Source organism: Stegostoma tigrinum, chromosome 18 (assembly GCF_030684315.1).
Source record: "Stegostoma tigrinum isolate sSteTig4 chromosome 18, sSteTig4.hap1, whole genome shotgun sequence".
Classification (NCBI taxonomy): Eukaryota; Metazoa; Chordata; class Chondrichthyes; order Orectolobiformes; family Stegostomatidae; genus Stegostoma; species Stegostoma tigrinum.
This window is the reverse complement of record NC_081371.1, coordinates 56,039,156-56,183,334: the sequence shown is the minus strand read 5'-3', so window position 1 is coordinate 56,183,334 and position 144,179 is coordinate 56,039,156. Positions and strand designations below refer to the sequence as shown.

General features: G+C 42.0%; 2 protein-coding genes across 6 annotated transcripts; one reads left to right on the top strand and one right to left on the bottom strand.

Moving 5' to 3' along the window:
* Positions 1-23,889: 23,889 nt before the first annotated feature.
* rpap3 (RNA polymerase II associated protein 3) lies at positions 23,890-77,895 on the bottom strand. Its single transcript, XM_059652556.1, has 16 exons — positions 77,559-77,895; positions 74,142-74,282; positions 73,192-73,293; positions 68,519-68,646; positions 62,380-62,501; positions 62,081-62,151; positions 57,407-57,520; positions 56,590-56,717; positions 51,981-52,102; positions 50,132-50,202; positions 48,639-48,743; positions 41,960-42,183; positions 37,858-38,059; positions 32,106-32,203; positions 28,993-29,093; positions 23,890-27,376 (listed from the first exon to the last, which is right to left on the bottom strand). The coding sequence occupies exons 1-16, from the start codon at positions 77,718-77,720 to the stop codon at positions 27,291-27,293; spliced, it is 1,977 nt and encodes a 658-aa protein (XP_059508539.1). The 5' UTR covers positions 77,721-77,895; the 3' UTR covers positions 23,890-27,290.
* A 3,305-nt stretch (positions 77,896-81,200) lies between these two features.
* atp23 (ATP23 metallopeptidase and ATP synthase assembly factor homolog) lies at positions 81,201-100,956 on the top strand. 5 transcript variants are annotated; one of them, XM_059652554.1, is made up of 7 exons: positions 81,524-81,582; positions 87,568-87,613; positions 88,460-88,537; positions 93,725-93,806; positions 96,805-96,942; positions 98,599-98,682; positions 99,587-100,956. In XM_059652554.1, exons 5-7 carry the CDS (start codon positions 96,844-96,846, stop codon positions 99,788-99,790), a joined length of 387 nt encoding a protein of 128 aa, XP_059508537.1. In that variant the 5' UTR covers positions 81,524-81,582; positions 87,568-87,613; positions 88,460-88,537; positions 93,725-93,806; positions 96,805-96,843; the 3' UTR covers positions 99,791-100,956. The 5 variants fall into 5 exon arrangements, with proteins under 5 accessions (XP_059508538.1, XP_048404538.1, XP_048404539.1 ...); XM_048548581.2 differs by lacking the exon at positions 88,460-88,537 and having other exon boundaries at positions 81,341-81,582; XM_059652555.1 differs by lacking the exons at positions 81,524-81,582; positions 87,568-87,613; positions 88,460-88,537 and adding an exon at positions 81,201-81,323.
* The last annotated feature ends 43,223 nt before the right edge of the window (positions 100,957-144,179 follow it).

The following is a 144,179-nucleotide window of genomic DNA, read 5'->3' as shown; positions in this document are numbered from 1 at the left end:
ATTATCTTGTATACCTCAGGTTTTCACATCAGCTGGGTTTCAGGATTGATACCAACTAATAATACCACTCAGCCAACTCATCACATGCAATACTCAGATGTGGTTTATCTCATTATAAAGCATCAACATTCAAACATAATACTCTAAGTTATATCAAAAGTTTGTGATCAAAACCACGTAAACATAGGAAGGATGTTCCCAAAGACTGGGGAGTCCAGAACTAGGGGTCACCAATCTAAAGATTTGGAATAGGCCATTTAGGACTGAGATGAGGAGAATTTTTTTTACCCAGAGAGTGGCAAGCCTGTGGAATTCTCTGCCACAGAAAATAGTTGAGGCCAACACCTTGCATGTTTTCAAGAAGGAGTTAGTTATCGTTCTCAGAAGTAAAGGTATCAAAAGGTATTGGGTAAAGCAGGAACAGGGTAATGATTTGGAAGATTGGTCATGATTGTATTGAATAGCAGAGCAGGCTTGAAGGGATGATTGGCCTCTTCCTGCTCCTATTTTTGTTCGATGGTTCTATTTTTAATCCACTTTAAAAGTGATCATTTAATCAAAAAGAGAACCATTTGATTAGCTTATACTAGTATTTACTTCAGAATTTTCAGGAAATTAAGTTTATCTTTAAGTGGACTTTATGATTTCTGAAAGTTGTCTACGGTCTGCAATGAAGTGTTGTGAGGTATTTTTGTGGCTGGAAGGCATTACATTCTCATTTCATTGTTTGAAAATGACTTTCTGATCGCTTAAAAAAAGTTATCTTCACAGAACGAAAACTTTAAATTCAAAATTTCCAAATGGTAGTAATATGTATGAGCCTTTACTGTAATAACAAAATAGTTAATGCAATATAAATAAAAGGTTGCCTTCCTGGTTCCATTAATTATGATTCTTTTCATTAAAGCACCAGATCTTGTAAGATTATGCAAAGTTGTTTTCTCTCAGAGGCTTGCAAATTTCAGGAATTCCCTTCTTCAAAAAGTAGGGATTGCAGAATTTATAAATTGTTTTTAAGGCAGTGGTAGATAGACTTGTGATATCTGAGAGAATGAAAGATTACTGAAGAGACACAGAAATGTAGAGTTGGGATTAAAATCAGATCAGCCATAATCTTAAATAAGAATTGAAAGAACTGCGGATGCTGTAAATCAGGAACAAAAACAAAGTTACTGGAAAAGCTCAACAGGTCTGGCAGCAACTGTGAAGGAAAAAACTGAGTTAACTTTTCGGGTCTGGTGACCCTTCCTTGGCCATGATCTTGTTGAATGGCAGAGCAGGCTCGAAGGGCTGAGTGGCCTATTTTTGCTGCTGTATATGGTTCAAATTTTGAGCTCCCAGGAAAATGGTACACTTTGCTTTCAAAGCATAAACAAATGGAAATTGAAACCACTATTGATGCTTCTGGTGGAAAATCCATGAGACCCTGAGAAATCCATGGGATTAGGTAGCTAGAATCTCAGGTGTCATCAACTAGAGGAGCAAGCTAGCTGCCATTGAAGCAGTACCTTGTGTTTTTTTAATTGCTGAGCTATGGGGCATTTAGAACTCATTGAAGAATTCCCCATTAGGAAACTTAGCCCACAGTATAAAAAGCAGCGAGCGACAAAGGGGATTACAAGTTTACATTCTGCAGGAGAAAGTAGAGGAATGTTTATTTCCGCTTGTGTATGCTTGTCTGGTGTTCTCGGGAACACTTGCAAAAATATGCAGTTGTATCTTAAATATCGGCAATTTTGGGATTCTTATATTTTGAAACTAGAAACTTGAGTTTTACTTACAATAAATGATGCTGTTCTGAAAATTTGTATTAACAACAGAAATCATTGGATGTGAAAATTAACATTGAGATGGACTGTAATGGTTCAAGAAAGCAGTTCACCACCAACTTCTGAAGGGCAGCTAGGGACGGGCAATAAATGTTGACCAGCCAGCAACGCCCATATATCAGAAGGCTTTAAAAAAACCTTTTCACTAATGTCTGCTGCAAATCCACTGAGAACAAGATGAACCATATAATAGCGGAGATCATGGGAACTGCAGATGCTGGAGAATCCAAGATAATAAACTGTGAGGCTGGATGAACATAGCAGGCCAAGCAGCATCTCAGGAGCACAAAAGCTGACGTTTCGGGCCTAGACACTTCATCAGAGGCTCTCCAGTCTCTGATGAAGGGTCTAGGCCCGAAACGTCAGCTTTTGTGCTCCTGAGATGCTGCTTGGCCTGCTGTGTTCATCCAGCCTCACAGTTTATAATCATATAATAGAGGAAGCAGCTTCAAAGACACTTGATTACAAATTGAAACTGAGTAAGGATATAGACCAGTAGAATTGAATTAGTTTTTATGAAAGAAAATAGTGATAAAGTAAAACCATTGCACTGTTGGTGTGAGTGGATTAAATTGAGATAACGGAACAGTACACAAAATAAGCTTGAAACTAAGATAATAAAATGTGAGGCTGGATGAACACAGCAGGCCAAGCAGCATCTCAGGAGCACAAAAGCTGACGTTTCGGGCCTAGACCCTTCATCAGAGAGGGGGATGGGGAGAGGGAACTGGAATAAATAGGGAGAGAGGGGGAGGCGGACCGAGGATGGAGAGTAAAGAAGATAGGTGGAGAGAGTATAGGTGGGGAGGTAGGGAGGGGATAGGTCAGTCCAGGGAAGACGGACAGGTCAAGGAGGTGGGATGAGGTTAGTAGGTAGATGGGGGTGCGGCTTGGGGTGGGAGGAAGGGGTGGGTGAGAGGAAGAACCGGGTAGGGAGGCAGAGACAGGTTGGACTGGTTTTGGGATGCAGTGGGTGGGGGGGAAGAGCTGGGCTGGTTGAGTGGTGCAGTGGGGGGAGGGGATGAACTGGGCTGGCTTAGGGATGCAGTAGGGGAAGGGGAGATTTTGAAACTGGTGAAGTCCACATTGATACCATATGGCTGCAGTGTTCCCAGGCGGAATATGAGTTGCTGTTCCTGCAACCTTCGGGTGGCATCATTGTGGCAGTGCAGGAGGCCCATGATGGATGTGTCATCTAAAGAATGGGAGGGGGAGTGGAAATGGTTTGCGACTGGGAGGTGCAGTTGTTTGTTGTGAACTGAGCGGAGGTGTTCTGCAAAGCGGTCTCCAAGCCTCCGCTTGGTTTCCCCAATGTAGAGGAAGCCGCACCGGGTACAGTGGATGCAGTATACCACATTGGCAGATGTGCAGGTGAAACTCTGCTTAATGTGGAATGTCATCTTGGGGCCTGGGATAGGGGTGAGGGAGGAGGTGTGGGGGCAAGTGTAGCATTTCCTGCGGTTGCAGGGGAAGGTGCCGGGTGTGGTGGGGTTGGAGGGCAGTGTGGAGCGAACAAGGGAGTCATGGAGAGAGTGGTCTCTCCGGAAAGCAGACAGGGGAGGGGATGGAAAAATGTCTTGGGTGGTGGGGTTGGATTGTAGATGGCGGAAGTGTCGGAGGGTGATGCGTTGTATCCGGAGGTTGGTAGGGTGGTGTGTGAGAACGAGGGGGATCCTCTTAGGGCGGTTGTGGCGGGGGCGGGGTGTGAGGGATGTGTTGCGGGAAATGCGGGAGACGCGGTCAAGGGCGTTCTCGATCACTGTGGGGGGAAAGTTGCGGTCCTTAAAGAACTTGGACATCTGGGATGTGCGGGAGTGGAATGTCTCATCGTGGGAGCAGATGCGGCGGAGGCGGAGGAATTGGGAATAGGGGATGGAATTTTTGCAGGAGGGTGGGTGGGAGGAGGTGTATTCTAGGTAGCTGTGGGAGTCGGTGGGCTTGAAATGGACATCAGTTACAAGCTGGTTGCCTGAGATGGAGACTGAGAGGTCCACGAAGGTGAGGGATGTGCTGGAGATGGCCCAGGTGAACTGAAGGATGGGGTGGAAGGTGTTGGTGAAGTGGATGAACTGTTCGAGCTCCTCTGGGGAGCAAGAGGCGGCGCCGATACAGTCATCAATGTACCGGAGGAAGAGGTGGGGTTTGGGGCCTGTGTAGGTGCGGAAGAGGGACTGTTCCACGTAACCTACAAAGAGGCAGGCATAGCTGGGACCCATGCGGGTGCCCATGGCCACCCTCTTAGTCTGTAGGAAGTGGGAGGAGTCAAAAGAGAAGTTGTTGAGTGTGAGGACGAGTTCAGCTAGGCGGATGAGAGTGTCGGTGGAGGGGGACTGGTCGGGCCTGCGGGACAGGAAGAAGCGGAGGGCCTTGAGGCCATCTCCATGCGGAATGCAGGTGTACAGGGACTGGACATCCATGGTGAAGATGAGGTGTTGGGGGCCAGGGAATTGGAAGTCCTGGATGAGGTGGAGGGCGTGGGTGGTGTCACGGACGTAGGTGGGGAGTTCCTGGGCCAAAGGGGAGAAAATGGAGTCCTGATAGGTGGAGATGAGTTCGGTGGGGCAGGAGCAGGCTGAGACGATGGGTTGACCAGGGCAGGCAGGTTTGTGGATTTTGGGAAGGAGATAGAAACGGGCCGTGCAGGGTTGGGGAACAATGAGGTTGGAGGCTGTGGGTGGGAGGTCCCCTGAGGTGATGAGGTCGTGAATGGTGTTGGAGATGATGGTTTGGTGCTCGGGTGTGGGGTCATGATCGAGGAGGCAGTAGGAGGTGGTGTCGGAGAGTTGGCGTCTGGCCTCGGCGATGTAGAGGTCAGTGCGCCATACTACCACTGCGCCACCCTTGTCTGCGGGTTTGATGGTGAGGTTGGGGTTGGAGCGGAGGGAGCGGAGGGCTGCCCGTTCTGCGGGGGAGAGGTTGGAGTGGGTGAGAGGGGTGGAGAGGTTGAGGTGGTTAATGTCTCGACGGCAGTTGGAGATTAAGAGGTCGAGGGAGGGTAGGAGGCCTGGGGGTGGTGTCCAGGAGGAGGACTTGTGTTGGAAGCAGGTGAAGGGGTCAGTGGAAGGAGGGTTAGGTTCCCGGTTGAAGAAGCTTGAAATTAAGAATGTGCAAGGAAGAAAAGTTATTTGTTTAGAAGACAATTAAAGTTTTTTTTTAGCAAAGCATCATGTGGAAAATAGCTCATAGAGTCATAGAGTTGTACAGCACAGAAACAGATCCTTCAGTTCAACTCGTCCATGCCGACCAGATATCCTAAATTAATCTGGTCCCATTCGTCAGCATTTAGCCCATATCCCTCTAAACCCTTCCTATTCATGTACCCATCCAGATGCCTTTCAGATGTTGTAATTGTACCAGCTTCCACCAATTCTTCTGGTAGCTTGTTCCAAACACATGACATCCCCTGAGTTCTCCTCAGGTCCTTTTTAAATCTTTCCCCTCGCACCTTAAATCTATGCCTCTAGTTTCGGACTCCCCATGTTTGGAAATAGACCTTGATTAATCACCCTAACCATGCCCCACAAGGTTCCATAATCTTCTACAAGTTCATCGATAAGCTGTCGACACTCCAGGGGAAATGCCCCACCTATTCAGCATGTTGAGGAATAGACTTAGTTAGGGATGGTCAATGTGTAATGGATTAGTTAGCATAGAATCAGGCCATTTTACTTTATTTACTTGGTAATGCACTGTGAAGTTTGGGGTCACTTCCAACACTGTCAGGCAGGTTCTAACTGTTATAACAATGTGATAGCAAACCAGAATAAAACAGTCCACGTGAAAGTGATTTTGCATCACAGTGAAATTAAACCATAAAACATGATCCGAAAAATTGCTGAATTATTTCTAGTCAGACATTAGGTGTAACAGATATGAGACACTTACAACTTAACAGAAATCCACAATGTATTTTCAGTACTGTAACTTTAATAGAACAAAGTTAAACCAAGTTAATGAGTGTATTTAAGACAGAGATAGATAGGTTTGTGTTAGTAAGGGGGTCAAGCGTCACGGGGAGAAGGCAGATGAATGGAGTTGAGAAACATAACAGCTATGGATCTGGATAGTGTATCAGATTGAATGGGTCGAATGATCTAATTCTGCTCTTATACTTTATGGTCTAAACAACAAACATATCTATGATTTATGTCACAAAACTGTCATATTAATGATCATGGTCTAATAATTAACGGCTCATTGGGAATTGATAAACGATGTACACACATGAGGTCTCCTAAATGCCATGATGTGGATGTGCCAGTGTTGGACTGGGATGGACAAAGTCAGAAGTCACATGACACCAGGTTATAGCCCAACAGGTTTATGTGGAACCATACGAGCTTTTGGAGTACAGCACTTTTGTCAGGTGCAGTGAGAGAGCACGGCGCACAGACACAGAGTTTATAGGCAGAGAGATCAGAATATCATACAACTGGTGTGAGTGCAGAGTCCGATGATAAATCTCTGCAGGTGACCAAGAGTGTTAGGCGGTGTGTAGAAGTGTTTATAAAGTCAGTGTTAGTGCTGTGTGATCAGGCAGAGCTATCGGAACATACAAACGGGGACATCCCAGGTCAGACACTGAATTGCAGGTGTGAGGCTTTGTTTAGAATCTCTCTCAGAGTTTTAACCTGGAATCAGGCTGGTTTTATTCCGAAAGCTGGAGTTTATAAGGTGCCACACTGACTACTAATTGTGTTTTTTTTTTAACAAAATAGAATGCATCTGCAAATAAACAAACATCTTGCATGATTCAGTGTGTGAAAGAGAGTGTAATAAGTCATTCAGAACTGTACAAATTAATTAAGGTAGGGAGATCACAACAATTTATCGAGGTGATGCTTCCAATACAGATTTTACAGATACAGGACAGTTTGATGGAGTCAACTGTTGTGCGACACGAACGTCAGATCCCAGTTGATGCCGTCATCATGGGTACGGAACGTAGCTATCAGCTTGCTCAGCGACTGTTGTTCTGTATTGTGAAGTCCACCTTGGAGGATGTTTACCTGAAAATCCAAGACCAAATGTCCTTGACCCACTGAAGTGTTCCCCCACTGGGAGGGAACACCCCTGTCTGGTGATTATTGCGCAGTGTCTCTTCATCCGTTGTCATAGAGTCTGCATGTTGTTGTCAAAATACCATACCTCAGGGTATCCTTGCCTGCAACGTAAGCGACAGACAACACTGGCCAAATGACATGAGTACCTGCCGTGTACAGGGTGGGTGGTGCTCCCACGTGTGATAGTAGTGTTCTTGTCAATGATTTGACATGTCTTGCAGAGGTTGCTGTGGCAGGGTTGTGTGGTGTTGTGGTCGATGTTCTCCTGAAGGCTGGGTAGTTTTCTGCGAACGTTGGCCTGTTTAAGGTTTGGCGGTTGTTTGAAGGCGAGAAGGGGAGACATGGGGAAGACCTTGGTTAAATGCTCATCGATCACATGTTGAAGGTTGTGAAGAACATGATGTAGTTTCCCTGCTCCAGTAAAGTACTGGATGACAAAGGGTACTCTATCGGTCTGCAAGGACCATTCCTCATTTTGATGGATGTTTTGGCACTCTACACCAGCATCGCCCATGATGACAGCATCGCCACAACAGCCTCAGTTCTCAATACTACCAACTGCCAATTTCCAGGCACCATCCTACAACTCATCTACTTCATCCTTGATAACATTGTCTTCACTTTCAACAGCCAGTTCTTCATCCAGACGCATGGAACAGCCATGGGGATCACACTGGGCAAGGGCACCCCATTATGCCAACATTTTCATGCACAAGACTCCTTTGCTGCCCAGGACCTTTGACCAACACTATACACCAGATACATTGGCAACATTTTCTTCCTCAGGAGTCATGGTGAGGAATCACTAAAATGACTACATAGCAATATCGACAAGTTTCATTCCACCCTCAGACTTACCATGGGCCACTCTTTAGAATCAGTTTCATTCTTGGACACACACATCTCCATCTGAGACAGACACTTCAGCACCTCACTCTACCACAAGCTCACGGATAATGCCACGATGCTGCATCTCTTTAGCTTCCACCCTAAACATGTTAAAGTAACCATCCCCTACAGACAGGCCCTGCACATATTTAGGATCTGCTCAGATGAGAAGGAACACGATGGATACCCGAAGGTGTTGAAAAACACTCTCATAAGAGCAGGAAATGATGCTCAACTCATTGATCGCCATTTCCGATATGCCATAGTGAAAAATCGCAATGACCTTCTCAGAAGACAGACACACGACAAAACCAATACAGTACCCTTTGTCATCCAGTACCTCGCCAGGACAGAGAAACTGCACCATGGTCTTCGCAGCATTCAACATATCATCGACGATAATGAGTATCTTACAAGATCATCCCCTTCTCCTTCTCAATGTTAATCCTCAAATAATCCAACACAGGTTGGTGTAACATCATCATTTTGGATAGTCATTAATGCAACCTAAACTTTAATCCTTTAGATAACATCTCTCACTGAGCTTTTTCTTCACGTTATTAGCATTATTATACACTTGTGTACATATTAACATTGGCCATTACCCTATCTCCAAAACTGCACCCTGCACCCCAAAGTGTTGACTGCACTAATTCATGCAGTTTGGAAGCTCCACTTTTTCCCAGAATGCAGTCTCCTCAGATCTGGAAGATCTCTGCTTTGAAGAGTGGTGATGTTGGCCCTCTTCTTGACAGCGTGAGGCCTGCAAGGTAGGAGGGCCATTGCCCTTCTGGATGTCCTTTGTTGATGAGATAGGTACAATGCTCAGCACTGCTCATCAAATAGTATAGCCTGGCTGGGAAGATTTGCTGCCACCACACACTTTCGCAGTCAGGATTTACATGGCGCTGTTTTGAGGAATCAATGTGGAAAGAGACCATTCAGCCCATCGAGCTTTCACCAACCCCCGGATGAACATGCCACGCAGACCCAGACCCAGCCCCCATACCTTAACCTTGCAACCCTAAATTTACCCAGGACAACCACCTACCCTGCACATCGTTGAATGCAGGACCAAACCAGAGCAGCCAGACAAAACCCAAGCAGACTCAGAGATAACACATAAACTCTATACAGGCACTCCCAAGACTGGAATTGAACCTGGGTCCCTGGCACCATGAGGCAGCAGTGAGCCACTGTGCCATCCCAAAAGAAAAATACCTGAATGATAAGAGGCTCTTGTCTTAAACAAGCTGTGGTTCATTACACGACAGCAACTAGATACAAGTTACATTAATGTGATAAACATTGGGCCAGATTTTCTATTGGCCACACTGTCATTTCTGTGGCGTAGTCTGCGTCTTTGCATCAGGATCATGTTGAAATCCCAATATGGCTGACTGACTGAGAACAGCCTCAGAAATTGACAATATTGATGGACAAATCTCCCACGGCTGCAATCCACTGAAAATGTCCCTTCGAGTAGAAGTCAGAAAAAGATTTGGAACATTCTGATTCCTTTAAGTTTATTAATTATCCAGGAAATGTTACTGGGTCACTAATAAATAAATTACGTACTTATTACCAAATTTACCATTTCCAGCTTTACACTAACCCTATCGCACCCACCCACCCCCAACAACTGACACCTCACAGACAAGCTGACACCCCTTAGGAGTCACATTCTCCCTGCCAGACCTGACACCGTCCCATTGCTGGCTTTTCAAAGTACCCTTGTTACTTATCCACAAACTTGGCATCCAACCCATTTAGTCACCAGGCCCCCTACCCGCCTTCCACTTTAACCTCCTCAGGCTTCTACCAATATATCCCTCATCCCTTCTCTCCAAGCCAACTCACAGCTTATCCCTACACTTACCTTACATACCTACCCTTTCATAGTACAAAAAAACCCCAAAGAATTGTGGATGCTGGAAATCAGAAACGAAAACAGAAATTGCTAGAAAAACTCAGCAGGCCCGGCAGTATCTGTGGAGACAAAGCAGAGTTAACATTTCAGGTCCACTGAAGCCGAGGGTCACTGGATCTGAAACATTAACTCTGTTTTCTCCCCTCAGATGCTGCCAGACATGTTACATTTTTTCCAGCAACTTCTGATTTTGTTTACCGTTCACAGTCGCTGTCAAAGCAGCTGGCTTGGCATTTAAACTTCAGAACACAACACGGCCATTGCTCAGAGGTAGTAGGAACTGCAGATGCTGAAGAATCTGAGATAACAAAGTGTGGAGCTGGATAAACATAGCAGGCCAAGCAGCATCTGAGGAGCAGGGCGGTTGATGTTTCGGGCCTAGACCCAAGTTGGGAATTATGATTTCCCAATCTGATGGAAATATCTGGACCAATGTTAGTGCGATGACGAGGGACACAGCGAGGTGAATGAGGCCTTGCTCCTTTGAGATCCAAAGCTGATCCTCTGCTCAAAACCATGTGACACCACCATATTGATATTCAGCATTAACCATCGCAGAACCCTACACTCAACTACAATTTTCCCTTCAGATGATTAATAATGGGCTTGAGATCGGTATGACAGGTCGGCACAACATCGAGGACCGAAGGGCCTGTACTGTGCTGTAATGTTCTAATGTTCTAATGGTGAGAGAGCATTCCTGTCGAATAGTGGGACAATTACCATCAGGAAATGTCCTTTCCTTCTTAACATTCTTAACCAGCACATGGGAATATTTTTCAAGTGGAAACATTCCTGCAATAATACATTTTTCTCCTTCACTAAAATCTATGTGCTGTACTCTAAATTTCCAAACTAAATTTGAATCATAACTCTTTTAATGAAGCTCAGCACAAATTAAAACACATTTATTATAAATGAATTACCACATTATCAATCTGTTGTCTTAATGTAAATAATTTCCATGAGCAATAAGTTTGAACTAAAATGGCTGATTAATTAACATGATTTAAGTTAGTTATCTTTTCCTTTCCCATTACTTTTTAATTAGTTTTGATCTGAAAATCACCACCCTCATGGAGATGCAGAAAGTTGATGGCAGAACGAAGTGATATCCTTCAAGAAACAGTTTTCTGGGTAATTAAATAATTATCGGGGCTACATGTTTTACACAGGGTCTTTTCTCCCCCTCACCCACTAATACCTCAAACCCCCAAAGACTCCTGATCTTCCACAAGAAGTCTTTGTGGTAAAGTCCCCAACACTTTGATGAACTTCTCTACTGCGTTATCACCCTGATGACATAGCTCGCATGATAAAGGGGCACACAATATAATATTTCCAGCACTTGATCTATTCGTTTAATATTTTAAACTGAAATAGCTTTAAAAGGATGAGGGACCTTTTTGACAACTACCACCGAGATTTGCTCCATATTGGGTGAACTCTGTGTTGTGAAAAACTACAAGAGCAACTTCTCTAATGTGAGCCAAATCAGGCTTATCCGACTGCTGTGCCAACCTTGATATCATGGGTATGTTGCAATCTGGCAACTCAGTGACCTCATGTCAATAACTATGTAGGGTCTAAAGAAATGCAGCTAGAGGGCATCGCTTTCAATTAGATGGGCTGTGCTCAAGAAAAAGTGATTCAATTATACCATAAATGAAAGGAGCTAGTTGCACGTGATAAAAAAGGCCCTTCTATTCAAGGCAATGGGGTACATATGGGATAACACGGTGTAGCGCTGGATGAACACAAGCAGCATCAGAGGAACAGGGAAGCTGTTGTTTTGGGTCCAGGCTGAAATCCAGACTGTAATCCAGACAGCATCTAGGTAAACCTCTTCATCCTAAACGTCCTCTCCAAGGTCTCCGCTTCCTTCCTGTAACTTAGTGACCAGAATTGAACACAATACTCTAAGTGTGGCCTAACCAAAGTCTTATAAAGCTGCAACATGACCTCCTGACTCTTGTACTCAATTTTCCAACCAATAAAGGCAAGCATGCCACAAACCTTCTTTACCATCCTTCTTTACTACTTGTGTGGCCACTTTCAGACAGCTATGGACTTGAGCCCCTAGATCTGTCTGCACATCAATGCTGTTCAGGTCCTGCCTTTAACTATATACTTTTTCTTAATATTCAATCTCCCAAAGTGCAGTACCTCACACTTACCTTGCTTTTTGCTATATTTCAAACCTTCCCCCACCATCTTTTCACTTGCAAACATTCTATTACTAACTTTTCCCAGAAGCGTTCAGATAAAATACCACAAATCTAGAATGTGAACGCCATTTCATTCTACACAGAGCTGCCTGACACGCTGAATATTTCCAGCACTTTTATTTCTGGATATCCATTTAAGTGTTAGTGTCCGAAGTGGTTAGTGTTCAGCTTGAGTTAATGCAAACAAATGTAATGCAAATGAAAACAAGCTAGGCATTTAAATTCAAATTGTTTTTGAAGATATAAACTGGCATAGCTAAATAAATAATCAATTAATCAAATAATAAGGAGTTAATCTTAATCTATCAAGCAAAATTCACTTTATAAATCTAGACCTCAAGTGGCTGATTAATTCAAGAAATAAACTACAGATAATAAATAAACTCATTGGTTAATAAATAAAGATATGGGAGTGCATGAAGTGGTTTAGGGTTGTAATATGAAAATTAAATTATTACAAATGATCAGAAGTCCTTTATGCCTCAAGAAACTCTGATTCATGAGTGTTTGAGTTGAGGGTGGAGCTAGAGGCATGTGGGAGGAAGGGGAGCCACTGGATAATATTGTGCAAATCACAGTCACACACCAGAGAGAATCATAGATTCAATAAAGGGAGAGTGTCACTACCAGGTAAAAGGAAATGAAAGATCATGAAAGAGATCCAACAGGATCAAGTGGAAGTTACTCCAACGCCCAGGAGAATAAGGATGAAGATTCTGGGAATGGCAGACAAATAACCCAACAGAGACCCATGGAGGAGGGGATTATCCAGAGTGAGGAAGTGCGGGGCAGGAAGGTTGTTTTTATAAGGGATTCTGTAATAATGGGATCAGGCAGTATTTGTTGCCAACAGGATCAAAGGTCCCACATATTTGATCAGGATAAAACACCCTGCAAGTGATTGGAAAGAATCTAGAAAAAGAGTGGGGAATTTACAAGCTGTTGTCCAAGCCACCAAACAGAACATTGCATTTCTAAATACTTTATACAAAAGTTAGAGAAGAGCTTCATTAATTGGATTTAAACAGACTCAGTTTACTTATTTATAAGAGTTATTTTCCAATTTAGCTTTGCTTTATTAAATGCCTTAACAATAGTCAACAGAATTACTTAAGAAATTAAATAAGTAATTTGAAGGCATATCTCCCATTTTCCATGTAGTTGATTTAAAGTTAGTTGAAATTAGCAGATAATAAAACTGAAAACCCACCAGATGTGTCCATACCTTTGAGCCATGAAACCCAGGTTCACTTGCCCGAGATGTGTGTAATAACATCTCTGAACACGTTGATTAGCAAATATCTACATCAGCCAGCCTTGCTTTTATAAACTGCTAATATGACTACAAAGCAATTTTAGCACTTGAAAAGGAGTGGTAATGTATTGTTACCTGAATTAATTCCACACCAGTTATATCATGATGCATGCTGCCCTGTCCTTCAATCTTTTGTTTAAATGTCCTTGCCATTCTAACCTGTGGAATCATTTGGCTTCAGGTAAAATATCACACTCTCTGGAGCTGGTTTCTCCATGTGAGAAGTGATCTTTTAGATGGCATTGTAAACAGTTGTCATCCTCTCAGTGACTTTGTTCAAAAAAACTTTGGTTCCAATTTCATATCTTCAAGCGTATCCAAACCTACACTGTAATCTAGAAAGTGTTGTTAGTTTTACAATGTTCCTATGCCAGATATGCTATACCTCAGCAACCAATGTGACACCAACATACACAAAGGTCATAATGCTGTAACACTGCCTACTAGACATCCTTATCAAAAAAGTGTGAATTTGTAACATCAGAATTAATCTTCATTACTGTCAAACAAACAAACTGGAGCCTATAAATGATTCCATCAGAGTTGAATTATTAGATAATTTTAATTTTAATAAAATTACACTTTAGTTCTGCCTTTGATCTCTCAATTCCAATATTTTTTCCCTCTCTGTAATGCTGGCTGTACATAATTTGATGTTGAATTAAATATTCAGGTTCAGCCTTCTACATTTGGTTAGTCTAAATGTGTCTCAGTGAGGATTGATTAACCTGTCGTTTGAAGAGATTTGCTGTTGTTTTGCCTCACTGTTTTTCTGTAGAGGGCAGTACACTGGCAAGGTTCTCCAAGAACTGTAAACTGTAGTTAGGCCCTTGCTGATCAAGTGCTGATTGTTCATTGCAGACCCCAAATCGCATGTCAAATTCAAGCTCAAAACACCCAACAATGAACCCTCAATTCCGCCGTTGCTGTTAAAATTTGGCCAACTAATTAGCGATTCTTTTCTCTCTGTTTGCTTCCGCTTCCAACTTTGGAGATAATGATATTCATCATCAAAGACAAAGTGATTGATTTCTGGTTATTAAATTTTCATTCACAGGACTTCATTTGCACTGCATTGCTTTATCGGACCTCCAGATTAAAGAGATTAAGGTTTGCAGCATTTGTACATTGCAATTTCCCAAACGTGCTACAAAATAGTTTGATAAATCTGATGGCAATTGTGCTCAAAATGCCCCAAAGCATACTTCCTACCTAATTATCATCATATAACCCTACATGACAAAATAGAAATGACATGGGCACATGCCACTTTATTCTGCAGTTCACAAGAGCTCCAAGCAAATGCTCTGGTAATAAAATATAAAGAATGAAGCTATTAATGCTGTGAATATATTTGTGGCCAAGGCTAGAATATTATCAAATTGAAATTCCATACCCTACAGCAATCGTTCGACAGTAAACATTCTCCATCCTTGATTGATAATAAAATGCGATTCTGAACTAAGTCATTATTTAACTTGGTCATTTGGTCATGAGAAGGTACGTTTGCTTCTCGAAGCTTTTTATAGTTTGGTTTATTAATGGAAAATTATAAATATGACTTGGTTTCTGTTACGGAAAGGTCTCATTTGAAAATGTGATGCTTTGCTTCAGCATTTGTTGCCTGGCCATTATCATCTATACTCATCCAAAAGTACCTTTGCGAAACAATTCCTGCTTCTCAATGTGATTGCAGTTCATTCTTTGCAGATGGTTTTAAATTTTTGTTAAAACATTATAAGAATGTATAAGAATAGCCAATAGTTCAAGTCTCTTTGGTTGACCTTCATCAAACCTTTCAGTTAACACATTTCCATAGCCTGCACTCATCCAACTCCACTTTTAAAAGCTCACATCATTATCTTTTGTGACTAGTGTCCCTACGTTTTACTTCATTGCTTCAAAACAAATCATGGTCTATAGTATACCCATGTCACTCAGTCCTTCAGGCAATAGTTTTGAACAGCAACTGAAGCCTTTCTACCAAAGTACATTCTAATCAATGCTATTTAACTCTTTCTTTCATATTCAGAGTTTCCACCAAAGCAAATTAGAGCCATAGAATCATGCAAGACAGAAACAGACTCTTCAGCTCATCCACGGCAACCAAGTTTCCCAAATCAAACTAGTCCTACTTGCCAGCATTTGGTCCATATCCCTATAACCTTTCCTATTCATGCACCTGTCCAAATGGCTTTTGAATATTGTAAATGTACCAGCGTTTACCACTTCCTCTGGCAGTTCATTCCACACACGAAACACACCCTGAGTAAAAAAGGTGCGCCTCATGTCCTTTTTAAAGCTTTCACCTCTCACCTTAGAATTATGTCTTCTAGTTTTGAACTCCCCATCCTTAGGGGAAAAGACCTTTGCTGTTCTCCTTATCTATGACCCTCATGATTTTATAAACCTCTATAAGGTCATCCCTCAACCTCCTAAGCTAATGTGAAAAAGTTCTTTCCCTATTACTCAAACCCTCCAGTCCCAGTAACATCCTGGCAAATCTTTTTTTGAATCCTCTCCAATTTAGTAATATCCTTCCTGTAACAGGTTGACCAGAACTGTATACAGTGTTCCACAAATGGCCTCAACATTGTCCTGTACAACCACATCTCACATATAACATCTCACTTATATTCAAAGCTGTTAATAATGAAGGCATGTGTGCCAAACACCTTCTTTACCACTCTGTGTACATGTAATGTAACTTTCAATGAAACGTTATCAAAATGCCTAGCTTTCTCTGTTCTACAATGCTCCCCAGGGCCCTACCATTAACTGTCCTACAAAGTCCTGACCTGAGTTCTGAGCCCACAATTCTGAGGAAGGGTCACTCAACTCAAAACATTAACTCTGGATTCTCTTCACAGATGTTGCAGACCTGCTGAACTTATCCAGCAATTTCTGTTTCCATTAAATCTGCCCTTGCTTATCTTCACAAAATGCAACAACTTGCATTTTCCCAAATAAAAGCCTATCCTTCGCTCCTTAGCCCATAGGCTCAATTGATACAGATCCATTTGTAATCTTAGATAACCCCAAATGATACATTGTTGCATTAAAGCCAGCATTCCCAAAGTAAGGGGTCTTCTCCTTCATTATTTTAATCTTCAATGGGCCAAAAGTCAATCCTATGAAAACAGGTGAGTCCTCAAGATCAACTCTAGGAAGAAATTGCAGTCTTGACAAGTCTTTCAGACAGTACTGAGGAATTGCTAAAAAGTAGAAGACCTCCCAAGAAAGAATGATGATTTACTTTCTTGATTAGTAAAGAGATCAAGGGTTACAGAGAAAGGGCAGGAGAATGGTGTTAGGAAATATATCAGGCATGACAGAATGGTGGAGCAGACTCAATGGTCCAAATGGCCTAAGTCTGCTCCTACGTCTTATGGTCTTTCTTCAACCAACTGCTGTTACCTGCATGTGGTAGGACATTGTTCAAATTAATTCTCAGCCATTGAAAGTTTTGTTTTGTGCAGTCATGGGATGCAGGTTTTGCTAGCTAGGTCATTGTTTATTATCCATCCCTAACTGCCCAGGTTTTGAGCTGATTTGTTGAATTACTATAGCCCCTGGGATGTGGATAGATACGTGAACAGGCAAGGGAACAGAGGGATATGGGCCATGTGCAGGCAAAGGGGATGATTTTAGAATGGCATTGTGCTTGGCACAGACATGGTGGGCTAAAGGGCGTGTTCCTATGCTGTCCTGTACTATATTCAATGCTTTACCATCTAAACTGGTAGACCAGAATGGTACCAGTAAGAAGTGAGTTCCAGAATTTTAACCCAGTGACAGTGAAGGAATGGTTATATACCTGAAGCCAGGAGGCTGAATGCTTCAAAGAACTTGCAGGCAACGGTGTTCGCATGCATCTGCTGCTCTTGAATTTCTTGGTGGTAGAGATTGTGGGTTTGAAAGTTGCTAGGTGAGGCAGATTGGTGAATTTCTGCAGTGAAGCTTGTAGTTGGGATGTAGACCATGGTTATTGGGTGTCAACGATAAAGGGAGTAAATTTTGAAGGTGGTGCATGTGGTGCCAATCAAGCGGCTGCTTTGCCCTGGATAGTGTCCAGCATCTTGCGTGTTCCTGGAGATGCTCCAGTCCAGGGCAAGTGGGGAGAATTCCATCACATTCCTGACTTGTGCCTCGTAGATGGTGGACAGGCTTTGGGGAAGTAGGAGACAATTCACTTGCTCAGAGGTCCTTGCCTCTGACTCACTCTTGTATGCTCAGTGTTTATATGGACGGTCCGGTTCAGTTTCAGGTCCACGGCCATTCCTAGGCTGTTGAAAAAGCTAGTTGATTCCTCAACTCCAACCAATGCTGAATCAATGCTTCCTGCCTATGCAGAGGGGAGGTAAAGATGAAGAAATTTATTCTGGGTTACCAGTTTAGTAGATAAAAAGTAGAACAGAACAGCACAGGAACAGGGATAATAGGAACTGCAGATGCTGGAGAATCTGAGATAACAAGGTGTAGAGCTGGATGAACACTGCAGGCCAAGCAGCATCAGAGGAGCAGGAAAGCTGATGGGTCGGGCCAAGACCCTTCTTCAGAAATGGGGGAGGGGAAGGGGATTCTGAAATAAATAGGAAGAGAGGGGAAGGCGGATAGAAGATGGACAGAGGGGAAGATAGGTGGAGAGGAGACAGACAGGTCAAAGAGGCAGGGATGGAGCCAGTAAAGGTGAGTGTAGGTGGGGAGGTAGGGAGGAGATAGGTCAGTCCAGGGAGGACGGACAGGCCAAGGGGGTGGGATGAGGTTAGTAGGTAGGAGATGGGGAATGGGGCTTGAGGTGGGAGGAGGGGATTGCGGGAGGAAGGACAGGTAGGGGGGTGGGGACGAGCTGTGCTGGTTTTGGGATGCAGTGAGAGGAGAGGAGATTTTGAAGCTTGTGAAATCCACATTGATACCATTGGGCTGCATGGTTCCCAAGCGGAATATGAGTTGCTGTTCCTGCAACCTTTGGGTGGCATTGTTGTGGCACTGCAGGAAGCAAGAATGGACATGTCGTCCAAGGAGTAGGAGGGGGAGTTGACATTGTTCATGATTGGGAGGTGCAGTTGTTTAGTGCGACCCGGGCGTAGGTGTTCTGCAAAGCAGTACCCAACCGTCCACTTGGTTTCCCCAACGTAGAGGAGGCCACAACGGGAACAGCGGATGCAGTTTACCACATTAGCAGATGTGTCAGTGAACATCTGCTTGATGTGGAAAGTCTTCTTGGAGCCTGGGATGGAGGTTGGGGGGAGGTGTGGGGGCAGGTGTAGCACTTCCTGCAGTTGCAGAGAAAAGTGCCAGGTGTGGTGGGGCTGGAGGGGAATGTGAAGCGGACAAGGGAGTCACGGAGACAGTGGTCTCTCCAGAAAGCAGACAGGGGTGGGGAGGGAAAAATGTCTTTGGTGGTGCGGTCGGATTGCAGATGGCGCAAGTGTCGGAGCATGGTGCATTGAATCTGGAGGTTGGTGGGGTGTTTAGAGATAACAGTGTGGAGCTGGATGAATACATTAGGCCAGGCAACATCAGAGGAGCAGGATAGCTGACATTTCGGGTCAGGAACCTTCTTCAGATCTTCAGAAGGGTCCCAGCCTGAAACATCAGCTTTCCTGCTCCTCTGATACTGCCTGGCCTGCTGTGTTCCTCCAATTCCAGACAATATATTGACATTTTCTTTGCTGAATATCAATTTTTAAGAATTGTCTCTTGTAAACATTGAAACGTAGGTGCATATAATTAAATAAAATGCCTTTGAGGAGATTAGTGTGATGCCTGATCTGGATGGTGTCACAGTGAAGTAAGCCGATAAGTCTGTCTATTTAGGAAAAAGTGATAAAAGAAAATGGTAGTGTGATGTCAAAATCAGAGGGATAGAGAGAGCCAAAAGTAATTTTGTCAAGTTGAAGGATGTGCTAACAACATGAAAATTCAAGTGTAATGATGAAAAAACTCATAAGATGTTACAGTGAATCCAATTCCCTATATGCCTCAGAAGTGTAAATGATATATAACACTCAATGGGAGACATTAACATACTGCCGGCCATTATGTTCACTGTTGCCTTCAACTAGGGTACAGCAGTTTTGCATGCAAACTCAGGGGGTTGCCAGACAAATGTATTTTTCTAACAAACTCAACATTGCAAAACTGGGCTAGATTCCAAGGGAACATCCAGACTCAATTAGTTACTTCAGCAATAATTGAGCATCATTATTTCAAGAAGAGCTCATGTTGGTTGGTATCAGGGAAAAAGGGAAAAACTGTAAGCTATTCGTCTGAAGTCAAATTAAAGTACACTGTTGGCACATTCAAAGGAACTCAGAACTCTGTCTGCTCCATTCTCTGTCTGCTAAGGGCAAAAAGTGCTCCAGTGCACAAATGCAAATCCACGCTGAATGTTTCTTTCACCAGAAGAGATACATCGAATCTCTAAATTAATAGCCTCCCTCCAACACATTTTGACAACCAGTATTTAAAGCCTTTTGTCATTGAAACCTGTGAGGATTGTGTCAAATGAAAGAATCATGCTGTCAGATTAAGTAATATATTGCTATACCCTTCTTTAAAAGGCACATGAATTGTTGCTCAATTTATCAAATGCTAATGTCCTTCTTGTGCAGCATCAGAATCAGCAACTCCTGGTGCGATAGGTAAAAGAAAGCTTGTTAATTCTCTACTCACCTTTCAGTCCACTCCTGTAGTTCACGTGATCCCAACCACTTTTTAGTACTTCAACTACTGTCCCTCCACCACTAACAGCAGATTTTAGCAAGATTCCAATTCAAAAGGCAATTTAAACTAGCCCAGTGTAGGAATAAATTACCCCAGATGCTGGAATCTTGCACTGAAAACATCCCAGTTTCCTCCTTTCAAGTCTGACAGGAGACAAACCATCGTTCTGCCATTCTCACATTCCGATCACTTAACCTGACCTATCAGCATCTTTTCTCCACCAACCGCCTACACTGACTACAGCTGTACAACCCCACAAACAATTGCATAAATGCTATTCTCTACACACTTCACTTCAGCTCTGATGGCGAGTCATCTAGACTCGAAACGTTAGCTTGTTCTCTTTCTCCATGAATGCTGTCTGACGCAGTGTGAGCTCCAGCATTTGCTGTTTTTAGTTTAAAGTAGACCAAAGTCAACTCTTTTTTCAGGTGTGAGAACTTGACTAAGCATTCTGAATTGGATCTTACCATGTTTCTCAGTTTTTCAATAGTACTCACTACCCAATGTCTCAGTATTTCAATATTTCACCATTGGAAGTCAGATAGCTCAATTGGCTGTCAGCTGTGTTTACTAGATGCGCTGCAGAAATTCACCAGAGATCCTCAAGCAGCACCTTCCAAACCCACCAAAACAAAGTGTGAAGCTGGATGAACACAGCAGGCCAACCAGCATCTCAGGAGCACAAAAGCTGACATTTGGGCCCAGGCCCTTCATGAGACATCTTCCAAACCCACAACCACTTCCGTCTAGAAGGACAAGAGCAGCAGACATACAGGAACACCACCACTTCCAAGTTCCCCTACAAATCACTAACCATCCTGACTTGGAAATATTTCACTGTTCCTTCACCGTCGCTGGGTAAAAATCCTGGAATGTGACACTGACAGCATGTGTCCAATTCCTGTACCAGCTGAGGTTACCATGAAAGGCTCTCTTTCTCAGTGTCTCCCCTTGCTTGTGGCATGGTGATCCTCAGGTTAAACCACCACCAGTCATTTCTCTAGTGAGCGAGCAACCCTATATTCTGGTCAGACTGTGACAACTTTACCTTGCATTTCTCCATCATCACATGCGTCAGTATTTCAAAGTTACCCTGTGCAAAATTGTACCTTAAAACCCTGCTGGTGAGTTACTACCCAGTATACCATTCACAAAGTCCGGCAAATCCAGTGGCAGGTTCAACACACTATCAATGTCTTCGTTCAAACACATCTTCAGCCTTGAAGCACTGGCCACACTCGATGAGCTCTGTTAGATGCACCACATCATCCACGTGCCACACACAGGATTAGCATTACTGGCAGGGCATGTATTTATTACCCATCCTTAGTTGCCCTTGACAAGGTTGTCTTGAGATCTACCTTCTAGAAACCGCTGCAGTCCACACGCTGTAGATAGACTGACAATGCTTTAGGGAGGAAATTCCAAGATTTTGACCCAGTGACCACGACGGAATAGTGATACTTTCCAGGAGAGGATGGTGAGCGGTATTTAGGGTGAACTTGCAGGTGATGGTGTTTTCTAACCTCTTCTGCTGTCCTTGTCCTTGTAGATGGTAGTGGATGTGGGTATGAAAGGTGCAAAGGATCTTTGGTGAATTCATGCAGCGCATCTTATAAATGGTACACACTGCTGCTACTGAGTGTATTTGGTGAAGGGAGTGGCTGTTTGTGGATGTGGTGCCCATCAAGAGGGCTGTTTTGTCCTGGACAGCATCAAACTTCTTGAGTGTTGTTAGAGCTGCATCCGACCAGGCAAGTGGGGAGTATCTCATCACACTTTGACTTGTACCTTATAGATGTTGGACAGACTCTGGGGTATCAGGAGGCATAGTGTCACTCACTACAGGATTTCTAGCCTCTATACTGCCCTTCTAGCCAGAGCATATGGCTGATCCAATTGAGTTGCTGGTCAATAATATTGCTTAAGATATTGATAGTGGAGGATTCAGTAATAACTGTGCTATTGAATGTCAAGGGGCAATGGTTAGATTGTTTCTTGCTGCCGTTGGTCATTGTTTAGCATTTCTGTGGCACAAATATTACTTGCCACTTGCCAGCCCTTATCAGATATTGTCCAGCTGTTGATGCATTTAGGGATTCTGGTTGACTCTAGCTTTACTTGGGCTCCTTAATGCCATAACATCAAGGCTACATGTGATGGGGTAAGGGCAGTGGCACTCACCTCATTTCTGGAATTTAACTCCTTTGTTTACATTTGAGCGATGGCTGTGATGAGGTCAGGTGCTGAATGACCCTGGCAGAATTCAAACTGAGTAACTGTGAGCAGTTTATGGTAAGTTAAGTTCACTTAAATACACGATGCATTCTAAGATAAAAATGAATGTGAATTGCCCACATAGGCCTCGGACTTGGAATTTTGTGGTTCCAGGTTCCCTCAGCACCAGGAATTTAAACACAATTAATCGGTTAACCTGTACTAAGTATTCAGTACAAAAGCGAAGAGTTTTGTTAGATAATTTTTATTTTAATTCATTCATGGGACGTGGGCATCGCTGGTTGTCTAGCATTTCTTGCCCATCCATAGTTGCCCTCGAGAAGGTGGTGGTGGGCTGCCTTCTTGAACCGCTGCAGTCCTCTTACTGTGGGTTGACCCGCAATGCTATTAGAAAGGGGATTCCAGGATTTTGACTCAGCGGCAGTGAAGGAACAATGATATACTTCCAAGTCAGGATGGTGAGTGGCTTGGAGGGGAATTTGGTGGTAGTGTTGTTTCCCTATGTCTGCTGCTCATGTCCTTCTAGATGGGAGTGGTTGTGGGTTTGGAAGGTACTGTCTGAGGATCTTTGGTGAATTTCTACAGTGCATCTTGTAGCTAGTACACACTGCTGCTACTGAATGTTGGTTGTGGAGGGAGTGAATGCTTGTAGATGCGGTGCTAATCAAGCGGCTACTTTGTCCTGGATGGTGTCAAGCTTCTTGAGTGTTGTCGGAGCTGCATTCATCCAGGCAAGTGGGGAGTGTTCCATCACACTCCTGACATGTGCCTTGTAGATGATGGACAGGCTTTGAGAAGCCACGTGGCGAGTTACTCACTGCAGTATTCCCAGCTTCTGGCCTGCTCCTGTAGCCACTGTGTTAATGTGGTGAGTCCAGTTGAGCTTCTGGTCAATGGTAAGCCCCCAGAATGTTGACAGTGGGGGATTCAGTGATGGTAACACCATTGAATGTCAATAGATGATGGTCATAGCCTGGCATTTGTGCAGTGCAAATGTCACTTGTCAGCTCAAGGATATTATCCATATCTTTTTGCATTTGGACATGGACTGCTTCAGTCAATATTGAGGGCATTAAAGCAGGAATTACACATGTGCATCAGAAGAATGCAGCATAAGCAATTAAGTGAAGTAAATTGGCAGCTTAAGGTCATACTTATAACTTGTTGTACCAGTAAACATCCTCTCAAACACCCAGAGCTTAGCAGCACGAAGGTCACCCTCCCAGGATACTTAAGAATTTGTGGGTTAATTATTAATTACTTGCTATTTGTTCTGAGTTTGTGGAAATGCTGAGAGTTTAGAGTTGGTAATGTCTGCAGCAAGTGATACTGTATGTGGAGAAGGTGCTAGGTATCTCTGTACTCCACTTGCTCCCAGAGACGGATACTTTAGCATCAATCTCGACTTGAAGAAAGGGATGGAGATGCTACACAGCCACAAGAAAGACAACAAGCTGTTATATAAGAGCAAAATGTTGTAGATGCTAGAGAATTGATTTAAAATGATAAAATGCTGGAGAAACAACTGGTTTGGCAGCATCTGTGAAGAGACAACTGAAATCGTTTTTTTTCCCCCCTTTAGTCTTGCCTAAAGCTGAATGTATAAAACATTTACTTTTGATAAAAAGAACAATTAAGAAATAGATTAGAAGTTCCACACCAGAAGTCAATGGTCATAAAATGAATTTATTTAAAGTTGCAAAGGTCTAAGTTGTATGAAGGCATCAGGAATAGGAGAGCAGATTCTTAAGGTGGGCAATTGAAGCTACAGTTAAATTAAGCTGTACAGATACAAGAGAAGGAAATTCTCTGATGTGAGTTACGTAAAGGAGTGATACTAGAATTAATGGGATTGTATTTTACCATGAGTTTCAAAATCTTTAGACTTTGTAAAAGGATTATTCTCTTATATAATAAACTTGTTTTATTGTCAAAATAGATTTGCAGCATTGTGTGCCAATATCCCAGTGAAAGCTCATTTAAGAGCAGGAGAACAAAATAATGATTCATCAAGCCAGATTTCAGTCTTATACCTCACGTATCCAGTAATTGTCATTTGGAACAGAACTGCAATTTTTGAAACTATATTTACATGGGATGTGGGCACAATTGACAAGGCTGGAATTTGATGAACATCCCTTATTGCCTTTAACCTGTTAGAAGGCTGTTGACAGTTGACCTCATTTCCTGGTTTTTAAGTTCCAGGTAAGCCCATGATGCTGGATAAAAGACCATTAGTGAACCAGATAGATTTTTATGACAACTGACAACAGCCACATAGCTGTCACTAGCCGAGTCATTGTTTTTTTTTCTAAATTCCAGATTTCCTAGAATTGAGACTTCACCGTCATCCATAATGGAATTTAAACTCCTGCAACTAGTGCACTAGCCTGGGGCCCTCTGGATTACCAGGCCAGTGACAATACCACTTATCCATAAATGAAAGGGTTAGAGAAGATTGATCAGCCAGGAACATACTTGTAATTTCCATGGTTTTGGCCCAGCCACAAGCCACAGTGACAGCTGATCAATGATGACCAAGGCTGTCTCCTCCACAAGGGTGCCTGCTGATTAGCTCCTGCTATCACCTACTCTGAGCCACCTTACTGTGCAAGAACAAGCACGTGTGAGTGATGCAAAGGATTTCAATGGTGTGTCTGCAGTGGTTGCAATCTGAGATCAGTTTGTGGCATGCAGCAGTAGAAGTGTATGAGACTGATGCAAAGTGTTAGTTATAGTTGAGAGATAGTGGGTTGATGAATGAACAGAATGTGGCAAATGGAGAAGTATGAGGGGTTTGTGCTGAAGTGTGTAGTAAGGACAGTTGAAAGTACAATTATTGAGCTGGATACTTGTGTGCACCCAAAAAAAAAATCTTGATACCCAGTTCCTCAGGTGACCCTGCAATTTGCTGTCTGCTCTCACTGCCTTCTCAGATATTTTCTGGAGGGCATTCTAGTCACCTGAGAAGAGAGGTCCTCACTCCCTCATCTACCTGCAGGGTCCCAGCATAGTTTCAGAGAACCTCAGAGCATTCTATTTGGCCCGTTGTGTGGCTTTAAGGCTGGTCTTTCATTTTTCTTTAACTTATCTTGCTTTTACTGTAAAACCAAAAAACAAAAACACATCTTATCTTTAGAAACAGCATACAAGTGCTCTAGGGAATACTAGCTAGATTCAGCTAGATGGTATAACTCACCTCCTGACTCCTTGAATTCTGTCCAACATCTAGAAGGCACAACTTTACGGGAGGTAGAAGTGTTATCGCTGGACTGTTAATCCAGAGACCCATGTAATGTTCTCGGGAACCAGGTTCAAATCCTACCATGATAGATGGTGAATTCAATCAAAAAAATCCTGGAATTAAGTGTCCAATGATGACCATGAATCCATTGTCATGAAATATCCATCTGGTTCATTAATGCCCTTTAGGGAAGGAAACCGCCACCCTTACCTCATTTGGACTAGATATCTGGACATGTGACCCCAGACTCTCAATAATGGGCAATAAATGCAGGCCAAGCCAACAAGGTTCTCATTCTGAAAAAGAATAAGAGCATGGCAGAATACATCCCACTTGTCTAAGGAGTGAAACTCCAAAAAGCACTCAAAATGCTTTCCATTATCCAGGTAAAAGCAGCCCACTAGATTGATTCACATTCACAAGCATTTACTCACTCACCACTGACACTTGGTAGCAGCAACGTGTAACATCTAAATGATGCACTGCAGAAACTGATCGAGACTTCTTAGGCACAGTCCTTTTTAAACCATAACCACTACTGGCTACAATGACAGGTGAGGTCTTGGGTTCATCTCTTTTTGACAGCTGCATGAAAACGTAGGCCTGACACTCAAGGCCATCTCCAACAAACACAAATCTGACCAGTGCCCCTTGACATCACTACACTCCCCACTGACAACATCTAAGAGCAGGAGAGAAGCTAAGAAGCAGTTAATAACTCACCTCCTGATTCTCCAAAGCTTGTCCACTATCTACAAGGCTCAAGTCAGGAGTGTGATGAAATACTCCTCACTTGCCTGACGGGTACAGCTCCTACAACACAAGCAGCTTGACACTACCCAGAACAAAGCAGGCCAGTTGATTTGCATGCATTTAAACATCCACTCCGTAACAGCAGTGTGTATCATCTACAACATGTACTGTAGAAATTCAAAGGCTATCAGACAGCACCTTCCAAACCCACGATAACTACCATCTAGAAGTGAAAAGGTAGCGGATACATGGAAACACCAACTGTTCAGTTCCCCTAAGAGCCACTCATCCAGACTTGGAAGCATACTGCCATTCCTCAGGTAGTACAGAGGTTGAATACTGCTGAAAAGGGAGACTCACTGATGAGGATTTTCATCTTGCACTGATCAAGACAAATCCAAGAATGTCAAGTTTTAAACAGTCAGAACAACGTACAGCACAAGGGAATAGGGTCATCACTGTTAAGTCTCAGCCATAGCCTTCGCAACTGTCCAACAAGATGGAGCTTTTCTTTTTAGTATAAAATAATTGTCAGAACACCTGATAGTATTAGGCAAAATTTCTTTGAGACAAGTTTATTAGCAATTATTTTGACCAGTCTCTCAAACAGTGAAAATAGATGATATCTCACAAATGAAACCGAGAAGGAAAAATCAAAACGGTGTTTTATTTGCCAAGAGAAACCTAATCAAAATAAAATTCCTAACACCAAAAAAAAGTGTGACTCAGTAGCTCAAGCAGCCAATATGTGACCCTCAAATTTGTTCCATCAAGGCTCTCTCTCCAGGAGAAGTTCCACAATCTGAGCTGGACTTGAGACTGAAGACAAATGTTGTTAACATGTCAAAAACATCTCTCTCAAACTGCATTATTAGCTTGATAAAAATCTATAAAGTACTGATGACTTATCCAAAACAGCCAAGGGAAACTGGTCAAGAGAAATATTGTACATACATGGTACAACCTTACATGAAAATAATTATCTCTGAGGGAAATACTATACAAGAGGGGTTTAGATCAAATACAAATTTTCCCCTTTACTATATTTATGTGCAGGCCAGAGGGATTTTTCAAACACTGTATCTGCTCTTCAATGTTTTAAGTGATTCTTCTTCAACACCAGATTTCTGTAGATGATCAAATAAGTCCTTTACAACTGGAAAAGGGAATCAGACATAGAAGAAAAACATAAATCTTTCATATTAATAATCATTAAGCAGTGACAAAGCTTAAGCATTTCAGCAGTTCCAGAAGGTATCAAATATACTATTGTTTATGATCTAATGCAATTGATAAAGTTATGTGCCTACAATTAAATTCTTAAATTATGTAAAACAATGCGCCTATACAAAACTTACAAATGCAGATAAGTGCCCTGGACCACTTAAAATTAGCTCTCAGGTTATTGGCACTACTGACAAGACCAATATTTACTACCCATTCCTGTTTGTCCTGCAGGGTGACCATTACTGGAAGATATTCATGACCAATTCAGTTTTACTCAATCAGGTATGTCTTGCCACAGTCTCTCAGTTTCACACTCATTACCGATGATGTCAGTCTTTCACTGTAGACATTTTGAAATGGAATGCAAATTTTAAGGCTGCAGCAATATGCTTCATGGTCTTTCAATAAGTTCAGCAATAAAGCTCCTGCACTTTTGCACTATTTACAAAGGTACAAAAACGTACCAGAAACTGATACAAAAATAAGAGATAGTCGAAGTTTGGCCCTATCGCACAAATGATGTTACAGAATTTCAAACACGCTTTTGTCTACCAACCAATGGGCTAAATGCTGAATGGCAAAAAATGCCTTCAAGGATGTACTACGTAAAGGCAAAACTCAGCAAATAATCATGGTGTAATACAAGACCACGTTGACTAAATCTTAAGCTTTGTTCCTGTGAATTCCCAGTTCTGTGATTAAAATTATTTCTATTGCACAGAAAACAAATGAGTGAAGTTAGGGGAAAAAAGTTAAGTGTATCAATCTCAGATCAGCTATGTAGAGCACAAACTATACTGCAGGCTGTAGATTGCTGCAACGTTTCCTCTGTCACAATTAAAGAGTTTTACATGTGGGTACTAATCCTCCAACAGCATCTACTTTTTATTTAGGAAGTGCACAGATCAGGGCACCTGCTTCTTTGCAACATTCGCAAAGTGTTCAAGAGGCCCAATGGTCCCATTTCTTCTTTAAGGTCAATGCGGCACTGTGTTGTAGCTATGGATTACATTGCTCAATTGCACTGTATATAGAACATAGAACATTACAGCACAGTACAGGCCCTTCGGCCCTCGATGTTGTGCCGACCTGTCATACCGATCTGAAGCCCATCTAACCTACTCTATTCCACATACGTCCATATGCTTATCCAAACACGACTTAAATGTACTTAAAGTTGGCGAATCTACTACCAAATTGGCAAATTTACTACCGTATACTTTAGTTATAATCCAGAGGGTGCCATTTTCAGTTCAAATGGTCTAAATAAAAAAGAAACTGCTACTTAGTGGACAAAACCAAAGTAATTGGTTGCTCTGAGCAGTCTTCTCACTTTTTCTAAGCATGTGGAGTTGATTTCTGATCTCACATCCAAAGCCTCTTCTGTAATAATGCACTGGAGGGTGATAAAGGCCAGGTGGGCTGTGGGAAAAGCCTAAGACTCATGTGAGCAAATTATCAAAGGAGACACCAGGCTTAATCCAATCATCATAAAAGAATACAAGTGGATCATAATAAAGACTGTAGCTGCTAAATGTAGCTTACCTTGTCTTTCTGATTCCGACATAAACATTACCGCCATATCAAATCTTTTCACGTTTGCCAAGTTCCTTAGAACATCTAGAATTAGGGAAGGTTCCTCAAATCTGTGTAATTCAATGGAAGAGGAACAATGTTTTCTCAATTTGATTCATCATTGTGATTAGTTTAAACTTCAGGAGCATAAAGTAACACTTCATTATTGAAGTAATATTCAGTGAATGTAAAAGATATTTCACGATTACATTGGAATGGTATTAGAAAGCAAAGCGGAGTATTAAATTTGACAGTTAAAAATTTATGCAGTACATCACACTTTCTGGATATTGGAGCATCTCACTTCATTAATATATTGACTTTACGCAGCATTGAATATAAAACGTATTTTCCCTTGCTTAAGACAGACAGTCCTCAAGGCCAACTACAGTATTTTGCAGGGCAAAGGCTAATATACTGGTTTTACAACCACAATATATTCCTTGAATTTAAAACTGTAATTTGTTCTTCCAGATTTTATGAAAGGCCTAAGGATAGTTATCTGGATCTTATGGGAATTAACATTATAAAGATTCTATTAAAACATGCATAAAAACCTGTGTCTAGCAGTGAAAGAACTGTGTATCAATATGCAGAGTGTGTGGTATTTATACATAATTTAGCATACATGTCGCAAAAAATTCCAAACTTCACATTTTAAGAATTCTCTGTTGATAAAATCAAAGAGTTAGTGAGCGAGTAGGGCTGGAAGAGGGGATGGCAGGAAATACTATAGAATGAAGGCACATGGATCTGATTGTTTTGAAGGGTGAGTTCAGTTTGCATTGTGTCTTGCACTCATCAGGATAATTTCACAAGAGATACTTCCATTAAGGGATAAGCTTTTTGTACTGAATGAGAAGAATGTGTTGATTAGTTGGCGAGTGGACTCTTTGTTGTACCAGAATTTCTGTTATATGCTTTAAGTTAACTAACAGAATTTGTGCAAAATGAAGTTGAGCTTGAACACAATTTCTGTGGAACAAAACATTTCAGTAACAACTGCGATATCAATTTTGGCAAATGCTTTCCACTACATTTTTCATACTTCACAACGATTGTTTTTGAGATTTCTCTGGAATGAAATTGCCAATCTAATGCTGCATCACAGCATGTGAACTTGTGCTTTTTTCAGGATGGACAAATAAAATGTAACTTTATACAATTCCAATGTAATTTAAAAAGTAAAAACATAACAATACTAGAATAAAGCAACAATAATTACCTGGAAAAGATAGTTCTTTAATCCCTAACTGAAATAAAAGCAGGAGGGATAAAACTGAGAATTACACACCAGTTTGCCCCACATCAATAAAGAGAAAACAAACGTGAGCAAGGAAGTCACATCACAGGTGCACAAGCCTTTGATGAGGCCAAACACAGTTCTGAAAGAGCACTTTTGATGCCCTTACTCAAAAGATATAGATCTGTTGATGGCCAGTTAGTTATTATTCTAGTGTAACTAGCAGCTGTGAATCTTCCCACACCACCCCCCCACCCCACTCCCGAACTCCCCTCCACCCAAATCATAGTACCTTCCAAAAGAATTGTCCAGAAAACTGAATTTTCTACTGAACAATTCCATTCTGCCAGGCACTTTTGAAAATTTCCATTCAAATCAGTGACTGAATGGTTTTGATTAACGGAGTAAAATAGTTACTCAGAAAAATTACAACTATTACATGGTCCAACTATTCAACTGATTTCTCACCGAACTTCCACAGTCCTTACCAGGACCCTACACGCCCAGACTGGATACGCCAACCACCATCCCCAACCCAATTCCCTCATCATCCAACCAGTTATCCCCCACTGACTCTAAACGTTGTATCCTTGTTGCCGGTCATCTATCCCCTATCTACATGGTTTTGCCTAGTAAGTGCAAATTGGACATTTTCCCATTTACTTTGCTGATAACATTTTCACTGTCAAACTGCTGACTTGCAATTAGCCAGAATAAAGCATGGGTGATTTGATCAAAAGCATCAAATTAACAGCCAACTGACAGTGCATCTGAATAAGTTTAAAGAATCCCAGTAGCTGCAATGTGTACACAGGAACTACCCAGGATTTATTGTGATGTTCAAGAAAGCAACTACTAACTCAGAGCAAGATAATAAAATGTGAGGCTGGATGAACACAGCAGGCCAAGCAGCATCTCAGGAGCACAAAAGCTGACGTTTCGGGCCTAGACCCTTCATCACCTCTGATGAAGGGTCTAGGCCCGAAACGTCAGCTTTTGTGCTCCTGAGATGCTGCTTGGCCTGCTGTGTTCATCCAGCCTCACATTTTATTATCTTGGAATCTCCAGCATCTGCAGTTCCCATTATCTCTGATACTAACTCAGAGCAACTTGTTAAGAGAATTCCTGGCAGTCTTCCCTTTGATTCAGCTGCTGCATTTGGCAAGTAGTTATTAACTGTAAACAAAACCTCATATTAAATCATACATCTCTGCAACCATAGAAGTGTTTTAGACATCTTCATCTAGAGTGACACAATATCTTTTGGTAGCAGGGTGCAAGAAGTCTGACCAAAATTACAATACTGTGTTATAATAAGATACTGCTACATAAACAGAGAAATACGACAAAATTTCATGTTTTGGCAATGTAATCTAAATTATGATAAAACATAGGTCTCAAAGAACCAATTCCCATTAATGTAGGCTAAATGCAATGACTTATAATGCTTTGCAACAGGAAAAATTTGGCTGCGCAGAGTCAGGAAGCCATAAGAAACAACTGCAACAGGTTGCATTCATACAGTGATTGTAACATAGAAGGTTGCCCAAGAGATGTTTAAACTAAGCATAACAAATCAAAACCTAGATGCGAAACCCATAAAGGAGATACCAGGGTGGTTAATAGTTTGGTCAAAGACCCAGAGTTTCTTTAAGAAAGGAGGCAACAAAATTACGTTAAGTGGAAAAGCAGTATTCTGATGCATTATAGAGTATCTGCAGATTTCCGAACAATCCAAGTGTGTTTTTCAAGCTACATGGTTTCCTAGTTACCACATTCACAGTATAATGACGACAGCAAACTAGGCTGACTGGTAAATTGCAAACTTAAAATTGCTTACCTGATGTACGAATCATGAAAGATTCTTAAAATGTGATTTAGAATATCAGGTTCCAAAGACTTCTGAAACAGTTGTGTATACAAAGAGGGCTCAATTTGCTATTTGCAGGAGCAATAAAAGCAAGACAAAAAAGTAATTAGCATATTGCTCTGGACTGGAACTAAATTTTAACCTTGGTTCTAAAACCATGTCTTCTGTTAAACCACTCGAAAGAAAAGTTCAGATCATGCTCACAGAAAAAAACGTTTAACAACTATAAAATAAACAGCCGACAACTTGAACACTCATCAAGTTTTCACATGAGCAGATCACTCCCAGAGTAGTTCAAGATCTAAGCTGTAGTTGAAGGTGAAAGTTATTTATTTCTCTGCTCTGAATCAAAGGACAGACTTTCAGCTCCTTATGTTCCACAATACCTTTGTAACTGGACAACATTCACAACTAAGGCTCACATATAAATTTTGTTGTAGCTGCAGAGAAGTCTGAAATCCCATGTAGAAAAACCCTTTACACAAGGGTATATCCAGTTGGACATAGTGCTAATAAGCAATTATTGTCCATGGGAAAAGAATGCTGCACTGAGTAAATAGGTCAGAAAGAGGAACACATTGAAGGGGCAAAAATAAAATCCCAATGATCATTTAGGAAACAGATTCTTCATATTGGAACACAATGTTGAATTCCTTCAGTATGTCCAACCGAAGCAAAAGTTCTTGCTCATAACTGAAGTTATAGTGTTGATTTGCAAATTGTCATTTACATAAAGGATTTGATTGGGCATATAGAAGGCATAGTTAATAAGTTTGCAGACATCAAAATTGGTGGCATAAGGAAGGAATTTTTCAAAGATTACTAAGGGATTTTGATCAAATGGTTCAATGGGCTGAAAAATGGCAAATGGAGTTCAATCTGGGTAAGCATGAGGTTTTGCATTTTGGTACAACAAACAAGGATAGGGCTTATATTATTAATGGTAGGCCCTTGGGTAGTGTTATAGAACAGAGGGACCGAGGGATGTAGGTACATAATTCTTTGAAGTTTGCATCACATACAGAGAAGGTGGTTTTAAAAAAGTGTTTGGGCATGCTTGCCTTCATTGCTCATTCCTGTGAGTGTAGGAGTTGGGACATCATGTTGAGGTTGTACAGGACATTGGTGAGGCCTCTTCCAGAATACTGTGTCCATTCTGGTCGCCCAGTTGTAGGAAGATTATTAAAAGCTGAAGAGGATCCAGACGATATGCACAAGGATGTTGCCAAGTATGGAAAGTTTGAGTTATATAAAAAAAACACTTGATAAGGTGGCAGAGTGGCTCAGTAGTTAGCACTGCTGCCTCAGATTTGATTCCATCTTTGAGCAACTGTCAGGGTGGATTTTGCGCATTCTTCCTGCATCTGCATGGGTTTCCTCCCACAGTCCAAAGATGTGCAGGTTGGGTGGATTTGCCATGCTAAGTCACTCAGTATTCAGGGATGTGGAGGTTACGTGGGTTAGTCATGGGAAATACAGGGTCACAAGGACACGGTAGGGGGATGGGTTTCGGTGGGATGCTCTTCCGCAGGTTGGTGTGACACATTGGGCTGAATGACCTGCTTCTACATTAGGGATTCTACGTAGAGATTCTAAGGCTGGGGCTTCTTTTTGACAGGGATATAGGCAGTTGACCCCTCATAGAAGTTTATAAAATAATGAAGAATATAGACAGAGTTAATGGCAGTTGTCTTTTCCTTAGGATGGGGGGGCTTCAAAATTAGGGGGTACATTTTTAAGGTGACAGGAGAAAAATTTAAACAAGACATGAGAAGCAAATGTCTTGCACAGAGGGTGTTTCATGTGTGGAATGAACTTCCTGAGGAAGTGGTGGATGTGGGTATAATTACAATGTTTAAAAGACATTTGGAAACATACATGAATAAGAAAGGTTTGGAGGAATATAGGTCAGGAGCAGGCACGTGGGCCTAGTTTACCCTGGAATTATGTTTGGCATGGACTGGCTGGACCAGAGGGTATGTTTCTGTGCTGTGTGACTATGATTCTATGATTATATTAACTGATTTTTAAAAAATCAACTATAATAATTAAGTACACAATTATCAATTAGTTTAAGTCATCCTTAACATCTAAAGAAAATACTCGGCAGAAGAAGAAATGCAAAGAGTTGATGGATGGTGGGGCAGAAGGAAGGTTAAAGAACAGTTTAAAAAAAAATGAAAGTTTTCAAGTGACTTTTCAAGTGGCTTCAGGGAGGGAAGTGGTGGATGACAACGTGGCCATGTTGAAGGAAAGAGATACAGACAACTGAGTTATTGCAAATACAGTAGCAGCCTCTGATTGCAAAGCATGAGTACTGCAAGCCTCTTTGTCAGAGGAGCACTGAATATGTAGAGGGCCATAAAGCAGTAAGAATTTGATGGGATGTGCTAGGGCAGGTCAATGGAAGCATCTGAAGGTGAGAACAAACATTTCCGAAGTCTGGGCCATGGGAAGCTACTGAAACTCTTTTTGAAAGCAAATCTTTGTGTGGCTATGAAGACATACATACTCAAAGTATTTTGGTTTCTCAAAGTAACTTGCTTCCCAGTGGTCCTTCTTTGAGCTTTCAAGCTCTGAACAGAACTTTAGATCTGCTGTACTCATCAACTTGTATTGGTGCATGCTCATCATATTACCCCAATAATTGTCATATTAATCCAAAAACAACAATTCCCCAATATTGAAATGAATTGATATCAAGGCTTTATGAGTACATGCGTATTATTCAGGTCAGTGTTCATTTTGCGACGAGTGACTGTTTCACTTGGCAAGCCTGATACTTTAGCACAAGTCAGAGTACCTGGCAGGCAGATCACGAAGCAACCTTTTTAAATCTATATTTTTTGCGCCTTTTTTATATTCACTCATGGAACATGAGCATTGCTAGTTGGCTAGCATTTACTACCCGCCCGTAGATGCCCCTTCAGAAGGTGGTGGCTAGCTGCCTTCTTAAACTGTTGCAGCTCATGTGCAGTAGACTGACCTACAAAGCTCTGAGGGAGGGAATTCTAAGACTTTGACCTAGCACCAGTGAAGGAAGGATGATATATTTCCAAGTAAGAACGATGAGTGGCTTGGAGGGGAACTTGCAGGTGGTGGTGTTCCTATGTATCTACTGTTCTTGTGCTTTTAGATAGTTGTTGTTTTGGGTCTGGAAGATGCTGTCTAATGAGCTATAGTGAACTTCTGCACTGCATCCTGTAGATAAGCAAACACTGCTGCTGCTGGTGGAGGGGGGATTGAATGCGTCTGGGTGTAGTGCCAATCAAGTGGGTTACTTTGTCCAGGATGGAGTTTGGAGGAACTGTACCATCCAGGCAAGTAGGGAGCATTCCATCCCCCTCCTGAATTGTGCCTTGTATATGATAGACCAGTTTTGGTGAGCCAGGAGGCGAGTTACTCCCAACTAGGGAGTATTCCTAGCCTCTGACTGAGGAACACTGCAAAGATATCTAGAGTCGGGATAACTGATCTCCAAACAACCACAACCATCTCATGCGCTAGGTATGACTCCAAACAGTGGATAGTTAGCCCCCTGATTCCCATTGATTCAAAGTTTTGCTACAGCTCCTTGATGCCCCACTTGCTCAAAAATAGCTTTGATGTCAAGGGCTGTCACTGTCACCTCACTCTGGAATTCACTCTGGATGGTGACTGGCCAAGTTGGATTTATCCTGCTTTGTACATGCAGGGCATTTCGGGACAATTTTCCACATTGTCGGGCAGATGGCAGTATTGTAACTGTACTGAAGAGCTTGGTGGAGGGAGCAGCAGATTCTGCAGCACAGGTCTTCCACACATCCAACATTGATGGAATGTTGTCAGGAACCATAGCCTTTGCATTACCCTCAACCATTTCTTGACAGCATGTGGAGTGAATCAAATTTGTTGAAGTCCGATCTATGATGCTGGGGATCACTGGAGGAGGCAGAGATGGATCATCTACTTGGTACTTCTGGCTGAAGATGGCAAATGTTTCAGCCTTATCTTTTGCCCTGTTTTGGCTCCCCTTTTATTGAGCATGTGGACATTTGTGGTGCCTCCTCCTCCAGCGAGTTGTTTAATTGTGCACCAGCACTAGTGACTGGACGTGACAGGACTAGAGCTTAGATCTGATCCGCTGGTTGTGTGGTCACAACTCTGTGTGACTTGCTACTTATGCTGTTTGGCATGCATTTTGTTGACAAACTTGTTCACTCTATCCTGGCTTCTCACTATTCTGAATGTTTCAACAAGACTCACCAAGCCCCCATCCTTCTAAACTTCATTGAGTACAGACCTAGAATCCTCAACCATGATCAAAGTGCTCACAGTATTCCGAAAACAGCATGCAAACTGTTTGGTAATTTCACCAGGCTGACATCACATTTTCAGGTGCACCTGATGCAGCTCCTGCCATGCCCTCCTGCACTGTCCATTGAACCAGGGTTGATTCCTGGACTTGGTAGGGATGGTTGAGTGGGGGATATGACAGCCCTAATAAACCTGTTAACAAACTTGAAATCTGTTAGAATTCTTTGGGGAGGTAACAAGAAAGTTAGGCAAAAGAGGGCCAGTAGACCTGAACTATTTGGATTTATAGAATGAGGTTGCAGATTATGTTCGAGTACAATTCTGCCACCGTTGATAGCCTAAGGCGGCTCATGGAAGTCCAGTCTTGAGTCGCTAGATCTGTTTGAAGTCTGCCCCATTTACACAGTGATAGTGCCACACAACACAATACAATGGAGGGTATTCTTATACTGAAGGGATTTCATGTCTATAAGGACATTGCAGTGGTCACTCTTACTGATACTGTCAGGGACAGAAACATCTGCAGCTGGCAGATGGTTAAGACTGTGGTCAAATATGCTTTACCCTCTTGTTGATCCCCTGACCACCTGCCACAGACCCAGTCTAGCAGCTATGTCCTTTAGATTTAGTGGAATTTAAATATTAACATCCAGTCCCGCAGTAAGACATATGCTCATATATATGTGAACAGTCATTTTTAAAAATCATTCAGTGATGAAATAGTCAACCAATATATTACTCAGGTCATGAACTGAAGTTTTATACGTAAAACGTAACAAGTTTGACAAGTGGGAGAATCAGAAATTTCAGCAAAATAGCAGACACTGCAGTTCTATTTTCGATGGTAGCCGCAAAGACACGAGGGAGGTGCTGCCCTGAATTTATTGAAAGGAAAGCCTATTCGGGAAAATGATGAAACAGCAACAGGAGTTTCTGGGGGTAATTTGGAAGGCACAGCAAAAATTCATCCAAAGGAAGGGGAAATATACTAAGGGGAGGACAAGGCAACCATGGACGACAAAGGAAGTCAATCTTAACTCTACACTACAGCTACTTAGTTCCACTTTCCTACATCACATTATGTTCTTACGTATATATCTAATTCCCTCCTAAATTTCATGACAAATTAGGCTCAATAGCCACATCTGATAACACATACTAAAGTTCACTGAGCTAGAAGAAAAAAATCCCCTTTGAGTACTAATCCTAAATTTATGTGCAATTGTAAATGCAATTGTTTACTCTTCACTTTCACAAATCTCTTTGCAATGTTAATATCCTATTAAATATCCTTAATCTCTTCCAAAACACATACTTTTTTAAAAAAGGCAAATACAGACATTTTTTGAAATGATTACTGCTGAATGATTTTCAAGTTAAAATTAGCATTCAAAACACACAGTCAAATAAACGCTTCCATATTTACCTTTATGTATTTATATAACATCTCTGGGTAGTTTTTCAGTTTGCGGAGGTCTGCTTCAAGTTGAAAGGCGTTGGCAGGAGCTTGAGGGACAATCACAGAATGAGAAAAAAGAGGCACTTCAACTTTCTTCATTTCTGCTGATTTCTCTACAGCAGCAGCATTGGCTGTAATGGATTGCTTGTCTGATACAACATGATGTCCTCTGGAAAAGATACAGTTTTATTGAGCAAAACTGCTTGAAAGTCAATACAATCCATTAATGTACTGCAGATGCTGGAGGTTTGAAATGAAAACATGCAATTGTGTCACTCTTAAGCAGTTGAATAGCAATATGGGAAAACAGTTCACTTGATTGGAAATCAATTAATCACCTCAAACATTCAGTTACTTTATCACCATCCCAACGAGGCACTAGCAGACACCAGCTAACTCAAAAACACAGAAAAACAAGGACAACAGCACAAAACTCCAAGTCACATAGTATCCTGACTTGGGAATAGATTGCTCGTCTCTCAGAGTTTTTGCTTCAAAATCCAAGAACTTCAATTGAACAGCATTTAGACAGTACTGTTACTGCACTGGTTCAGTAAGGAAGCTCACTGTTGCCATACAGGACAATTCAGGACTGGCAGTAAATGCTAACCATGCTAAGTACTCACATTTAATAAATAAAATTAATATAAAGTTGTAGTACATTTACATTGTCATGAAGGACTTCAAGATCACCAATCGTGGTTGTAAATATGAAAATTTAATCAGACATCTTCAGTAAAGCAAATGCCATAAACTTTGAAAGTATCTAGTAGAACAAGACACTTTTTGCCTAAAGCATATGCATTGGAAATTTTTATGTCATATGGTTCTTAGGTTTCTTTTGGGGAAAGATATGAAGAGACAGGTAGCAAGGAGACATTGTTGTGCTAATGTGGGCAAAGGTAAATGGGCATGAGAAGTCTGATTACCTTTGTAGTCAGAAAGTTGAGATTTCTTGTCTGGAACTAGGTTTGCGCATATTACAATGGAAGGAACTGCCCAGGTAACTTCAGGCCCCTTCAATGATGTGGTAAAGAACAAAGAACAAAGAACAAAGAAAATTACAGCACAGGAACAGGCCCTTCGGCCCTGCTAGCCTGCACTGATTGAGATTCTCTGTTTAAACCTGTCACCTATTTCCTAAGGGTTGGTATCCCTTTGCTCCCTGCCCATCCACGTATCTGTCCAGATACATCTTAAAAGACACTATCGTGTCTGCGTCTACCACCTCCGCTGGCAACGCGTTCCAGGCACCCACCACCCTCTGTGTAAAGAGCTTTCTACGCATATCTCCCATAAACCTTCCTCCTCTCACTTTGAACTCACGAGCCCTAGTAATTGAGCCCCTCACTCTGGGAAAAAGCTTTTTGCTATCCACCTTATCTATATCCCTCACGATTTTGTAGACCTCAATCAGGACCCCCCTCAATCTCCGTCTTTCTAATGAAAATAATCCTAAATTACTCAACCTCTCTTCATAGCTAGCACCCTCCATACCAGGCAACATCCTGGTGAACCTCCTCTGTACCCTCTCCAAAGCATCCACATTCCTTTGGTAATGTGGGACCAGAACGGTATGGAGTACTCTAAACATGGCCGAACCAAAGTCCTATACAACCTTAACACGGCCTGCCAACTCTTGTACTCACTACCCCGTCCGATGAAGGAAAAACATGCTGTATGCCTCTTGACCACTCTATTGACCTGCTTTGCCACCTTCAGGGAACAATGGACCTGAACACCCAGATCTCTCTGAACATCAATTTTCCCTAGGACTTTTCCATTTACTGTATAGTTCGCTCTTGAATTAGATCTTCCAAAATGCACCACCTCGCATTAGCCCGGATTGAACTCAGTCTGCCATTTATCTGCCCAACTCTCCAATCTATCTATATTCTGCTGTAATCTCGGACAGTCCCCTTCACTATCTGCTACTCCACCAATCTTCGTGTCTTCTGCAAACTTGCTGATCAGACCACCTACACCTTCCTCCAAATCATTTACATATATCACAAACAACAGTGGTCCCAGCACAGATCCCTGTGGAACACCACTGGTCGTAGGTCTCCGACTTAAGAAACCCCCTTCCACTACTGCTCTGTCTCCTGTTGCCCAGCCAGTTTTTTTATCCATCTAGCTAGCACAACCTGAACCCTATGCGCCTTCAGTTTCTCCATCAGCCTGCCATGGGGAACCTTATCAAACACCTTACTGACACGTATATGACATCTACAGCCTTTCCCTCATCAATCATGCAAGATTTATTCAGGAGTGCAGGCAAGTCTTTTTATTCATTAAATAGGGTTCACTGAAAGACCATTGTTGAGCAGCCATTTTGAAAGATTAAAGGACTAATTAATGATTGTTAGAAGTGTGTGACAAATCAGACCGAACGGGTATCCTCTTTGCTACAATTCTCAAGTACAGTTGACTACATATCCTAACAAAATATGGCCTTTTTTTTTAGAAAACTTATGATATTCATTTCCCAAAGGAGACAATCCTCAGGTAGTTAGAAGATCCCTTAAATTTTAAATGTTACCAATGAGGCCTCTAAATACAATGCTCAAAAGGTAGCTTCTGATCAAACAATGCAACAAAATGCTTAACATCTGTTTAATTATAGCATTTTAGATTCTGAAGCAAATAATTACGACAAAAATTTCAAAAAGGAAACTATTTCAGTAATATACCTGTTGAAATGAATTTAGTTAGACAGCTGGGATAATCTATGTAAAATAACACCAGCACGTGGTTTTTCTAGGCAATATTAAGACACTATTGAGCCTTCCAATGAAAATCCAAAAATAATTCAATTTTAAGACTGTGAGGTCCTCCAGTAAATCCACCAACATGGAAAGAAACATTGATAAATTACAATGAAAGGTCATTGATCTAAAATGCTAAGTATTTCTCTCTTGCCACAGACACTGCTTCTAAATATCACTAGAATTTTCAGTTTTATTTCAGATTGCTAGAATCAGCCATAATCTGCTTTTAATTCAGTAATAGACCTGTTCCAACATTTTCAAAAGAGGTTTTGTAATACCAGGGGTAGTATCCCTACCTCTAAGATGCAAGCTTTGCATTCAAGTCCTACACCAGGACTCTGACAAAAACAAGCGCGTTCATAATATGGCAAAATAAGTTGACAATCAACCTGCAAATCCTTCCAACATCATGGCAATGGTAAAAGCTAGAGAATCTTGGTCAGAGTTAATAGGAACTGCAGATGCTGGAGAATCTGAGATAATAAAGTATGAAGCTGGATGAACACAGCAGGACAAGCAGCATCTTAGGAGCAGAAAAGCTGACGTTTCGGGCCTAGACCCTCCCAAGATGCTGCTTGGCCTGCTGTGTTCATCCAGCTGTACACCTTGTTTTCATAGATCCTGGTCAGCTAAGTGGTGGCAAGAACTCAGGGGCCCCTATATTACTATCCTTTACAAAATGCAAAGGAAAGGCAGGCAAACGTAATGTTTCTATTTGGTTTATGCTTTAGGGATTTGAAGAGATACTGATAACCAAACCATTCTGATTATACAATGCTGTATTTAAAAAATACAAATGAACAACAGTGAATTAAAAGCAACCTCTACTGAAAATTGTATGCACCCACAAAGTTTTAAGACAATTAACATGCAAAAATACACAATATTTAAGTTCATTGTCCTCCGAATCCTTATCAGCATTTGCTTAAATCTGCATCTTACAGCATTGTACTAAAACATATCAATGCAAATTTGTGAATTTAACACATACTTTTAAATTAAATGTGTTACTCTAAAACAACAGAAAGCCTAGGGAATTTTCACTAGAAGTTCTATCAATATCCCTCTATGGGAAACCTGTATTCCACACACGGAATTTGTTCGATTTGTTTATTTTCCCTCTCAAGGGAAGCCGTCTTTTCTTGAAAACCATTTATTTATGGCTCTATACCAACATCAAGAATAGTCACTTCAATGATAAACTAGGAACAGAGGGAGATGATTGCTTATTGAACTCAACCCCAGGAAGAGCTGAAGTTATAAACAGCATCAGTTTTTTTTTGTAACTGTCAACATACCTCTCTTCAACTTTATGTATTTTGGCATTGGGTGCTTCAACAGTTGGCACAGGACAGTCATCAGGTGTGTTTTTCTCCTGAATTTTATTAGTTTCTTCGACTGCCGATACCATAGTTGATGGTTTCGCTGCAAGATCAAAAGGGAAACTGACTGCAGCTGCTTCCTTCTTAGTATTAATCACTGTATCTCCAACTTCTTCAATAGCAACTCTTAATAGGGGTTTCTTGAAAAGAACATACACAAAACATATTAAGACAAATTAAAAGAATTTAACCTGAACTTGCAATGAAAAGCATTTCCCCTGCAATAATAAGACAAAAGATTACTTCCTCTCTATTGATACAAGATATTCAGGTTTGCGGTGAAAATATACGTTTGTTACCCTAATAGTAAAAGGCCTTTATTATTGAGGCTCTTGTGGTGCAGGGCAAGTAATCTGACTAGTGGGTTAGAAGGTCCAGGTTCAAATCCCACACGCTTCAGAGGCTGTATAAATCAGTTGATTACAAATTAATTAGAAGTCCATCAATTTGGAAAAACAAGCTTAATTAAATTTACCAACTCAATTATAAAGTAAAAACTGAAAGAACTGCGGAGTCTCGTGACTTCATGTCAGGAGAACACAGCGCTGTCCTTCCTTTGGTAAGGAGACTACAACTCTACTCCAGATTTGACCATGCCAATGCACAACATAATTGGTGCAAGACTTACAAAGTGCAGTAATTACTGATTACTCGGAATAGTAACTTGCGCACAGCCCATGCAATGAAATAAATGAGGCTATCTGCTCTACATGATGGTACAGTGATAAATGTTAGCCAGAAAATCCAGGAGAACTCTCCTGCTTTTTAACAAGAACAAAAATTGCTGGAGAGCTGCAGATGCTGGAAATCTGAAGCAAAATTAAACCTTTGGAGTAACTCAAATCTGACAGCGTGTGCGTGGAAGAAAAGCAGAGTCCGCCTTCATTCAGTGTTCTGATGAACGATCACTGGACTCAAAATGTTGATACTGCTTTTTCTCTACAGACACTGCCACACCAGCTGAGTTTCTCCAGCAATTTAATTTTGTTTCAGATTTTTAGCTCTCAGTTCTTTGTTTTATCTCTTTTTTCAAAAAAACCTCCAATAATGTCAGTGTCTTTTACATCCTTTGAAATGCTAGGTTTGGCCTCATTTTAACATCATAAAAAGTAAAAGGCATCTCTTTCTTCAGTACTGCATTTTTTAGAAAGAGACTGAAATTCTCAGCCTTCTGACTCAGTGTACAGACCACTGAGCAACTTATTGCCAGTTTTAATTTCATACTTAAGTAATATATTCTTCAAGGATTTAATTATCACTAAAATTGATGGAGCAGAGAAACAAAAATGAGGAGTACATTTGCATCTTGGAACTTACAAGGAAAAGGGCCAAGTCCTTATTTCTTTCTTGCTATGACTGCACTGGAGACTTTTCCAACTCCGTCTTCTGATAAAAGTTACAAACTAAAATAGCAAGATTCATCTAAACCGTAGTATCTATGATTCTTCATTTTTGACAATGAACAGTTACTGTACCATAGAACCAAGACAATCAAAATGTCTCTGAAAAGAATTAATCTGCAATTTTTTTGCGGGTTTATACATACAAATTAGAAGGAGTAGACAATTCACACCCTTGACGATGCGTCAACCATTTGACAAGATCATGCCGATTTGATTGTGGCTTCACTCCTGATATTCATTCTCTCTCCTGTCTTCAACCTATGTCCTTCAACTCCCTTGTCAATTTGAAGATCTACTAAACACAGCCTTACAAATATTCAAGACTTTGCTCTCTGGGCAAGAGAATTCTGCAAACCAATAATCTCAGTTTAAATGGAAGATCCCTTATTGTTGACCTTTGTCCTTCAGTTCAAGTTTCTCCCATACAGCGAAGCAACTTTTTAGCACCCATCCTGTCAATTTATCCCAGAATCTTACATGTTTCACTAAGAACAACTCTCATTCTTCCAACCTTCACTGGATATTGAGATAACCCCTTCATTCCAGTTCAGAAACCCTCTCTGCACTGCTGCTATAAGGAAATATAAATTGAGGAAGTTTGGACACAGTTGTAGTATAGGGACTATACCAGGTTTTTTTTTAAAACATCACAAAGGAACAATCATATGTTCACTCATTGGTAAATACAAGGCCATGTGACTTTTGGAGAAGCGATATTTGATACCTTTGAGACACAAGCAGGCACCAGGTGCCTCTGGGTTGCAAAGCTGCCAAACAGCAGCTAGTGAAGTTGTAGTGCGTCATGGAACAGAGAATGGGCTATTACACTCAGACCTTCAGAAAGTTTGTAAGCAAAGACAGCTCTCTCTTTATCTCTCAGAGTAGGAGCAAGTACTAGCAGTGACTGGCATTATCATCAAAGACGCAGGTGGCAGACAAATGCTGGCCCAGTCAGGGACACCCATATTCCATCAACAAATTTTAAAAACTCAACTATTCCCCTGGAAGGGTCGGGTTGCATGTATTATAGGGTCACATAATCAGTCAGCTATATAACTGAGTCAAACATGACCTTATCCTTGCCAGCTGTTCAGTTACATTTTTCAACAAACAGCAGTATCGTAGATTGTAAATCCAAGCCTAGAGAGATGGTCCCTACTCCTCTACAGTAATGTCCTTTACATTTGTAAGGTTCAATTCACCAGCTGCTGCTTGGCCTTCTATAAATGTCAATTGAATTTCTCCCATCACACAGAGTAAAGCTTGAAAGCAAAAAACATTTATCATCTCTTTATTATCATTCCCAAAATGTTATGATAAAAGTAATACAAAGACAATTATAAAGGTCTAGAGCCATGTGTGCATCTGTGTGAACATTTACAGCAAAATTGTAGTTTCAAGCAGAGGTGCAAACTTTCCACATTCATTTCAAAAGACCATATGATATTTGTTCAGATTACCACCAGCAATGCCTCATTGTATTAGCTACTGCTGCCACTATGTGGCACGTGGTGAGAGTTGTTTTAAGGGCTACCACCAATCCTCGTTTTTCTAAACTAGGTCTAGTACCCGCTTTATTACCAATGATTGAGGACAGATCACATGAGTCCAAATAAAAGAGGTATTACCTTATTCACCAAACTGATTTATTCAATAACAGCAACAAATATAATGTACATTACTGGTCATGTATAGTTACTAAGGCTTCTCAGAAACATTTGATTTCTATGAAGGCTACTGCGCAACTTTACTGGCTCCACCCAAAGGGTGCAGGTAATACAACTTCTTTATCAACTCTTTCAGAATTATTATTCCGCATGACACATGGAGGTCTGCAGATTTTTCCAAGTAGCTTTGTTTGTTGTAACTTGTATATCATTCAACTATGAATTCAAGCTATTCAAATGGAAAGCAGATTGCCTTTGTTGTGCAAGATCTTCCAGAATTCAAGTTAGAGAATATCAATAAGACATGAAACCTTAACCTTATTGAGATGACAAAGCACTGAACAAGTTTACCAAAGTTTAAAATGCAAGCATTTACAGACAAATATCAGGACTAGAGATGCACAATATTCATTTGACTGAATCAACTCTAAAGCGATGAAGATTATTCGATTTTAACTCATACTGAAGCAGACTATACAGTGAAAATCATTCTCTTTACCACCAAAAATCCCAATGGCAATGAGACTGGATAAATCAGATCCCACAATGAAGCCTGCTTCATTTTTCATTTTGTTTACTGTGGTCACTGAATATATTCACAAGAGGCTGCCAAAGTACTTTTAACAAAATAACCAACATTTAATACACAGAAGACAAAAGGCAAATTATATTATCTAAAACTATCAAAATGATTTATTACAGGCATTAGAAAGTAAGAATCATCCCTTTTACTTTAGCAAAACCCTTGAAGATTCTCAATCCTCAGGTGAAGATTCAAACCTACCACCAAGCTAAAACATTTTGGTCAGGGGCATGGTTGGTAATTTGCTCCTTTTAGAGAAACTTGTGTGCATTAATTTATGCATTAGTTAATTTCTCTTCACAAGTACCTTTAAACAAACTGTTAACTCAATTTTCTCATAACTTAACATGGGTTCAAGTCTTCAGCAACTTTGTGGGATGTCTTCCTCTCTGACATCTCCACAATGTTCTGCTTCTAGAGTTTGTTCCCACCCTGATTTTCTCAGAACTGCTTAGAGACTAACAGTGCTTTTGTTCTTAAAGACCTCTTTGCACAAATCTGTTTCTGGCTCTCAAACTCTCAGTTGCAAAACTCAAGTCAGCAAACATCTCAGCAATTATCATCCCAAATGGCTTGCTGGTTATTTAACTAAAATCATAATGACTTCTTGTAAAAACATGCTGTTTTGAACTTGTTCAAAATTACTTTCTGCCTTTCAAAAGTCAGGCATTTACAGAACTCTCTTTTTTTCCCTCTAATTAAAAGCACAAGCTACAAACCTCCGTCTCACATTTCACAACAACAGGGACAATTCCAATCAGTTCAGTGAGAAAAATGCCCCGCAAAACATCTTGTCAGCGTAGTAGTACTGACAGTATATAAAATATATTCCTTTTTAAAAATCTATGAAATGATAATTCAGTCCTGTTGCTCAATTCCCTCATGGGGACAGTGAGTCAGCTCTCCCCAGGGTACATGGTTGAGAAATCCCCGGGCTCTATTCAGTGATGGATTAGCTGTTGCCCCAAGTTACAGCATGGATTGGTCAGTATTGCTCTGTGCTGGAACTAAATTCTACATTTCAAATGGGAATTTCTAGACTTGTGATAAATAAGGAATTACCACTTGCAGAACCAAATCAAAGACACAAAATCAGGAGGTGCTACAACCCAAAAATGTCATTAGATCACCAAAGTGGTAAAGTGTCTTTTGAGCAGTGCAGAATACACTGGAAAGCTAAAGGAATGCTGACCTTTAAAATCAGAGGGCTAGAGTGGAAGGATGCAGAAGTTAAGCTGCATAATGCAATATCCTGGTTAGTCCCTCCTTGGGACGCTAATAGCAAATCTGGGCACCACAGCTTAGGAAGATATATTGGCCTTTGAGAAAGTATAATGTGGGTTGACAAAAATGATAACCGCTGCAGTCCAGGTATGAGGAGAGATTCTATAAATTAGGCCAGTATGCTTCAGAATTGAAAAGACTAAAAGGGTGATCTGATCAAAGTCTTCAATATATTAAATAGGAAAAGACAGGGTAGTTAAAGATAAACTATTGCCACTGGTTGGGGATTCTAGAATTGGTGGCATAGTCCGAGAATTAGGACCAGGCCATTCTGGAGAGAGGTTAGAATTCACTTCCATAGGCAAAGGGTGGTAGAGGTTCTGGAAATTTCTTCCTCAAACAGGAGTTGAATCTAGATCCATTAAATCTGAGATAGATTTTTTTTGTTCAAAGTGTTAAGAAATATAAGCCAAATGCAGGTATATGCAATTAGGCCACAAATCAGCCATGGTCTTACTGAATTACCTACTTCCGGTCCTGTGTTCCTAATACGTGGTGGGGCAATGGGTAAGTTGGTGGGAGAGTGCACTGCTGAACTTATTACAGAAAAACACAGAAATGAACAGTGAGAGCTGAAAGCAAAGTCTCAGGGAAATTTACAGCAGATATTAGAGTAAGAGAGGAGCAAAAACAAATTTGCTGGAAAAGCTCAGCAGGTCTGGCAGCATCTGTGAAGGAAAAAACAGAGTTAATGTTTCGGATCCAGTGACCCTTCCTCAAACCTGATAATTGATAATTGATAATTGATTATCTTTAGACAAAAACTATCAATTATCAGGTTTGAGGAAGGGTCACTGGACCTGAAGCATTAATTCTGTTTTTTCCCTTCACAGATGCTGCCAGACCTGCTGAACTTTTCCAGCAAATTTGTTTTTGTTAACAAAGCGTGGAGCTGGATAAACACAGCAGGCCAAGCAGCATCTCAGGGGCACAAAAGCTGACGTTTCGGGCCTAGAGCCTTCAGAGGGTCTGATGAAGGGTCTAAGCTCGAAATGTCAGCTTTTGTGCTCCTGAGATGCTGCTTGGCCTGCTGTATTCATCCAGCTTCATACTTTATTATCTTGGATTCTCCAGCATCTGCAGTTCCTATTATCTCTGATCACAGCTTTTTGTTTTAAATTCCTGGTTAACAGCATCCACAGTTTTTGTGGTTTTTATTGGAGTAAGAGAGTTGAACAGGGAGGATATCGTTGAGAAAGATTGGAGTTGATGGTAGTCTAATAAATGTAGAAGATCCCCAAATATTTTACATACTTAAAATGTCACAGGACAAATATCAACTCTGAAATTGGAAAAAAGTTGTCTTTTTATGGGGAAGTCATTGCTTATTAAAATGCTTCATTAATAGTCACTATGGGGTCGGCACAATATCGAGGGCCGAAGGGCCTGTACTGTGCTGTAATGTTCTATGTTCTTTATTCTATGTTAGCTTTCTATAATTTTGAGAAATTTTACTTCGCTTTTCTCTGCAAGTTGTGTGAGAATGCTTTGTACGTCCTATGAACTTAACTAGAAATAAAATATTAAATGCAATTTAAAGTAAGTTGAATAAATACATAAGGTTGGCCCACATATATACAATATGTACATACACAAACTATAATCAGCTGGTAACAAAGGCCACCTTTGATACTAAACTTAGACGGTTCAAAACTTACAGTAGATCTCAGATGGGGTGGCTTATCGATTGGTTTGATTATTCTTTGACCTTTGCTGCTTGTTGAAGATGTCTGTTGTGTTGGAACCCCTTGCAAAGCCAAGTCCTTAAATGTAAGGTAAATATTTGAAATGTATCTCAAAACTCATGATTGTTGTAAAAATTAAACTGACACTACTTCCAGCCGTTTTCTGGCACTGGCCCACTATTTATCAGATTTGTCAAATTTAACTTCACAGCATCTTAAAATGGATTGAAAATCAAATTTCTGTATTGTTATCACTAGTCTGTCACACAATTTTTAATCTCTATACGCAGTCCTCAAATCTTAACTTGCACGACTCTACACAATGCTAACAACAAAAAAAAGTTAAAGACAATCAATGAACAACTGTTTCTCAACTTGTCACTTGGGAAATCCAGCTAAATTAGCATTACTATACTCAAAACAATTAATCTTCTCTTTACATATTCCAAATGAATTTAATGTATCAATATAATTTTCACTAGCCAACATCTTACATTTGTGTAGAGCACAGATAAAAATTAAATGTCATGGAGCACATCAAGTAGAGCATAATTGAACAAAACATGACTTTGATCCATATGAAACAATAGATCAGATGAAGTTGTGACGAGTTTGTAACCATTTACTAAGTTTTTTTTCCCTCTCTGTCCATGTCAATGATAATTGAGCATCCTATTTCTAATCTGATCAAGTCATTTTAACTTTATCCTGCTGTCTGCGTTTCAGAAGTATGCATTGTCCGGGTAACTATCTTAAAATACAACAAAGGAATGGACAAGAGTGATGTCTTTCCTTTAAATGGAATTCTACATCAGCCGAATAGGTGCTGTGGACAGAAAAAGCTAAGCTTTTTCTCCCACACAGTCCCTGCTCTGGTTTAATGTGCATTGAGTTTAGATATCTCATGGCGAGTTACCTTTTCTGCTCCCATGTGAGCAAGTGCTACCTCCAAGAGCTGCTGTCCTTATTTGGTCCAGATACTGTCACTGAAGGGTTAGAGGGATGGTGATCTCACCAGGGGCAGGGTGCCAGCCTTCAGAGATCAGTGACAGATTGGAGAAAGCAGTTGAGCAGTATTGGGAATCCAAATGTTAACACAACAGCCTAAGCTGATAAAATAGTGGCAGAAGCATGGAGTGGCTATTAATCGAGCACTTAAGTCTCAATTAGCAATTTGGTGGGCAGGTAGTCTGATCCCTCCTCTGCATATTTACAAGCAGCAGTAAAGGTGGGAGGGGTCTGGACAGGCACCAGGAAAAGTGCCCATGACATTTTACAGGTACCCACATCCCACCTCAAATCCATTTGGGAGTGTAAAATTCCGTTTGTAAACTGAATTCCCAATGTACCCAGTAGGTCCTTATTGCTTCTTATTTTATTGTAACAGATATAGGTTCGTATACTGTTCTCTTCAAATGATTTAATTCTCCCATGTAATCTTTACCCAAAGATAATACCATACATACCTTGTTTATCTTTCCTAGCTCAGTTAAAGCTTGTTTATTTCCTGGTTCCAGCAACAGTACCATTTCAAAATCTAGCACGATCAAAAAGAGAATGCAAGAATGAACGGTCAACATTACTGATACCCGAGAAAATTGAGGGTACTATTTTTTGTTCACTTAGGCCAGTACATGCCAGTAAAGTGTACCAGTGCAGATATGATGGACTGAAAACCTAATTCTGTGCATAGGTATCTCTGTCTACCATGAGTGACAATGGTTATACATCACTTGAGGACACCATCCCTAAACTTGAACCAAGGTGAGGGCAGGCCTCCATGAACCATTGCAGCTGTTTCAGGGATTGTGCTCATAACAAGGGCAACATCTAGCCAAGATAACAAAATGTGAGGCTGGATGAACACAGCAGGCCAAGCAGCATCTCAGGAGCACAAAAGCTGACGTTTCGGGCCTAGACCCTTCATCAGAGAGGGGGATGGGGAGAGGGTTCTGGAATAAATAGGGAGAGAGGGGGAGGCGGACCAAAGATGGAGAGAAAAGAAGATAGGTAGAGAGGAGAATATAGGTGAGGAGGTAGGTCAGTCCAGGGGAGACAGACAGGTCAAGGAGGCGGATGAGGTGGTAGGTAAGAAATGGAGGTGTGGCTTGAGTTGGGAGGAAGGGATGGGTGAGAGGAAGAACAGGTTAGGGAAGCGGAGACTGGCTGGGCTGGTTTTGGGATGCAGTGGGGGGGAGGAGGGGAAGAACTGGGCCGGTTTTGGGATGCGGTGGGGGAAGGGGAGATTTTGAAGCTTGTGAAATCCACATTGATACCATTGGGCTGCAGGGTTCCCAAGCGGAAGAGGAGTTGCTATTCTTGCAACCTTCGGGTGGCATCATTGTGGCACTGCAGGAGGCCCATGATGGACATGTCGTCTGAGGAATGGGAGGGGAAGTTAAAATGGTTCGCGACTGGAAGGTGCAGTTGTTTGTTGCGAACCAAGCGGAGGTGTTCTGCAAAGCGGTCCCCAAGCCTCCACTTGGTTTCCCTAATGTAGAGGTAGCCACACCAGGTACAATGGATACAATATACCACACTGAACATCTAGCCAATTTAGCTAACTGACTCCCAATCCATCATAAGGAAATACTTCAAGTATTAATGAAATAAATGTTAATGAACAAATTGAAACAAAATTCATGAAGCAAAATATCAGCGAAATGCTACTCACATTTCTGAAACAATGAAACAGAAAAACAAGAAAATCATTAGAAATTTGAGATTTAAAGGTGTCAACACTGAATACAACAGGAGACTATAGTTGCAACCAATGGGCTTAGTACAAAATTACGTTTATAGGAAGGATTTTAAGTTCGGTCTCTGAAACATGCCAAATAAATAATCCACTGAATGACTTATGACCATTTACAACTTTAAACTGATCGTCTTAGGTTATTTCATTGCGAGCTTAGACACATTAAAAGGAATGTATTTACAAATTATGATTTAATGGATATGCAAAGGGATATTCAGCTCAAAAATTACAGTCAGCATTTAGACTTTCAATGACATGGGTACTGTGCATGTGTCATTCTGTATACATCAGTCTATGCTTGACAGCTGAGAGTGCAAAGAAGCATAAAGTCAGTTTCAATTAGTCTCAAAATAATGCCAATGAGAACTGGTGCAGTGTAACAGTATTTATTTCAAAGGCCCTCCCTTCTTCTGACTATTATCTCCCACCCCATTGCACCAGTCTTTGATACAATGTAATACAGGCCCTTGTTCAAGAAATCAAAGTTATAAATGCTATACAATTTTCTCCAACAAATAAAACAAAATTCTGTTCTACAAGCTTTGAAGTAATCTCACCTTCTTTCGCTTCCTTCATCTTCCCTTGGCACATTCTGGCAGTTCCCCTTCGTGCAAATGCCTTGGAGTAGGTATTATCCAGTGAGATTGCCTGGCTGCAATCAGCTTCTGCCTCTGCAAATCTGAAATATTTATAACTGGTTCAGAACTGTCATGAACAACTATGACGGAAAACATATTGCTTTCATTAACATTACATTAGGAATATGCTGCATTGGCTAAGTTTGGCCATTTCAGCATCTATCAATGTCAAGTGACGTTTCAGGCCTAGACCCTTCATCAGAAATGGCGGAGGGGAAGAGGGTTCTGAAATAAATAGGGAGAGAAGGGAAGGCGGATCGAAAATGGATAGAGGAGGAGATAGGTGGAGAGTAGGCAGACAAGTTAAAGAGGTGGGGATGGAGCCAGTAAAAGGTGAGTGTAGGTGGGAAGGTCGGGAGGAGATAGGTCAGTCCAGGGAGGATGGACAGGTCAAGGGGGCAGGATGAGGTTAGTAGGTAGGAAATGGGGGTGCAGCTCGAGGTGGGAGGAGAGGACAGGTGAGAGGAAGAACAGGTTAGGGAGGCAGGGACAAGCTGGGCTGGTTTTGGGATGCGGTCGTGGCAGGGAAGATTTGGTTGCTTTAGCAAAGTGGGGAAGTTGCAATGAAATGACCTCGACATCACAATAACCATCTTATCTGATTCTGCTGCTCATCTCGCCATCACACATGTTACATAGCGCAGAATTGTAGCAGCATCTGTCTCTGACTAAGATTTAAAATACCCATTCTTCGTTAAACATCTTTTTTAAACCTACTTCTAATGTTGTTCTGAATATTTTCTATGTTAAGATACAACATAACTGCAATTTACTCTCATTGTTCAAGTGCAATTCCAGGATATGTGTTCATATCATCAATTGAAACTCTGAAGTAATATTGAAAAAGAGATGATTTGCTCGCAGGTTTGGTAAACACAGCCGCTAGCGGGACAATATTGCTGTTTTAGAATCATAAACATTGAAGGCACAGAATAGTCAGCACATTTGCTGAAAAATGGTTATCCAATGTGAAAAGGTAAATCATTATGTGAGTAATAAAACTTAATATAGCTTTGCATAAAATACTTTCCTCTATTTATTTTCAGCTAAAAGTGAGATATATTACTGAAACAACCTGCAAGCTATTCAGTTGCCTGTCTGCACACTGAGAAAAATTTCTACATATTGATTGTATGATGAATTTGTAAGATCTGTATATTGTCTCATGTTCCGTATTAGCATGCTGAGTACTGTGCTTGTTTTAAATGGTGCAGAACTTGTTGTTAGTTCTTGTGCTGTTACCAATAGATAAATGTGCTTTGACCATCTAGGATATGATTGATCCTTTGATTACTTTCTAACGCCTAAGGGCTATCTACGTCATCACCTAACAATCATTGCAAAACAGAGCAAACTTATCTGTTTTACAAAACAGAGTTCATAAATAGGCCATGGTGCAATATAGGTCTAAGCGGTTAGAACTTTTTATACTACTAAAAATTATTTCTGCGAGAACTCCTAGGAAAAAGCATTTCAAGTATTGTTCATTCAGCCCCACACTTTGTTTTCTCAGATTTTCCAGTATCTGCAGTTCCCATCATCTCTTATTTCAAGTTTTGTTCACTTTGTGATGGTGCCTACTGTCCCTTTGAGACCTAAATGAAACTCCATTAATTTCTGAAAGGAGGGATAATTAACCTTCCTCAAAAGTTTAATCACATCACACCCAAGTGTTTATGTGATCTGTGGTTGCTGTGGGGGTGACTGGTAAAAAGCAAATGAGAAAGAGACAGGTAATTGGAGACTGAATTACAGCTGATCTCAAAAAGCTGTTCAGAGTAGACCTGGTGAAAAACAGAAAGAGAACTTTGAGGTCGGCACAAGGACTGGGCTACAATGTGTTTACATTGTTGGAAAGAAAAGAGCCAAAGACATGAAGAGCAGGGAATGAGACAAGGCAAGATCCTTACTGCTGCTGTTATAATTCGAGAGATCAGAGGAAGTACTACCTGAGGACATGCATGGCATCATAACTGCTGTGAACCTAACCAAGGAAGGTCTGAAATGGTGGACTGTTTGGGTATCAACTGGGTATCAGGAAAATTCACACAGGGAAGTAATAAATCCAACCTACAGGAGGGAAAGACAAAAAGACTGTTGAGATTGTACTGGTACCATTTTCTTGCCAAAAGTGATATGACTATGCCAGATGTATTTTTGGTGCTTCAATTATTACAAGTGAAAATTACCTTCTGATTTCAAGTACATTTTTCCATTTTATTTAAATGTTGCCATAGGACTTTTAAAAAGTGAAATCACCAAGTAATCCCAATGCAAAGGGGAGGCAGGATGGAGTCATCAGGCTGACTGGAAGGAAGAGACTCAGCCACAAGGACAGGCAGTGGCTTTCAGTGGATCTCTCAAGCAGGCAGAGTGCCTGCTAAGTAAGAAACCCTCTCCTGAGCCCTTCCAATCTCCATTCTTCTTTCAGTTCTTCACTGCAAACATAGGGGAGTTGGCATGCCAGTGGTCCAATCTCGCAGTGAATGGTAAATACCGAGTTAGAGTAACCAACTGTCTTCCAACTCTTTGTTGTCTCTCTGCAAGGAGTGGGGGAGGCGCTATCCTGTTGGATGCTGAAGGTTTTCTGACCCGGTACTGTTCATACAATGGCTCTTGATCAGGTGGACAGCCTATCAGAAAGCTATCTTGCTGATGACTCCTGGCCCACACATCTAGTCTTGAATGAAAAACTATTCAGAACATTGTCTCTGAGCGAAACTACCCTGAACAAACATGCGCGCACACACACGCACGCACAGCGAATGAGTCCTACAACCAAACCCCCACAACTCCTTGAATTTAGCAACAGCAAAAGTACAACACAAATAGTTTCAGTAACTTGTTTTAAAACTGGAATATCTCTGCAGTTCTTACGGTTTTTATATCTACTGTCATAGCTTCCTTGGCCTAAAGTAATATCCTTTTCCCATTTGGGCCAAGATCCGAAAAAGAAAAATAAAGATTTGGTCCTTACACAAAGTTTTCACTTTTAAGTTCATTACTGGATGAGAATCCCATCCATTACTCATTGAATACCAGTGGTTGCAGATAGAGGCCCTTAAAGAAATATAACTATCTTCCTCAATTTCTTGTCCCAGACCTAATAGTGCCGAGACAGGAAAGCTGCGAGGTCCCACCTTACAGCACACCCTTTAATTAAATGTCCTTCCACTTCTAAAGCCATCTCAGGTGAGGGCATTAAATTCTGCCTTTGGCTTGCAATATCAACAGCTGTAATGCTGCATGTTATATGACTAAAATCTACTTCACTCGATAATCATTGTTCCATTAGAATTTTAGAATTCCAAACCAGATCATCAGCAAGTTGGGCCCACTTGAGGGGGGAAAACTCATTTCCCTTCTGATTTAGACACAATATCCTTCCTTTCCATGTCTTGTCCCACACCACCAACTCCAATCACAACTTTTATGAAGAAATTAAACTGGATCAGAAACTAAGGGATGAAGAGAATGTTTACAGTTTTAAAGGCAAGTTACTGGAACACATTGTGAGTTGTATCTACATAAAGTTGCCCCTTTCAGCAGTGGGGGAGCATTCCAGACAGAACGTCACTGCCTGTGTGCTTTCAGACCAGTTTTCCTCAGACAGTTTGTGATTTTTTTTTGAAAAGAAAACTCAGACCCAGCTGTTATCATAGGTTCGGCTCATACAGTAACAAGCACTTGACTGGTTCCTGAACAAGCGGCTATAGCCTTGGGTGTGGACAATGCAGTCAAAACTTCAGGCTGTGAAGAGAATGTATCGATCAATCTATCTCCACTTAGGGAAGTGAAAAAAAAATCTAATAGCTATCTGCCTATCTTTAAGTTGCTCCCTCTGAAATTTCCTGTTGAAAGGGAGAAGGGAAACAAAATGCCTTCAAAGGCACTGAAAAGGTTAATACTCAGCCAGTGAACGAATCTATGTCCCCTGACCTTTCACCATCAGTGAAGAATCAGATGGAGTCAAAAGAATATCAAAAGAAAATAACTCATCGATGTCTGTGATCTGGACTGATGCAAGAATAGTGGTTCTGACATTTTTACCCATTCCTCATCCACAATATTTGTGTTTTGTTATATCGCTTTATGTGTCTATTTGGATGTGGATGGGAAGTTTTAAGAACAGGGTACAGTTTAAATTATAGATTACCAAATCACCTTCCCTATTTTTTGCCATTGGTTAAAAAAGTTTATCACAATAAGTAGTTTAGTATCTTCTTGATAGAAAAATCCTGGTGTATACGTTACTTTAACCTGAATTATAGGCAAAATTGGACAATTCCGTAGTTTAATCAAATTTTCACATGTGACAGTATGGAGCTCGATTTCCAGCCTATGATCCCAGCGAGACATGGCAACAGACCCAGATTATCAATATACTTCAATATTGTGAATAAGGAATTGGCTTAAATTGTTTTCATGACCTCAGCTATATAAATGCTACTGTTGTTAATAAAGTAAATTCATCTGATACACAATTAAATTCAGCAATATTGTGCAGCTTCAATGCAAAAAAACTTACTTCTTAAGCTTAAGGTAAGCCATGGCTCGGTTGGCAGGTAAAAGTGCATTGGCGCCATCTGCTGCCATTCCTCTAGTGTAGCATTCAACTGCTTCTAAATACTTCCCTTCTTTAAAGTACTCATTGCCCTGTAAACAAAATGATTCAAAAACTATAAAAACATGCTGAAAGCTACAAAAATACCGAAGACCAATTTTTACCCAAGGGAAGGGACAGAATGTACATCAGATCAACATCTTATAATAGTTGACACTTCCTAAGGATGCCATTAACTGTTGTAACTGTCCAGGTTTTGCTACAACTACAATTATGACTCAAGCTACTGGTAGGCCGAGATTCATTAAAATTCAATAGAGTCCATGCACGCATTTAGAGTAGACTAATGGAACTGAGTACTGTGTAATTTGTTTTATAATGGGTGATGCCTAAAGTCAACATGGGCTTTGCTTCAAAGCCAGCTACATCCTTAAAAAAAAATCATGGACTGTCCACTGCACTTTCTTCCCAGTTATGGAGAAAATAATCCAATCTTCTCTTGAGCCAAGAGCTGGTCCATAATGGACACTGGATGGAGCTATAGCCAAGGTGTGATCTAGCTGAAGTGTCATTAACTAGAAACATTAACTCTGTTCCCCCTAGAGATGCTACGTGCCCTGCTAAGTATTTCCGGCACTTTGATTCATTTCCGAGCTAGGAAATCTACAACAAAATGGAGTAAAATCCCGGTTCTACAGTTCTTCACAAGTTAACACTAGCCAAAATTTTGGCGGTTTCTGACTGATATTTTGAATGCCTTAATTACTTGTCACAGACATACCAAGTCTTTTTCAAAAATTGCCTCCTGTTTTGCTTGGGCCTCTGTCAGTTGCTTTTCATCACTGGTATTCATTTGTTCATCTTTGCTTACTTGATTCCGATCTGGTGCAAGAGCCTGACAGAAAAATAAATGTATTAAATCAATTTGTATAAGAAGGTTAACTTTAGAAAAAATATCTGCAAACATTGTAAATCCACACTTAACACATGGGGGAAAGAAAGGATGATTCAAGCTGGGGCTGAGGGCTGCTAACTCCACTTAAAATTGCCACAATGGATGGAAAATAGCTGACACAAACTCAACTGCGCTCACAGTTATCGCCTATAACTTACAGAACCATTCCGCAACTTTAAAAAGTGAGTTGTTTATACGTCACGGTTATTAGATTATTAGGGGTCAATGAGGTCAGTTGGCTGGATAGCTGGTTTTCAATGTAAAGTGATGCCAACAATGTAACCAGCCCAGCTCATCCCCGCCTCCCTAACCGCTTCTTCCTCTCACCTATCCCCCTCCTCCCACTTCAAGCTACACCTCCATTTACCACCTACTAACCTCATCCTGCCTCCTTGACATGTCCATCCTCCCTGGGCTGACCTATCCCCTCCCCACCTCTACTCTCCTGTGCATCTATCTTCTCCTCTATCCATCTTCAGTCTGCCCCCCCCCCCCCTCTATTTATTTCAGAACCCTCTCCGATGAAGGGTCTAGGCCCGAAACGTCAACTTTTGTGCTCCTGAGATGCTGTGTGACCTGCTGTGTTTATCCAGCTTCACACTTTATTATCTTGGGTTCAATCCCTGCACCAGTTGAGGTTGCCATGAAGGGCTCACCTTTTCAACTGCTCCTGTCACTTGAGGTATGGCAACACCCAGGGTAAACCACCACTAGCCATCTCCCTCTGATGAGACAACACCCCAACGATCCTGCAGAGTTATGGCAACTGTCTTTTTTTCAGGGATAGAGGTAAACTGCTCCAGAAACATTTTGGATAATGCAAAAAGTGATTATTGCTGCCCTTTACAACTTCAATTTTTCACTGCAGCTTTGGTATTACTAGCTTACCAGTGTAGCTCAATTACTTTCTGTTAGAATTTATTTGTGTTTCTTAAAGTGAAACCTCAAGAACAGTAAGGGTAACTATTAAAATATTTCTTAAGCTCCTGGTGTACAATCTTCAGTGGATAAAAGGAGAGTCCAGAACAGCACTAGGCTGAAGAGTCCAAATGCTTAATTTTCTGCCTATGCGAGATGAGCTAATATCATAAAACAAATGGAGTGTCATGGAATTACTTCTTAGATATCTTATATTAGGGGAAAAACATGGTAAATGACATATGTGCACCCCACCCACCCTTCCTTCTGCCAAGCAATCATCATTCAGCTTTTGATTAAAAACTGTACATGTAGCTGCCAAGTAAATGTTCAGTACTGGGCTCCACTGAACCTTTTCATGGTGAAATCCTAAGTAGAAAAATGGAAAAAGAAACAATGTATCGAATAAAAAGAAAAGTGGGGGTGGAGGGGGGTGGATAATTTTCAAGCAAGATTGATCAGAATTTCATCCCTACGGATACCATTACATACAAAGAAGAAAATCTCTACAATGCAGCAACTCAAATCCCTAGTTTCAGCAAGCATTGACATTCTGAATCCAAACCGTTATCACAAATAAAAATCAGTATGCGTCAGTGGTTATGATGAAAGGTCACAGTCCTGAAAACATTCAATCTAAGCAACCCTGGAGAGTTCCTACAGTGCATGTTGTAGATGTTATACACTGCTGCCAATGCACAACAGTGGAGGAGCGAATGTTGAAGGCGTAATATCGGGTGACAAACAGGCTGCTATGTACTGGATGGTGCTGAACTTTAACGGCAGTTGATGGCGCAATCATCAAGTTGAGTGGAGGGTATTCCGTCACATCCCTGATGTGTGCCCTGTAGGTAATGGGCAGGGTTTGAGGAGTTGAGAGGCACATTAGTCTTCGCAAAATCCCTGGCCTCTGATCTGCTCTCATGGCCACAGTATTAATACACAGGTCCAGTTCAGTTTCTGGTAAAGGAAACCAGAACGTTGGTTGGATATTGATACTGAGTTGCTCAGCAAAAGGTAATGGCACAGACCATCAATGGGCGATGGCTAATTTCTCTCTTCCTGGAGATGGTCATTGCCTGACACTGAAGAGGAAAGTAACATCTGTGCCACACATCAGCTCAAACCTGAAAGTTGGCCAGGTCTTGCTGCATTTGGATACAGATTGTTTCAGTATCTGAGGTATGGTATCAGGGTCCTCACCTCATACAATTCTCAGCAGGTATTCCCATTTCTGTCCTTACAATGAAGGGAAGGTCATTGATGAAGCAGCTGAAGGTAGTTGAACCTAGGACACTATCCTGAGGAACTCATGCAGTCATGTCCTGTAGCTAAGGTGACTGACCTCCATTAACCACAACCATCTTCCTTTGTGCTAGGAACTTCTCTAAACAGTGGAGATGTTTCACCCAGACTCACATTAACTCTCCAGTTTCGCTAGGGTTTTTTGATGCCATACTCTTACCAAATACTTCCTAGATGTCAAGGGCAGTCACTGTCACTACCCATTGAGCTTAGTTCCTTTTTCCATGTTTGGACCAAGACCATTATGAAGTCAGAAGCTGAATGGGCTGCATGGAATTCAAATTGAGCAGTTAGATTATTGCTAAGTGCCTCTTAATAACACTGGCAACAATACCTTCCATTACTTTGCTGAACAAGAGCAGATTGACAGGAAAGTAATTAGCTTGGTTGGATTTGTCTTGCTTTTTGCAGACAGGGCATACCTATGCAAGGTTCCACATTACTGACTAGATGCCAGTGTTGCAAATCTACAGGAACTGCTTGGATATGGGACTTGGAACACGGAGTCTACCTAAGTACAGCTGGAATGTTGTCAGGGCCAGTATGTTTATAGTGACCAATGCTTTCAGCCACTTCTTCATATTCCATACTGGAAATTGAACTAGCTGAAGGCTGGCATCTACAATGCTGGAGACCTCAGGAGGAGGCGGCCAAGATGGATCATCCACTCTGCATTTCTGGCTGAAGGTGGGTGCAAATGCTTCAGCTTCAACTTTGCCACCAATTTGCTGGGATCTCCCACCAATGAAAATGCCAACATTTATGGAACTACCTCCTTCAATGATTTGTTTAATCACCCATGACCCTTTGCAACTGGACATGGGCTCCTGAGCTTAAATCCAATACGTTGGTTATCAAATTGCTTAGCTTTGTTTATCGCATGCTGCTTCCACTGCATGGTATGGGAGTGGTCCTTTGTAAGTTGACAATTCATTGTTAGTTATGTCTAGTGCTGCTCCTGGAATGCCGTCCTGCATGCTTCACTGAGTCAAAATTGATCATAGAATCATAAGGCATGGAAACAGGCCCTTCAGTCCACTTCAAACATGTTCCCAAACTAAACTAATGGAACCTACTTGCGCTTGGGCAATACCTATCCAAAACTTTCCTATTTATGTATTTATCCAAATATCTTTTAAATGCTGTAACTGTACCTGAATCCACCACTTCCTCTGGCAATTCATTCCGCACACTAATCACACAGCGTGTTAAAAAAGGTACCCCTCATATCCTTTTCAAATCGCTCTTCTCACCTTAAAAAAAAATTGCCCTAGTTTTGAACTTCCCCCATCTTAAGGAGAAAAAAAACCTTTGCTTATCACAATTTTATAAATTTCTATAAAGACACCCATCACCCTCCTAAGCTGCAGTGCAATAAATCCCAGACTTTCCAGCCTACTTTTATAACTTGAATGTTCCATTCCAGGCAACATCCTGGCAAAGCTTTTCTGAACACTCTCCAGTTTAATACTGTCCTTCATATAATGTGGCAATCAGAACTGCACACAGTATTTCAGAAGAGGCCTCACCAAAGTCCTGTACAACCTCAACATGATGCCCCAACTCTCATATTCAAAAGGTTTAAATAATGAAGGCAAGCATGCTAAACATTTCTTAACCACCTGGTCTACCTGAGACACAAATGTCAAAGAATCATGTACCTGAAACCCTAGATCTCTATTCTACACTACCCAGGGCCCTACCATTAACTATATAAGTCCTGCCCTTGTGTGCTTTATCAAAATGCAATACCTTGCATTTATCCAAATTGAACTCCACGTGCCACTCGTCAGCTCATCGACCCAAATAACCTGCTGTAATCTCCGACAGTCCCCTTCACTATCTGCTACTCCACCAATCTTCGTGTCAGCTGCAAACTTGCTGATCAGACCACCTACACCTTCCTCCAAATCAGGATCGACAAATCTTGGATGCTGCATTCGGTCCATTTCCCACAGCCAACCGAAATTCCTTCACTTAACTGCGGCTTACCCAATTTTCAGGCTATTACTTATCCATTCCCAGTTGTTCTCTTAAATCCCTATGTTCTCAAGCTTAATATCAGAATTTTACCATATGTTTTAAAAATAGCACAAACTCTCATGAGGACCAAAGATGCATATTTACAAATGTGCTAATTTTCATTGATAACTTTAATGTTCCTCAGTGGTCAGAAGAAAAATACAATCTTAAGAATTAACTTTTTGTCAAAAAGTTATATATAATAGGCCTTTGAAATGTCAATGGAATGTCTTAATGAATCAATTAAATTTTTACCTCATTCACTTTTCTGAGTTCATTTTGTGCTTCAAAGTTTTGTACATCCAAGTTTAACGCCATTTCAAAATCTGAAGTGTTAGAAAATAAATAAACTTACAAGTAAAAAAAGAATGCAAACGTTTAAGGACTGTGCAGATTTTTAACAAATGTGATGAACTTAAAATAAAAACCTGAACGGTGGCCTTAAAGAGAAAGCAACTAGTACTTCAGGTCTCACAAGATTAAACAGTGAATAGAACAGGAACAGCTTTAAAGGCACTGCCAACTTCTATCAAATTTGTTGAAATATCACAAACCTTCTTTTGCACCCTGAAAGTTTTTCAATTTCATACGAGCAGCACCTCGTCGAAGATACGCCTTCAAGAAGGATTTATCCAATGCAATTGCCAAATTACAATCTGATTCTGCAACAGCATACCTGCAGAGAAGAAAAACAGATACATAAAAATGGGTCATTCCGCAATTTGTTTATTAACACAGAAATTTAAAAAACTCAAAGCAAATGAGAGCAATGTGGTGACACTGCTTGCAAACGTCACTGCACTATGATTCCCTGGGTAGCAAGTTGTTAATCGATGCAGAGCATTAAATGGAGGCCAGTACAGAACGAAGACTACTAAGTAGCAAAATAAAAGAAGCAGCACATCACATGTACAAGTAATCTACAAGTCAACAACAGTGACAGAGATCTTGAAGCTGGTTAATAGAATGGTAAGATATGGGGAGGCATAAGAGATGGCGAGGTGAAACAAAAATACAAAAAATAAGCAACACATATGAAATTAAATTAATAATTTGCAAAATGACCAAAGGGGAAACTCAATTAGCTCAGAAGATGAAAAAGCTTACTTGTAGTGAGCAGGTCTAATAATTAAAATTGGTTATACGCATTTCTGCGTTGCCTTTAGCATAATGCAAATATTGAAGCTGTTTCCAGAGGTGAAAACAATGCCAACCGCTAATTGAAAAGAATGGTTTAAAAACTTGGGAAGAATTTTTAAATGAGTAAATCTTATTTTATCTACTTTTCCAACTAAAATCAGTCTTTGACCCAGAACGAGAAATAGAAATTAGTAACTTATTTAAAATGTCTGTGGGAAATGTACCTTGTTTTAAAAATATTTGTAAAGGACTTTTAAGAGTTTGCATCAATTGTACCCTCTCCAGGATAATGAGAAATACTGGTCACTATGACCTGGCAACACTCGACTGGAAGCAGTACAAACGGGAAGAAAAATAATAATAAAGTCACATCAGCAAGGCACAAAGGAAAATTACAGAGGCACTGGAGATTGAAAAGATAGATGCAGACAGAGCCAAAAAGTGGAATGCAATGAATGGGGAGAGAGGGAACATAAATCATCTGAGGAAGAAGTCAGTTCAAAGAGAGGCTGGATAGGCTAGGCCTTTTTTAACTGAACCACAGGGAGTTGAGGGGTAACCTTGTAGGGATTTAAAATCATGAGGGGCATAGGTAAGATGAATAGCAAAAAAGTATTTTCCCTTTGGTAGGGGAATTCAAAACTAGAAGACATGCTTTTAAAGTGAGTGGAGAAAGATTTGAAAGGGACCAGAGGGTCAACTTTTTCTCAGAGAATGGTTTCTTTGCGGAATGACTGCCAGAAGTGGTAGATGTGGCTACAGTCACAAATTTAAAAGATGTTTGGACAGGTACGTGAATAGGGAAGGTTTAGAGGAATATGGGTCAAATGCAGACAAATGGCACTAGTTTAGTTTGGGAAACTTGGTCCGCACAGCCTAGTTGGGCCATTAGGTTTGTTTCCGTATGTATGATTCAATGATTCTACGGCAGTAATGCAGGCAGGTGGTCTCGGAGCCATTGCAAAAGCTGAATAGCTCAGAGGCATGAATGAGCTGGATGTTATTCCCAAACTGTGAACCAGATGTTTTTAGCTGAGCAGTTAAGGTGATCTGAGAATCTGCACCATCAAGTTGGTCAGGATCCAAGCAGCTTAGGGCTTATACAAGTGCACCTTACTGATGATAATCATAACTGGTAAACACAGAGGAATGTTGTTGTCTGACAGGATTTTTGTCTTAATTCACATTAATAAAGAAAAAGATATTGAACTGTGCCATTACATAGTGCCATATTTGTGCAGAGGGTGGTGCAAATGCTTGCTGTTGCCCAAGAAGGTATCGATTTTTTAAAGTGAAATTTACCTTTTCTTTTGAAACTTAATTTTCCTGTTAATTCATCTGTAATCGCATCGATTATATACGGACATACACAATTAGAAACAAACATTCAGCCATTCAACCTCTTGAACCTGCTCTGATCTTGGATGATCCAAATGCAACCACAAATCTGCATTCCAGTTTAACCAACAACTTTTCGCCCTCAAAGACTCAACTTCCACTGCCTTTTCAGGTAGCATTCCAAAGACACTTAACCCTCTGAAAAAACATTTTGCCGCATTTTTGTTTTAAGTGGTTTTTAAAACAACTATTGTTCTAGATTCTCCCATAACTGGAACCATTTTCTCTACATTCAATCTATCGACATCACTGTATCTTACGTGTTTTAATCAAGTCATTTCTTACTCTTAACTGCAGCAGATACAAGCCTACCCTGTTGTACCATTCTTCGTAAGACAACCACCTCCATTCCATTCCAGGTATTAGTCAAGTAAACCCCTTTTTCTGAACTCTCTCCGATGTATTTCTATCTTTTCTTAAAATAAGATGCCCTCCAATTTAGAACTTTCCTTTTCGATCAAATTTTAAATGAAGAGAATTATGGTCACTGGCCCCACAGTGCTCCCCAACTGACACTTCAGTCCCCTGTCCTGCCTTATTACCAAGAGTAGGTCAAGTTTTGCACCTTCTCTAACAGGTACAGCCACATACTGAAATCAAATTTCAAAACAAATTTCTCTCCATCCAAGGCTTTAACACGATGGCAGTCCCAGACTATGCTTGGAAAGTTAAAATCCCCTACCATAACCACCCTATTATTCTTGCAGATAACTGACATTTACTTACAAATTTGTTTCTCAATATCCCTCTAACTACTTGGGGGGGGGGGGGGTCCAATAGCATAATCCCAATAAAGTGATCATCCATTTCCTACCTACTAACCTCATCCCGCCTCCTTGACCTGTCTGTCCTCCCCGGACTGACCTATCCCCTCCCAACCTATACTCTCCTCTCCACCTCTCTTCTCCTCTATCCATCTTCGGTCCGCCTCCCCCTCTCTCCCTATTTATTTCAGAACCCTCTCCCCATCCCCCTCTCTGATGAAGGGTCTAGGCCCGAAACATCAGCTTTTGTGCTCCTGAGATGCTGCTTGGCCTGCTGTGTTCATCCAGCTCCACAGTTTGTCATCCCTTTCTTATTTCTCAATTCCACCCAAATTACTTCCCTGGACACATTCCCAGGAATATCCTCAAATATAGCCTTAGTGTTATCCCTGATCAAAACACCACTTCCCCTATTCTCCTGCATCCTCCGCCCCCACACCTTTCAATCCTTCCTATGGTATCTATACCTCTGAATATTAAGTTGCCAGTCCTGTCCAGCCCTTTTGCCACATCTTTACCAACTCATTTAACCGACTTTTGTTTTTAAATTAGCTAAGCATCTTTTTCATAACTTATTTTCTTATCTATCTGTGTCATTAATAAATTTGGCAACCATGCCTTCTGTTCACTCATCCAAGTCACCCTTATGGATTATAAACTGTTGAAATCCTGACAAATATTCTTGTGCCACAATGAACATTACTCGTGCAAACCTGAAAAACAGACATTTATGCATTTTCTCCGGTTTCTGTCATACAGCCAATCTTCTCTCAATATGCCACTCCTTACATTGTGAGCTTTAGTTTTCTGCAATATCTTTTGATTACCACCTTATGAAATACCTTCTAAAAATCTAAGTACAGTAATTCACTAGTTCGGCTGTTTTCTCAGCACACTGCCTTAAGTAACTCCACGATTTGGTCAAACATGATTGTCATTTCACAAAAGCATGTTGCCTGTATCCGATTACTGTAACCATATCCAAGTGACCTGTTATTACTTCTTTAATAGTGGCTAGAATTGTCCAAGTAACAAGTGTTACATGTGGTTCTGATTGGTTTTAAAGTAAAACCAGCTCAAGGTGGAATGTTGTTGTTAACTTTACTCAAGGGGTCATTCAGCAAATTTGATTATTTTGATTTAGTTTCCCTACAGGGATTACAACAATTACACACTTCTAAAGATGAGCAAAACATGGCAGAATAGATAAGTTTTCAATGCATATTAAAAGATGGATAGATTAATGACAAGCCAAAAGGATTCTCAAGAGTCAGAAAGAGTATCTCCTGCTACTAATAAGCAGCAAGGATGGAAAGAAGGAAGGGAAAAAAATGCAAAAAATGGACAATAATGGCACAGACGAAACCACACAATGTCATGTAGGGATACAGAGATGAGTAGAGGAAGATCATGGTTTTGTCAACAAGATCAGCAACTTGAAATAGAACATATCTAGAGATATGCATCAGGGACCTCAACAAGCATAAAAGGTGATGGAAGGGGAAATTGTCCCCTGATGGATTTTGAACAACACAGTTCACATGACAGACAATGGGACAATCAGGAATAGCAAACACTAAGTAAAGGCTAGTCTCAAAGACCAGAATGGGCATTTCCCCAACTAAGTCAAGTGCAAGCAGAAAATATTGCAAGACCTCTATGCTTCAATATTCTAGCAAAATCTCTCAGAAGGAAGGATTTCAACACTGGGATTCAATACACAGATTTAAACAAAATAGAGCACGTACATTGTAGCATTTGAAAATTTTAACTATGGTTTGCAATGTTTTATTTGTATAAATCTCTGAGTTCATAATGTAACTAAGTATGCATTACAGCCAAATTAATTATGAACTAGTAAGAAACAAAATTCAAAGTTAATAAATTGCATATTATACTTATATTTCAGTAACAACAGCTCTTATTTATGGACCAGCCATGTGAAACTTAAAACATTTCTTTAGAAATAAACTAAATGCCTTTTAAACGTGAGCAGTGATAAGAGATGATTAATTACAATAAAGTCTCCATTATCCAGAAGCCTCATGCCATGAGCAAGTGACATGAGGTGGTTTTCTGTCTGAGAACTGGTCATTTTGTTGCTCTTTTCTCTCCTATTCATCAGTCTGGCCACATTCACAAAACTGACACACCCCATTGTGTGTGTGTGTGTTGTCTATGAGGGACTTTAATATATATTGATTTTTCAGCACTTAGATTTCAGACAAGTGGCAAATGGATGTTGGCTTATTTTTGTAAAGCAGTTAAAAATTAATAAGAGAGCAAGAACTGTCAATGCTGGAGTCTAAGATAATAAGGCGTGGAGCTGGAGGAACTCAGCAGGCCAGGTAGCATCAGAGGAGCAGGAGAGCTGGCATTTTGGGTCTGGACCCTTCTTCAGAAGAAGGTTCTTCATTTCTGAAGGGTCCGGACCCGAAATGCCAGCTTTCCTACCCCTCTGATGTTATCTGGCTTGCTGTGTTCCTCCAGCTCCACACCTTGATATCTTAAAAGTTAATTATGTCAGTCTTCATCAGAAAAGAAACTTAAAAACCATTTAAGAAAAAAAAAAAGTGTTATTAAAGATTATAGTTGGTCACTTGAACATAATCAGGTATGGTGAATGGAAGGGAAGGGAATGGAAGGGGAAAAGCTACTTCAATGTAAGGCATGTATTTTACAAAAATGTGCAGATCAAGTGTATTAAAAACAAAAGAGCTACAGACGCTGTAAATCAGGAACAAAAAACAAAGTTTCTGGAAAAGCTCAGCAGATCTGACAGCATCTATGGAGGAGAAAATAGTGTTAATGTTTCGGGTCTGGTGACAAGTGCGCTTGGTTCAAACGCTGATTAATCAAAGCGGGGAAAGGGGCCTCTTGTGGCACAGTAATGTTCCTAGTAGTGTCTGTACCCCTGAATTAAGAGGCACGGGTTCAGGTCTCACTTGTAGAATAACATCGCTAAAGGGGTTGATGAGAAAAAAAACACTTGCAAAAGCAGACAAAGCTCAGTTGAGAGTATTTAGGAAAAAAGTTTCACAGCTCACAGGACAGGCAATTAACAGCAGTTATGCAAACGTATTGGGCAGGGAAGGACATTTCTCTCGATTTTGATTAACTGTAAAGCAATGGTGTTGGGGAATAGATGGATTGTGTTTTGGATTCTTTCAAACTGTTCTATTTTAGAAAGGTTTTATTTTGAGTAATAAACCTCTGGTTCATTGTTAAAACCAAATCTGCAGCCTAGTGTATTTATGCTTCAGTGAAAGACCACCACATTAAAATTAGAAAGAAAAATATTATCTGTCAGGCTAAATTTCATTCTGGGCTCTGACGTCTCCAGTAGTAATGTAAGCTGGGATCGTAACAACACTTTTATTACTATACTTACTTTTTTAATTTTAAGAAAGTTGATGCACGATTTGTAGGGAAGACTGGGTTATATGGATCCATAGTCATGGCTCTGGTATAACATTCTATTGCTTCATCATATTTCCCTTCTTTGAAGTAATTATTACCCTGTCATGAACAAAACCAAATAAACTTATCACCAGATCCCATTTGATCCACACATGGGAAGATAACAATGACACCATCTCTCCCTCTGAAGTGATGGCTAAACTAATCTATTCACATCCACGTGCTAACTGCAATTTAGAATTATTGCTTTCCTTTCCGACCTGACATGAATCAGTTTAGACTTCTCCAGCATCAAGAAATAGAAGACAGACCATAATAGATTTTAGGCAATTTTAGTTCTATTATAACTTCAAATAAAATGCAATGCCTGGAACTGTTATTCACAAACAATTCTACTATTACATCCCAAATCAAAAAATGTTTTGGGAAATCAGATTCTGTTAAAATATGATCAACACAGATAATCTTTGATATGTTATAAACAGTGAGTGTGCTCCAGAATCTAAACGTTTTCCAGCTTAATGGTTTCTGATGATGTGGAAGCTGAAAAAATCACTCAGCAAAATAATAAAACAGTCAAAAAATTGTTACTTGCACTGTCCCTATTCTCTTCAGGTGCCTCTAAATGACAATCATTTAAATCTGGATAACAGGGAAACCTTCAGGAGGGCAGTGGTTTAATGGCCCAAGAAAATCTGAAGTTCAATCTAGTGACACAGGGGGTGTTAACTCAAGAACTTGGCTTTTGTTTAGCTGGTAGTTGGTGTTTTGTTTTGCAATCAATCGAGGTACCAAGCAAGAGACAGCACTGCAAAGATGCCATTAAGTGATGAATTTAATTTAATTTAATTAGCTGGGCAGTGCATCAAAATGCATCAGCTTCCATCTTAATATATATGGCAAAGCAAGCAATTGAAAGATATAGGGAACTACTAAAGTAAAAGGAGGTATTACGGGTTAGCCATAAGCCAAAGATTTATGAGATGTTATTACACTGTACAGAAATGGCAGGAAACAGATTGTAAGCAAAATGCTTACAACCATTATATACAATTACTGATTCTTGTCTCCCATCCAGTATCAATTCTGATAAAATAGGGACAGCTTATACTTGAAGAGATTTGTCGTTTGCAAACAAAGACAGCACATTATCAAAAACAGAAGACTTCAGTTAACAGTTTGAGTATGCACACTGCATGCTTGCTTCGTAAATCAGTTGAACTGCAAAATCCTTTTGTTGAAACCCGTTTTCCTGGCTGTCTTAATGGATAGTCTGAAACTCTTAGGCCAGCTTTCAAAAGATCGTATTTACTTTCATTAGTATCGCATATATTGTCTCAAGTGACAAACAAGGCTCCTTGACTCACTGATAATAAAATGAGAGGCTGGATGAACACAGCAGGCCAAGCAGCATCTCAGGAGCACAAAAGCTGACGTTTCGGGCCTAGACCCTTCATCAGAGAGGGGGATGGGGAGTGGGAACTGGAATAAATAGGGAGGGAGGGGGAGGCGTACCGAAGATGGAGTGTAAAGAAGATAGGTGGAGAGAGTATAGGTGGGGAGGTAGGGAGGGGATAGGTCAGTCCAGGGAAGACGGACAGGTCAAGGAGGTGGGATGAGGTTAGTAGGTAGATGGGGGTGCGGCTTGGGGTGGGAGGAAGGGATGGGAGAGAAGAAGAACCGGTTAGGGAGGCAGAGACAGGTTGGACTGGTTTTGGGATGCAGTGGGGGGGGGGGGGGGGGGAGAAGAGCTGGGCTGGTTGTGTGGTGCAGTGGGGGGAGGGGACGAACTGGGCTGGTTTAGGGATGCAGTAGGGGAAGGGGAGATTTTGAAACTGGTGAAGTCCACATTGATACCATTAGGCTGCAGGGTTCCCAGGCGGAATATGAGTTGCTGTTCCTGCAACCTTCGGGTGGCATCATTGTGGCACTGCAGGAGGCCCATGATGGACATGTCATCTAAAGAATGGGTGGGGGAAAGATGACACATCCATCATGGGCCTCCTGCAGTGCCACAATGATGCCACCCGAAGGTTGCTGGAACAGCAACTCATTCCGCCTGGGAACCCTGCAGCCTAATGGTATCAATGTGGACTTCACCAGTTTCAAAATCTCCCCTTCCCCTACTGCATCCCTAAACCAGCCCAGTTCGTCCCCTCCCCCCACTGCACCACACAACCAGCCCAGCTCTTCCCCCCCACCCCCCCCCCGACCCACTGCATCCCAAAACCAGTCCAACCTGTCTCTGCCTCCCTAACCGGTTCTTCTTCTCACCCATCCCTTCCTCCCACCCCAAGCCGCACCCCCATCTACCTACTAACCTCATCCCACCTCCTTGACCTGTCCGTCTTCCCTGGACTGACCTATCCCCTCCCTACCTCCCCACCTATACTCTCTCCACTTATCTTCTTGACTCTCCATCTTCGGTACGCCTCCCCCTCTCTCCCTATTTATTCCAGTTCCCTCTCCCCATCCCCCTCTCTGATGAAGGGTCTAGGCCCGAAACGTCAGCTTTTGTGCTCCTGAGATGCTGCTTGGCCTGCTGTGTTCATCCAGCCTCACATTTTATTATCTTGGAATTCTCCAGCATCTGCAGTTCCCATTATCTCTTATCCTTGACTCACTTGTTGTGTGAGCTTTTAAATCCTGTTGGACAATTCTGGATTGTAAAAGGTATATAGCTCAAGACCTAAGTATAATGGCTGCTCATGCTCAGGGACCTCCTAACCAAAGGACGCTAGATAAAATGCAAGTACATATTCAGTGTTTAAATTTACAAGACAGTACCTTAATGATCATTTTGAAATTATGGTTTGGGAAGCTCCACTCACTCTGATGACCAACTTTACTAGCAGGGAAAATTGCATGGAGTAAAGTTGAAAAAAAAAATTGTCTTTCAACACAAACAATAGACTCTTTAAAACGTTGAGCGCCGATTTGTTGTTCAAGGTTAAGTATCATATCAGCATAAAATTCAAAAAATGACCAGTATCTGGCTAAAGATAAGATTTTGTTTGACAAATCTTTCCTAATCTATTTGGAAGAAATCAGTGATCAGATGCTTCAACCAAGAAGCATTTGCAAACAGAACAGTTTGGTTAAATGCAAACATGAAGTCTGTGATTTTCTGCCTAGTTCCTTTCGCTAAACTTTGAGCAATTCACTTCTTACTAAATTTGTTTAAGCATATCTATTATATCATCCATAGCAAAGTATGAGTTTTTTTCAAACAGGCTTTTTATCATTGTTCCCTTCCCAAAAGGGCAGAGTTTGAAGGAACTAACTAACCACAAGTGTAGATTATATTCATTTCATTTTAAATCTTAAACAGAGTAAACCACATTAATTTATAATCCCAATTAACAAATTATTCCAAACAAATGAACAATTTAACACAAGATAAAGCAAACATGAGGAGATAATGGGCTAGTAGCATTATTGTTGGACTGTTAATCCAGAGACACAGGGAATATTCTGGGTAATAAAATGTGAGGCTGGATGAACACAGCAGGCCAAGCAGCATCTCAGGAGCACAAAAGCTGACGTTTCGGGCCTAGACCCTTCATCAGAGAGGGGGATGGGGGGAGGGAACTGGAATAAATAGGGAGAGAGGGGGAGGCGGACCGAAGATGGAGAGTAAAGAAGATAGGTGGAGAAGGTGTGGGTGGGGAGGTAGGGAGGGGATAGGTCAGTCCAGGGAAGACGGACAGGTCAAGGAGGTGGGATGAGGTTAGTAGGTAGCTGGGGGTGCGGCTTGGGGTGGGAGGAAGGGATGGGTGAGAGGAAGAACCGGTTAGGGAGGCAGAGACAGGTTGGACTGGTTTTGGGATGCAGTGGGTGGGGGGGGGAAGAGCTGGGCTGGTTGTGTCCCAGCTCTTCCCCCCCACCCACTGCATCCCAAAACCAGTCCAACCTGTCTCTGCCTCCCTAACCGGTTCTTCCTCTCACCCATCCCTTCCTCCCACCCCAAGCCGCACCCCCAGCTACCTACTAACCTCATCCCACCTCCTTGACCTGTCCGTCTTCCCTGGACTGACCTATCCCCTCCCTACCTCCCCACCCACACCTTCTCCACCTATCTTCTTTACTCTCCATCTTCGGTCCGCCTCCCCCTCTCTCCCTATTTATTCCAGTTCCCTCCCCCCATCCCCCTCTCTGATGAAGGGTCTAGGCCCGAAACGTCAGCTTTTGTGCTCCTGAGATGCTGCTTGGCCTGCTGTGTTCATCCAGCCTCACATTTTATTATCTTGGAATCTCCAGCATCTGCAGTTCCCATTATCTCGAATATTCTGGGTACCTGAGTTTGAATCCTGCCATGGCAGATGGTGGAATCTCAACTCAATTTTTAAAAATATGGATATCAAAAGTCTAATAATGACCATTGGCAGGATCACGAAGGTCCTTTCAGGAAGCAAAGTGCCATCCTTACTGGTCTAGCCTACATGGGACTCTGGGACCACAACAGTGTGCTTGACTCTTAATGGGCAATAAATGCAGGCCCAGATAGCGATGCCCTCCTCCCGTGAATGAATTAAAAGAAAACAAAAACAAAAACAAACAAACATTCTCGATATTAGAGATGAAATTCATTCAACAAAATTTCACTTGTCTTCATGAGATTGTTCGGAGATCTTTGTTACATACCTTTTCTTTCTCTGAAAGAGCTTTCTCTACATCTATTTCCTCATCTTCTGTGTCAGGCTCTGAAGTACTATCATTTTTATCCAGTTCTTCCAATACTTTGTCCTAACATAAAATAGGAAAAAAAATGAATTTAATCAATATTTACTCCTTTCACTTTTTTCCAGCTATTTATCTTTTTAAACCACAATACCTGAAAACCAAAACAGTTTAAAAATAAATCTCATTACATAGGAACTTGTAGGTATTTGACATTTTATATCTTAAATTTCTTGATGTACAAGTCCAAATTTTACATGACATGGTGCTGGCCAAATGTGCCATGATAATTTCTGGTTTGCTCCTTGGCACAGACAGAAATCGCTTCTGCCAAGTAAGCAAGAGGAGCACCACTGTTGGGCTCAGGCCTTCCAGCATTGTTGGATATGTGAAGTGGGGGGAAGATAAAATGAAACCTCAAAGTTCACTTCCCATCTATGGAGTAGGGTCTTTGAAAAGGTTCCAGCTTGGTGATACGCAGAGCTTTTTCCCTAATGCGATTCACCCATCATTCAGTCCCTGGACTGAGAACAAAGGGTTATAATCTCAAAGATCCTGTTCAACAAGATGCAAAGGTATGCTGATGGACCATGTCATTTGTCAGGAATCACAGGATGAATGTTAAATCTAGCTTTAGTCTCAGAAATTGTAGAAAAAAAGGTATTGGCTACCAAAGGCAGAAATAAATTGCAAATTCTGTAAACAAAAGATCCAAACTATAATATCTTTGCTGCTTAAGTATTATTTATTCTATAGTTTAAACAAGTACAATAATAAAAGTTGTCTGCTACATAATCTAACCTATTGCATATTAAAGGGGACCATTTCCATGAAAGACAAATACAAAACAAAAATATTGGCAAATATAAAACAACATGAAATTATAACACGACAAATGCATACTGAAAACTTACCACATCAAATTTTTCCCAAGACTTATAGTCATAAGATTTTATCCGTGTTGCTTTATTTTCTTTGTTCTTTTTATTATTTTGAGAAACAGTCTTTTTATTTGATCTTTTCTTGTAATTCCGATTTCTTACAGGTGGTAAACTCTAAAAATTTAAAAATGTGATAAGCCATATTGAACAAAACATACAAACTACTTATTTTCACATTTACAATTTTAAATGGATACAATTCTGTTTTGATTTCACGTTGAAATATATGTACCATATAACTCAGCAATTGAAAGAACAAACAAGCCTATAGCTATTCTCCAACCTGCTAAATCCAGTTTCGATACCAGTGTGCAGACTCCACTTCACTGTAATCGCGCGCACAGACAGGGGGGTCCTGAGAAGGGGGATGAAGAGGGGGAAGAGTGTTCCCAAGAAAGTGAAAGGGAGGCAGAAGGGGTTTGGAAGACGCAGAGGGTGGAGTGTTCCTGAAAAGGGGGGTGGTGAGAGGGATAAAGTGAGTTCCAGGGAATGGGACAGAGAAGCGGTTTCGAGAAAGGGATTTGGCAGTGGGAGGAGAATCCTGGGAAAAGGGATCGAGGATGGTGTTCTTTGAGGGATCATGGAGGTGCAGGGATCCTGGAGAAAGGGAATTGGGGTGGGGTTGGGCAGAATCCTGAATAAAAGGGATGGGGGCAATCCTGGTCAAAGGGATGGAGGGGGGGGTGACTCCTGGAGACGGGGGGGGGGGGGGGGGAGGGGGAGAGTGACTCCTGGAGACGGGGGGGGGGGGGGGGGGGGGGGGAGGGGGAGAGTGACTCCTGGAGACGGGGGGGGGGGGGGGGGAGGGGGAGAGTGACTCCTGGAGACGGGGGGGGGGGGGGGGGGGGAGGGGGAGAGTGACTCCTGGAGACGGGGGGGGGGGGGGGGAGGGGGAGAGTGACTCCTGGAGACGGGGGGGGGGGGGAGAGAGTGACTCCTGGAGACGGGGGGGGGGGGGGGTGACTCCTGGAGACGGGGGGGGGGGGGGGGGGGGGGGAGTGACTCCTGGAGACGGGGGGGGGGGGGGGGGGGGAGTGACTCCTGGAGACGGGGGGGGGGGGGTGACTCCTGGAGACGGGGGGGGGGGGGGGGGGGGGGGGGGAGTGACTCCTGGAGACGGGGGGGGGGGGGGGGGGGGGGGGGGAGTGACTCCTGGAGACGGGGGGGGGGGGGGGGGGGGGGGAGTGACTCCTGGAGACGGGGGGGGGGGGGGGGGGGGGGGGGGGAGTGACTCCTGGAGACGGGGGGGGGGGGGGGGGGGGGAGTGACTCCTGGAGACGGGGGGGGGGGGTGACTCCTGGAGACGGGGGGGGGGGGGGGGGGGGAGTGACTCCTGGAGACGGGGGGGGGGGGGGGGGGGGGGGGAGTGACTCCTGGAGACGGGGGGGGGGGGGGGGGGGGGGGAGTGACTCCTGGAGACGGGGGGGGGGGGGGGGGGGGGGAGTGACTCCTGGAGACGGGGGGGGGGGGGGGGGGGGGGGGAGTGACTCCTGGAGACGGGGGGGGGGGGGGGGGGGGGGGGGAGTGACTCCTGGAGACGGGGGGGGGGGGGGGGGGGGGGGGGGAGTGACTCCTGGAGACGGGGGGGGGGGGGGGGGAGTGACTCCTGGAGACGGGGGGGGGGGGGGGGGGGGGAGGGGGGGGGAGGGGGAGGGGAGGGGGAGGGGGGGGGAGGGGGAGGGGGAGGGGAGGGGAGGGGGGGGGGGAGGGGGGGGGAGTGACTCCTGGAGACGGGGGGGGGGGGGGGGGGGGAGTGACTCCTGGAGACGGGGGGGGGGGGGGGGGGGGGGAGTGACTCCTGGAGACGGGGGGGGGGGGGGGGGGGAGGGGGGGGGAGGGGGAGGGGAGGGGGAGGGGGGGGGAGGGGGAGGGGAGGGGGGGGGGGGAGGGGGAGGGGAGGGGGGGGGGGGGGGGGGGAGGGGGAGGGGAGGGGGGGGGGGGGGGGGAGGGGGGGGGGGGGGGAGGGGGGGGAGGGGAGGGGGGGGGGGGAGGGGAGGGGGGGAGGGGGGGGGGGGGGGAGGGGGGGAGGGGAGGGGAGGGGGGGAGGGGAGGGGGGGAGGGGGGGGGGGGGAGGAGGGGGGGGGGGAGGGGGGGGAGGGGGAGGGGAGGGGGGGGGGGGGGGAGGGGGGGGGGGGGGGAGGGGGGGAGGGGGGGGGGGGAGAGGGGGGGGGGGGGAGGGGGGGGGGGGGGAGGGGGGGGGGGGAGAGGGGGGGGGGGGGGAGGGGGGGGGGGAGAGGGGGGGGGGGGGGAGGGGGGGGGGGAGAGGGGGGGGGGGGGAGGGGGGGGGGGGGGAGGGGGGGGGGAGAGGAGGGGGGGGGGGGGAGGGGGGGGGGGAGAGGAGGGGGGGGGGGGGAGGGGGGGGGGGAGAGGAGGGGGTGACTCCTGGAGACGGGGGGGGCGGGGGGAGTGACTCCTGGAGACGGGGGGGGCGGGGGGAGTGACTCCTGGAGACGGGGGGGGGGCGGGGGAGTGACTCCTGGAGACGGGGGGGGGGGGCGGGGGAGGGGGGGGGGGGGAGGGGGGGGGAGTGACTCCTGGAGACGGGGGGGGGGGGGGAAGTGACTCCTGGAGACGGGGGGGGGGGGGGGGAGTGACTCCTGGAGACGGGGGGGGGGGGGGGGAGTGACTCCTGGAGACGGGGGGGGGGGGGGGGGGGGAGTGACTCCTGGAGACGGGGGGGGGGGGGGGAGTGACTCCTGGAGACGGGGGGGGGGGGGGGGGGGAGTGACTCCTGGAGACGGGGGGGGGGGGGGGGAGGGGGGGGAGGGGGGGGGGGGAGTGACTCCTGGAGACGGGGGGGGGGGGGAAGTGACTCCTGGAGACGGGGGGGGGGGGGGGAGTGACTCCTGGAGACGGGGGGGGGGGGGGGGGGGAGTGACTCCTGGAGACGGGGGGGGGGGGGGGGGGGGAGTGACTCCTGGAGACGGGGGGGGGGGGGGGGGGGGAGTGACTCCTGGAGACGGGGGGGGGGGGGGGGGGGAGTGACTCCTGGAGACGGGGGGGGGCGGGGGGAGTGACTCCTGGAGACGGGGGGGGGGGGGAGGGGGGGGGAGGGGGGGGGGGAGGGGGGGGAGGGGCGGGAGTGACTCCTGGAGACGGGGGGGGGGGGGGGAAGTGACTCCTGGAGACGGGGGGGGGGGGGGGGGGTGACTCCTGGAGACGGGGGGGGGAGTGACTCCTGGAGACGGGGGGGGGGGGGGGGTGACTCCTGGAGACGGGGGGGGGGGGGGGGGGTGACTCCTGGAGAAAGGGATTCGGGGAGTAGTTAAGAGGAGAGAGGGATGATAGTGATGGTAGTGATAGTGTGTCCCAGGACACCAAGGGAAGTATCTGCATCACCACATCCCTCTCGGCCGGGCCCTTCCTCCCTCTCCCCACGGCGTTACCCACCGGGTCCAGGGCCGGGGCCAGGCCGCTCTGCCGCCGGAGCTCGTCATCCTTCTTCTTGATGTCGTTCTCCCAGCCGTCTAGTTCCCTCATGAAGTCCCTCAGCTCCTCCGACTGATGCCGCACCTGCAGCTGCAGTTCCACCGACTTGTTGACAGCCGACATGGCAGCGGCAGCGGCGCCTGGAACCTTCTCCCGCTTCCCGGCCCAGGCCACATCACTGCCGGAAGCGCTTCACGCAGCGGAAGGAGCGGGGTGCCATCTTTGTAAAGGACGGTGTTGAGTTCGCCATCTGTGTGAAGGGCAGGTACAATGGCCAACAGAATGCATTTCATGAAATCAGCCACCGACAAAAACGGAAATCGCTATCGAAACTCAGCAGGTCTGGTAGCGTCTGTGGACAGAAAAAAAAACAGACAACATTTCGAGATCAGTCAGCCTCTTTCAGTCTTGTTTCTAAACTCTGAAGAAAGGTCACGTCTGGTTTTCTCTCCGTAAATGCTATCAGACCTATTGAATTTCACCTGCGATTTCCGTTTTTGTTTGTTATATTAAATATTAAAAGATTCGTACTGAAGCCTTTCTATAGCTCTGCCCACTGAGATATCGATGACTGTTTCTGGAAAGAGCTACTCAGTTCTGACTGATAATTCCCATGAAGCGTCATATTTAATTGAGAATACTTTCTTTTCTCCACAGATCCCATCGGGTCCTATGAACCTCTCCAGTAATTTTTTTTATCTCTAATTGGTTATTTGTCTCCTTACCTCTACTGTTAACTATTATGTCACTTACGTTGGCCTGTAATTTCTTATGAGATAGTAATGTCATAGTGACTGGTTAGGGTCTAGAATGAACTGCCTGAAATTGTGATGGAGGCATTTCAATCATGACTGAGGGATACTGTTCGATATCGGAGAAGAAAACAAAAATGTAGGGCCACAACAATAAAGTAGGCATGCCACTTATGTTCTGAAGAAGGGTCACTGAATGCACAACATTAACTTTGATTTCTCTCCACAAATGCTGCCAGACCTGCTGAGTTTTTTCTAGCAATTTCTGTTTTCATGCCACTGATGTAATTGCTCCTTCAGAGAGCCAGCACGAAACAATGGGGAAAATTCCATGATTCCTTGATTCTAGTATGCTTAATACACTTAATGGTGTACACCTTTACATAAATTCCTCCAAGAGTCCAGGTTTCTTAAAGATATATGACTAGACTGTCAGCAAGTTTACCTAAATGACAATTTCATTTTTGTTTCCATGACTATATAGAATGTTAATGTTATCTCCTTTCTGAGAGGCACAATTTAGTGATTGGCTGAAATGAGTCATTTTATATCAAATTATCAATCAATATCCCATTCACTCAGCATAAACAGCTGTGGCCACCCTTTATAAATGGTATAAAACTCTTGACAAAGGTGCACAGAGCAAGTATTTTCTCCAGGGAGGTAATGAAGACCAAGGGACAATACTCATAAATCTACCATAAGGAATGTGAACAATATCAAATATCACAATATTTAGCTGCGTGTGAAGTATGTGCTCAAGACATTGAAAAACTAATAGGGCAGGAAATTTATGGTGTGTAAAATACCCATTTTAAAAAATTTGTACCGTGCAACTGCTGATTGACAGGTAAATGACCATCAATTCATAATAGCATCACGAGTGATACACTGGAATTGGAAGCAAGCATCTACCTAGGCCAGTTACGAAACCTCTTGCGATGCGGATAGGTGGTAATCGTTTGGTTGTATATCTTTTAAGGACGAATTAGGAGATCAGTGTTGCGGAACGAAGAATTCTTCAAGTGATTAATGGCTCAACACTGCCCTTAGTGGCAAATTAGTGTTATTGCAGTTGTGAATGAGCAGAGAATGAATGAATAAATCGCGAGAGGAAAATACTGTGGATGTTGGAAACCTGATTTTTTAAAAGTATACTGGAATGGAACACTCAGCAGGTTAGATATTATTTGTCTAGAGGGACACTGTTAATTTATGCCCTGAGGAACGTCATCAAGCAGAAACATAGAGTTATACAGATCTACAGCACAGAAAAAGGTCAAAAACAACCAATTAACTATTCTAAGATAACACAGTAAGGAGCTGGAGAAGCACAGCAAGCCAGGCAGCATCAGCGGATCAGGACAGTTGACGTTTTTGGTTGGGACCCTTCTTCAGAAACGTCAATATTCCTGCTTCTCTGATGCTGCCTGGCCTGCTGTGCTTCTCCAGCTCCATGCTGTGTTATCTCTGACTCCAGCACTTGCTGTCTTCAGCTAACAATTCTAATCCCATTTTTTGAACATTTAGTCCATAGCCTTGCATGTCCTGGCGTCACAGTGCACATCTAAATACTTCTTGATTGTTACAAGGGTTTCAGCTTCTACCACCCATGCAACGAGTTCCTGATTCCCACCACCTTCTGAGCGAAAAAGTTTTTTTCTCACATCCCCTCAAAACATTCTGCCTTTTATCTTAAATATATGCCCCTCCTTATTAATCCCTCCGTAAAGGTAAAAGGTTTCTTCCTATCTCCCCTGCTCTGCACTATAGCTGAAGTAAGATGGGTTGAACTACTCCTTTGGGATGTGAGGAGGCGATGTCCTAAAGGTATTACTGCTGGACTGTTAATCCAGAGACCTGGGTAATACTCTGGGGAACAAGAGTTTGAATTGACTTATGGCAGATGGTAGATTCAATAAAAAAATTCCAGAATTCAAGATCTAATGATGACTATGAAGCCATTGTCGATTTGTTGCAAAAACCCATCTGGATCACCCATAGACGGTAAAAACTGCTGATGCTGCGAAGCTGGGGGAACACAGCAGGCCAGGTCACATTGAGGGAGCAGGAAAACTGCCATTTCAGATCGGGACCCTTCTTCATAAAATCTTTTTCTAAAGGCGTCCGAACCTGAAACATCAGCTTTCCTGCTCCTCTGCTGTTGCCTGGCCTGCTGTGCTCAACCAGCTCCACACTGTCCATCTGGCTCACTAATGTCCTTCAGGGAAGGAATGTGCCATCCTTGGCCAGTCTGGTCTACATAGGGCTCCAGACCCAAAACAATGTTGTTGATTCTGGACAATTAGAGATGGGCATTCATTTTGATGATTTTTTTGTTAAATGACTTACGGCTGCAGTGGTAGCAATTGTGAGCTCCCACATAAGCGAACAAAAAGTATATACAGTCCAGTCTGGGTCTATTCTGGAGGCTTGCTTTGCAAGGTGTAGAGCTGGATGAACACAGCAGGCCAACCAGCGTCAGAGGAGCAGGAAGGGTGACGTTTTGGGCCAAGACCCTCCTTCAGAAGTGGGGGTGGGGAAGGGGGTTCTGAAATAAAGAGGGGGAGGGGGAGTTTTCTGGAGAAGGGTCTAAGCCCGCAGCATCAGCCCTCCTGCTCTACTGATGCTGCTTGGCCTGCTGTGTTCATCCAGCTCTACACCTTGTTATCTGAGATTCTCCAGCATCAGCAGTCCCTACCGTCTCTGAAGCTTTGCAAGACATTTTCCTTACCCGGCATTCTCAGGAGATGATGTCATCCTGAAACCGCTCTATCAAGGGAACTGCGTGTGACGTCACTAGGCCACGTGACCACCAGAATTCACATGCATGCGCAGTAACGAAACGGGCACTTTCCTTAAAATATGTATTTTCAAAGCAAAGAACTTTCTTTTCCAAATCCACCCGTTTGGATAGGGGCGAATGTAATAAACATAGAAGGCGACAATATGTTTGTTTTGATTCAGAATTACGGTAAATTGAGAATGACCTTTCACCCTTCATTTCAATGGCGGTTGGTGGTGGGGGCTCGCGGAGAATCGGTCAGTAAAAAATAAAATTAATTCTGCGGCGATGGGCGACCGGGATCATCATCAGGAGGAGAAGGAGGATTACGGTTACGGTCTGTTCCCAGAGCATCAGAGCGAGAAGGCCAGGAAAGGCCTGTTGGCGGAAAGTCTCTTCACCTTCAACCACAAATGTCGGGTGATGCTGCAGGTGGCTCTGGACACGAGTGAGTGGGTGGAGGGGGTGAAAGGGAGAAGGAGATGGGGCTAATAAATCCTCCTTTTGCCACTTCTAGCTCCTGCAAACAAATCATCCCTTGTATCTGTAACGTCCTGCTCAACACTAACCACTCCATATTCCGAGATAATGGGAACTGCAGATGCTGGAGATTCCAAGATAATAAAATGTGAGGCTGGATGAACACAGCAGGCCAAGCAGCATCTCAGGAGCACAAAAGCTGACGTTTCGGGCCTAGACCCTTCACCGAAACGTCAGCTTTTGTGCTCCTGAGATGCTGCTTGGCCTGCTGTGTTCATCCAGCCTCACACTCCATATTCCCCTATTTGTGCAGGCATGACAGCAGATTCTCTCACTTTAATTGACTGACGGGATGTGGGCACCACTGCCTAGACCAGCATTTGTTGCTCATCTCATTTGCTGTGAAGTACGTAATGGTTACCTGTTGCCTTGGACCACTGCAAGACATCTGGTGTAAATGCACCCCCTATTTCTCTTAGGAAGGGTGTCCCAGCAATAGCAGTGGAAAGCTAAGATAGTTCCAGGTCAGGATGGTGTGAACTTTGGAGGGAAGCTTGCAGGTGGTGGCCTTACCAAAAATCTTTTGCATTGTCCTTCGAGATGGGAATGGTCTTGGGTTTGGATCATGCTGACTAAGGAGAGTAGATGAGTTGTTGCATCTTATCAATAATACATCCCGTTGGTGCCATGCATGGTGGTGGAGGGAACGAGTATTGTAAATGGTGAATGGGGTGCCGATTGGGTGTGCAGCCTCGTCCTGGATGATGCTGAACATTTTTTAAATTCACTCCTGAGATGTTTGCACCATTGTATTTATTCTGGATGTGAGTTTGCTCGCTGAGCTGGAAGGTTAGTTTTCAGACGTTTTGTCACCATTCTAGGTAACATCATCAGTGAGCCCCCGACGAAGAGCTGGTGTTATGTCCTGCTTTCTATTTATCTGGTTAAGTAAATAGATAAATAGAAAAGTTAGATAAATAGAAAGCAGGACATAACACCAGCGCTTCGTCGGGGGCTCACTGATGATGTTACCTTGAATGGTGACGAAACGTCTGAAAACTAACCTTCCAGCTCAGCGAGCAAACTCACATCCAGAACCTCAACCTGAGCTACAAATCTTCTCAAATTTGTATTTATTGCCTGTACCTAGTTGCCTTTTGAGAAGGTAGTGGTTAGCTGCATTTCACATTTCAGCTGTGTAGAACTCTAGTTAAGCCACATTTGGAATATTGTGTACAGCTCAAGTTGCCACACCCTATATGGTAGAGACTTTGGAGAAGGTACAGAAGCGATTTACCAGGCTGTTGCATGGTTTGAAGAGCATTAGCTATGCTGAGAGATTAGACAAACTTGGTTTGTTTTCACTTGAACATCAAAGGATAAGGAGCAACCTGATGAAAGTTTGTAAAATTATGAGAGATATGGATAAAATGGATAGCCAGAGCCTTTTTCCCCAGGTTAGAAATATCCATTTCTAGTGTACATAGGTTTAAGGTAAAAGGGAAAAAAAATTAAAGGTGATTTGAGAGGCAAGTTTTTTTTTACACAGAAGGTGATAATGGTCTGGAATGCACTGCCAGAGGAGGTAATGGGGATAGATGCAATAACAACATAAAATCATAGAATCCCTATAGTGTGGAAACAGGACAATCGACCCAACAAGTCCACACTGCCCCTCTGAAGAGCATCCCACCCAGACACATTTCCCTTCCCTTTCCCTGTCACTCTAGCATTTCCCATGGCTAATCCATCTAACTTGAACGTCCCTGGACACTGTGGGCAATTTAGCATAGCCAATCCACTTAACCTGTACATCTTTGAACATCTTAACAGATATGAATAGAGGAATATGACTTCGTAAAAGACAAAAGGCTTTTAGTATAGAAAAGTATTATGTGTTGGTTTAGTCCAGGTCTGCTGAAGGGCCTGTTCCTGCTCTGCCTTGTTCTTTCTGCTCTAAGTAAACTCACAATGCACTTAAGGAGGGAATTCTGGGGCTTTGATCCAGCAACAGTGAAGAAACGGTAATATATCTTTGACTCAGAATGTTAAGTTGCTTGGAGGGGAACTTGCATATGGTCGACTTCCCACGCATCTGCTGGCGTTGCCTTTCTCAAAGGAAGTAGTTGTGAATTTGGAAGGTGCATTTGAATTTCTGCCTTGCATCTTGTAGATAGTACACACTGCTATTGAGTATCGGTGGTGGAGGAAGTGAATGTTTGTGGAAGTGTTGAATATTGCTAGAGTTGTACGCATCCAGACAAATGGGGATTATTGTATAACAATGTTTACTTCAGCCTTGTAGATGCTGGATAGGTTATGGCAAGTCAGGAAGTGAGTTATTCCCCGCAGTATTCCTAGCCTTGACCTGCATGTGTAGTCACTGTATTATGTAGTCATAGTCAGTCATACAGCACGGAAACATGCTTCGGTCATGATGCTGCAACCACGTTTCCCAAGCTAAACTAGTTCCATTTGCCTGCTTTTGCCCCATATCCCTCTAAACCTTTCCTGGTCATGTACCAGTCCAATATCTTGTGTTGTAACTGTACCTGCCTCTAGCACGTCCTCTGGCAGCTCATTTCACATTATAAACTACCCTTTGTGTGAAAAGGTTGCCTTTCAGGTCCCTTTTAAGTCTTTCTCCTCTCACCTTAAAATTATGCCCTCTAGTGTTGAACTCCCCAATCCTAAAGGAAAGACCTTTGCTATTTACCTTATCTATGACCCTTCAAGATTTTATCAACCTTTATAAGCAACCCCCTCCCCCCCCCAACCAAACCTCCTATGCTCCAATGGAATAAGTTACAGTTTATCCAGCCACACCTTATAACTCATACCCTCCCAATCCAGTAACATCCTTGTAAATCTTTTCTGCACCCTCTCCAATTTAATAATACCTTTAGTGCCACAGAGTGACCAGACTGAACACAGTATTCCAAAGTGGCCTCACCAACATCCTGTGTAACTGCAACATGATGTCCCAACTGTTATACTGAATGGCATGCTTGCCTTTATTGCTTGGACCAAACACCATTTTTACCACTCTGCAGGTGGTGCAACTTTTAATAAACTATCTGGACCCTAGATCTCTCTGTTCTACAACAATCAATCTCTGTCAATAAAGCAAAGCCCTGGATGTTGATAGTGGGAGATTCATTGATGGTACGCCATTGCATGTCAAGGGTTAGATTGCCTCTTATTGGAAATGTTCATTCCTTGGTATTTGTGTTGGACAAATACCAACTGGTCACTTTTCAGCCCAAGCCTGGATATTGTTGCACTTGAATTTGGATTGCTTATCTGCTTGAGTGTTGTTAGTGCTCTACCTTTGCCTTTCCCACCATTGTGGTAAACAACAATTTACTTTGACTTATTTCCATTTAGATTACTGTAGTTATTTGCAAACACTGCAGTCTTTTGTATATTAGGAAGCGCAAAGACAGTTTGGGTGACTAGTTTTCAGAACATTTCTATTCTTGGAGAAAATGTGATCCAGAGCTTCAAATTATGTTTAATTTCTGTCCACTGTACTCTACTCTAACCTCTCGGGCCCTTCTGCACTTTTCCCTTGAAGCTCAGCATCAATTCCCATTTATTTTATTAATATGGCCCTTAGTTTCCTGTTAACTATATGTTTCCCGCTAATCCTAATACTGATCTAAAACCACTGACTGTTGCTTTAACCTGAGATCCAAATCATGTCTGCGGTAGTAACTTCTGATCATGACACAAGCCTGTATTTTTAATATCAATCCTACCCTCATCCACTGATTACTAATATACAGATCATAAAGCTTACCACCAAACACACATCTATGAACGTTACAAAGAACTGTGAATGCTGGGGATCTGAGACAAAGAAACATGTTGTAAATTCCTGGAAAAATTAAGCTGATTTGGCAGCATATATAGAGAGAAAACAGAATTAATCATTTCAATTCCAGCGACTCTTCTACAGAATTTTGTTAGCAGCTCGATTGCATGATTAGTAGTCAGCTATTTTGTTTGAGAATGTTTTAAAAAGTATATAATTGTCCTGAGTTCAGTTCATATAATCCCATTTTAACAACTGTGGCTTAAGCAGCCTAGAATGATATCAAGGGTGGAATAGATATGTGCAAGCTACTGAGCAAAAGCAGCTAAAACTGGAATAAATGCTTGTTGTTCACATGTAGAATCACTATCTCTATTTGGGTTAGTGATTATTTGTAAATGGACAGTAAGGCATGACAGTGAATAGTTGCCAATCACTTGCAATTCTTAATAGTTTTAGAACTATTTTGTATGATTGTTTTGAGGTGTAGTAACACTGCTACAGTCAACTTGAGGTGAAAGACCAGTTAATGTCTGTTTTTGGGTGTTGCCAAACTGAGGAATATTCTAAAGAGAGATAATAGGAACTGCAGATGCTGGAGAATCCGAGATAACAAGGTGTGGAGCTGGATGCTACTTGGCTTGCTATGTTCATCCAGCTCCACACCTTGTTATCACTAATATTCTAAAGTAACCAATTTCTGAAGAATGGTCTCAGCCCAAAACATCAGCTTTCCTGCTCCTCTGATGCTGCTTGGCCTGCTGTGTTCATCCAGTCCACACCTCGTTATTATCAGGGAAACTTGCTGCTCTCTAACTGCAACTGAATGGGCTATTTAGTATTCTGCCTGAACGACTGGAGCATGGAGAATAGGACATGAGTTTAACATTCCATCATGCTGTTTAAAAGGCCTTCAAATGAGCACTTGGAATCTCTCAAAGCCTTTGCAGTTTATACAGCCACATTCTAGCAAAGTCATTGTGTGGACCTTGAGCTTTGAGATGCTGCCAACATTATGATCGCAAACAATAATAAAATATTGATTATCTGGATTTCCTGAAAATCTCTACATTCCAACAATTTATTTCCCTGCACAATCAATCCAGTTTCAAAGAATCTTGGAGGAAGCTTACTTTGGTGGGCTGAGGGGAAGGAGAGTTTTGACTGTAGAAGCTGAATGGACGATTTGAGTATTTACTGATTTGGTGAATTTGGTATTTCCATACAAAACTTCCCCAAAACATTTACAACTGAACTTCCTTGCCCTAACCTCTCTATTCACAATACTAACGACCCACCATGTCAAGCTTTGAATTTCCATCTTCAGTACACTTGCCTTCTCATTCTCTCCAGCTATGGTCATTTCTCTAGATACAGTTCCCACCTTTGTTTCCTTAAGCCCTCAGGTCTAAGCAATGCAGATTTCAAAGTTTACTGACATGGGCACCTCATGTTTGTAGGAGGTGAGGAATTTACAAAGAGCAAATTAAGATGATGCTTAGTTGTTAGGAACAAATGATAGTAGCATGGTTAGTCAATCCCTTTAGACAATATTTCCATGTGTAACTGATCTGCACATTGACTCGGATTTCCTAACTTTGTTTTGTAAATAAACGTGCCCCTAGTTAACAAAAAAAAACAATATTAGTTTTAAATTTCAATTGACATCTGGCCTCCACACCATTTTGGAGGAAATTTCCATTTCCTTTGTGTGAGGCAATTCTTTCTGACATTATTTCTAAAAGGCCTACTTCTAATGTTAAGATTATGCTTTCCTTCTCTGGAAATTTCCATGAAAATTGTCCTGGCAATTTCACCTTTTGTCAACTCACTGTTATTCAGGCCAAAATAAGTCAGGGTTGCCTTTGTATGATGTAAGAATGATTTACAAATTGTAGACTGTAAGTGTGGAAATCTGCATCACTTAGACTTAAGGTTTTCTTTTATCTTCATCCTTGGTTCTATAAATGCCGTCCAAAGTGTATTTGGGTTACATGGTTTTGTTCTTCTGAAATAGAACATTTTTGCTCTTTCGTCCAACTTTTTAAGAATCTATTACCAGTTTGATCAATTTTGCATAAAATTTCTAATTCCAAGTTAATGGTCAATATGAACATTGCAATCTGATTTCTGTAGGTCCATATGCAAAGCTTCTAATAGATGCCATGAAAAGTTCAGGATGGTAAGTTTTTAATCTTTCAATTTAATCTGTTATTATCAACCATCGAGCTGTTGTATGCCTAATTTATCTAAACTAGCACCAAGATCTATTTTCAACCAGTAGAATGGACTTTTTAAAATTCATTCACAGGATCTGGCTGTCACTGGCTAGACCAACATTTATTACCCATCCCTGATTGCCAAGAGGGCAGTGAGAGTCAACCACATTGCTATGGGTTTGGCATCACATGTGATGCCAGATCAGGTAAGGACAGCTCCATCCTTCTCTAAAGGACTTTAATGAACCGGTGTTTTTCCAACCAATGATTTAATGGCCATCATTAGATTCTTAATTCCAGATTTTCTTTTCATTGAGCTCAAATTTCACCATCCTCCAAAGCAGGATTAGAACCCCTAGAACAGTACCTGGGTCTCTGGATTAATAGTCTAGTGATAATACTACTAGGCCATCACCTCTCCATACTCATTAATATGTCATAAATGCAGGTGTGTTTATTATGCTGAAGCACAGAATTGTGAAGAAAGGGAGGGTAGGTTAACTTTAAAAAATGGATCATCAACGAATGGAACTTAAATAAGATTTGGTATGACAAAAGTCGTTTTTAGTTTCTGGATTACACTGGATGATTCCTTATTCAGTTGGAAGAGAAACTGGTGTAAATTAATTGTTTTAAAGCTATCGAGCAGTTACCAACCTCGAGGCAAAATCAATTGGTAGCATCTTAGAAGAGCAATAGAAAGCCATTTAAAGTTTTAGCAAAGATTTGTAGCTCAGATTGTAGACAAGGTTGTTGATTTGCTCACCGAGCTAGCTTCTTTTCGTTCAGATGTTTTGTTACCATGCTAGGTAACATCATCAGTGAAGCCTTCGATGATGCGATGTTGCTCTACTCTGCTTGGAATTTACACTGTCTGGTTCATTATGGTGAGTAGTGTCTTTTTCAGCTTTGGTCTGTATGGGTTTGTGTATGGGGTCCAATTCTATAGGTTTGTTGATTGCATTACAAGTTGAGAACCTTGCCTCTGGGAATTCCCGTGCGTGTCTGTGTATGGCTTGGGCTACTGTAGTTATGTTGTCCCATTTAAACTGAAGGCCTTCATTGCCCAAATATACTGATATTAAGGAAAGTTTGTCAAGTCGTTTAGCTGATGTTCATGTATTCTGATGGATAGTTTCCTTCCTGTCTGTCCAATGTAATGTTTGTGGCAGTCATTGCATGATATTTTCTAAACCACGTTGGTTCTGCATATTGTGGGAATGGGGACTTTATCCTTGTGAGTGTTTGTCATAAAGTGGCTGTGAGCTTGTGTGTTACCATGATTCCTAGTGGTCTTAGGAGTCTCGATGTCAGTTCTGATATGTTCTTGATGTATGGCAGCATGGCCAGTATGTTAGGATGTACTGTGTCCTCTCGTTGTCTGTTTAATAGGCACTTGTGGATGAAGTTCTGGGGATATCTGTTCATAGTGAAGATTTTTATATAGGTGCTTTCCCTTTTTCCTGCATAGTTCTGGAGTGTTGCAGTGAGTTGTGTCCTAATGCAGCTTTGTTTATGGATGTTGGGGTGGTTGTTGTGGAATTTGAAGAAGTTGAGGATTGGGTCAGTGTGGGTTGCCTTCCTGTAACATGGAGGCACCAAAACTTACAGTACCTAAACACTATGGATCATCAGTGTGTCAGGTTCGTTTTCAGAGACCCTCATGGACTTGATTCAATAACAAGACACTGACCTGTTTAGAAGAACACAAATCCTTTTATTACCAAGCAAGTACAAGCTGTGGAGAATCACTGAACTTAACCCAGCACAGAGTGCAAAGTCTCGCAAGTAATTCTCCCCGAACTGTGGACAGTCCCTGCTTTTTATACTTTACTAAGTACATGGTACGTAAAACAATTTCACATTTCACAATAACATGATACATGAAACAATTATTACAACAGACAAAGACAGGATACCAAACAATTATTACGTCAAGAACATAAAAGACCAGGATATAGTATCGATTGCTAGTTAAGTGGCTGCTAATGGCAGGAGGCGATTTCAAGTTGTTATCGGAACAGATTGTGATTTCAAGTTGCCGGTGTGTCTGGCTAGAACAAAATCAGTGCCCCAGTGCCCTGTAACAGAAGTTACATGCTTCAGAAGTCTCATACCTTTACAAATGTTCCTCACTTAACCTTATTTGAGACAGTTTAATTCTAATTTTATTCAGTCAGGAAGCTTAAGACAGTGTCTGCATACCAATGTGTGGAAAGATAAGGAGTTACAAAGTCTTACACTGAATTCCTAGCTGGGCAGGAAGCTTCAGGGCAGTGCCTGCATACCTATGTGTAGGCAGATAAAGGACATTAATTTAAAGAAGTATAGAAATCAATGGGATGTTATCCCAATAACATCTCAAATGGACTACAACTCGAGATAAGACCATCGCCATCAATCAATACAATACCAAAACTAAAAAGAGACACAAGCTACAGGAGAAACTCACCAAACTGATCCACAACAAGATAAGGACAATAACAAAGCAGACACATGGATAAGAAACCTATCCAGCAGATGACTCTCACAAACTGAAAAAGCTGTCCTATTACGTGGACTGAACTACAACCACAAAAATGCGAACAGAACAGACTTCATGGCTGCTCTGGAACCTACATTACAAGACAACACTCACTGAGGAAACACGGCAAGCCATCTGACAAACTATAATCCCCGCACTAAACGGAAGGAATGAATGGGACACCCTGAACACAGAGAGAAAAGCTCTAGATAAACTCAAGAAAGACCAGAACATTTATAACCCTAACAGCGGACAAAGGGCGCGTGACCATCATTATGAACAAACTGAACTATGTTAAAAAAGCGCAGGCATTTCCCTCCGATATAAACGCTTACCAATAGGTGGCGATAGAACTAATACCACAGGCTAGGTAATAGGATCACCCAGATGTTGAAGAGACTAAAGGATGCAGGACATATAACCAAGACAGACAACATGTGAATGAAACTAGATGGCACGAACAGCCCCGCTTCTATGGGTTTCCTAAAGTACACAAACCAGACAACCCTCTCCAGACCCATTGTCTACCTACCGGGCACGCCTTCACACAAACTGGCCAAGAACTGACAACAGAGACTGAAACACCTAGCTGACAGATCACCCCATTCCATCCACTCCACCCAAGAATTCCTCAATACCCTCAAGAACATAAAAATCAATGATGACGAGATTGTGGCATCCTTTGACATTGCAGCATTATTCACATCAATCAACATCCCACCAGTCAAAGAAACACTGGCCGCATTACTAGAGGAAGCAGGATCGCAGACCAGCTGCTCCATCAGCAATGACAACATATTCAAACTACTAGACCTATGCCTCACCACACACTTCTCCTTTTTAATGGTCAAATGTACAAATAGATCAATGGCACACCCATGGGGTCACCCATCTCAGGACTTAGTGCAGAGGCAGTCATGCAAAACTAGAACACACCATCCTCCCCCGCACTCGACCTAAACTATGGATCCAGTACGTGGACGACACATTTTTTCATTATTAAACGGAACAGAAACTGCAAGAGACCCACCACCTCATCAACGACGTATTTACGGGGATTAAATTCACAACAGAAAAAGAAAACAACAATCACCTTCCATTTCTGGATATTAGAGTTGAGCAAATGACCAGTGGGGAGTTGCAAAACTCAGAAAGCAACCCACACTGACCAAATCCTCAATTTTGCAGCAACCACCCCAACGTCCACAAGCAAAGCTGCATTAGGACACGACTTAAATGGGCTGCCACTCACTGCAACACTCCAGAACTATGTAGGAAAAAGGAACAGCACCTGTACAAATTCTTCGCTATGAACAGATATCGCCATAATTTCATCTGCAGGTGCCCACTAAATAGAAAACAACAAGAGGAAAGTGTGCCCTAACATACTGGCCACACTGCCCTACATCAGGAACATATCAGAACTGACAATGAGACTCCTCAGACCACGAGGAATCATGGCAGTACACAAGCCCACAGCCACTTTACAACAAAAACTCATAAGGATAAAGACCCTATTCTCACGACATGCAGAACCAACATGGTTTACAAAATACCGTGCAGTGACTACCACAAACATTACATCGGACAGACAGGAAGGAAACTACCCGTCGGAATACATGAACATCAGCTAGCAGCTAAATGACACAATGAAATTTCCTTAACATCAGTACACTTGGATGAGAAAGGCCGTCAGTTTAAATGGGACAACATAACTGTGGTAACCCAAGCCAAATACAGACATGCACAGGAATTCCCAGAGGTATGGTTCTCAACCTGTTACGCAATGCGGGAGACGATGGCCTAGTGGTATTATCGCTGGACTATTAATCCAGAGACCCAGATAGTGTTGTGGGGACCTGGGTTTGAATCCTGCTATGGCAGATTTTCGAATTTGAATTCAATAAAATGTCCAGAATTAAGAATCTGATGATGACCGTGAATCCATTGCTGATTGTTGGAAAAACCCATCTGGTTCACTAGTGCCCTTTAGGGAAGGAAACTGCCATCCTTACCTGTGACTCCAGACCCGCAACAGTTGACTCTCAACTGCCCTCTGGGCAATTAGGGATGGAAAATAAATGCTGCCTAGCCAGTGATGCCCACATCTCATGAATGAATGAAGAAAATGAATCAACAAACATAGAATCAGACCCCATATACAAACTCCTGCAGAACAAAACTGGAAATGACACTACCCACCATAACGGACTGGACAGTATAAATTCCAAGTGGAATAGAACAACATCGCTTCATCGGAGGCTCCACTGCTGATGTTACCTAGCATGGTGACAAAACGTCTGAATGAAGACAAGCCAGCTCGGCAAGCAAGTCAACAACCTCAATAGGAAGCCATTTTATCAACCTGTGATTGATTGTTAACTGTATATGTTACACTGTAATCATCATCTATACAAACAGCTGTTACTCTCTATTATTCAGACAGGCATGTGCACACTTTCCTTTATTCTTCTTTTTATTTAACAAAAATTGTCTTTATAGAATTATACAGCATGAAAATAAACCCTTTGGTCCTACTCATCCGTGGTGACCAGCTACCCTAAACTGATGTCGTCCTATTTGGCCCATATCCCTCCAAACTATTCCTATTCATGTACCCATCTCAATGCCTTTTAAATGTTGCTATTGTAGCAGTCTCCTCCACTTCCTCTGATTTGCTCTTTCAGTACACGCACCATCCTCTATGTGAAAAAGTTGGCCTTTAGGTCCCGATTAAATCTTTCCCCCTCACCTTAAATCTATGCCGTCTAGTTTTGGACTCCCCTACTGTGCGGAAAGGACCATGGCTATTTACCCTATCCATGCCCCTCATGATTTTATAAACCTCTATAAGGTCACTCAGCCTTCAGTGCTCCAGGGAAAATAGCCCCAGCCTCACCATATAGCTCAAACCCTCCAAGTCTGGCAGCGTCCTTTACAAATATTTTCTGATCTGTTAAAACTTTATCAACACTTTTCTTATATTGGGAGGCCAGAATTGAACACAGTATTCTTAAAGTTACCTAACCAATGTCTTGCTTGAGAAAGACGACGTAATCTAATAGTACAATATAATGTTGACCAGGAGAATTCATTTAGATTGTATCTATGTACAGGGATTCCTGGAGCTGAAGAAAACCTGCAGCGTATCCATAAACAAATATCCCCAGCATGTTGTAATTATTTATCCCCAGGCGTACAGTGGGTTAAGAGGAACTTTAAATGGTTACCTGGAATAGTCACTCCATCCCAGCGCTTAAAATTTTATTCATCTTCAACATCGTCCAGATCCAATGAGAGGCCATTGTGCTGAGTATTGGGTCAGATATGACTGTGCAAATGGATGAGTTTTGAATAAGTTAAAAATCTCACCCAGTAATTCTGTTTCTCCACCTGTGCTGCTAAAAGCCTCCAATATTTCTGTTTGTATTTGAAATTTCCAGCATCCACAGTATTTTGCTGCTGCTTTAAAATAATCATTTAAAATTATGTATAAAAGGAGTCTATGATAAGAATAAGTAAGTGACAGTTAAAATGTTTTGTATTTCAGTGCTGTTTATAGAGATCGTCATTTTTCCTGTGAAGATTGCGATGGAACAGTCAGTGGTGGTTTTGATGCTGAAATATCACAGGTAGGTAAAGTGCCTAATCCAGTTTAATCCAGTGTGGCAAGTGCCTTCTTGGGTCACCATATCTAAGGAGCATTTTAGAAAGAACAATACAATAATGAGCTCGTTCCCCTGTTCTTTGCCCCATATGCCGAAAATTTATCCTCTTTAAGCACTTATCTAATTCACTGTTGATTGTTACTATTGAATCTGCTTCCACCATCCGTTCACGTAATGCATTTAGATCACAACGTCTTGAGCCGATCAAGCAGTTGACATACCAGCAGCAGCTTTCCCCAGAATCTGGAGGCTATGGCAGTTGTATTGAATGATAGTGGGAGTTGGTGGCTGTTGCTGGTACAACAAAAGCTAAGGTTGCAAGCTAAAGGTGAATGATAGCAGGAGGCTTAGAGTCACAGGAGAGGGTGCTGGCAGCACGGGCAGGGGATTGGTCCTCAGCAGGACCCTCCTTTCCTGGTATTATGTTCCCCGCTCAGGTGTGAACTGTCTTTAAATGATAATGCTGATCCTCTCCTGCCAAGCTGGGGTTCACTTGTCATACTCCTGTGTGGACACGCCCCTGCTCGCTGCAGGGTTTATGTCAGTGGTGGCAGCGTGTGGCCCTTAAGTGGACATTTTGTAGGATCATTAAGGGCCTTGTTAGACAGAGGGGCAGGAAGGCTGTTCATGGGCCATCCACTACAAATGTAAATGAGGTGAAGGCAAGACAGCAGTTGAGTATCCATCTGCCTGCCTAACTAAATTTCTCCCCACCACCAAACTACTGCAGTAGAGGGCATAGATTCCACCCATAGTTTCCTGTAGTTGCAACATAATTAATAAGACCCAGCAGTCTATTGATATACAAACCATTAGGATAGAAATTGAGTTTGAAGTTGGGTGAGGGAAGAAGTTCGAGATTCACACTACAGTTGGGTGAAAATCAAATTGATGGGGTATGTCAGCTAAATAGCTTCCTTCCTCCCTAAAACACGTTCTTGCTTTTTCGGAGGACTAAGGCTACAATTGTTCCATGGGCACTCGTCCACAATATGCCCCATTAGCCAATATAATGCTGACACATGTTCACAAAAACATTTTAAATTAGGTATTCTTCAGTGCACAAGCTTTAATGAACCAGTCAAAAATTTCAAGAGAAGTTCCCCAGGTACAATAGCAGTGTCATTAACCTGTTTTCCTTAATTTGAAGCTAGGTTTAACGGCCTCAGGCATTTAAAACACTGATCCCAGATCAGTACAACTGTGAGGAAAATGTAGTATAATTTAGTTTCATTTACAGAAAACTGCAAAAATCGAAGTAGTAATACTTCATAACACTCTCAGGCTCAAAGAATTTTTAATGCTGCCAGGTTTGTATTCCAAGTTTTTAATGTTTTATTTTGAACTTGGTGGGATTTAGTGGAGAGAAAATTCAGCAAAAATAATTGGAGTTTGTAGCAAAGTCAATATAATAGTTATGGGGACTTTAAACTTCATATACATTAGATAAATTGGTGATTTGTCAGTTCCCGACTGCTTTTGGTACAGTTTTCTGAAGAACAATGTGGTGGAGCTGTTTTTAGATGTAGTGTTGTCCAGGTTAAACTTGAAAGCACCATATCATCAAAAATTTTAAGAATGTAACAGGTTTCATTCTTGTTTGAGGGTAGAGCTGTCTATGATTGATTGGGAAAATTCAATTACAGTTATAGTAGTTTCTGAGAAACTCTTAAAAGACGCAATACAAAATGTTCATCAAAAATATGTTCCATTGAGAAAGACAAACCTGAACAGGAAACATTAAGAATAGTATTTAATTAAAGTAAGATTTGGACAATTGGGCACAACAGCCACCTTCATAGACATGACATTTGACCCTATGCATGCCGTAAATTGTCACCTACAATAACAGGGAAACCAACAGTGTTCTTAAATTTATGACATTTTCTCCTGATCTGATGAGCTAGGACTTAAAGGGTATGTGTTTGTAGCCACTTTGCTTAATTGATAATTAAAATATATCTGAGGGTAACTTGATCTTCATTGTGATACGTTCATTGCAAGTAAACTGAACTTTGTAACTTAAAATCATCTTATACTTGAAACTTCTGCTATATTTTGTTACACTTACCTCTTCACATTTTGGAAGCCCAGTAACATTGTCATGGATTACGCTTTAAAAATATGCCATGTAACAACAGGAAAGTTTATAACCAATAACAGTGAATCCTCAGACATAACAAGGTGTAGGGATGGATGAACACAGCAGGCCAAGCAGGAAAGCTGATGTTTTGGGTCGAGACCCTTCTTCAGAAATGGGACAGAGGAAGGGGATTCTGAAATAAATAGGGAGAGAGGGGGAGGCAGATAGAAGATGGATAAAGGAGAAGATAGATGGAGAGGAGACAGGTCAAAGAGGTAGCATTGGAGCCAGTAATGGTGAATGTAGGTGGGAGTTAGGGGGGGGACAGGTCAGGGAGGCAGGATGAAGTTAGTGGGTAGGAGATAGGGGTGGGGCTTGAAGTGGGAGGAATGGTTAGGGAGGTGGGGACGAGCTGGGCTGATTTTGGGATGCGGTCGGGGGAGGGGAAATTTTGAAGCTTGTGAAGTCCACATTGATACCCTTGGGCTCCACCCCCATCTCCTACCCACTAACCTCATCCCGCCTCCTTGACCCGTCCTTCCTCCCTGGACCAACCTAACCCCGCCTCTTTGACCTGTCTGTTTCCTCTCCACCTATCTTCTTCTTTATCTATCTTCTATACGTCTCCCCCTCTCTCCCTATTTATTTCAGAATCCCCTTTTCCTCCTCCGTTTCTGAAGAAGGGTTTCTACCTGAAACGTCAGCTTTTCTGCTCCTCTGATGCTGCTTGGCCTGCTGTGTTCATCCAGCTCTACACCTTGTTATCTCGGATTCTCCAGCTTCGGCAGTCCCTACTATCTCTAACAGTGAATCTTCACACCATTTTACAGTACTGCTGTGCACTCTGTATCATACACGTCTTGTGTCTTTGCATTCAAGATTGTTTTATGCCAGAATAACATCCATCAGCAGCAGCACATGAATCGGGTTGTGACCCATGAATTAATACACACATTTGATCACTGCCGCGCACACGTCGATTGGTTCCATAATATCAAACATCTGGCTTGTTCAGAGGTAAGGTATTCCTGTGGATAAATGTTTCAGGTTATGCCAGCTATTATGAATGGTATATTTGCATTTGTCATGGTGCTGAATTCTTACCTGACTGGCAGGGAGCTGGTCCATCAGAGATGTGGGATTTCCCCAATGATGTCAGTGATGGAACCAACCTGCTTTCTGCCCAGAGGCCAGTCTGATTGACATGCTTGCCTTTGCATTGGGTATGAGGTGTGCGTGGAAGGGGTGCACAAACTGTGAAGGTCACTAAGACACCAGAAGAGGAGGATGTTGATCGGTAGACTGCCTTGAAGCTGGAGTTGTTGGGGAGCCTCACAGTACAGGTGGAAGAATCCAGTGGGGAGGATCCAAGCTTATGAGTGCATGGGTGAGTGGCGATAGGTTTTTGGAGACCCATGGTTGCTGGTAGTTAGAGTGGTGTGGGTGCAAATATAAGAGCAATCAATGCAGAATGTTGTGGAATCAGAAGCTGGTCAGGTTTATTCGGAGCACATCAGTATCCCTGGAAATGTCACCTTTAATTTTGTTGTGTAGTGATAGAATTTTGTCATAATGTTCTATTAGTGATGATTCTTTCAAAGAGGAACATTTTCTTTCTTCTAATTGACCAACCCATAGTTGACTCAAAATAAGACAGAAATTGGACCTAAAACAGCTGGTAGTCATAGAATGGTGCTATTGTATAAATAGGCACATTTCAGATTAATTGGTCAGGAAATTTGTCTCAAGTAAAATGTGACACATTGAAGCCATCCTTCTTGCAGATATTGAAGAATGATTTGGTTTCCTGATGTACTCTATTAGTAGTTCCAAGGTTACATATCTCTTGGGAAGAGAACAGCTTACTGTTTTTAAATTTACTCATGGGAAAAGGGTATCGCTGACTGGCCACATTTATTGTACATCTATTGTTGCTGTTAAGAAGGTGGTGAGCCATCTTCTTAAACTGCCGCTGTCCACGTGCTATAGGTTGACACAATGTCTCAGGGAGAGAATTACAGGATTTCGACCCAGCGACACTGCAGGAACAGTATTGTATTTCCAAGTCAGGTTAGTATGTGGCTTGGAGGGGATTTTGCAGCTGATGATGATTCCATTGTTCTGCTGCCCATTCCTTCTAGATCATGATGGTTGCAGGTTTGGAAAGTGCTGTCGAAGGAGCCGTGGTGAATTTCTGCAGTGCATCTTGGAGATGGCACACGCTGCTGCTTCTGACCATCAGTGGTGGAGGGATGTTTGTGGGTGTGGTGCTACTCATGTGGGCTGCTTTGTCCTGGATGATGTCCAAGTTTCTTGATTGTTGGAGCTGTACTCATCCATGCAAATAGGCAGTATTTCATCACACTCCTGACTTGTGCCTTGTAGATGGTAGACAGACTTTGGAGTCAGGAGGTGAGTTACTCATTGCAGGCTTCCTAGCTTCTGATATGCTGTTGTAGCCATTGCATTTCTCGGGCTGGTCTAGTTAATAAAAACGTTTTATTTTTTGACTAAAAACTTTTTTATCTGCCATTTTGAATAAGCATACACTGGACATATGCAATAGTGAAATATACCTTGCATATGTGATAATTATACAAGTGATGGCCATGCCACATGCTAGAGCTCTATAGTCTGAATATTCACATGAGTTGTCCTGTACATTTTCGACAGATCCGAGCTGCTAATCTCAGTGGTGAATGTACCTTTGGGAATGAATTGCTTCGATTTAACTTTGGTCTAAAGGAACACCATCAAGTGAGTATTAAACAATGTGTAATACTTTACAAACTAGTCAGATTTTCCTGATTGAGCTTTGTTATTATAGCAGAAATCCTGTTACACCACCTGTCTGGGGCTTACATGGATTTTCTGATTTGTTATTGTTGGTGCGAACGACCGGATGAGATTTGTGCCTGTCTGGCTTTTTCGGGGTATTTGCACTCCAGTTAGACATTTGCAGGGAAGAAATTGTGTAATTTTGTTTCCTGCAATTGTGTTCAACACCTACATTTAGAATGCTCTGTCTATTGTACCGTATGCATTTACTGTTGATAAGGTGACAGAGAAGCACTCATTTCGGTTTTTGTCTCTTCATTGGTTCATCCGTGCTAAACAAGTTAATTATATAATAGTGTTTTGTGTCATGGCATTGTATTTTTGTTGGGAGAGGGGAAATGTATTGCATTGCACATATATATTTTTAAAAAGATGTCACAACATTGGGAACATGTTAATAGTGTAATCATAAAAGGGGCACCAAGTCGTCTGGTTGCTTGCTCTTTGAAGAAGGGAATGGCACCCTGTAACCCATGATTACTTCGTGCATAGCTCCCAAGTATCGGATAGAAAAGCTGCATGGATGCTAGTGAGTTCCTCCAGATCAAGTAAAGTTTTGCCCTGTGAAGGGATGAGCATTAACTTTAAAGCATTTGTTGTACAAATTGTCTTATGATTGGGGAAGAAGGAATGTGAATCAGCATACTTATTATTTAGAAAGGTGCATTCCCTCCTAAAATAATGCAAAACATTCCATTTAGTCTCCATGAAAGTGGATTAATTTCATCTTTGTATTTGTGTTTAAATTATGCTGCTATGAATTTTTAACAGATTTGATTTTAGAACATATTTCGAATATTAACCTTTTGCTTCTTCCATCCAGAAGTGTGTGCGAGAACGAGCCCTCCGCTCCATCCTAGCTGTTCGCAAAGTCAGTAAAGAAGCTGCAAAAAAAGCTGTTGATGAAGTTTTTGATACGTGTTTTAATGACCTTGAACCTTTTGGAAGAATTCCACATAATAAAAAAGATGCAAAATATGCCTATAAGGATTTTCAAAACCGGAATCGATATTATGCAAATCTTTGAGAAAATGTTAAACCTTGAGTAATTATGATGATTATTTTCAAATTTTTTAATGTGGCATAGATGCTAAAGAAAACAATTATTGGTGTGTTTTACAAATGAGAGATTTTCCATGAATAACTTTTTTCAGTCAACCAGTTAACAGAAAAGTGTAAATCCTTTTTACTGTTTGTTTTGACTTTGTCAGATTTTTGTCAATGTGTTAGTTTTATTAATGTTGCTCCATGTTGCAGTGTTCATGACCATTTTGCATATAGTTATTATAATTACCATTTAAAGTAATCTAAATTATACTAGATAAATTAATGTAATTTAATTGGAAGTGACTACAGAGGACTTGTCGTTTAAAGTGCCGATCCAACAAAGGGAAAATTTTATATTCATGTTAGTGAAAAACTTAAATCGTCATTATGTTGCCCTTTTCCAAAGTCAAACCATAATGTTTAGACAGCTCAAGGAATAAAAAGATGTGATATTGAGCTAGATACATGGAAAGTCCTTGTGATATTATCCTGGGCTGGCTGCATTATCTAGATAGATTTGAAGGTGCAGTGCGCTTGCAATGAGCCCAGATTTGCTTAGGGGTTTTAGTCCAACTTGCTTCTATACTTCGGTGTGTGCTGAGGAGAAAAAGAAATCTTCCTTGGATTTGATACTGTGCAAAGTGAAAGTGCCAGACAATAGTGTGTCCAAGAATGACTGCTCCTCAAGATATTAGCGGATTGTTAGTAAAACATGAAGAATGCACCAAGATAACAGCTACCTTTTTCTGGAGAGCGGACTAAACCAAGAAAGAACAATCCAAAACCAGTGGAACAACTTGCATTCATTTATATTTTTTGTTTAAAAAGCAAATAAATATTTATAGGCCTTTTGGATATGTACAGCTGCTTTCCCTAGTGGTGATAGTTATTTGCCAGCTTGAATTTATTTTGTCTATATCTTAAGTTAGCAGAATGTCAAAAGTTATGTAATGCAGGGCCAGAAAACAGTAAATAATTTAACTATGCACATGGCAGAACAATGCAAAATATGTATCTGTGTATGTGAACAAGCAGGTTACCAAGTACTGCTGTATGAGACATTGCAAGTATGGGTAATGTTACTTGTAACTGAGCAAATGTACAATTCTAAGAAATTCAACAATATTAAAATGAATTTTCCAATCAGCAAGCATTGATTGAATATCATGGCAAGCAATTATGCAACCTCTATACATCCCATTCATTGTAGCTACCTCTCATGCTAGACAAGCCAAAAGTGTAATTTTGTACACATTTAAAGAAATGCCAATAATGAAGCTGCATACGTAACATGGCGGTAGAGTAGATATACTGAACCTGGGGCTTGTTTGATCCTGTCGGCTTTCTTTGTCTTTTTCTTTCATCCTTTTATTCCTTGTTTCTTTTTTTTCTTCATTTTCTTTTCTATTAAGTCTGGAGAGTGGCAGGTGAAGAAGGAGACTAGCAGCAGCAGCAGCAGCAACGCCAGGATGACCCAGACAAAGCTCCATCCCTGCCTGTGGTTTCCCATTGAGCGAGGAGCAGGTCGCAGACTGACTTCCCTCAACCTAGCCTTGCTGGCTAGGCTGAGGCTCCAATTCAGCAGCTAGGCCCAGGTACCGAGCAGTGGAGAAGTGGGAGTCTCCTGGCATGGCCGGCATCCCTGTTTGGAGGACTTTGGCTTCCAGGTATTTCAGTGGCCTGGAGTGGTGGCTGTGGCTAGCTTGGTTGTCTTTGGTGGAATCTTCTGACTAGTATTCCAGTGGCCCAGCATGGCAGTCTTACCCCAGCTGCTTCTTCAGGATGTTCCATTGTTCCTTAATCCGCTTTCCCGGAGCCCTGCAGCTGTTAACTGAACTGTGATGAACTTTATCCGTGATAATGGGAACTGCAGATGCTGGAGAATCCAAGATAACAAAGTGTGGAGCTGGATGAATACAGCAGGCCCAGCAGCATCTCAGGAGCACAAAAGCTGACGTTTCGGACCTCGACCCATCATCATAGAGGTCCACAGTGGTCGAGAACACGCTTGACCACATTTCCCGCAACACATCCCTCACACCCCGCCCCCGCCACAACTGCCCCCAGAGGATCCCCCTCATCCTCACATACCACCCGACCAACCTCCAGATACAACGTATCATCCTCTGACACCTCCACCATCTACAATCCGACCCCACCACCCAAGCCATTTTTCCATCCCCACCCTTGTCTGCCTTCCGGAAATACCACTCTCTCCGCGACTCCCTTGTCCACTCCACTCTGCCCTCCAACCCCACCACACCCTGCACCTTCCCCTGCAACCACAGGCCAACAAGGGGCGAAGCCACATTAGATTTGGGACTGGGTAATGAGCCCGGCCAGGTGTTAGATTTGGAAGTAGGTGAGCACTTTGGTGATAGCGATCACAATTCTGTTATGTTTACTTTAGTGATGGAAAGGGACAGGTGTATACCACTGGGCAAGAGTTATAGCTGGGGGAAAGGCAATTACGATGAGATTAGGCAAGATTTAGGGAGCATAGAATGGGGAAGGAAACTGCAGGGGATGGGCACATTAGAAATGTGGAGCTTATTCAAGGAAAAGCTCCGGTATGTCCGAGATAAATATGTACCTGTCAGGCAGGGAGGAAGCTGTAGAGCGCGGGAGCCGTGGTTTATGAAGGAGGTGGAATCTCTGGTCAAGAGGAAGAAGGCGGCTTATGTTAGGATGGGATGTGAAGGCTCAGTTAGGGCACTTGAGGGCTACGAGGTAGACAGGAAAGACCTAAAGAGAGAGCTCAGAAGAGCCAGGAGGAGACATGAGAAGTTGTTGGCGGATAGGATCAGGGTAAACCCTAAGGCTTTCTATAGGTATTTAAGGAATAAAAGAATGACAAAAGTAAGATTAAGCCCAATCAAGGATAGTAGTGGTAAGTTGTGTGTGGAGTCAGATGAGATAGGGAAAAGCGCTAAATGAATATTTTTCAACAGTATTCACTCTAGAAAAGGACAATGTTGTCGAGGAGAATACTGAGATACAGGCTACTAGACTATGTGGGATTGAGGCTCACAAGGAAGAGGTATTAGAAATCCTTCAGAAGGTGAAGATAGATAAATCCCCTGGGCCGCATGGGATTTATCCTCGGATCCTCTGGGAAGCAAGGGAGGAGATTGCCGAGCCTTTGGCATTGATCTTTAACTCGTCATTGTCTACAGGAATAGTACCAGATGACTGGAGGATAGCAAATGTGGTTCCCCTGTTCGAGAAGGGGAGTAGAGACAACCCTGGTAAGGTAAGGATAGACCAGTGAGCCTTACCTCAGTTGTTGGTAAAGTGTTGGAAAAGGTTATAAGGGATAGGATTTATAATCATATAGAAAAGAATAAATTGATTAGGGATAGTCAGCATGGTTTTGTGAAGGGAAGGTCATACCTCACAAACCTCATTGAGTTCTTTGAGAAGGTGACCAAACAGGTAGATAAGAGTAAACCGGCTGATGTGGTGTATATGGATTTCAGCAAGGCGTTCGATAAGGTTCCCCACAATAGGCTATTGTACAAAATGCAGAGGAATGGGATTGTGGGAGATATAGCAGTTTGGATCGGAAATTGGCTGGCTGAAAGAAGACAGAGGGTGGTAGTTGATGGAAAATGTTCATACTGGAGACCAGTTACTAGTGGTGTACCGCAAGGGTCGGTGTTGGGTCCACTGCTGTTTGCCATTTCTATAAATGACCTGGATGAGGGCGTAGAAGGAGGGGTTAGTAAATTTGCAGATGACACTAAGGTTGGTGGAGTTGTGGATAGTGATGAAGGATGCTGTAGGTTGCAGAGAGACATAGATAAGCTGCAGAGCTGGGCTGAGAGGTGGTAAATGGAGTTTAATGCAGACAAGTGTGAGGTGATGCACTTTAGTAGGAGTAACCGGAAGGCAAAGTACAGGGCTAATGGTAAGATTCTTAGTAGTGTAGATGAGCAGAGAGATCTCAGTGTCCATGTACACAGATCCTTGAAAGTTGCCATCCAGGTTGACAGGGCTGTTAGGGCATACAGTGTTTTAGCTTTTATTAATAGAGGGATCGAGTTCTGGAACCAAGAGGTTATGGTGAAGCTGTACAAAACTCTGGTGCGGCCGCACTTGGAGTATTGTGTACAGTTCTGGTCACCGCATTATAAGAAGGATGTGGAAGCTTTGGAAAGGGTGCAGAGGAGATTTACTAGGATGTTGCCTGGTATGGAGGGAAGGTCATACGAGGAAAGGCTGAGGGACTTGAGGCTGTTTTCATTAGAGAGAAGAAGGTTGAGAGGTGACTTAATTGAAACATATAAAATAATCAGAGGGTTAGATAGGGTGGATAGGGAGAGCCTTTTTCCTAGGATGGTGACGGCCAGCATGAGGGGGCACAGCTTCAAATTGAGGGGTGAAAGATATAGGACAGATGTCAGAGGTAGTTTCTTTACTCAGAGAGTAATAAGGGAATGGAACGCTTTGCCTGCAACGGTAGTAGATTCGCCAACTTTAGGTACATTTATGTCGTCATTGGACAAGCATATGGAATAGTGTAGGTTAGATGGGCTTAAGATCAGTGTGACAGGTCAGCACAACAGAGGGCCGAAGGTCCTGTACTGTGCTGTAACTATGTCAATGTGGTATATTGTATCCATTGCACCCGGTGTGGCTCCTCTACATTGGGGAAACCAAGCGGAGGCTTGGGGACCGCTTTGCAGAACACCTCCGCTCGGTTCGCAACAAACAACTGCACCTCCCAGTCGCAAACCATTTCCACTCCCCCTCCCATTCTTTAGATGACATGTCCATCATGGGCCTCCTGCAGTGCCACAATGATGCCACCCGAAGGTTGCAGGAACAGCAACCCATATTCCGCTTGGGAACCCTGCAGCCCAATGGTATCAACGCGGACTTCACAAGCTTCAAAATCTCCCCTTCCCCCCCCCCCACTGCATCCCAAAACCAGCCCAGTTCTTCCCCTCCCCCCACTGCATCCCAAAACCAGCCCAGCCTGTCTCTGCTTCCCTAACCTGTTCTTCCTCTCACCCATCCCTTCCTCCCACCTCAAGCCGCACCTCCATTTCCTACCTACCACCTCATCCTGCCTCCTTGACCTGTCCATCTTCCCTGGACTGACCTATCCCCTCCCTACCTCCTCACCTATACTCTCCTCTCTGCCTATCTTCTTTTCTCTCCATCTTCGGTCCGCCTCCCCCGCTCTCCCTATTTTTTCCAGTTCCCTCTTCCCATTCCCTTTTCTGATGAAGGGTCTAGGCCCAAAACATCAGCTTTTGTGCTCCTGAGATGCTGCTTGGCCTGCTGTGTTCATCCAGCTCCACACTTTGTTATCTGTGATGAACTTTGTCTTTGTTTTACATTTCTTATTATTATGTGTGACTTCTATTGTTGATTGTAGTCTCGGTGTTGGGTGGCTTTTAAATTTTTTAAGTACACGTGACAATAGTTGGTCAATCTGGTAATTTCACTTTACTTTTGGATGGAAAATGCATTTTAAAAAATATATAAACATGACGACCGCTTCTATCCAAATCTGTCTGCCCTCTTTTATTTTATCCATTTTTGTTATGATTCTCAAGTTTTCTTTATAGAACTTTGTGCAGAATTTTTCTTCCAAAATACCATAATGACGCCATGTAATATTAATGGTGGTATATGTGCAAAATGAACAGCTTTGCAGTTACCCATGGGACTGGGATAAGGTCATTTTTTATACATAGAACATAGAACAATACAGCGCAGAACCGGCCCTTCGGCCCTCAATGTTGCGCCGACCTGTGAACTAATCTAAGCCCATCCCCTACGCTATCTCATCATTATCCATATGCTTATCCAAGGACTGTTTAAATGCCCCTAATGTGGCTGAGTTAACTACATTGGCAGGCAGGGCGCTCCACGCCCTTACCACTATCTGAGTAAAGAAACTGCCTCTGACATCTGTCTTAAATCTGTCAACCCTCAATTTGTAGCTATGCCCCCTTGTACAAGCTGAAGTCATCATTCTTGGAAAAAGACTCTGTCCACCCTATATAATCCTCCGATCATCTTGTATGTCTCTATTAAATCCCCTCTTAGCCTCCTTCTCTCCAATGCGAACAGACCCAAGTCCCTCAGCCTTTCCTCATAAGACCTTCACTCCAGACCAGGCAACATCCTCGTAAATCTCCTCTGCACCTTTTCCAATGCTTCCACATCCTTCCTGCAATGGGGCGACCAGAACTGTACACAATGTTCCAAATGTGGCAGCACTAGCATTTTGTACAGTTGCAGCATGACATCACAGCTCTGGAACTCAATCCCTTTACCAATAAAACCTAACACACCGTAAGCCTTCTTAACAGCATCATCAACATGGGTGGCAACTTTCAAGGATCTATGTACATGGACACCAAGATCCCTCTGCACATCCACACTACCAAGAATCTTTCCATTGACACAGTGTTCTGCCCTCCTATTATTCCTCCCAAAGTGAATCACCTCACATTTATCCGTATTAAACTCCATTTGCCATCTTTCAGCCCAATTCCGCAGTTTATCCAAGTCTCCCTGCAACCTGCAACTTTCTTCCACACTGTCCACCACTCCACCGACTTTAGTGTCATCTGCAAACTTACTAACCCATTCACCTATGCCTGTGTCCAAGTCATTTATGAAAATGACAAACAGCAGTGGTCCCAAAACAGATCCTTGAGGCACACCACTAGTAACTGGACTCCAGGCTGAATATTTTCCATCAACCATCACTTGTTGGCTTCTTACAGAAAGCCAGTTTCTAATCCAAACTGCTAAATAATCCTCAATCCCATACCTCTGTATTTTCTCCAATAGCCTACCATGTGGAATCTTATCAAAGGCTTTACTGAAGTCCATGTACACCACACCAACTGCCCTTCCCTCATCCACATGCTTGGTCACCCTCTCAAAAAACTCAATGAGGTTTGTGAGACACGACCTGCCCTTGACGAATCCATGCTGACTATCTCCAATCAAATTGTTGCTTGCTAGATGATTATAAATCCTATCTCTTATAATCCTTTCTAAAACTTTTCCTACAACAGACATAAGGCTCACAGGTCTATAATTACCTGGGTCATCCCTACTGCCCTTCTTGAACAAGGGCACAACCTTTGCAATCCTCCAGTCCTCTGGTACTAAACCTGTAGACAATGAGGACTCAAAGATCAAGGCCAAAGGCTCCGCCACCTCTTCCTTAGCTTCCCAGACAATCCTCGGAAAAATCCCATCTGGCCCAGGCGATTTATCTACCTTCCGACCTTCTAGAATTGATAACGCCTCCTCCTTACTAACCTTAATCCTTTCAATTCTAGTAGCGCATAACTCAGTCATCTCCTCTGCACCCCCTCTAAAGCTTCCACAACTTTCCTATAATGAGGTGACCAGAACTGAGCACAATATTCCAAGTGTGGTCTAACCACAGTTTTATAGAGCTGCAGCATAAACTCACAGCTCTTAAACTCAATCCCCCTGCCATCTTATTTTGCAGTTATGGTATCTTATTGTTGTAAAGATCTACTGGAGCGGAGTATTCATAGCTTCTCAGAGATCAGGAATTTGGGAAGCCTGGAAAAGAAATAGCTTCCATTGGAAAACACTAACTGCATTTGGAACACAGACTATGCTTCTTTATTGTCACAATTAAGTATAATTCTCTTGTTAATATAACTGAGGTTTTATTGTTTTAGAAATTTCTTTGGCGGAAATGACTGTTACGAGGGGGTATAATTTTAAAATGATTGGAGAAGGGTATAGGGGAGATGTCAGAGGTAGGTTCTTCGCACAGACAGTGGTGGATGTGTGGAATGTGCTGCCGGCAGTGGTAGTGGGGTCAGATACTTTAGAGAATTTTAAGCGACTCTTGGATTGGCACATGGAGGATAGTAAAACGTAGGGTATGCGGGGTAGATTGATCTTACTGGGATAATAGGTCAGCACATGGTTGGCATCACTCTGCAATAGAAACCAGCTGTAAGAACAACTGAACAAACCCAACTCCTTATACCTTAATTCAAAGGCTGGATTGTTCAGCCTGCAGTAATTGAAACAAGGCTGCAGAGGGCACCTTAATGCCATTGTGCTTAGAACACAATACGTTGCTGATTAGCACTCCTGAGCTTCTGCATTGACTGAAACAACTTCATTTCCCATCCAAACTGCATAGGCAGTCATTTTGAAAAACTAGAAGCAAATAAAAATCTGCTTTGTTATCGCAAATAAAAATTTGACTGACAACATGCTTGGCACCAGCTACCCTGCCTAGTAAGAACAGTGTTTTGCATTAAGCTAAATGAAGTGCCCTTAATTTGTAGAAACAGAACCGTAGAAAAGTTATGGCACAGAAAGAAGCCAGTCAGCCCATCGTGTCTGTGCTAAAATGTGCAGCTCACTCTCATCCCACCTTTGAGGATTTGGTCTGCCATAAGTTAACAGCATTTAAGGCACAGATGCAGATTAATTTTAAATGATGTGAGGGTTTCTGTCTTCACCACCAAAGCAGACAGCAAATTCCACCCTTGGTGTGAAAAATTTCTTTCCAAGTGACTTCTCTATTCTTCCTAAAAATCATCTTAAATCAGCTACGTCATATGATTACAAAGTCATAGCGATATACAGTAAGGAAACTGACCCTTCGGTCCAACTTCTCCATGCCGAACAAATATCCGAAACAAATCTCGTCTCATTGGCCAGCATTTCCCATATCCCTCTGAATCCTGACCTAAAACAAAGTTGCTCAAAAAGCTCAGCAGGTCTGGCAGCTTATGTGAAGGAAAAAACAGAGTTAATGTTTCGGGTCTGTGACCCTTCCTCAGAACTCCCTCTAAACCCTTTCTAGTCATATACCCATCCAGATGCCTTTTAAATGTTGTAGTTGCACCAGCCTCCACCACTTCCTCTGGCAGCTCATTCCATACATGCACCACCCTCTGCGTGAGAAAGTTGCCCCATTGATAACTTTAAAATGTTTCCTCTCTCACCTTAAACCTATACTGTCTAGTTTTGAGCTCCCCCACCCCAGGAAAAAGACCTCATCTATTTACCCTATCGCACCTCATGATTTTATAAGCCTCCATAAGATCACCTTCCCTCGCTCCAGGCAAAATAGCCCCAGACTATTCAGCCTCTCCCTGGAGCTTAAACCCTCCAAACCTGGCAACATTCTTGTAAATCTTTTCTGGACCCTTTCAAGTTCCACAACATCCTATTGCAGAGACACCAGAATTGCATGTAGTATTCCAATAGTGACCTAACCAAAGTCCTATACAGCTGCAACATGACCTTCCATCTTCTATACTCAATGTCCTTACCAATAAAGGCAAGCATACCAAACGCCTTCTTCATTTTTCTATCTACCCGTGATTCTACTTTCACGGAACAATCAACCTGCACTCCATCGTCTCTTTGTACAGCCAAACTCCCCAGGACATTACCATTAAGTGTATAAGTCCTGCCCTGATTTGCCTTTCCAAAATGCAGCACCTCACATTTATCTAAATTAAACTCCGTCTTCCAATCCTCGGCCATTGGCTCATCTGATCAAGATCCGATTGTACTCTGAGGTAATCGTCTTCACTGTCCACTACATGTCCAATATTAGTGTCATCTGAAAACTCACAATAAGCACATAGAATTGAGTAAGGCCACTCAGCCCATACTCCTGACACTGGCTCTTTGAAAGAGCAGACCCACATTCTATCCTTTAAAAGCACTTGGCCAACTCCATTTGAAAAATACTTAGGGAATCTGCTTTCAACAGCTTCTAAAATGAATCACCTCACACTTTACAAGATTACATTCCACTTGCCACTGCTCAGCCCATCTGACAAGCCCCTCTATATTGTCCTTTAATCAAAGACTTTCTTCCTTGCTGTTTATCACGCCACCAATTTTCATATCGTCGGTAAATTTACTGATCAGACCTCCCACATACTTCCACCACCTTACCTTCCTATGTTTATGTACTTGCTTAAAAAAAATTATCACACTTTTCTTTTGGTTCCATTAAGGTCATTGATCTGAATTGCTAATTCTCTCTCTCGCCCCCCGCAGATACTGGCTGACCTGCTGAGTATTTACAGCAACTTTTGTTTTTACTTAGTTCACTTACCTAGTTCAAAATAGGCCTCTACTTAAGGCTCCAAATTTACGTGTGCGTAATTCATTTGATCATTTTTCTTAACTCACCAGTTAAAGACTTGTTCCTCCTGTGAAACAGTTTTAGTTTGCTTTAAATGGAGATTTGTTCTTGAGAAGGAATTTTTTGATTTTTAGAGAAAAGTTAAATGGTGCTTCTTTTCCTCCCAGTAGAATATGTGTTCTAAATTTCATTACGTTTGAAAATCATTCTTATTTCTGTTGCATGGGAACAGACAAAATTTAAGTGCCTCAACATGTCTGTGTGTGTGTGTGAGAGTGAGAGAGAGAGAGAGAGAGAGTGTGTGTGTGTGTGTGTGTGTGTGTGTGTGCGCGCACGTGTTCACTATAGAACAGAAAAGGTATTCCTACAACATTAGTATGGATCTGTACTTACTAATTCACATCTGACCTTTGTTTGGTAAGTGTAGGACAGCTTTTACATTTTCAGCTGCCAAAATGTGTCGCATCTGTAGCTGTAATGTCAGGCCTTTCACAGCCAGGAAGCTCCCACCAGTCAGCTCCTCGTACTTTAAAATCATGTTAATCACAACATGGACACTGGAGTTTACATGAAAATCCAACAGTCACATTGCTTCTGGGTCTTGCAACCAGCTGGTTTATACTGATTTGACAAGCTGAGATTAGAAAAAAACAAATGCATATAAATACACTCTCCTACCCTGCAACTGCTGATCTTTATCTTTTTTCTTCTGTAATAGTTTGAGATAAAAATGAGTAAAAAAATTTAAAATAATTAAAACAAAATGCTGCAGATGTTGGAGGTCTGAAATAAAACCAAGAAATGCTGCAGAAATTCAATATGTCTGGCAGCATCAATAAACAAAGTTAACATTTTACATCCTTGAAACTAAAGAAATAGCACTTGTTCAAAATCGAAGGAAGGCCTAACATTTCAATTTACATATTTTGGCAGCAGGAGAGAGGTAGGATAAGGGAGATTGTAAAGCAAGGAGCAACTTTGCTTCAGTTCTGGTAGATTTGTTTGCAAAATTCATATGGTGGCTCAGAAATTAGATGGTGTAAAACAGGCAGCAGATTTGACATGGCAAGTGTTGTTCACTCACTCTTTTTGAGCAGGAGGTGTGCTACTCAATGTGGAACGAAAAATATTCCATTAGTACACAAGTAGTACTAGACAAATTAATGGGACTGTGAGTTGACAAATATCCAGCATTCCGGGTGGTTGAGAGCGATGTGCCTAGAAATAATGAATATATTATGACCATCTTACAAAATTTTATAGGTTTTGGAATGGTGCCTACAGATCAGAAAGTTGCAAAGCTATTTAAGAAAGGAGAAACAGAATAAACATTTATCTATACAGCTGATGTCAGTAGTAGTGGAAATAGTAGAATCAATTATAAAAATGTAATAGCTGGACATTAGAATATAATGATCTGATTGAACAAATCCAACATGCATCAGTGAATGGGAAATCATATTTTTCAAAACTGTTGGAGTTATCTGAGCATGTTACCAGCGAGGCAGATAAAGGATAATCAGTAGATGTGCCATATTTGGATTTTCAGAAGGCTTTCAATAATGTACCTCGTCAGAAATCACACAATACTAAGTTATAGCCCAACAGGTTTATTTGAAAACACAAGTTGTTGGAGCATAGCCCCTTCATCAGGTGAAGTGAGAAAGAATCACAGAACACAGAATTTATAAATAAAAGCTCAAAGGGTCACACAACTGATGAGAATGTATTAAACAAATCACACAATACTAAGTTATAGCCCAACAGGTTTATTTGAAAACACAAGTTGTTGGAGCATAGCCCCTTCATCAGGTGAAGTGAGAAAGAATCACAGAACACAGAATTTATAAATAAAAGCTCAAAGGGTCACACAACTGATGAGAATGTATTAAATCTTTAATCAGTTAGAAAGTTTTCATTGATTAACATGTCAATGTAAATCCCCCAATTTCTTTCAAGTCACTGCCCTGAGAGATATGAAGGTTTTACCAGTGTGAACAAGAGGTGACATTTTAGGCCAGACAATGCATATTAAGTGTGGGGCCTTGTTTAGAATCTGTTTGTGATTTGGCTTGGAGTCAGACTGGTTTTATTTCTAAAGTAGAAACTTATAAAACGCCACATTGACCGACTGTCTATAAATTGGGTGCTTTTTGAATAAAATAGGATGTATCTGCAAGTACAAATTCACCCCATAGATCAATGTGGCATTTTATAAATTCCTACTTATGTCCAGAGCATCGCGGGAGAGTTTCCTCTCTACTTCCAGTGGTAACAATATTCAGGCTGCATCCATCTCCGACTTTGAGATTCCCTCGACACTAGGTGGAGGGGGACAACCCATGGTTCCTGACAGGCCTTCTGGCTATTCTAAGCGACCAGGTATGTTTTGCTCCAGCCTTGTTTGTGAGTTAACTGCTTTCAGGTAATCCACATGTTTGTCAGGACTGTATCACATTCCCGAACTTTGTTAGCCATGGGACCGGACCATGTGTCAAACTCACCTTGTACCCAAAGAGGGCTATTTCTCTCTCTCTCTATGCAAGAATTTTCTCTTAATGCTCTTGCTTCCTGGACTGGAGAAACAGTATGTGTGAGACAATCTATTTTACTGAATTTGCCTTTTCCAGGAGTGCATTTATGGAATATTGGAACAGTTGCTGTTTTGTACTTAAATAATCTATTATTCTGTTAAGTTCCCCAATAGAGTTGTTATTCCAATTTTTCTTCCTTTTGTTTGCATTTTAGCTGTGGAGTAAGTAAGAAGTGTGACCAATTGAATTACATTTAGAACACAATACCTTACACTTGCCTTTAAATAAGATGTCAAGGAGGCCGCATCGGGAGCAGCCCCATACATATGGGTGAGACTGTCTTGGAAACCAAGCAGTGCCTCAGAGACCGTTTTGTAGAGCATTTGTGCGCTGCTCACAACAAACAATAACACCTTCCAGTCGTGAGCCATTTCAACTCCCCCTCCCACTCCCTGGGTGACTCGTCCATCCTGGGCCGCCTCCAGTGCCACAATGATGCCACCCAGAAAATGGAGGAGCATCACCTCATATTTCGCCTTAGGAGCCTACAGCCCAATGTTCTCAAAGTGGACTTTACCAGTTTCAAAATGTCCCTAGACCCACACCCCCCACCCTGGCCTTATCCCATGGCCAAATCTTCCTCTCATCCATGCCACCTTGACCTGTCCGTCTGCTATCCCATCTATCCGCTCCTCCCACCTCACTGACCAATCCCCACCACTCCCTACCTGCCCTCACCTATCACCATCCCACCTATCTTCCCCAGCCCCACCGCTCCCCTCTCTTTATTTCAGAGCTCCCTTCCCCCTTCCCCATTTCTGAAGAAGGGCTCTGACACAAAACGTCATCTTTCCTCCTCCTCTGATGGTGCCTGGCCTGCTGCACTCTTCTTGCTCCACACTGTGTTATTTGCGTCATTCTCAGGTCGTCAAGCTGTGAGCAATGGGGTCATACGCAGATCAATGAGCTGTTCACAATTCATATCAATGCTTTTGAATTTGGATCCAGTACAATACTTCCAATTTTGTGCATGGCAAAAAAATGGTGGGAATGTGTGTCATGATGATTATGCAAAGAGTCAGCAAGGGAATTTAGACACGTGACTTCGTGGGCAAGAACTTAACAAGTGGAACATAATATGGCTAAGTGTGAAGTTATTCGTTTTTGAGGGAAAATCGAGGTACAGATGATTTCTTGAATGGCAATAGATTGGGATATGTTGATGCAGAAAAGGCCCTGAATGTTTTATGGAAGTCACTGAAAGCTAACATGAAGGTGTTGAAGCAATTTTGAAGACAAATGGTATGTTACCCTGTATTGCAAGAGTCCTGCTTCAATCATGCAGAACCTTGATGAGTTTGCACCTAGAGTATTGTTTATATATATTTATATATACATATATATAGGGAGTGCAGCAGACGTACACCAGCCTAATTTCTGCAATGGGAAAACTGTGCTTTGAGAAAAGATTGAGGAGACAAAGCCTGTGTTGAGCTGTGATGAAGATTCATCTGGAATTGAAATGCCAGCTTACTCTCTCTGCATGGACACTGCCTGACCCACTGCAATCTCCAGCATTTGTTTTCAGTACAAATTCAAGCAACTGCAATAATTAGTTCCTCCTGCCTTTATTCTCTAGGATTTAGAATAATGAGGTGAGGAGATCTCTTTAAAACTTACAAATTTCTTAAAGGGCTATTTACAGTTGAGACTGAATAAATGTTTCAGTAAATCAGGGATCCAGAACCATGTGATACAAGTCTCAAAACCAATAGGAGTAAGCCATTTAGAACCCAGACGAGAAATAATTTCTTCACTCAAAGAGTAGTGCATTTTTGAAATTTTCTACACGAGAAGGCTGTGGAATCTCAATCATTAAGCTTGGTCAAGACAAAGATCAATAGATTTCTAGACATTAGCCACATCAAAGAATGTGGCAATGTTGCAGGAAAATAGCATTCAATAGGATGATCAGCCCCTGATTTGGAACCAAAGTTTAAGGGGAGTAAGGACCTAATCCAGCTTCTATGTACCAATTCTCCCACGAAATAACTTTGTAAAGGAATAGTTCTAGAGTTCATGTGAAGTGCCCTTTTGTAAACAAGTCTCTGCAGCAAAAAGTGTTCAGCAATAGTATAGACTCAGCACTGCCTAATTAAGTGTGTACTGGAGCACATAATGATGTTGAATTACTGAAGTACAAATTGACTATTAACAACTGGGAATATTAGACAAACTATAAGTCCCAACACTTATTACCATCCCAACTTTTAGGATGTGTGCCCCCTCTAAAACATTCTAGTAAACCTAGAAATACCCCATTAAATGTGACATGGTTTATGTTCAACACAATTATGGATCATTTTCAATTCTTTGAACATTTTCTATTTCTAACTCAAACATAAAAGATGATATCAATGCTAGAAGCTAAGCAATGCAAAGCAAATATCATTGCAGGGACGAAACAATCCACCTGTACCATTTTTTACAAGGATAGAGAGGCAGAGTAGTTCTGACGAATGTTTTATCCTGTAGTAGTTCTTCTTGGAAGGAAAAAGCAACTAGGAGCAGGGTGTTGAAAAATACTGGAAATGGGTACAATGTGAATGTGTGAGGGTGGTGGTGGTGTTGTATAGATGTGAATGCATCTGCTGAATAACAGGAGCAGAAAAGTCAACCAGCTCTTTTGTAAAGTCTGCACAACTCTAAAGAAATAAATATGGTTTTCAGTCATAAACAAGATTGATATTTCCCATGGGTTTGTGAATTTTGATACATACGGCTGCATGAGTTTGAGCATTAAAAGATAATTGGAAATATACTAGTCGTAATTGGAAATAGGAAGTTTGATTGAATGCTGAAATTTCAATTATAAATTCAGCACCGACTGATATTTGATCACACTTCGAATGTGATTACATCTCTAGAGCCGTTTATTTATATCTTCTTCCAAAACACTGTGGCATTTACATAGTCTCCTTTGCTGTGTTTAAGTTTAATAAAGGACCTAAATATTGTTTCAATTTCATCATGCCCTTGGTCAAGCTGTTCTATTAGTAATAAGCAATTACTACTCAGTACTCAGAGTTAGTTGACTTAAACCAGTAGGGAACATAATTGACGGCAGCCAAATTTTGACTCCTTCAAAAAATCTGCCTCATTCTAATTGCAATTTAATGCCCATCTGTGCACATCCTCAAGATGTAATTCAATAAATGTATACATTATTATCAGAGAAAAGCTCAAAGCAGCCACAAGATTTTTCATCATCTTTAGTTGACATCATTTCGGCACCTGAAACTTGATGCATTGGGATCATTACATATTCATCAGCTGGACTCTGATAACCCAACAATATTTTTGTAAAATCTCATTCTTTACTGTTCATTTTATTTGGCAATAAAATGTAACTTATCTATATCTAAGTGCATTAAGTTAGGAACATCCAGTCGAAAGAATGTATTCTTTAGGAAGTTGATGCTCCAGGTAATGCCTAGCTTCAAGTTATATTCCTTTCTTTTTAACCCACCACTACACAAGGGTAAATATAGGATTAGTAATGCAATTAGTTTGCTGCAAAATTTGAAACAATCTTTCTCATCCTTTCCATGATGATTGCCTTTTGCCCGTCCTTCTACCTGCTATCTTGTTTGCTCAGTTTTGAAAGCTTGTATTGAACTTGAATATTAATTTAACCTTTGCATGCGCATAATCTAATACACAACTGAGAAACGTATATGTGCACAGCACATAATGTATGCAGTTTTCATTAATGGGATGTGGGCATTGCTGACAACAGCAGCATTTGCAGGAGGATCCTAATCACCTTTGAGCTGGATGGGGCTCTCGTGGCGCAGTGATAGTGACCCTATCTCTGAGTCAGGTGGTGTGGTTTTAAGTCCCACCTGCCCCATGGTCTGTCTTGACATCTCTGAACAGGTTGATTATAAAATAGCTATTGTTAAAAAAAACTGATTTGACAGCTGGGTCAGTTCAAAAGTTTGTTAAAGGAGCTCCAGGTTTAGAGTCACAAACTGGCCAGATCTGATACAAATGGCAGTGCACCAGCTTAGGGAGACAGTAAAATTGTTGTAATGTCACTTGAGGTGGCTAATCAAGCTGCTAGGGCTATGAGTTTAAACTCTGTCATAACATGTAATGGAAATTACATTTGATTTTAACAACAATCAATGGGGGGAAAGAGTAGTTTAATAATAATTCAGTTCTGAAGAAGAGTTATACCCCTCTGTTTCTATCTCCACAGACCTGCTGAGCTTCTCTAGTACCTTCTGTACTTGTTTCCTACATTGCACCAGTGGATATTTGTGAATGTAATTAATTAGCCGTAAAGGTCTTTGGTATATTCTTAACTTAGTGGTCATTGTTATATAAATGTGGCTTTTTTCTTAATGACAACCCACACAATCTTTGATACTATGTCCTTTCTCAGAGGTAATGTTTCATGGCAGGGTACAATTTCATGAATAGCAAAGATCTTAGACACATTCAAGAGCCATTCTTGAAATGTCTGCAAAAATGGGGAATTACGTATTAATTCAGATCCTTCCTCACCTCGCATCCACACCTCAATAGACAGCAAGAGAAGGAGCTCTGGTTTCCTGTGCTATGTAATCCTTTGCCTCGCAACAAATAGCTTAATCATAATGATCACAAGGTAATCCAGACAACCACTGTCGAGGAGGGGACCTGAGGAAGGGTCACTGGACCCAAAACATTAACTTTGAAATATTTTCACAGATGCTGCCAGACCTGCAGAGCTTTTCCAGAAACTTCTATTTTTGTTTCTCAACAAATATGATTTCCCTTATTGGGGATGTTAATCTGGTCCGATCAGGGATCCCTGGCTGACAGATACAAACAGGAGTGTCAGAGGTTCTGTTCACTGAGTTCTGACTCTGAGGAAGCTGGATCAGTGTCAGGAACTCTCCACATGTGAATGAAGGGTGACCTGTTGACAGGATACTGGCGTGAGGATTCATTTCAACCAGCTTTACCCTAAGCAGAGGGTAAAACTGCAAAGATGCACTGAATTGTTACGACAGACATGGAGGCCGATCATGTCTGCACTACACTGATCTTTTCTTTGGTTCTTACCTCAAAGAAATGGAAATAAAATATTATAGTTGATAGTGTATGAAAATTGCAAGACTTTCAGCTTGAAATGTTTCTCATCATGCTCCACCTATCATGTTACTTTGCAGATAATATTAAACTTGAACAAATTATAAAAAACTGTAGAGGAACAGTATGGAACTCCAAGGGGATGTTGACAACTGAGTGGAGGAGCTTGATAGGTGGCAGATGAGGGTCAATGCAAAGAAGTGTAATTTGATGCATCTTAGTAGGAAGAACACTGAAAGTTAATATAAAATAAAGGATACAGTTCCAAAGAGAGTGCAGGAGCAGGGGGACCTTGGTGTATATGTACACAGAGGTCATAGAAGGTGGCAGGATGGATGGAAAGAGTAATTTATACAGCGTACTATGTCATCAGCTTTATTAATTGGGCCACATTGTACGAAAGCAAGGAGGTGATGTTGAACCTGTAGAAGACATGTATTAGACTTCAGCTGGAATATTGTGTACAGTTCTGCATGCCATGTTATAGGAAAGATGTGAATGCATTGAATTTTACAAGAATGGTTCCAGGAGTGAGAAACTTCAGCTGCGAGGAGAAATGAAGAAGTTGGGACTGTTCTTCTTGGTTGAAATAAGATTTGGTAGTGGTTTTCAAAATCATGAGCATGCTGGACAGAGTAGGCAGGGAGAAGCTGTTCCCACTTACAAAAGAGAAAAGATTGAGAGAGCATAGGTTCAAAGTGATGTGTAAAGGAAGCAAGGGTGAAATGAGGAAAACCTTTTCACTCAGCGGATAGTTACGGTCTGGAACACACTGCCTGGGAATGTAGTGGAGGTGTGTTCAACTGAAGCATTCATAAGGGCTTTGGCTGATTATTGAATAGAAATAATGTGCAGAGGTGTGGAGAAAAGGCAGGAGATTGGTACTAGGTACAGGTACAATGGACCAAATGGCCTCTTTCTGCACTGTAACAATTCTGTGAGGCTTCAGATGTTTGAAGTGAAAATCCATTACTTCTTTTGTTGGCAAGAAGGCCCCTAGCAGTCATAAAGAAAAAGTAACATATCACAGTAAGCAGAAATAAAATGTTAAATTAACCTCCAAGAAGCCTCGGGAGAAAATTATGAATGATTTACCAGCCAATTCTAATATCCTAGAATTCTTCAGAAGAAGCTTTCTTGTGGAAGCTACAGGTGACAATTTGAGATCATGTGGTGATTTAAATTTCTCCTTTTTTAAAGTTATTCCAACATGGGTTCCAGACAGAAACTGACAACTCCCTCCTGAAATCCTACCAAACTTTGTGCCAACACCTGAAAGTTGATGGTATTAATTCACAAGGAAAAAAGGAGAAAATCACTGTTCCATTCTATTTTTTCGTTGAGCCTGGTCCTCACTAGCCAACTCATCATTTATTGATCATCCCTATCTGCCCTGGAAAAGTGACAACTGCTTTCTGTAGTCCTTGTGATGTAGGATTGCCCATAATGCTGTTAAGGAAGGGTGTCCAAGATTTTATACTGGTGACTCGAAAGAAACCACAAGTTAGGATGGTGTGAGATTTGGACAGCAAAAATAATGCTGTTGATTGTCATGGTTAGATCATCTCCCGTTAGAGATTTCTTGTCCCTGGGATGCATGTAACATGAACGTTACTAGTTACTAACAGCCAGAACTAAGGTTTGTTCAGGTTTTGGCATAAATGGCCTCGATATTTGAGGGGTCGCCAATGATCCGCAGCATTGAAGACATCAGAAAATATCCTTTCTGAACAGATATGGGTGGAAAAGTCATTGATGAAGCAGCTGAGAGTAGTTGAGTCTCGGACAATGTCCTGAAAAAAACTATGATGGATTGCAAAGTGCTTTGTTCTGATTACCACCCAGACAGTGGTGGGACTCTGGGCCGCAGAAAATGGTTAATGCCAAAACATTGAATGTTTTCAAGGAATTAGATATAATAGTTAGGGCTAAAAAGATCAATAGGTGTGAGCAGGATGATCAGGCATGCTCACATTGAGTGGTAGAGCAAGCTTGAAGAGCTGAATGGCCTACTCCTGATCCTCTGTTCTCACTCGACAGTGATGACCACTCACAATCTTTGTCTTAAGTCATGTGATCCACAAATGCCTTTTTAGGAATGAAATCTGGTGAGGATGTTTTGTCAGGAACAATGGATGCATTTTTAATTCTCTGTGCCTAGCGCTGCAGCATAGCATCTGTACAGTCTTGGGCATAATTCCAGTTACACTGTGTAATCTCAACTCTGCATGCAAGAGCTTCTACTTCACCAGCCATAGTAGCTGGCCTAACAGGATAGAACATTTGCTCCTGTATCAAGCTTAAAATCAGCAGCATTTTTAATGAAATTAACAAGTTCTGACTCTTTTCTATCATCTGGATGAGTTAGTTCCCCTAGGTATACCTTGAGGAGGCGATAGCCCAGTGGCATTATTGCTGGGCTGTTAATGTGGTGACCCAGGTGACATTCTGAGAGCCTGGATCCAAATCCTGGCACGCCAGATGGTGGAATTTGAATTAAATAAAAATCTGAAATTAAGAATCTACTGATGACCATGAATCCATTGCTGATTGTCAGGAAAACCCCATCTGACTCATTAATGTCCTTTAGGGAAGGGAACGGCAATCCTCACTGGGTCTGGTCAGACCCACAGCAATGTGAATAATTTTTAACTACTCTCTGGGTAATTAGGGGCGGGCAATAAATGCTGGTCTACCTGGTGATACCCTCATCCTGTGAATGAATGAGAAAAAATGTATATTCTCTATTTAAGATATTACATCTAATGCAGGTATCTTTTGTAATGATAGCAGGAATTCTACTGTGAACATTCCTTTGCATATTTGATCGTCATTAATAAGACCAGTATACCATACGAAGCAGGAACAGGAATAGGCCTTTGGTTCCTTGAGCCTGCTCTGCCATTTGATAGGATTATGGCAGGCCTAACATTTCTTGTGTCCACTTTCCTACCCTTTTCCCATAACCTTTGATTCCCCGACTGATGAAGACTCCATTTATCTCAGCCTTAAATATACACCATGACACTGCCCCACAGCTTCCTATAGCAAGGAGTTCCAAGGAGTTCTAACCCTTTGAGATGCAATATTCCTCCTTATCTCAGTCTTAAATTGTCATTCTTTAATTCTGAAACTATGCTGTCAGGTTCTTGATTCTCCCATGAGGGGAAACATCCTCTCAGCATTTACCCTGTCAATCCCTTTAAGACGACTATATGTTTCAATGTGATCACCTCTCATTCTTCTAAATTCCAATGAATGGATCCCAAGCCATTTAATCTTTGCTCAGAAGACAAGCCTGGGATCATCCGAATGAACCATCTTCGTTATTTTTGTTATTCTGAAATTCTGTCATACTTCTACACTTTTGGAAGTGAGCTAAAGTTTTGCAAGTATAGCATTCTCTTGTCATAAGTGAGACATTTTCTGTGCCTGTTGGTTCACAGTGCTGACATTGGCTTTCAGCAGTGAGCATTTGGTTTGTTCACTTTACAATGACCCGATGTAATAAAATAAATGGACTCTGATGGTCTTGACATAAAATTTAGATTTCTGGTTTCAGCTTCTAGCATGATTTGAACAGCTTTCTCCAAAGTTAAATACTCATTGGGCCGTATAAAATCTATCAAAGTTTCATCGAAAGCAACAGTTCTACTTTCACACCTTTTGTTTAATCTGTAGAAGTTAGTAAATGAAATTGTCCACAGATTCGCCCAAAGTTGAACTCTTCTGTAGATCTTGCTCATTCAAGGATTGTATTAATTCTCAAATGAAGGCTTTTAGAACATAATGAAAAATATCTGTGCTTTTTAAAATATTCTAGCACTTAATAGCATCATCTGCAAGCGGTTTCATTGAATGTAGTAATGCATTAATTTGCTCATCTTCTTACAGAATGTTTAATTTGCCGGCAATATTGCATCTTGCAACTGTTGCCTTCACTCTGTCCAGCTTTGAGTTCTATATGCTTGTTTGTGGATCTTGAATTTCTGTGGAAATATATCTTTTTCCACTTCTTTAAAATGTATTTATTTATTCTTATTAGTGTAAAGGTGTTTTAACTATGTATCAATTCAATGCTGCTTGTAAGCTGCTTTTCATTAAGCATATATGCCTGCATTCACTGGTGCTATTTTAAATTCAATTATTGTAGAGCCTGCTACACTGTACCGTACTTTTTTCGTTTGACAATACTTCTAAACACCTTATTTTGCTGGGATACTGCATTAACTTCATCAAAAAGGCTTTATATTTTATTAACTGGCTGGTTTGTAGCAATTTCCTTTCAAGCTTTTGATTTTATTTCCTTTTACCGCTGTATATCTGCACTGATTATTAGCTTTTCACACCTTTTCTGGCTTATCCTTACTCTTTACAGTGATCAAAATGGCAGAACTTAGAACATTACAGCACAGGAACAGGCCCTTCAGCCCACCATGTCTGTGCTTACCATGATGCCATTCTGAATCCCATCTGCCTCCAAAAGGTCCATATCGCTCCAGTCTCTGGCTGTTAATATGTCTGTCTAAATGCCTTTTAAACTTTGTTAACATTATCTGCTTTTACTGTCTTCCTTGGCAGTGTGTTCCAGGTGTCTACCACCTTCTGCATAACACTACTTGACTCACACAATTCCTTTAAACTTTCCCCCTCTCATCGTAAACCCATTCCCCTATAATTCTACATTTCCACTTTAGGAAAATGACTCCCCAACTACCCAACCTATCTATACTTCTCATTATTTTATGTACTTCTATCAGATCACCCCCTCATTGTCTGACTCTTTAGCATAAAACAATCCAAGTTTCCTGCTTCTCCTCAAACAAAATAGACAATTTTCTTCTTTCCATGGTGTAAAAACAGAGCACTTTCTCCTGCACAAGCTTTCAAAAGAAATTTTGTGGCTGTGGCCTTTGTAAGAAAATTATGGTTTAGTTCCTGACTACTGATTCACTTAAATCCTTGCTTTGTCCTGACTACATCTTCAGCTGGAATCTTTCAATACATTTCTTCAAATTTGTTCATGTTCAGCTTAAATGAATTTACAGGCAATTCTGCAGCATCTTCTCTAGTTGTTTTATCCCCGGACTAACCTATCCCCTCCCTACCTCCCCATCCATACCCTCCTCTCCACCAATCTTCTCCTCTATCCATCTTCAGTCCACCTCCCCCTCTCTCCCTATGTATTTCAGAATCCTCTCCCCATCCCCCTTTTCTGATGAAGGGTCTAGGCCCGAAACATCAGCTTTTGTGCTCCTGAGATGCTGCTTCATCTGCTGTGTTCAACCAGCTCCACATTTTGTTATCTTGCTACCACCAATCTTCCTTTGCCCATGCTGTACGTAAGAACTGTCTAATTATGAGTGGTGGCGGATGGACAACTATTCAATCCAAGTAGGAGAGGCACTTGCCTTAAAATACCAAATATTTTATCGCAAGATCGCAGTAAATACAGTGTACATTACAGTTGGGCATAATTTCTAAAGACTTTCAGGAGATGTGTAGAATACACCAGCTCACTATGATCAATAGCATAGAGATCAACTTCAAGGACAGTGCGATATTATCAGTTTGGGTTGAGCCAATGCAAGTTCAACATTTTCTCTTTCTGAACCATCACATTATATATAATCCTTGTCTTTAGCTTGATGGCTACCTTCTTCATGTGGTCATTTGTCAGTGAAGAAATGATTAAGTATAATAAAGTGTGAAGCTGGATGAACACAGCAGGCCCAGCAGCATCTCAGGAGCACAAAAGCTGACGTTTCAGGCCTAGACCCTTCGTCAGAGAGGGGGATGGGGTGAGGGTTCTGGAATAAATAGGGAGAGAGGGGGAGGCAGACCGAAGATGGAGAGTAAAGAAGATAGGTGGAGAGGAGAGTATAGGTGGGGAGGTAGGGAGGGGATAGGTCAGTCCAGGGAAGACAGACAGGTCAAGGAGGTGGGATGAGGTTAGTAAAGTGTGAGAGCTCTCTGACGAAGGGTCTAGGCCTGAAACGTCAGCTTTTGTGCTCCTGAGATGCTGCTTGGCCTGCTGTGTTCATCCAGCTCTCACACTTTATTATCTTGGATTCTCCAGCATCTGTAGTTCCCATTATATCAAATGATTAAGTATGATCACTACTGTATTTTAACAGACACTGTTATGGATAGAATTCAGATTTCCAATAGTGCAAATGATTCAGAGATAGATTGAGTAAAATGTATTGAAGTGGCTGATGAGCTATGATCATATTGAATGGTGGAGCAGGTCTGATGATGAGTAGCCTCTTCCTGTTCTTCTCTCCTCACTCCTCAATGGTGGCAACTAATACTAACTGTCATATGCCACATAATTCCACTAATGCCTTTTAAGGAAGGAAATCTGTCATCATTGTCTGGTTTGATTTATATGTGATCCCAATTCCAGAGTAAAATCTGAAATGGCTAACTGCCCTCTGAAATGACCCTGGCAAGCCACATGCCAAGGGCAATTAAGGATGGGCAACATTTATGGACTTCACTAATGATGTCCACGTCCTATGAAAGAATAACATATAAGGAAATGAAAATCCTGCCCCACTCCCAAGATTCAAAATGAATTTGAAATTATTTCTGTCAGCATGTGATTTTTGGGGTTAACATTAAAATGTGTTTATGCAATGCTGAAACGTGTCAACTCTCCTTATTTTCAGGTGCACAAATCTGAGTCTCTCATGTTCTGAATTCCATAGTGTTCAACTAGTAACAGTGGCAGCGCTGACAGCCTCTGTGCAAAGTACGCTCAGGGCTCATTAAAGACATGTTTAAACCCTGGCCTTGCCTGAAGCAATCCTCCAGTCTCTCAACAGCATTAAAAAAAATTGCTGACTGTAGAAAGAAAACATTTCTGACTGGCCCTGACCTTGCACTGTAGCCCATCATATTCATTGTCGGACTCTAGAATAATTTTCAAAGATCAAAAAGCTGTTTTACAAACTCAGTGAACTTCAAGGATGTTGCACACTACTGCATGTTTAGACCAGCATTTTATGAATAAGTTCACCATATACATCATGTTGGCCTGTCATGTAATTCATGATTAACAGTCCTCCATGACTTATATTAATTTTCAATGCACAGCTATGGAGCACTAGCAACACATCAATGGAGCGATACAAAAGAAAGCTTTTTAAAAAAGAAATTTACCAAAAACTTTTAATTTTTTGCAAGAATAATTTTGAATATTGGAAAATAGGTGCTATAGAACTGATAGTTAAGAACCATCTGATCAGGTCCTGAGGAGCCAATAAGAGCATAAGACATAAGAGTAGACGTTGGCCATTCAGCCCCACTGAGCCTGCTCCACTAATCAATGAGATTGTGCTGATCTAATAATCCTCAACTCCACTTGTATTTCACTTGGATGGTAAAGAGCAGCTCTATGAGGACTGATGACTTAATCATAGAATATTTCAAATGAACATGTTTGATGGTAGAATTAATCTCTATAAAATGAAAATAACTAAACTTTTGTTTCTGTGAGGGATTCATAATTTATTTTTGATATTTAATAGAAAATAGCAGAAATCTATGACATTTGATACCAAAAAGGGCAATGAATGTTCATAGTTTTCATATGGTCCTGTTAATTATGGTGTTTTGTAGTGGAGAGGGCTAGCGGACAGAAGGCCTTTTATCCTCCTTCATCAGTTACGGATAAAAATGTTTGCAAGTTGTCCAAATTCAAACTATGCTAGAAGACGTTCAGTCTGCCCAGTTACTGATGGAGATCCTGCTTCTGGGAGTCAATAACATATTCAGGTTTGATAGACATGCATATGTCATTATTGCCTCCCCGCTGTTCCACCAGTCCATTCCCAAAGATGTTCCTGGAAGATGTCCAGGAGCAAAACTGCAAATGCTGTTATTTCTGAGCCAGGCCAGCAGGTGGCATTGCCAGCTATGTTTAGGCAGATTCTCAGGATGTTTATCCAGGCTCCAACTGCTTCACCCAATCAAACAGCACCTTCAAATCTTCTGCAATGAAGGAAAGTATTCAAAGAAAAAGTAGTGACTGTGTATGTTTATTAAGGCAATTATAATTTGTCTCTGAGGTTGCCATTAGCATTGTCTGGAGGATTAATTATTAATAGCTGGAGACTCCAGGGCATTTCTGGAAGATTGTGGATTTTGGAACCTTCAATCTTTCAGCTCCCTCCTCCTGTCCATCGAGAAAATTGGTTCTGTGGCATATTTACCCATTTGCAACCACACTATTAATCTCTGTCAGGTTCCTCGTGCAATCTAAACTTGACTAATATTTTACTAGCGATTGTTAGTTTCTATTTAGCATTTTACAAACCTTTTTTAATAATGTACAATTGGTTAAAATAAGGAAGCATTAACACAAATTATAGGGGCAGTGATAGTTCATGGTAATGTCAGAGGATTACTAATCCTGAATACTAGATTGCCGTTCCAGGGACGTGGGCTTGAATCCCATCATAGCAGATGGCGAAATCTGACTTCAATAAAGTCTGATCTAATGGTGTCTGTGTAATCATTGTTCATTGTCATAAAAACATATCTGGCTCATTTTTGCCCCTTAGAGAAGGAATTCTCCACGTGACTCCAGACCCACAGCAATGTGGTTCACTCTTATCCACCCTCTGGGCAATTAGAGATGAGCAATAAATATTGGTTCAGTCAGCAACGCCAACATAAATGAATAAAAAGAATAATTACTGCATTTTCCATGTGTTGACCTCAATGATGCTTTTGATCTTCTGCCTTGATGTTCATACAACAGAGGTCACATGACTATGGCAGGTCAAAGGGTACAACCCACAATGTAGAAATATGTTTCTCCAAACACTGCACAAAAATAAAAAAAATCTGTGACAACAGCAGCCAAGGTCAAGAAGAATGATTCTTGAATTTGGTCGCTGTGTAGCCATTCTAACTGTGAATGGTGCTTCTGACATTACATGTCAACTACTTTCTCGAAAATTCAATGTTTATTTGTCAGCACTTTTCCCATAATAATTCATTTTCTTAAATGCTAGAGAAAGGATTTTTTTCCCTTTGTGATCATTAATAACATAGAACAATACAGCACTGAACAAGCCCTTTGGCCCTCGATGTTGCGCCAACCTGTGAACTAATCTAAGCCCATCCCCCTACACTATCCCATCATTATCCATATGCTTATCCAAGGACTGTTTAAATGCCCCTAATGTGGCTGAGTTAACTACAGTGGCAGGCAGGACGCTCCACGCTCTTACCACTCTCTGAGTAAAGAACCTGCCTTAATCTGTCTTAAATTAACGCGGTGTTTGTTTTTGAATGGCAGAGACTCGATGGGCTGAAGGGCCTATTCTATGATGTAACATAGAAACATAATAGAAATATAGACGATAGGATCAGAAGGAGGCCATTCAGCCCTTTGAGCCTGCTCCACCATTCATCACAATCATGGCTGATCGTCCAACTCAAATGCCTAATCCTGCTTTCTCCCCAGAAACTTTGATCCCATTTGCCCCAAGTGCCATATCTAGCTGCCTCCTGAATACTTTCAATGTCTTGGCATTAACCACTTCCTGTGGTATTAAATTCCATCACACTTTGGGTGAAGAAATGCGTCCTCATCACCGTCCTAATGAATCTATGGCTTCATGTTTCTATTCGATGGCCAAACAAAAAATAGTTTTCCACTAATGTGCTGCAGTTTTAGTTTTCTGTGCTGTCTTGCACACTATGATGTCATCCTACCAGAAACCTATTCCACTGAATAAAGCCTCACTCAAAAGTCAAATGGCATTTCTCTGCTAAGGATTGTGAAAGGTTTCAGTGAACAGCGCTGATGTAATGAGCACTGAGTGAATTTCAGCCACTACACAAGGCTCAGTGTAATTACTCACCCATCACAATATTATTGTTTAGTCTTTTTTTACTAACTTGATATCAGACAGAAGCTCATTCACATAACCCACTGGCTTTTTGATTTGATTTGATTTGGTTTCTTGTTGTAACATGTGCCAAGATACAGTTTTGCATGCTCTACAGGCAGACTGTACCATCCAAAGTGAATCAGGATAGCAGAACAGAGTGCAGAATACAGTGTTACAGCTGCAGAGAAATTTGCACAGTTAAATGTGTGTTAGGATTTTACATACAAGACAATTAGGGGCAGAATTTACCCATTTTCAGTTAAAATGTTTTGGCAACTGAGATTCCTGACATAAATAAAAACCAAAAGAACTGTGAATCAGGAGGAAGAGCAAAGTTTCCAGTTCTGCAGAAAGGTCACTGAACCCGAAACGTTAACTCTGTTTTCTCCTCCACAGATTTTTGTTCCTGTTTTTTGTTTCTGATTTACAGCATCCGTGATTCTTTCGGTTTTTACAAAAACAAAGTTGCTGGAGAAGCTCAGCAGGTCTGGCAGCCTCTGTAGAGAAAAAAAAGAGTTAGCGTTTCGAGTCTGGGTTCTGACCAAGGATCACCGGACCCGAAACATTAACTCTGTTTTTAATCCACAGATGATGCCAGAGCTGCTGAGCTTTCCTAGCAAATTCTGTGTTTGTTCGAGGATCATGACATCCCTGTTTGGGAGCATTTTTTCCAAGCAATATTCAGTTCATCACCTTATTAGTCATGTAACCAGGCATTTGGGGGCCTTTCTCGGGTGGATTGCATGGCTGGAGAGGTGGAAGTGCGTGCACTGCTGGAGCATTCCAACTTTGATACTTCTGGCATCATATTCACTGTCAAAGAGTCATACAGCACAAGAGTCCTTCATCTCTGTGCCCACCTGTCTACACTAATGCCACTTTCCAGCATGGAGCTTTGAATGTTATGACGCTTCAAGTGCTCATCCAAGATCTTTTTGAAGGTTTTGAGGTCTCCTGCCTCTATTACACTCCCCATTTCACACCCTCACCACCCTTTGAGTGAAAAACAATTTCCTCAAATATGCTTTCAACCTATTAGCTTTTGCCTTAACGTTTATCCATTCATTCCTGACCCACTGACTAAGGGGATCAGCTGCTTCCTATTCACCCTGTTCATGGCCCTCATAATCTTATAAACCTCTCTCAGGCCCTGCTTCACCCTTCTCTGCTCCAAAGAAAACAACCCTAGCTTACCCAAGCGCTCAGACAAGATCCTGGCAAGCATCACTTTTGCACATCCTATAGTGTAACCACATCCTTCCTACAGTACAGAGACTGGAACTGCACACAGTACTTCAGCTCTGGTCTAACCACAGTCCTGTACATCTCCAATATGACCTCCCAGCTCGTGCAATCTTTCAATAAAGACAAGTGTCCCATATGTCTCATTCACTACCCTATTTATACGATCTGCCACCTTCAGGGATCTGTGGACAAGCACTGCAAGATCCTTCTGTTCTTCTGAGCTTCCCAGAGGCCCGTCTACTTCATTGGACACTCCTTTGTCTTGTTGTTTCTTTAAACTGCAGTTACCAGCAACCCCCAATGCTGCAAGACACTGTGTTGCTTCAGCTGTTATCACTGAGCACAAGTCCCAGAGGAAATGAAAGGAACTCCCAGCTTTGCAGATAAGGTGCTGGAGGTCTCTACAAATGGGGTGGGGGGGATGAGGGCAGCCCATTTCTCTGCAGTCTGCCATTGGACATTTGGGCCCCACACCTCAGGAAGTACATACTAGCCCTGGAGCGTGTCCAGCAGAGATTCACACCATGATCCCTGGAATGGTAGGTTTAACATATGATGAACGGCCAAGGATCCTAGGATTGTACTCAGAGTTTAGAAGGTTGTAGGGAGATCTAATAGAAACTTACAAGATAATATATGGCTTAGAAGGGGTGGACACTAGGAAGTTGTTTCCGTTAGCTGGGGAGACTAGGACCCGTGGGCACAGCCTTAAAATTAGAGGGGTTAAATTTAAAATGGAAATGAGACGACATTTCTTTAGCCAGAGAGTGGTGGGCTTGTGGAATTCATCGCCGCAGAGTGCAGTGGAGGCTGGGACGTTAGATGCCTTCAAAGCAGAGATCGACAAATTCTTGATCTCACAAGGAATCAAGGGCTACGGGGAGAGTGCAGGGAACTGAAGTTGAAATGCCCATCAGCCATGATTTAAATGGCAGAGTGGACTTGATGGGCCGAATGGCCTTACTTCCACTCCTATGGCTTATGGTCTTATGGTATTACAATCACCAGACCCAGGCATCCTGCAACCTAGTTGTAATTCAGGTCAGTGCTGTTTCCTGTGTGAGGCCCATTATTACAGAAGGAATGTCAATGATCCTCTGTGGTGCGCAAGGGTAAGTGGCACCACTCTAACTCTGCCAATGCGTACAATCCTGCCTGCCCTTTGCAATCCCAACTTACTGGGGTCACCTCTCCATCATTTCTGTGTATGCAACACCACTAACAGAGTATGTGGATCACCAGAATCATTTGCTGAAAACCTTTTTGGACCTACCTGTTGGGTCACACATTTTCTTCATCAAATATCCAATCCCCCAGGTACCCTTGTAGTCTGGCATTCATGTGAGATCCATTCCGTCACTTGCCCCTCAACATAATTAAACTGAAGCGTACCATCTTTACGTTGTGAAAATGATGTCTGTCACCACTGCTGAGTTTCAACATGTGAATCCATGGGATTGAGCTTTATTCCAAACAGTGACATCTGTCTGGATGAACTTTCCCAAATGTCAAACCCCACTGTGCTACTCATTTTCTATCTCATTGCTCCACTGGTACACCTGCCAGCTGATGATTTATTGGTATCAAGGATTTGTTTCCTGTTCGCAGATTTATTAAACTATGGTTTTGAAACCAGCACATTTTCACAAACTGAACAAGTATACAGAGTGCACATAAATTGCAGGCTGAATTCATGTGTTGTGAGTTTGTACAAGAGAGAGTTCATCAAAACATTGGCTGACCTTAATAAACTTTGACTTAGCTATAACATTACAGATTTTGAAATGGATACTTGATCAAAAGAAGCCTTCATTTCAATACCACTATATTTTAATCATGCATATAGCCGCACTTATATCGAGAAAAATAAATAGAATGGTAAATCTTTGCTGAATTTACACTTTTGACTGTAAGCTATATCCCATCCCAGCTCTCAGTAGTAATAGATGCTGTGTACTTCATGGCTGAGAAATTTGTCTGCATAGCAGTATTTTCCAGGCACAGTCACACTCCCTATATAGGGGACAAGCTGTGTGCACACATTTCTAACTTAAATTGCAGTGTAACAATATTCAGATGATGCAGGTGCTCTGGTTGCAGAAGTGTGCATCAGGAGAATTTTAAGTGTGGGATTGTCTACTAAAATTAGGTGGATGGAGTCATGTTGAATTTGGGAGAATGTCAGTGTCATTACTTAACCCATTCCTAATTGCCCTTGTGCAGATGGTCAGGAGCTGCCTATAGATTAGTGACTAGTTAGGTTATTTCAGAGGGTACTCAAGAATCTGGGTGTATAGACCTAGACTGGAAGTTTCCTTCTCTAAGGAATTTAGTGAGGGAGTAAGATTTTTATGACAATTTAATTTTTATTTATTTTATAGACACCAACATATTATTTCCAGAATTGGTTGCTGAACTGAATTCAAATTCTCAAACCATACAGCTAGGTTTTGAACTGCGTTGTATTGAATTACTAAACAAGCAGCACAGTCACTGTACTATCATGAACAATATATACTTTACTCTACAAAATATTGCCGCAAGCCTATTTTAATCTAAGATGGATGGTGGATTAGAGCAGTCTATTGTTATACTTTCATACCTGTAACACAACGATTGCTATCTAACACACATTGGTGCCTGTCAGTAACAAGAAAACTAAAGGTGTTGAATATGGAGAAAAAAAAATCATAATTGTCTTAGGCCATCTTGGTCCAAGATGAAATTGCAAAAATGAGAAGGAATAGAGTAAAATTAATGCAGTAGTGTCAGTCTGTCAATAATACCTTCTGCTATTCAAAAAGTCCCTGCAAAAAACAAAAATCAAGTTAAAACACTTGCCCTCTCCAAGTCAAAATATTTGGGTGTTTTCCTGGTTGTAGTTTATTGGAATCCCCTGAAAGTCTCTGCAATTGTGATACGGGGACAATACAAGTCTTTAGTTCTATCCTGACTCGGTGTTAGGTTTATTCTCATTGTCTGCTGACAGAACCTAATTTTTCATCCCAGGTCCTCCTTCCCTCTGCTATAATTTTCTTTGTTTCTCCTCTGTCATTTTAGCTGTATACTTTCACCCTGCTGGATCTACAAGCTGCAAAAGGTATGGTCTGCCTATAATAGCATGTGTAAAATAAACAGGCAGTTACAAATCAACAGCAGCCAGTTTTATATCCCTCCTGATTATCCTCACGGTTGATTTAAATCAAGATAAAAATCAGGTGCAATATATAACTGGGTAGCCAAGTCACAAACATTATTTCATGCAATGGCAAAAAGCCAAGATCTACTCCACTTTGCAGAATGTCAATTCAATGCATGAACAAATGTCACTGGGTTCTTTAGAATTTTTATTTTTCCTGCTATGTTTCCTTCGATATAAAAATTGTGAGCTGGAACTCCGCAGTGGGTAGATCCGATTGTGACAATGGGGAGGAAGCCGTAGTAAATGAGCCCAGCAGAAAAGAGTAGGTTTAAAAAGGATAGGAAAGAAAATCAACTCAAAGCGTAAAACATGCACTTTTAATACCATTCAGAAGTGTAAGAGTGCAGTGGAAGCACCTTCAATCTGAATGCGCATTTCTTTGCTTTCTGAACAAAATTCTACATCCCCGCTATAAATGAGTCAAAAGCTTCACAAGGTGCCAAACAAATCTCAATTTGCACGCATTGCCTGTACGATCTAAGAAATGGTTTTATTTATTCATAGACAGACAAGAATGAGTCAAAGAGGTCACCCAAGCATCTGCTTCAGTTAATGGAATTGCCATCAGGTAAACCCAATTGATTGTGGAGAAAGGGATGAGGCAGTTTCTTGTGTCTTTGTGGTGTGGAAATGTGCATTTACCTCAGAGGTCCATTTAGCTGTTGCTTTGAGAGTTACGATTTTTTATAATTTTCAATGCAACAACCATTACTACTGCTTTAAGAATTTAAACCTTTATGCATTGCCCTATTACAATAGAGACAAAGCTAAGCCTTTATAATGCCTACATTATTTATCAGGTATGTTTGAAGATTGCTTGCAAAAACATGCCTTAGCTCCTGTTGGAGGAAAATGTCGACCTGAAGAGTTTAAAAGTTTCATTATTCAAAAGTCTGCACTAGCGCAAAGCAAGCTTATGACTTGCCTCATAAGGCGTCTTATTGTGAAATAATAAACATGTGCCAGTGACAGGAACTGAGACTAGAATAAAGAGTGCCACAAAACAAATATGCAGAAACTGACTGATCAGAGGAACATTGGGAATAAAAATTAAACAGATCCACCTGCGAACATCTGAGATCTGATTTGATAGATTGTCAGTCTATAAACGTTTTCAAATCAGTTCATCTGGAGATGCATCAGTTGGTTAGAGAATGTATTGTAAACAAGAAAACTGAATGTGTTGAATATAGAGGGAACAAAAGCGTAATTGTCTTAGACTGTGTTGGTCTAAGATGAAATTGCAAAAGTACAAATGAATAGAGTAAAATTAATGCAGTACAGGAAGTTACCTATATGTAAAGAATAAAAAAAACTGCAACAAATGTTGATTGATGGGGATGGATAAACCTCAATAAAATATCCCTTTCTAGTTTGCAGTCTCATGCTGACCTCCAACTTTAGTGGAAATCTTAATTCAGTTCAAATGAATGCCTCAGTGTGTCTAGAGCTGATACACTGCTTGTATGGTTCAGGATTCTGAGACCATTTTTCAAACATATAAAGACAAATGCATAGAAAGCACAACACAAAGAGAGCTTGGCATGAACTGTCTTAAAATATACTTTTAAAACAAAACTTGACCTGATGGAGGTAGCGTCTGCACACAGTCATCTGCTCAGTTGTAAAGCCAAAGGCTGTAGAAATGAGATGTGTTGATGATTTGAAACAAAAACAGAAATTGATGGAGAAACTCACCAGGTCAGGCAGCATCCATGGAGAGTAAGCAGTTTCTAGTCCGGTGACCTTTCTTCAAAACTCCACATTTCTCACCCTAGATGCTATCGGATCTGCTGAGTTCCTGTAGCAATTTCTGTTTTTGTTTCAAATCTCCAACATCCACAGTTCTTAGTTCTATTTTGGTGTGCTGGTGGTTTGTTGAGTTCTTAATCCCAGGCCTTCAGCGAGTGGGATAGCCTCTGATGTCGCATTAAAGCTTTCTCCCAGCATTCTTGTTAGGAGAAGGGGGTAAAATAGGCCTTTGGCTGTTTGTTTCTGGTTAATGGTAACACACTGCTGCTAACTCACAATGTTAGAGTCCCATGTCAGGGTTTGAGCCTCTTGGATCACCACCGACATCAAAATGGATTAATTGCCAATCAATTCCCTGCAGCCTGAGGTTTGTTATTATGCATGAGCTCGCTGTCACTTCCCCTACACAGTCACACTGTGGATGCACGGGCTGGTCAAAAGATTGACATTCTGATTCCTCCTCAAATCCTTTCCACTACTTACATAGCACAAATCGAGAGAATATGGGATACTCTCCGCTCTCCTGATGTATGCAACTTCAACAATGACCCAAGGAGGTCAACACTATCTTTGACAAAGCACAATGGGTTCCTCATTCACCACCTTCAGCATTTTCTACCTCAGCCACTGCCACAGCGCCAGCAGTGTGCGCCACATTCATAGGATGTACTGCAGCAGTTCCTCAAGGCTTTCCAACAACACTGTGCATCTTGCACCAAAGAGCAGGTCTCAGACTAGCTTCCGTATGTCTTGTAGGCCTTAGAATAATAGTCATGCAGCATCGAAACAGATGTGTCAGTCCAACAAGTCTACGCTGATCATAATCCCAAACTAACCTAGTCCCACCTGCCTGCACTTGGTCTATATCCGTCCAAACTTTTACTTTTGATGTATCTTCCAAATATCTTTTGAACTTTATCATTGTGCCTCATCCACCACTTCCTCAGGAAGTTCATTCCACATATAAACCATTCTCTGTGTAAAAAAATTGACCCTCATAACGTTTTCAAGTCTTTCTCCTCTCACCTCAAAAATATGCTTTCTAGCCCAGAAAGGTCCCACTTTAGGGAAAAGAGACCTACCATTCACCTTATCTGTAGCCCTCATGATTTTATAAACCTCTATAAAGTCACCTCTCAACCTCTTACGCTCCAGTGAAAAATGTCCTGGCCTATCCAGCTTCTCCTTATAGCTCAAATACTTCATTCCTGGCAACACTCTGGTAAATCTCTTCTGAACCCCTTCCAGCCCGATGACAGCCTTCTTATAAGAATTGCATGCAGTAGTCCAGAAGAGGCCTCACCAACATCCCGTACCAACAAAACATATTCAGCCTTATTCACTGTTTCCTTATATCTACTCCATGCTCATCGCTCAGGCTTTCAGCTCGTTCCATGTCTTTGTTTATTATTCTCTCAGTCTGCATGCAGGCTGAACAAAGGGAACGATAAAGTTGCCGCAGTTGTACCAGACCATTGGAAGAGACAGCAGGTGGTAGGTTAAACTAAGGGTCACCAAGCTGTAGAGAGAGGAGAGGTTGAAAAGGAGAGTCCTTCATGGTAATCTCAGGTAGTGTTGGAATTGAGCCGTTAGCATTCCTTTATATTACAAATGAGCTTTCCAGTCAACTGAAATCCACTAATTAAGTACAATGACTATCAATTGTAGTTAATTGCAAGCAACATCTCCCAAATCTGTGATGTCTGCAGCCTAGCGGGGCAAGAGGAGCAGATACATTGGAACACCATCAACTCCAAATTCGTCACCAAATTACACATCATCCTAACTTGAGAATATACCGTTATTCCTTTGTCATTGCTGAGTCAAACCCCTGGAACTTCAAATCCAACAGCTTTGAATGACATGGGCTGCAATGCTGCAAAAAGGCATCTTATCATTGTTTTCTCAAAGGCGATCACGGATGAGTAATAGATAACAGAAGGGTCCCGACTCAAACCAGCAGCTTTCCTGCTCCTCTGATGCTGCTTGGCCTGATGTGCTTCTCCAGCTCCAGAGTGTGTTACCTCTGACTTCAGCATCTGCAGTTCTTGCTATCTCTGAGGAATGTGTAAGTGATGCTGATCTTGTCAATGACACTATGTCTGGTGAATGAGTGCATTGCCAAAAACTTGAAATTACGATCTGAAGGCTGACTATGAAGTAGTTTTCACCCTGCTGCAATCACATACAATGCTCTATAATGATATTTAATTTGCTTCCTTGAATTTGGTCTCAGTGTAAAAAGCTTTGCATTTTGACTTTGGTTATTGGGACCATGTTAACTTAAACATTGATTTACAAGTGTACATTGATATTCTTTCAAAGGAACTTCTGAAAGCTAAAGGAACAACACTTGAAGATATTAAACTATGAATTGAACAAATAACATGTTGTCATTCTCTACTGGCTATACCCTACAGTATTAAAGCAATAAAATATACCTGAAGTGAAAAAAAACCTGTCAGCAGCATCAGACTAGTATTGGAATAGTTATTGCTATTAAACAATGAGTACAATCGTTGACATTTATCTATGGCCTGTTTCCATGTCATTGACATCTCACTTTCTCTGACCTTTCTGTTTATGACTGACTTTACAGGCAGAAAATTGTATTTCTTGATGAAGTAAAGAGAAACTCAAAACTAGATAACACGTGATCCATTGAAATCTGCATTTTCCAGCAACATTTATTTATTATTACATTCACTTAACTTTAGGATTACAAAAATGATTAGGACAATCAGTTTATTTTAATGTGCTCCTTATGGAGTACTGCATATTTACAGAATGACACTAACTTCTTTACAATTCAATAATCCTACAGAATATTTTCCATCAATTCATTAATCTGTAATTTTCATTGATGTAAACATGATTAAGAAAAAAGCATCCACTTGCATATGATTTATTCATGTATTTTGGACCAAAATTGATAAATTCTTTCCACATGACAAAAATGTTTCCAGGAAGATTTGAAGGCCGACTATAGATTGCAGATTATAGTATGGCAAGTACTTATGAAGAGAAGCCTTGTGAAAGTACAAAAATATTCAGCAATTTATTGTATGCAGAGGAGTAATTCTAATATATTACAGCAGGTGAGCACAAAGCTATGATGCTGGTGAATGCAGTAAAATGAGGTCTACACCATTGTAACGTCCATATTAGCTGTATGTTAGTTCAGTACCAGAACCCTAAGACGCAAGTTCCAGTTCTATGAGATCTAACACTACTATGAAATAGCTCCTTCGATGCATGCATAGCAACTATTCTTACAGGAAAGGTTTAATTATCACTTTACTCCAAAGTAAACAGAGAGGAATCAATATCCTGGGGGTTATTATTGACCAGAAAAGTAACTAAACCAACTGTATGAATCATGTGATCAGAAATAATGGGAACTGCAGATGCTGGAGAATCCAAGATAACAAAGTGTGGAGCTGGATGAACACAGCAGGCCAAGCAGCATCTCAGGAGCACAAAAGCTGACGTTTCGGGCCTAGACCCTTCATCAGAAAAGGGGGATGGGGAGAGGATTCTGAAATAAATAGGGAGAGAGGGGGAGGCGGACTGAAGATAGATAGAGGAGAAGATAGGTGGAGAGGAGAGTATGGGTGGGGAGGTAGGGAGGGGATAAGTCAGTCCGGGGAGGACGGACAGGTCAAGGGGGTGGGATGAGGTTAGTAGGTAGGAAATGGAGGTGCGGCTTGAGTTGGGAGGAGGCGATAGGTGAGAGGAAGAACAGGTTAGGGAGGCGGGGATGAGCTGGGCTGGTTTTGGGATGCAGTGGGGGGATTGGAGACTTTGAAGCTGGTGAAATCCATATTGATACCATTGGGCTGCAGGGTTCCCCAGCGGAATATGAGTTGCTGTTCCTGCAACCTACGGGTGGCATCATTATGGCACTGCAGGAGGCCCAGGATGCCATGTCGTCTGAGGAATGGTTGAAATGGTTTGCGATTGGGAGGTGCATTTGTTTACTGCGAACCGAGCGTAGGAGTTCTGCAAAGCGGCCCCCAAGACTCCGCTTGGTTTCCCCAATGTAGAGGAAGCCACAACAGTACAGTGGGTACAGTATACCACATTGGTGGATATGCAAGTGAACATCTGCTTGATGTGGAAGGTCATCTTGGGGCCTGGGATGGGGGTGAGGGAGGAGGTGTGGGGGCAGGTGTAGCACTTTCTGCGGTTGCAGGGAAAAGTGCCGGGTGTGGTGGGGTTGGAGGGGAGTGTGGAGCGGACAAGGGAGTCGCGGAGAGAGTGGTCTCTCCGTAAGGCAGACAAGGGCGGGGTGTTCCCGCCTCCCTAACCTGTTCTTCCTCTCACCTATCACCGCCTCCCACCTCAAGTCGCACCTCCATTTCCTACCTACTAACCTCATCCCGCCCCCTTGACCTGTCTGTCCTCCCCGGACTGACCTATCCCCTCCCAACCTCCCCACCCATACACTCCTCTCCACCTATCTCCTCCTCTATCTATCTTCAGGTCCGTCTCCCCCCTGTCTCCCTATTTATTTCAGGATCCTCTCCCCATCCCCCTTTTCTGATGAACGGTCTAGGCCCGAAACTTCAGCTTTTGTGCTCCTGAGATGCTGCTAGGCCTGCTGTGTTCATACAGCCCCACACTTTGTTATCTTGTATGAATCATGTGTTGACAACAGGAAATCAGAAGCTGGGAATTTTACAGTGAGTAACTCACCTCCTTTCTTTCCAATGTCTGTTCACTATCTCAGTGCAATGATGTAGCCTCCAATTTCCTGAGGAGTGTGGCTTCAATAACATTCAAGGAACTCGACACTATCCTGGGCAAAACAGCCCACTTGATTAGCATCCCATCCACCATCTTCAACATTCACTCCCTCTGCTATTACTGCTCAGCAGCTATTGTGTATATTGTCTACAAAATGCACCATATAAGCTCACCAAAGCTCCTTTGAAAGCATCTTATAAGTCTGTGAATTATACCACTCAAAAAACAAGTGCTGTAAATCCCTGGAAACACCATCAACTTCAGTTTCCTCTCCAAGCCACTCACCATCTTGGCTTGGGAATTTAACACTATGTCTTCACTGTCAATAGGCCACTATCATGCGACACTTTTCCTAATAGCATAATTGTTGTATAGTCTACTCACTGCTGTTCAAGGAGGTGTCTCTCCACCATATTACCAAGGGCAGTTCGGGATAAGAAAGTCAATCTATCCACACCAACACTGCCCACGTTTGTGAACGAAACAAAAAGCCGAGTAAACATGAGAATGTGGATCTCACCACCACAGAGATCAATTGAACTGAAATAGTTTTAATGCATTTAAAGCGATTGTCAGCAAGCACATGAGGCAGAAGGAACTAAATGATGACAATGATAAAGATCAGAAAATTTGAGAGGACCCTCAAATTGGTGCATTAACACAGTCCTGGGCTGGTTACAAAAAACAGGAATTGCTGGAGAAACTCTGCAGATCTGGCATTGTCTAAGGAGAGAGAAACTGAATTATCATTTCAAGTCCAATGATCTGGCTTCAGAACATTGTTGGTCTTAGGATTCTAATGGCATTGGTCCACCTGTCTGATGGTACCTTTCCCAATGCTGGTTACCTGATATTAATCTATGAGAAATCTGTGTAAAATTGTGGCAGAAGTTGTACCCTTCATATACCACATTATCATATTCCAGAGGACATCCCCTTAGGCAAAAGTAGGTACAAGACCTGGTTAATTTATGTGTTTTCTTCAATTTGTTCATGGGACGTGGGTGTTTCTGGCTGGGCTACATTTATTGTCTGTCCTTATTTGCCATTGAGAAGGTAGTGGTGAGCTTCCTTCTTGATCTGCTACAATCCACATTCTATAGGCAGATTCAATGGGGAGGGAATTCCAGGATTTTGACCCAGTGACACTGAAGGAAGGGTGACATGTTTCCAGTCAGGATGGTGAGTGGCCTGGAGGGAAACTTGCAGGTGATAGTATTCTCATGTATCTGCTGTCCTTGTCCGTCTTAATGGAAGTGGTTGGGTGTTTGGAAGGCACCGTCTCAGGATCTTGGTTACATTTCTGGTGAATTGCGCAGCCAGAGCCAATTTTGGAATGCCAATACTATTCAATGCCGGATGTTACCCACACCTTAGTATTTGACATTGCAGCTTGTTCCCTACGCATCTGTTCGTTATTATGGAGCGGTGTCATAAGCCAGCCCAAAGGTCAAATAAAGTCAATCAATAATTGGCTGCTTACCCTGCTGAAACTGAAAAAATGACTGCTCAGATACTGAAGCAGTCCATGTCCAAATTCAGCAAGGCCTGGACAATATCCAGGCTTCAGTGACATTTGGATTCATGCCACATAAGTATCAGGCAAAAGACTATCTCCAAAAAGAGACAGTATCACCCCTCTCCCTTATATTCAACGGTATTAACACCACTAATTCCACGATTATCATTCCACAATTATCTTTCTTTTCCTTGCCTGGGGCAACTGGATATTGCAGCACATGTCTCACCAAAGTGCACCTGAAATTTTCAATTGGGAGCTTCCAATTGGTCTGGGATACTGTTTACATATGTAAGCCCCTTAGCCCTGCTTCAAGTGCGAGTTACTTGTTTGAACGTTGTATTTGTTGACATTTGAGCATCGTTGGAACTCCCATGGCCTCCTAGCTCTCTGCATTCCTTCACCCCCTTCTATTCTTAACTAGTGGCCATTGTTCAGGTGAAATATAGCAACTGCAAATGAAGTTCTATTCTATATGTTCTGTGTGGGAGAAACTATGAGATAAAAGAGCTTGCAGAAGTGAAACAAATTAAATTACATCTGTAGAATTTCAAATGAAAATTTTTCAGATATCGCAATTTAATATCTGTAGGTCACACTTTACAAAAGATTTTTTTAACCAGGCTGATGGATGTGAGTTATGTAAGTAATAATATGCAGCTTGCAACATAAGCAGCTAATATTTTATGTAGAAGTGCTGACAGCTCATTTGCCAAAATCAGTAGATATATTGGATTCTGACTTCCATTATTCTCAATAAATATTGCAAAAAGAATCAACTTGAGAATTATAGAAACATCAGTGATTCCATTATTGAAATCTGCTCTCTCCTGTCTCACCTACTCCAACCCAACTGGAGTAATCAATATCAATAATTTATGCTGCAATGAGAAATTTAAAAACACAGTTGGTTTGGAATATAAAATCGAAATAAGAGGCTGGCCAGTGCAACTGAACATATTTCAGCAACTATTAAAGACAAGAAATTTGCAGAAGATAGATATATGACAATGTTAGGATTGTCACTTATCTTTCCTTTAGTGATTGGAACATAAATCACGTGCTGATACAAACTGGTAAACTGGCTATTTTAGCATAGCCTGCATAAAACCCATATCAGACCTCAGCTAGAGTATTGTGTTATCATCATTGGCAGCCCTTCTTGGATGAGGATGACTCTCTCCCACTCTCAGGGTGAGTGTGCAGATAGTTGTACAGGCTGATACAGTTTCCATACACTCTGCCAATCTCGGGTCAGAAGGTGGTTGCAGGAAGGGGTGGTGCAGCATTGGTGCGGTGGCACACTCCTTTTGCTGTTTTCCCCTGGCTTCTGTCTCCTCCCGATGGCAAGTATCGAAATACTCAATGCTTTCCCGGCTGCTCCCCTTCAATTCTGTGCAGACTTGGGCCAGAGATTCCCAGGAATCTGTGGGAATGCTGCACTTTGCTGGTGAGGCCTTGAGGGTATCATTGAAAATCTCCCTCTGTCCACTTGGGGCTCCCCTGCCTTTTCAAAGGTGGGAGTGGAGCACCTGCATGGGGACAGTGTGACCAGCTTATCGTAGCTGATCAAGGGTGGTCATTGCCCTGATGCTGGGGATGTTGGCCCATTCAAGGACACTGGGGTTGGTGCATCTGTCTTCCCGGGGGATTTGCAGGATCTTACGCAGGTGGCATTGGTGGCTTGGAAAAGGTGCGAATGAATCGGAGAGAAACTTCAGTAATGAGAATGGATTGAAGAGTTTAGGACTGTCATCCTTGGAGAGAAGAAGTGATTTAGTAAATGTTTTTAAACTAATGAGCGGCAGGAGAGAGTAAGTGGGAGTATCTGTTCTCACTTGGCAAAGTTAAAAAAACAATGAGAGGGCATAAATTTAAAAGATTAAGGATGATGTGAGAAAAAGGCAACTTTTCATACCAGGTGTAGGTGCAGTATGGAATGCCCTGCCTGCACAGAGATGGAGGTAGGGTCAATTGACGCATTCAATAGAATAATGGATGGTTATTTGGATAGAAATTGTGTGTAGGAAGATGGGGATAAGGGCAGGAGACTGGCGCTAGGTAAAGAGGCTCATTTAAAGAGCAGGTGGGACAAATGGCCTCCTACTGAACCATTAACTATTCTGCGATGCTATGATATTGAACATCCTGGGTGTGAAGTTTGGTGAAGGGGCATGGTGCTATCTTTCAGCGTTGTGCCTCTTCTGATGTGGCCCTCACAGAGCGTCCTTTTGAGAAGGCCGCTGTGTTTGCATTTTAGGAATATGCTAGATGGTTGTAAAAAAGAATATTGCTGACGTTAAACAGACCAATCTCCTTTTGGACAAATCAGAAACAGGCCACGAACAACAAGCCTTAAGCTGCAAGAGGGGTCTAGCATCAATATTACTTACAGGACCTTGGACTGACAAGTGTTAAGTCACATTCGTCCTACACAAATGTCAGACGATGACATTTTAAAGAAAAGAGAATCTAACCACTGTCTCTTGACATTCTAAGGTGACACCGTCACTGAAGCCCCCACTTTCAACATCCTGGGGGTTATCATTGACCAGAAACTCAACAGAGTTAAACTTATAGATACCCATGGCTAAAACAGCAGGGCTGAGGCTAGGACTCTTCTAGCAAATAACTCACCTCCTCACGCTCTGCCCACTACCTTCAAGGCACAAGTAAGGAGTGTGATGGAATATTCCCCACTTGCCTGAATGGGTGCAGCTTCAACACCGCTCAAAAAGCATGGCATCATTCAGTACAAAGCAGCCCGCTTGATTGGCACCACATTCACACACAACCACTCCTTCCACCACCAGTGCTCAGTACTACCCACAAGATGCAGTGCAGAAATTCACCAGGGCACCTTAGACAGTACCTTCACAACCGCTTCCACCTAGAGGGACAAGAACTGCAGGTATATGAGGACACCACGCCCTGAAAATTCCCATCTAAGCCACTCACCAGCCTGAATGGGAACTATATTGCCATTCTTTCACTGTCACTGGGTCACAATCCTGCAATTTCCCCCAACTGCACTTTGGAGTTGGCCTACACCAAAAGAGCTGCTGTAATTCAGGAAGGTTGCTCACTTTCTCAAGGGTTATTAAAGATGGACAATAAATGCTGGTCTAGTCACTGCTACCTTACATCCTGCGAGTGAGATGGATGCCCAACTTGTACAGAAGATAATATTGAATGACATCTGCTGTTGCAAAGCATCTGAATACACTCTGCCATGCTTTGGGAGATGTTGCATGGATTTGTCAGACTGGATTGTGAACAGGGCAGCCACAGAAGTGTCCCTAGATATGCAGGATGACAGGGGGACAGGCATAATGTTGTGATTGAGCAGTTCATGTGCATCTGTAAACAGGGAATCAGAAGAGAAAGTTTGGTTAAGGGAAATGAGTTTTGCTGAAACAAGTGATCCACATTCACGCCATCTACAGCTTGTACACCGTGCCAAGGGGAAGCAAAGGCCAAGTAACATTATTACTAGAAAGTCAATCCAGAGTTCCAGGTGATGACTCAGGTTTGAATCCCACCATAGTGGAATGTTTATTTAATTAAAAAATTACAATTAAGAATCCAACGATGACCATAAAACCATTGCTGATTGTTAGGTAAAAAAAGCATCCAGCTCACTAATGTCCTTTAGGGAAGGAAATTGCCATCCTTACCTGGTCTGGCCGACATGTGACTCCAGACCCACAGAAATGTGGCTGATTTTGGGTGGGCAATAAATGCTGGCCTAGCCAGCCATCCTTTGAATGAATAAAAAAAATGCATGAGGGCAGGATGAATGTGAGATGGGAGATGAGAAGGAGTGTAAAGCAGAAACGTACTATTACCCTGTATGTACTGAACAACAATTCCATTGCAGCCAGCCCCATAATGCAGGGAAACGTCTCCTCCACAGGGGTCAAGAGAGGCCATTATCCTTATCTGCCACAAACTCTGTTCTGTTATGTTCTCAGCACTTTAGGGTGGCCTTACTCTGGAAGAGATAGAGAATGGGAAGAAGGTCAGTGATACAGCTGCATTTGCCTGCCATAGTTGAACAGCTAAAGGCAAGTGGAGGCAGTGAGAACTGGATGTGAGGTCATTAAAAAATGCATGAGTGTACATAGAAAATAGAACAATACAGCGCAGAAACATGGCCTTGAGCCCACCATGT

Excerpts from the sequence above, each read along its gene's own strand:
- atp23 (XM_048548581.2), top strand. The coding sequence starts at position 81,423 with ATGGGCGACCGGGATCATCATCAGGAGGAGAAGGAGGATTACGGTTAC. Across the intron at positions 93,807-96,804 it reads TTGATGCTGAAATATCACAG|ATTGTTTTATGCCAGAATAA; the intron begins GTAGGTAAAGTG and ends TTTGCATTCAAG. Across the intron at positions 96,943-98,598 it reads AACATCTGGCTTGTTCAGAG|ATCCGAGCTGCTAATCTCAG; the intron begins GTAAGGTATTCC and ends CATTTTCGACAG.
- rpap3 (XM_059652556.1), bottom strand. The coding sequence starts at position 77,720 with ATGTCGGCTGTCAACAAGTCGGTGGAACTGCAGCTGCAGGTGCGGCAT. Across the intron at positions 62,152-62,379 it reads CTTTCAGGGTGCAAAAGAAG|ATTTTGAAATGGCGTTAAAC; the intron begins GTTTGTGATATT and ends CTAACACTTCAG. Across the intron at positions 52,103-56,589 it reads GCTTACCTTAAGCTTAAGAA|ATTTGCAGAGGCAGAAGCTG; the intron begins GTAAGTTTTTTT and ends TAAATATTTCAG.